The sequence below is a fragment of the Convolutriloba macropyga genome, chromosome 12 (genome assembly GCF_964194025.1).
Source record: "Convolutriloba macropyga chromosome 12, txConMacr16.3, whole genome shotgun sequence".
NCBI lineage: Eukaryota > Metazoa > Xenacoelomorpha > Acoela > Convolutidae > Convolutriloba > Convolutriloba macropyga.
In genome coordinates, this window is record NC_134479.1 from 46,128,774 (window position 1) to 46,272,952 (window position 144,179).

The 144,179-nt window shown below is 35.8% G+C and overlaps 1 protein-coding gene across 2 annotated transcripts; it reads right to left on the reverse strand.

Moving 5' to 3' along the window:
• Nucleotides 1-15,526: 15,526 nt before the first annotated feature.
• Nucleotides 15,527-116,510, reverse strand: LOC142350862 (uncharacterized). 2 transcript variants are annotated; one of them, XM_075402846.1, is made up of 18 exons: nucleotides 116,287-116,509; nucleotides 116,114-116,194; nucleotides 115,981-116,049; nucleotides 115,840-115,908; nucleotides 115,632-115,769; nucleotides 115,196-115,561; nucleotides 107,735-108,060; nucleotides 106,714-106,927; nucleotides 105,247-105,950; nucleotides 94,658-95,143; nucleotides 94,103-94,344; nucleotides 37,953-38,094; nucleotides 32,081-32,553; nucleotides 31,398-31,653; nucleotides 26,561-26,671; nucleotides 22,926-23,102; nucleotides 22,221-22,476; nucleotides 15,528-15,908 (listed from the first exon to the last, which is right to left on the reverse strand). In XM_075402846.1, exons 1-18 carry the CDS (start codon nucleotides 116,457-116,459, stop codon nucleotides 15,617-15,619), a joined length of 4,575 nt encoding a protein of 1,524 aa, XP_075258961.1. In that variant the 5' UTR covers nucleotides 116,460-116,509; the 3' UTR covers nucleotides 15,528-15,616. The 2 variants fall into 2 exon arrangements, with proteins under 2 accessions (XP_075258963.1, XP_075258961.1); XM_075402848.1 differs by lacking the exon at nucleotides 26,561-26,671 and having other exon boundaries at nucleotides 15,527-15,908; nucleotides 116,287-116,510.
• Nucleotides 116,511-144,179: the final 27,669 nt, after the last annotated feature.

The following is a 144,179-nucleotide window of genomic DNA, read 5'->3' on the forward strand; positions in this document are numbered from 1 at the left end:
TCAGTTTGCTTTCCGCAATCGAAGATCAACAGTTGATGCACTAGTAAATGTAGTGGAAAACATAAGGTTGGAAAAAGAAAAAAGGAAACAATAGCACCACGGTCTTCCTAGACTTGAAAAAGGCTTTCGACACGGTAAATCACTCGCTGCTGTTGAAAAAATAAAACTTTGGATTTAGGGGTCAGGATTTAAGCTGGTTTTCTTCATATCTCAAATCAAGAACACAGTGTGTTATATGGAAAAATATAATATCGAAAGAACTGATAGTAAAAAAAATGGAGTTCCTCAAGGTTCTGTTCTGGGTACTCTTTTGTTTATACTGTACTTTAATGACTTTGTGGACGCTTGTAAATTATCCACTCCGTATTCTTTTGCCGATGACACCAGCCTCCTTTTCAAAATCAGACCAATTGCTTAAGAGTTAAATACTGAAATTCATTCAGTCTCACATTGGCTTCATCAAAATAGATTGGATTTAAACGAGTCAAAAAAATTTGTAATGAATTTTTTTGAAACTAAGGCAAACACAAACATTCAAAATTGCGCGGTTCAGAAGTGCAATACCTACAAATATCTAGGAGTAATTCTAGACGCGATTTTAACTTTCGAAGCACATGTTGAATCAATATGTGTAAAATTAAAGAAGTGGATGGGAATAATTGCAAGGCTAAGGAAAACTTGCAGTCGAAACACCATTTTGATGTTCTATAAAACTACCGTGGTACCAATTTTTGAGTATAGACTTCTTATTTATGGTGGAACAACGTTAAATAAGCTTCAAAAAATTGAAAGAAAATTTTCAGAATTGTCTTGAGAAAGAAACCAAGTGACTCCATCTTTGAAACTTTGAGTTCAAAATTTTAACAATTTGCGAACTATAGAAAAAACAGCTGCTTTCATTCAGCCCTAAATCATACTTTGGGTTACATTCAAACCAAATGATGAATGATATTTTGACCGCAAATCAAAATTTTTCCTACAATACTCGCTCGAAAATCACTCGCATTATACAAACCAAAAACCTCAAAAAGAAATTCAACTCGGGCATCTCTGGGTTATCGCGGTAGAATATTGATAAATTTTCAACTGAAACAAAAAATCTTAGCTCAGCCTGAACAAGACACCATGTCCTGTATAAAAGTTAAAAAACTTGTCAATGCACTTCAATATAGCTTGATCATTCAAAACGATACGCTAAAAAACGTGCCTTAAAATAAAATCAGGGCGCTTAATTAAGATACGTTAGTATTTGCAAGCGTCCACTCCTGATGAAACTTTGGATTTATATATCTTTAATAGTGGATTCTGCTCTGTCCACTACTTCTGCATGCTTTATAAATTGACAGAAATTCATAAATTGACAGAAATTCAAATTCAAATTTGTCAAGATTTGAACTCACTGCGATCAGAACAACCTTCCAATTACTTCTCTCGCTATGCATTTTGGAGGATTTTCTTTGTGCGCTTATACTTAGGTAGGCTAGCATAAGATTCGGAGCGGGTGGAGTAGTGAATTGTCGGCGTTGAGGGGGATCGATAAAATTATAATTTTACCGGTTTATCCCGTTTTTGAGGACAAAAATGAGAATTTTGGAACGCCTAGAAATATTTTGCTCTCTAAAAACATCAATCTGTTTTATAAAAGTTAGATAAATTGAAAAGCTCGGTGAATCCAAATTATTGCGAAGATCGTCAGTGCCCGAATGTTTACTACTTATTCACAAAAGATTTCCAGATTACACTGAATTGCTAGGTTGCACACGTGGGTAAAACATAAAACCCGCTGAAAAACTTCGGCTTTCAATTGTTGGCTGCCTAAAATTATAAGCAAAGAGCGTTTGGCAGACTGAATTAGCCTTTCCCATATCCGCCGAAGTGAGGGGCTAGAGGTGGATTCATTTTCCATGTAATATTTTGCTGCTGTAACTGGGACTTGATGTAGTCGTTGTCAATACTGATTCTGCTCAGATCCAACATCTTTTTTGCGGATGTGAAGTTTGATCCATTGTCAGAAATGGTAAGTTCGGGATACCCTCGTCGCGATACAAATCTTCTTATGGCTAGTAGGCAACTATCTGTGTCCAATGACTGACAAACCTCCAGATGCACAGCTCTAGTAACAAGACAGGTGAAAAGATATACATATTGTTTTCCAATTTGCGATTTCGGTGCTCGACGTGAAACGGTCCGAAAAAGTCTAAGCCAACATTTAGAAAAGGATATTATTTTTCTGCTTCTGCAAATCGGAAACTGGGGAGGTCGGCCATGAGGGGGGTAATATTTTGTGCTCTCCATAGTCGGCAAATAAAGCATGTTTTGCTTAGTTGTTTCAAAAATCGTCTTAGTCCTACGATAAGGAAATCTTGCTGCAGGTGTGCTCGGACAAACTCTGTTCCAAGATGTCTACAGTCGTTGTGGGCTTGTTCAATTATTATCTTATTAATACTATTCTTACTGTCAAGTATAATTGGATGTTTTTGGCCGTAGGGCATTTTAGCGTGCTTTAATCTGCCTCTTGCTCGTATTAAACCATCTTTGTCCAGGAAGGGGTGAATTGCAATAACTTGTCCCGCTTGTCTAATTCTTTTCCTCGTTCAAGGTATCTTATGCTATCCGAAAAAGTTTTATGCAGTGATTGTCTTAACAGATGGCGTCGTGCGTCTTCATAACTGTTGGTGACTGGTCGTTTTCGAAAGATATTGACTGCTTTCATTACTGTTTCGGTTAGTCGCATAAGTTTATTCCAACTAGAGAAATCATCAGTGTCAATAACTGTGTTTGAAGTTTCTGTACCTAAAATGTTTGTCGCTGTAAATTGCTGGTCTCTTTGGAAATTTGAAACGGGATTTTTAGAAATTTTGGCGCTGACAGCCATTTTTCTTTCAAGTCTGTTAAAGAAAGTCCTCTTGTTCCGTTATCTGCAGGGTTGATTTTACCGGGTACAAAACTCCATTGTTCTGACTTAGAGTTTGCTAAAATGTTTGCAATTCTATTTGCTACAAAAACTTTTTGGTGTTTTGTTGATTTAATTCAACCTAATGTGGCCATACTGTCAGTCCAGAATTGAATTTTGTCAAAGTGTGCTCTCATTTCGCTTCGAACAAAAGAAGCAAGTTCTGCTCCCATAGCTGCTGCTTCTAGTTCTAACTTCGGGATGGTTGTTGTTTTAATGGTTGCAACTTTTGCTTTGCTAACAGCATATTGAGTTATTTCTTCTGCGCTGCTTGATCTGATGTATATTGTCGTTGCTATTGCTGTACTTGATGCATCGCAAAATATGTGAAGTTCATGCTTAGCATCTGGGTTGGAGATCAGACATCTGCTAATAGAAATTTCTGGCATCTGCTCATATTCTTCGATTCATTGCTGTAAGTCGTGCTGGAACTCTCTTGGAATCTGATTATTCCAGTTGTTACCTTGTTTCACTATTGATTGAAGAATGCATCGTACTCTAATGGAAAACGGCGTGATGATTCCAAGGGGATCAAACAATGATGCGGCGAGTGACAGCAATTGACGTTGTTGCATGCTTTTGACATCCAGTTTTAAGTCTTGCCTTTTGAAGATGAAAATATCTTCCTTGGCATTCCACATTTGTCCTAAAATACGTTGCTCTATCGCTGTGTCTGCATTTTCTCCAGTTATTTGCATGACGGTGTTTGGGTCGTTACTAAAAAATTTTGTAAGCTCAAAGCCACCTTTTGTAACGTATCCTTTACTTCTGTTGTTGTGATTGCTGCGGTTTCGGTTGTCTTAAAACTTTGAAGTTAATCATCAATGTAGAAATTATTTCTTATGGCTGAGTAGGCTTCAAGATTACTTAATTTGTTATCTTCTGCACATCTGTGGAGTATGTATATTGCACATGAAGGGGAACAAGTTGCACCGAATATTAGTCTCTTGTACTTGAAAAATTTTTCTCCATCTTTGTTCCACAAAAATCTGAGTGTGTCTTGGTCTTCTGTTCTTATGGCAACTTGCATGAACATCGCTTGGATATCACCGGTTACTGCAATCTTGTACTACCGAAATCTCAGAAGAAGTCCAACAAGGCTGCATAGTAGATCTGGTCCGGTCAAAAGAGCTTTGTTAAGTGAATGTCCTTTGTATACTGAAGCTGCATTTGTGACTCGTCTTACTTTTTTTTCAATTTATGTTCAACGGGGTGGTGTGGAAGATACCAAAGTTGTGAATTCAAGAAAATGGGTTGACGTTGTGTCTCTTCAACAAATCCTTTTTCAATGTCTGCTTCGATGTTTTGGTTGTAACGAAAAAGAGGTCTGGTTCCTGTTGAAGTCGGTTTTCATGTGACTGTAATTGTGCTTTGGCAAGAAAGTAGTTGTTTGGTAGCTTAGTGTCATCTTTCCAAGGTATTCCGATCTCATAACGAGAACTGTTGTGGCATGTCGTCCTTTTTAGTGTTTCAAGAGCTTTCCTGTCATCTGCTGTCAGTGTCTTTTTTCCGCTCACTAAATTTTTTCCCTCCATTGTCCAAAACATTTGAAGCATGTTCTCTATATCCTGTTCTGGGTTTTTTATTCTGTTGTAAAGCGTGATGTTGTAAAGGATTTCTTGTTTATTAGTGGTTGGCTTGTATTTCTGTGGTATTGGTCCTGTAACGGTCCATCCAAGCTGTGTCAAGACTCCGTATAGGGTTCCTGGTGGTCCTGTTGTTATTTTAAGTGGTACTGTTGCTATGAAGGCATCCGCTCCGATTAAAACTCCTATTTTGTTATCTCGTATTTGTGGAAATGTGATGCTGTTAAGATGATCGTAGTCGGCGCAGATAGAGTTCAACATCTCAACGGGTACATTTGGCATTTGAAAGTCAGATGCAGACGTGGCGTAAACCCGTAGGTTGAAAAGAGGTCGGGTGCTGTTGAGTGATCCAATTTCCAGAAGGACTTCAGTTGATGTTATGATGTGTTCTCCGTAAAGTGAAGAGAATGGTACTGCAATGTGATCTGTTTTTTATTCCGATTGCTTTTGCCATTGAGTTTGTTATTTGTGTGTTGTCGCTCCCGCTATCCAAAGGAGCATATGTTTGTATTGATACGTCTTCTGTGTAAAGGATAACCGGAATGGCTTGAAGCTGAACTTGAGGTCGTATCCACGAACTGATTTGGTTAATGCTGCATATGTGATTTTGTGGTCGTGGGTTGCTGTTGTTGTTGTTAAAGTTTTGTTGCCTTTGGCTTTGATTTTGTGTGTCTGTTTGATTATGAGATTGTCCGGTGTTCTGTTGTCGTGAATTTGTATTCAGCATGAAGTTGTTGGGATTGTTATAATTTCTTTTGAAGGTGCTTCCATTGTTGTTGTTGAGATTGTAATTCTGATTGAAACGGTTAGTGTTATTGTTTTGACCAAAAGCATTACGTGTGTTGTTGTTATGATTGTAACCAACCACTCTTCCATAGTTGAATCCATGTGGTTGAAACTGTGATCTGTTTGCGGTTATCTGTGTTTGGTGTCCGTTGTTTTGTTGACCACGATTGTTGTGATAATTGTTTGCAGAATGGTTTTGAACCTGGTTGTGTGTTTGTTGTTGCTGTTGGTTGCTTTGCTGTTGCTGAGTTGGTGAAAATGTCTGTGAACTGTTGAAGTTGTTTCTGTGAATTGTTGAGTGATGAAATCGGTTGCAGTTTTCAAAGCGACATCGGTAATGACTGTTACACTGTCCTTTTTGGTGTTCGGTGAGGCAATTTGGGCAAATTTTCAGTTGTCTTACTGTTTGTTCTCTTTCGTTAATATCTTTATTGAGGAATTGGTTGCATTCTCCTAAGTTGAGACTGTATCCACATAGAGGACATCTTTTATTACTTTGCTGTTGGAAAAGTCTGTTTAATCTTCTAGATGAACTGTTTTCTTGATTGGTTGGTCTTTGTGATGTTGACAAATCTTCGCAAGCTTCTGCGTAATTATCGATCCAGTCCTTAAAATGTATTAAATTAGGTTGAACAACAGCTTGCCTAAGGACGTATTCGTTCCATCTGATTATCATTGTTGGCGCAAGTTTATCTTTTGCAATCTTAAGGACAGCTGAAGAGTGAAGATCGGATGTGAAATTGTGAAGTATAAACGTTTGAGCAATTGTCTAAAAAACGCTGCAAAAGATACAAAACTTTCGGGGTTATTAATGGTCGTTCTGGGCCAGTGTTCCAACTTATCAAGGTAAGCTGCTGTAACATGCAGTGGTTTCCCAAATTGTTTTTGTAATTCTTGCATTGCTTCATTATAGAACTCTCCGTTGTATGAGTATCCAATAATGCTATCTTTGGCTCTGTCTGTGAGGGCGTTTTGAAGATATGTCATCCGTTGGGCATCTGTCAGTGTTACATTGGCATGTATTGTGGCTTTGAAAAAACTAAACCAGTCGTGCCATCTCAATGGATCTCCACTGAAGGATTTGAGTAGAGTTTTTGGAAGATTAAAGCTGGAAGTGACAGATTGTTGTTGTGCTTGTCGTGGCAAGAAAATGTTTTCTGTTGTCTGTTTATGTTGAAACTGTCTGTCTGGTTGTTGGCCAGTTCTGTTGATGTAATTTGATGGTTGGTCTTTGGTCTTGTGCGTTGAGATTAAAATTGCAACGATTGTTGTTCGTTTCTGGGATTAGGTTGTTGACGGCTTTTCTGCTCAATTCTCTGTCATTTGATGCTCGATAGGTTGTTGACGGCTTTTCTGCTCAATTCTCTGTCATTTGATGCTCGGTTACTTTTATTGATTTTGTTCGCATCTTGATAGAAATCGATGCTTTGACGAAATTGCTGTTCTTGATTTTGAACATGTTCGTGAATATTTGAAGTACCTTGACCTTGAGTCTCCTTCATAATGCGATGTGTTACTGCTTACTCTGATGTTGTCGATTTGTTGATGATCGTCGCTTTCATCGTCTGTTGATTGTAGATAATCACTGTCGTTGTCTGTTGACTTCTTCTGTGTAAAGGCGTGATTTTATTTGATGATTGTTTCCTGTTAAAAGGATGTAAGTTTTGTTGTCTTGATTGTTGCTGATGTGGCTGTGTTTTCTTTAGTGTTTTCCGTTGGTCTGGGTTGTTAGTGTCAAATGTCTGATTTGAACTGCAATCAGATTCGGTACTTACATCTGATTGGTGTATTTTTTGTTTCCTTTTAGCGTGTTTATAGGATTTGGGTTTGTCGTTTGATGTAGGGGTACCAACATCGCGTCTTATGGTGATTGGTCCAATGTTTTGCTCTTTGTAGTTAACTTCCATTGCTTCTCGGGATTTTGTCGAGTCATCATCACCATTGCTTTTTCCTTGCTCGGCTCTTATGAGACGGTCACCATTATTGTTTGAAAAACTCGCTATCAACTTTGACGAAGTGCATTCTGTGTTTGACTCATCATTCAGCTGTAATGTTCTCTCGCGGATTTGTGTGAAGTTGGTTTTTGAATTGGTGCATCTCTGTTTTTGACTGTACCCAAAATGTCTCAGAGGAAAATCAATATAGGAATTTGGGTTATACTTGTCGTTACTAACTTTGTTGTCTGCCATTGACGTTGTATCCCCCTCTCATTGACGTTGTATCTGAATTGATAGCGTTCTTTGTTCTAAGTCATCGTCATCTTTCTGTCCATGTTGGGGATTTATGCTGCTTTGTTGTTGTTTTTCTGAAGCGGGGAGAGTAGGTGCTTTGTGTGTGCTGCTCTCTGCTTTTGATTTGTTTCTCAAACTGTATGTCTTTTGTTGTCGATTGTAATAGGGTTTAGGGGTTGTTGAGGGTTCATCATTTTGACTGTTATTTTGCTGTGGTTGTGCTCTTCTTTGGCGCTCTGGAAAATGGCCGTCGGAGTCTGTATAACTTCTCTTGAATGGTCTTCGCTATATTTTTTCCACTTCAAGATAACTAGACTTCGTTCTGCTGATTTCTCCATTATTTCCTTCATTTCATTTTGTGTGAGGTTGTATTTTAAAAGGTCGTCGCTGAGTTTGTCTAACTGCAGCTTTTGTTGAGAAAGAGACTCATAGGACAAATTGATGCCCTCAAATTGACATTGACTGTCCATTCTGCTTCTCTCCTTTGCAGCTGTTGTTGTATAAACTTTTCTCATTATTGGCGCAGGGCATATTGATACAGGTGACTATTGCAACAGTTTTGAACTTTGTTCTTGTTTGATCTATCAGTTTGTCAGTTTTGGTTTTTGTTAAGTTTTTGTAACTGCTGAATAAATCAAGTATTATCAAAAGCAACTTCAATGGACACGCGTAAGAGTATTCAGTTTGTTTGCTGCAGTAAAACAGCTGCTCTAGACGCTTTTTTTCTTGTTGTCCTGTTAATGTGTTGAGGGTGTTATTGTTCTGGGGCAGGACGATAAGATACTTGTAATTTAAGTTTTACAAATTACGATAGCTTTCGTTAAGGTATACGAAAGCTACAAATTTAAGTTTTTTACCTTTTCAATACAAAACTCCTTTGTTCTGAAATTTGAGCGAAAAAGCAATCAGACCTGTTTTTTTAATGAAGTGAAGTATGGTGTGGTCTGATTTTCTTTTAACCTAAACTTTGTTGGGTCTGTTGAACTTTGCAGATAGTCAGAGAACGTCAAATTTTTCACGAAAAAATAATATCAAAATGCGTTTGTTATCGCCTTTGATTCTGACTGTTATTCTTTGACGTTTAAATTTTTTCTGCAACGAACAACCTAAATCCGATGTTTCTTTAACGTGCCCTCTGAAGTAGAAAGCGTTTGACTGTAATTGCTGTGTTCTTTTTTGCTTTACTTTCTTTTTGAATCGAAAAATCGGAAACTTGATTATTAACTACGATAAAAACAAATTGTGAGTGTTGTTCTATTTTTTTTAAATGTGTGTGTATGTGTATGAACACTATTTACTCCAGAGTTGAAAACAATGTACACGCTTCCTGAAAACTAAAAAACGTTATTGAACGCTAATCTCATCTAGGAATATGGAATATTCTGTTGCAAATCGAAAAATTGCAAAGCTTGTTTTTGTGTTTTGTCAACAGGAGCGTGGACAAAGTTTTCTTATATTAGATACCAGGTATATAAATATGATATTAGTATATAAATATGATTTTAGTAGGTATTTTAGGTATACAATTATAAAAATGTTACTTCGGATGAAGACCCTTTGATTTTTTTGTTAACTTTATTCTTCGTTAGAAATTGAAAATGAAATTAGGACTATTTGGTTGCTGAGAGACAATCTTCTGTAGACGTCATTTCTTGTTACACATTTTTGTACCTATCTATTTGCCTTTCTTTCTTCTTTCTTCTCAACTCTCTATCTTCTTTATTCTGGTTCGTCGTTATTGTCGCTAAGTGACGGCTCCTCTCTACAGCAAACATTTTGTATTATAGGAACAATGGAAATAGTATTGAGAAAATTTTTTAAATTACTCCCTGACTTTGTTAACTTTTTTTTCAGTGTTTCAATTTCAGAAGTTTGGTTGCTTTCAATGTGTTTGTCGTTAAAAAGGGTCACCAATGTTTACTACTTATTCACAAGAGATTTCCAGATTACAATGAATTGCTAGGTTGCACACGTGGGTAAAACATAAAACCCGCAAATTTTACAAATCAAAACAAATCAGAAGTCTTCAATCAATCAAAAAACAAATTAAGGAAATCAAGCTTGTGCTTGAACACCGTATATTTGATTCTGACCATTTTTATTGAGACCGAGTCAAGATTTCAACACTTTGAATCTAATAGGATCATCATTTTTAAGATTTAATGCTGAATATTTCAAAGTACACTCCTAAATTCTCGTGAAGTTTGTCATTACAACAAAGTAATGAAAACTCAAAGTGTAAAATGAAAGAATTCAAAGTCAATTATAATAATTCAAAGATAATTTTTTTTTCATTAAATAAAGTCAAAATAATTAAGTCCATTTGAAGTCAACTCAAATTCAAAATTCGACTCTATTGACATAGTAAATCAGCCCTAATCCATTATATTCGAAGTGTAAAACTTGAAGCTAGTACTGAAACATAGTTTTGCAAAGGTTTTAAAAAGACAGTATGCACAGATTAATATAACACGCGTTTAACTGGTTACAAAAGGTAATTGCACGTGTTCACAGGTGTGCAGTGGTACGAACACGTATCCCAAGGAACCCATTAGGGATCAAAGCACAAAGGTAGCATTTTCTTTATCGTGGTACAAGTGGTGGTAGTGGTGGTGGTGGTGGTGGTGGTGGTGGGGGGGGGGGGGGGGGGGTAAAAATTGCTTTTATTGAAAAATACAGAATTGAAATTCTATGGTTCGGTTCTCACTTTCTCTGGGGGTCAAGTCCGGGTAATTAGTACATGTAGAAGTTAACCTTCCAAGGAAATTAATCCTCCGTAGAAATGCCAGCATTTTATCTAGATAAAATGCTGGCATTCCTTTTCACCCCTGGCCTTCTTTTCACCCCGATTCAATTAACCCCGCATATCTTATCACCATATTTCACAACGCAAGTTAGAAGTCGGCGATATTACAAGCATATCTTCCCATAATTAAGCAAAGGGGGGGTCAAAATTTCAAGTTCAAGAACCCCCTTTCACATCAAAAAATTGTCTTCTCAAAACAACTTTGGTGAATCCCATTCTTAGAGTATAGTAAGGCCTAGGGCTCTAAAAGCACTTAATGCTCTCATAGCGCTACCTGTTTATCCCGTTTTTGATGACAAAAAGTCGAATGGGTCCGACGAAAAATCGGTAAATCGAAAAACTGCACAAAAAAGACCACAGGACTAATATAATTGCTATGAACTTCGTTTGAGAGCAATTAATAATCTCATGTTCGGGGTTCATAGTTCCATACCAAGTTAAAGTGTCCGCCGAGGCCAAATAATTATAGCATGATGTTAATAGTACCAATTATATAAAGGATTAAAATCGGGATGAACTGATCGGGATAAAATGAAAGGTGGTCAAACAAAAACGCTGGACGCCATTCTCTACCCTATAACCACTATGGCAGTGACCCTATAACCAACTTGGCAGTGACGACTTTATTTCCACTCAAAAGCAAATGGAATAGTAAACTTTATTCTTCAAATGAAAAGACATCAAAACAGTTAATCTATGAGTTCCAAAAAGTTAATGGTCTAGTATGGACCATGACACTAACTCTACAAATACTCTGATAGAAGAAATTCTACAAAGGAATCAAATCAATCAATATAAGAGATAGAATATTTCACAAAGGAACTGTCCCCCATTTTCTCGAAAATACCGATTACAATAAGTAAGCTCACTTATTTGAAGTTATTTCATTGTCCAATTAATTGCGCATCACAATACGCAAAATTTCTATTTTTCTCTAAAGAGGGGACAATTCTTGATGATAAAGATACAAATTGAAAAAACTGTGAATATTACAAATCTTTTGGCAACAAAACTTATACATTCAAATAGAGTACAGAACTATCTAATACAGATAAATCGATCGATCGTGTCCATAAATTTAATTTTTATTCTGTTATAAATTTGGAAATATTTATGTAGTGAGCCAACTAAGTTAGCTCAAAACATGGCTTGGTAAATCTAGTGACATCAAACAGTGTTTGAAAAAGGCCAAATTCAGAAAGTTGCAGCAATCAAGTTAAAATATATATTTTTTTCGATTATCGAGGAGTGAAATAGAAATGGTTTAAGTATATTGCATCAGATAAGAGTACAGTAACCAGCAAACATAGCTTGTGGACAGAAATCAGAAGCTGTTTCCTCCTCCCTGATCAGAAAATTTCTACTATTTTCCACATTTCCAAAATCTGCTTCCCATATTTAACTATGTCATGAGCAACTCCTCCGATCAGCGTTTTTTTGGCGCTTTTAAAAACAATTTTCAGTATATCCTATGAGAAAAAATGATCGCATTAATGAATATCATTCGAGGAAACAGCTGTAAATAAATCTTTAATGCCCCATTCCGCAGCTAATAACAACAATAACGTTACAATGCAGAGACATGGTTATCCAATGTTAAGCTTTTGAAAAACTCAGAAGTACAAAAACGGAAACTACATGAAGACAGAAATTATTTCACTTAGTACAGCTTGTTACATTAAGATCATTCCGTTGCCAATATTACTAGTAAACTATCATAAAAACATGCCAGAAGTTTTGTACATAAATAGCCAGAAGTTGAGAATTCCGAAAACTTTCGACATTTTCAAACTTCCAAGTTGCGCGTTTCTAAGTAAGGTTGCGTGACAATACAGAAGTCATCACTTCGAAATTCTGACTTAAAGTTTCGAACCGATTCGCGGTTCTCGGTAAACGCCAGATGTTCTGAGGGAACTCGTGTAGAGTCACATAACCTACACCTAACTTGTGCAGATAAAGGACCACTTCGTCAGGAGCCTCGCATTCGGAGAAACTCGGAGAGAAAATCAACAGCTTGAAAAACTTAATGACTGGAGTAAAACAGTTAGCGCACCGCTTATATGAGGAAAAATAGAGTGTTCAAATAGAGACATTGAAATCCAACGTGAAATTTGGACCACGGCAATATTATTGCTGATTATACCCCTGATGTTGAAAAAACAGTTGCGGAAGTGTAATTTTCGTTTAACTTGATGCACCAGCACTCAATAGCGTCTTACAAAATGTTGAATTACATTCCAATAGCAAAGACGAACAGTCACACATAACATGCTTAGTTTGTCATAATTATGGTATCACAGATCTGGGCTACGATGTGTCCAAAATGCGCACAAAACTCAAAATTATATTGTCAATATTTTTCTAGTTCCAATGTGAATCCTATAAAGAAGCAAACATTCCAATATTTCCTTGCATAAGTTCTCCTTTTTTTCAAGCCATAGTCCTGATACATTAGAAAAGGCCCGGTATGTACGAGCAAGCTAAAGCAAAGCAAGCTTCAACAACAGTGCAAAGCAAACTTCAACAGCTTCAAAGCAATCTTCAACAACAGGGCAAAATAGCTTAAAACCAACAATATAGCCGACAGACTGCCTGAATAGCTGCAAAATAGACTGTGCCGTATAATACAGATAGAAACATACAGAAATAAGTTGAACAAAGATTATCGCGTCCACCCAAAAAACTTTAATTCAAAACTAATTCTATCATTGAGAACATTTTTGAGTGCAAAAAGAATTGACAACGCAGAGGTTCCAACCCCAATAACCGCAGCAAGAATCAGAAGAATTACCCCCTCGGCTACCAGTCCCCTTGTAACACTACATCTTACATACGCGTTGTTTTAGCAACAAAAATGCGCTCACTTTAGGTCACGCAAAAAGTAAGCATCAAGCATGAAAAAATGACACTGAAAACGCAAAGCGGCAGAATGTTCTAGAACAAATGTAAAACAAAAAAGAGCGTCAGACGACGAAACAAAAAAGAACCAAGAGCACCGCAATATAGCTACGCTCGGCCTACAGCTTCGCAGCTATGAAGAAAACTGCCGGACGCTTTGAAGGAACAGATGAAACAAACTCCAAATGAAAATAGTTGTTGTCACACCTTTATTTATTTTCACTTCGTAACAATAACAAAACAGTCACCCTATTTCAACAATCGAACATAAAACTCTGAAAGGCAGAAAAACAGAAAATTGAAGCAAAAAAATTAAATTGCCTGTGTTCTTCAAATAAAACGATTTGTAAATGACAAACATACCCACCAGATTGCCAGAAAATAGCTGCAATTGATTTCCAAAACCCATATGGATGGTAAGAAAGGAAAAATTAAAACAAAAATTGATTGTTGTACAAACAATATTTATAAAGAGCGAACTTTTCTATTTCATTTCGTAGTTAGATAGACTTCTGTTTCGTATTGATAAGATACAGCGCTAGTATCAATACCAAAAAGCATGAGAGATTCTTACTAAGCCTTATAATAACGAAGTTTCAGTAGCGGATATCTAAGATTGGTCTGTAAGGGTATATCCGTTCCAATTTTTTAGAGTTCATCTTTCGGTATCGAATATTCATTTGATTGCTCTGCTGCGCAACTAATGTTTAAAAACACTGAGCAGAATGAGGAGTAAAACTAGCCTAGAGAAGTCATTTCGCGCAAAATGTTGAATCAGCTGCGAATAAAGCGAAATAATAGTAAATTTGAAGACGTAAATAACAGATACGCGCGCTATAAGAGCCGGCTGAGATGAAGGCTGCTATTTAAAATGAAATCAAGAGGCCACTAAAACAAAAAGCTAATTTCCATCAAAAATGATTTCCCCAGTCAATAAAAACGGGAAAAAACAAAAACCGTTAAAAAGCGTCTCGAATTGCGAAATCATAAAAACAGCTCAAGATTGCACATAAAACTCTAATACAAGATTGACTTGGCCAAAAAAAAGCTCCCAATACAGTCATTTGTTAGTACGTTTTAGAAAAAAAACACTACCCAAAAAGTAACTTAAAGAATAAAAAACGCTTCCAAAAAGCCGCATATTATCAAAATATTTCGCTCGCTTAGCGAAAAATTTTTCACACCTACTATTCTCGCTCTCGCCCTCTTTCTCTCTCTCAAAATCGCGGTATGAACAGAAAATCAATCTCTCTTCTCTCTGGTCTTGAATGCGTTCAGTCGTTTGACCCAAATGCAGTTTTTCTTTCACGTGCGTCATTGACTTTTACGTCCTGTTTTAAATACACTTAGAAAAACTTGCTAAAAAACGCGCCGCCACCAATACTCCTCTTCGAGAGGTAACAAGGCAGCGCACCAATACAATTCAGTCTTTGAATTGTAAAACAAGGAAAGCACCTAAATAACATAGCCGACTAAACGTCGGAAGAATTGCTCTCGAACGACTAGTGAGAGCTCTAACCAATTGCATCCTGCTCCAGTCGGTGAGGGGGAGCCTAAATGGAACTAAAAAGTTTAAAAGTGGGCTTCAAATAACCAAATTAGAGGTTAACATATACCACTATTAAGATTTAAAGTGAAAAATAGCACCGGTTTCGGCGCACTTTTAATTTGTCTTTTAGTATTAAATTGCCGCCAATTGAGTTAAGCTGCTAAATTGTGATTGAGAGAGAATTTTAGATCACACGAAACTGAAAATTCAAGGGCCGAAAAGTCATTCGAAAAGTCAAAAAGGTCAAGCGAAAATTTTGCATGACACACGTTTACAATAATTGCTTCTCTACGAGAGCAATTAAACAGCCGTTGAGGAGCTGACGGCGGCTATTAATCAATCTGACAATATTTGATGAAATCGATTATTAACGTAATAATCGAAGTGCATGCATCAATTTTTCAACTGATATTAGAAACTGATAACAGATCGCTATTCCTAGTCACCCAGTGACTACATCGCGTTCAATTCGAAGAACGAATTGCAGTTAAAATTCGATAATTTGTTTTATCTCAAATCGACAAAATTGGTTGGCAGCAAAATTTCAGCAAAAAAACCTTTGGCAAGTAAAACTGAGAAATCCGTTACCAAATTGTACAGCACATTAGTGATTGCAACTCGTTTAAATAAGTCAGGGACAAAAATGGCTCCGTAAGTCTTAATTTCAAAATTTTTAAACTTACTTTTGAGGAAATATGTCTCTGCATTGTAATGTAATTTTTTTTTCAAAACGACAGCAACAACAACATATTTCTCTAACTACTATGTCACCATTTCAGCAGGCTAGTTGTACTTTAAAACCCTGTTTTACGAATTCGAATTGTGCTGACTTGTTGAGGAACTCGAAGACATGGTCCGATCTGTCGGACTATTCCCGCTGTTAGCTGTTCCAACGTTTCCGGTGTTGTTATTTCGACCGCCATCGTTAACAGCTAAACTCAAACTAGTGGTGCCTACTGCAAGTCGTGTCGACGTGTCATCGTCATCTAAAACAGAGACTGAAGCGCCTCGTTGTTGTCGTGGAGGTCGTGGGGGGTCTCGTCTGGGTGGGGTACTGGTCTCGCGTTGGGAGGCCACGGATAACTGGACAGCAAGTGACCTATAAAGAATCAACACAACTTGTTTTCAACCGTTTTTTATAAAAAAAATAGTCGCTCCAATTTCTATAAGCCGTATTTATCAATAACTTCCCATTTTCTCCCAGTAGCTGAACGTTACATCATATTCAGCAAAAGACTCCCTTTGCCGATCTTTCATTGCAGCAAAATAATCTATACAATCTTCATCTTTAAGTTAGTATTCCAAATTTTTGGAAAGATTTATCAATATTTTGCGTATCCTTTTACATTATGTCATCAATTCATGTGGGAAAAACAATTCCACAACTAGATGGAGACATTTAGTAATTGAACAGTCTTTTTTAAATTACTTTTGACAAGCTGAATTTTATAACCTCATTTCTAATTTGTTCAGTAGTTACGGATACCATGATCACAAATGTTAAAAATTTTCTATTTTTTATTTTTACCTGTGCCAGACGTTTATCGTTTAAACATGCGAAATGCAGAACAATTCGCATGCAGTGAACGGTTATCAAGTGACTTTGTCTTCTAAACCAATATTGAGTCTGAATCAGCGAGCAATGTTAGAACAGTCAATATATTCTTTATGTAATTAAATCTCTTATCAATTAATTAGTTTATTATTTATTGACTTATCATGCGTAGTAACTCAGAGTTGGAGAATCTTTAAGACTTAGCGTCTCAAATTGAATTGTCCTTGAGACAACGAAATTCGTCCGCATTTTGTTCACAACCGCCACGTATGAACAATTAGCTCATATCACATTAATGACATCAGAAATGACTTTAAAGTCTACGAAGGCTCCTACAAACCGCAATTCAAACAAGTTTGAGCAAATCGTTACGGGAGAAAGCCCAATTTAGAGCTCCCCGCAAATGAGTTGCGCTCATTTAAAGTTGAAATCTTCGAACTTTCGGTCACCTAAATTCGAACATTTAATAGTAACGCCACAAGACATCGTTATTGCTCTTCTTTCCTGTGTGGGTTTAAGGGTGTGTTTTCCTGCTAGCCATCAAATGTTTTTACACAAAATGATCGCAAAACGACTCCATTTGAAACCGTCATAATTTCCAAGTAATTTTGAGGTGCAAACGGATGTTCGGACAAGGTAGTAAAAACGAACATCGAATGAGGATGAATGAAATCAAGACCTGACAACCAGCCAGATGAGAAAAAAACCTTGATAGTCAACAAAGCGCATAAAAAACATAGCCGTAAGCTGCGAAATAGACGTGGGTGCCGTAGATTAAAGATAGAAAGATAAGGGAATGAGATGAAGTTATCGACGCCGCTTAAAAACAATGTAAAAAACTTTCAGTCATAATTTAAAATCGCTTGTTTAAATTTATTCTACAGAAGCCTGTTTATTAGGGACCTTTATTACACATAATTAAATTCAATAAAATAACATGAGTTATAAGTGCAAGTCTTTTAGTTGAGGGAGTAAATCACGTATGATCAAAATCTAATCACGATGATGACCTAAAGGCTCTTGCTAGAGATATGGAGAAATGACGTCACGCGCGCAAATACAGTTAGCGAAAGCAAGATGTCATTAGGAAAATTAGACTTTTCCAGTTTTGCTATCTGAACTGATGTAACAAAAAAAGCCTTCAGACGAAAAAATAACACACCAGACTAACGTCGGGGCGAATTGCTCTCAAACTCAAACAACCTGCCAGCGGTTGGTTTCGTCAATAGCTAGCTACAGTTTAGTGAGGTAAGCTTTAGCTTAATTAAAGGGGTGTGAGGTGAGCGCAGCGGGGGTGCATCGCAATGAGCTGGAAGGCTCTAAGAAACTTAATGCCCACTGGGCGCTACCTCTTTATCATGTTTTTGTGGACGAAAAGTCAAATGGGTCAGACAGATATTGGGTCAAGCAAAAAATCGCATAAAGGACCAACAAGACTAATATAATTGCTACAAACTTCGTTTGAGAGCAATTAAACATAGCAAGACAACTCCCGAACTAAAGTTTATATAAACTATCATATATGTTGAGCTTAGTAGAACTCTAAGAGACCTGCGCAATTACTTAACACCTTCTGATTTTTTAACCTGTTTATCCCGTTACTTACGACAAAAAGTAAAATCAGCTCAACAAAACATGAACCAACAATCTTCAAGCAAATTGCTCTCAAATGGAAGTGCTGGGTGGCCTAATAATGAAGCCAAAAAATGTCCCAATTAGAATAATTTTTATGGCCGGACCCGCGGTCTCGACACGAAAGCCTTAGATGTTACTTATGATGCGACACTAGAGTTCCGCTGCACTGGAAGATCAACGAGAATGTTATTTTTGAAACGAAACGACAGCAACACACGAAAGGCAAAAAAAAGGACAGACCCAAAATTGCACAAATACGAAGAGAATAGTTTAAAAGTCAAAACAACCACCGCTTTGAACTCAAGTCAATACTAATATTCATTTATGCCTCATTAGCAACTGATGCCACTTGTTATTTATGAGACTAAATTATAAGACAACTTACATGAACAAAAAATGGGGCACAAAATTCAACAATTCTGTTTTCTGAAAAAGATTTTGTGAAACAATTTCTGTCAAAGCAACAGAAAAAATCAGCTAGGAACTTAAACAATCAATCCGATAAATAATTCAAAGTCTTAAGAACTACCGCTGTGAACTCAAGTCACTACTAATATTTATTTATGCCTCATTTTCAACTCGACACCTGTTATTATTCAGATCAAATTATAAGACAAATTAAATTTTAAAAAAATGGGGCACAAAATTCAAAAATTCTGCTTTTTGAAAACGATTTTTGTGAAACAGTTTCTTTCAAAGTAATAGAAAACATTAGCTGAGAACCGAAACAAGGAATTCGATTAATAAATGACCGATTACCAGCAGATGAAACCTCTCCTTAATGCATTGAGTGACAAGACAAATATAAACCGAGTAAAGTTTAGAGGGAGTGTAGATTAAAAACGCTTTATGAGTGCAAAAATCGCCGAACCCAAAGTCTTTCGAACCCCTAACCTGCAGAATCACAGTCCAACATCTTCGCCACTACGCTACAAGGGAGTTGGCGCTTTTTCGTTCACAATCACTTACATTAGCAACAAATATTATTCCAGAAACAGTAACTTGGATCACTCAAAAATGAAGAAGTCAAGCGTACAAAAGCCACACAAGAAGTCAAAGTACATTCTGTAACAAAAACGCAAAAACAAACATACCCAGCAGATTGCCGGAAAATAGCCGCCGTTGATTCCCATAACTCTATTGGGATTGAAAGAAACAAAAATATCAACAAAATTGATTTTTGTTTAAAAACATTTTTAAGTGCGATTTATTCTGATGTCATTTCGTAATTGAACATACTCCTGTCTCTCAGTGAGAGGCTACAGGGTCTAGTATCAATACCAATACGCAATATAGATAGTAACTAAAACTTATGAGAACAAAGTTCAAGAACCGGGCATCTAAAAATGGGCTTTATGGGTTTATCCCGTTTCTATTTCTGACTTTGATTTCTTTATACTGACTCTCTTCATTTTGAATTGCTTTGCTGAGCAGCTGCTGTTTAAAAAGACTTTGAGCAGAATGACAGAAGAGTGAAACTAGCCTAGAGAAGTCAAAAAGATTTCACGCAAAATGTCGAAAAAGCGGCAAAATGGGTAAAGCGAAAAAAAGTTCGACGAAGTAAAAAAAAATAGTTGCGCTATAATAGCCGGCTGAGAAGATGAGGGCGGCTATTAAACATAAACCGACAAATGTCGGAGGAATTGCTCTTGAGCGACACGCGAGGCAATTTAAGGGGCTGTAGCCTAGATAAATTTTTCTTTAAGGGTGCAAAAAATCTTTCTCTCGCCGGGATTGGAAACCACTGACCTCCCGATCCCCGGTCACCCTCACTAACCACTGCGCAACGAATCACTTTCCTCTGCCATGCTGCAACCGATTTTATATTAGCAACAAGCTTTACTTCAGAGCAATAGAGATCGCTCTAAAGTGAAGAACGAAAGCGTGAAAAAGTCACTTGAGAAGTCAAAGAATGTTCTAGGAGAAGCGCAAAATTGTGAACCGAAAAATTTGCATAAAAAGCACATTTACAATAATTGTTATGAACTTCGTTCAAGAGCAATTAATCAGCAAACGTTTTGCATAAGCAGACAAGCGTTTACCGACACGCGTTTACAAGAAAGAAGTTTCAAACTTCTTTCAAGAGCAATGAACAAAGTACAAAAACAAGAAAAGAAAAAAATTTGCTAATAATTTCACAAAAAATAATGGTTAAATAGTTTGCGATAACTATTGTGGTCTAGTATTAATCCTTTTCGTGACAAAATAAATTTTTCTCGGAAAACTTGTTTTCTCTTCAACCGAGTCATGCAATGTTCAAAGTTCCGCAAAAATTGTGCCAATTGTACATAGAAACTTAACCAGCACAATTTTTGACCCATACTTCGAGAATTTTTGTCGAAAAAAATTAGACTTAGAAATGACTAGGAATGGGTTCGGAACAGAATTTAGGAAATCCGCAATCGAATTGCCGCATTTGAACAAACATAGCCGGCAGATTGCCGGAATAGCTGCGAAAGAATAGACCTGCGTGCCATATAATAGAGATAGAAACAGATACAGATCTAAATTGAAAAAAAACGCCGCTCAAAAAAACTAGGTAAAAAACATTCAGCGATAAATTAATAAAGCTTATCAAAATTCATTCCTCAGAAGCCTCTTATTAGGGACCTTTACTGCACAAATGAGTTCCTTTGACCTTCAACAAATTCAAATTAAACTTAAGTTTTAAAGTGTAAAAGTCATTTTATTGAGTGAAGTAAGTCACTTATGATCAAAATCTAATCACGCAATTAACCTAAAAACTTTTGCTAAAGCGAGTGAGAAATGACGTCACGCGCGCAAATGCCGTTAGTGAGAGGAAGAAGTCATTCAGAAAATTTGACTTTTTCAGCTTTGCTGCGTGAACAAATGTAAAACAAAAAAAGAGCGTCAGACGACGAAACAAAAAACATAGCAGGACAAGTCCTGACGTACAATTCGAAGAATTTTCATTGACTAAACAGAAAACTAGACCTAGAACGGATTATGAATTGATTGGGAAAACCATTTAGAAAAAAACCTTATCCAAAAAATTGAAAAAAAAAACAGTAAAAATCAAAGTGAAATTGCCGCATGTGAACAAAAAATCACTAGCGAGAAAGCGAATTTTTGTTCAAACACCGTTTTCTCACTCCATTTTAAATTTAGAGCGAAAAAATTTCACGGCGCAAAACCACTCGCTTTTTCGCTCCACTTCCTGTTTCGGCGTGACCAAAATCACTACTCCAATTTGACTTTCAAAAATCATGAAAATGTGTGAACAGATCTTAAAAAAAGACAGCGCCCCAATACAATTCAAATTCTTTGAATTGTAAAAAAACCAAGAGCACCGCAATATAGCTTCGCTCAGCTTACAGCTTCGCAGCTATAAAAAAAAACTAGTGCGAAGGCGAATTTTTGTTCAAATATAATTTAAGCTTGAAAATAATAAGTGACAAATGAAAGCCCGATGAGAAAACAACCAATTAATTAAGGTCGGCAAATTGCTTTCGAACGACAAATGTGACAATTGACTTAGATAGGGCTGAAGTGTAGATGAATTGTTATGGGTGCAAAACATTCCGACTCGACCTAGGACTTAATATAATGGAGCATTTACCACTCGGATATCTGGGCCTTGTAATATCCAACTTACAACCTGCTTTTGCTTTAGCAACAGACATAATTTCTGAATGGCGAAGTCACTCGAGAAGTGAAGAAGAATCTTAACAAAACGGTCCAGCAAAACACACACGTTTATAATAATTGCTTCAAACTTCGTTCAAGAGCAATTAGAAAGACAGCGCCACAATATAATTCAAACTCTTTGAATTGTAAAAATCAGCAGGAACACCGCAATATAGCTATGCTCATCATACAACTTCACAGCAATAACAATTGCCGCAAAGTTCGTCTGAGAGCAATTAATAAGTTTCCAGCAGTTTGCGTCAGTTTCCAAAAAAGTTACAGGCTCCAAAGAACAGAGCTGTGTGATTATCGTTAGATACATGGTGGTGCAAAGATAAAGAGAAAAGAGGAGGCGCTCAGAAGAAAAATTACAATAATTCCAGAATTACAAGAATGCAGTATTACATGAAAGCAAAAAAAGTTATGATCTGACCTTAAGCTTGGTGAGGTGGAAAATTGCACAAATCAGGGTCTAAATAATTGCTACAGACCTTTCTCAAAGTATACGTTAATTTTGTGAAATTTACTTTTTTCCTCTATACTTATGATTGCAATTCAAACAGATATATTTACCTTAAATCGTGTTCTGACAGGTGTGAAGCAGTTGGTCTGCGAAGTGACTGTTGACTTATATTGTGACTATTACCACCACTATTGCCATTGTTGTTTACAGCTGCTGAGGTTCTGTGATGATGGTGGTGGTTGTTGACTTTACTTGGAGCTATACTCGTTGAATGCAAATGACGGTTATTCGCCTGAGCACTGTTTTCACTCCGCTCCACATAGGCCCTTGACCCGCTCATCAAATGACTGTTAGTTCCACTCCAGTCTACAAATGACTCCAAATTCATATACAAGAAAAGGTCAGCTGAAAATTGGGTTTTGTTTGATTGGGTTAGTTTGTTGCCATCATAGGCGATAATGATAATAAATATAATAATATTTAAAAGACCGCAGTATCTGACGGAAATAAAATCAAGTTCCCTAAAAAAATCAACAGCAGCTTGTTGACCTGTTTTTATAAATTCCCGATGTAACGAAAAACAAATTTCTGCACGGCGATGCAGCCAATTTTTTTAAAGGAATTCCGTAAATTTTCTTGAATTAGCGCCTCAATGAGATAACTGAATCTCCTTAAACAGTAACAAAATTTCAAATTTTAAGCTTCAGAAATTGAATTTATACTGTTTGAGTATTTCACATTCTTTATCGTAATTCTGTTTAACCATTCTGTTATATTTTAATTTTGTTCTTTTGGGTGAAAAAATCTTGGCCAACCTGCATGATGCCCTGAAGTCTTGCGATGTTTGCCTCCAATTCTGCCAGTAGTGAGGAATCCAGATTGACTGTTGGGAAGGCGACTCCTCGTGTGGCTGTGTTTAGTTGGGATTGGCTGGTGGAAAGCGGACACACCACTGCTGCTAACTGCTGAACTTGAAGCCGAAGTTGTGATCCCTGAAATATTCAGGCATCACTCAAAAAGTCATCCGAAATTAATTGGTTCAATCGAAATGTAAACATAGCTGGCAGATTGCCAAAAAATAGCCGCAATGGCGTTGTAGATCTGCAGTCTAAAAAACAGTAAAAATGACAGACCAAAAAAATAGTCTTTTCATTGAAGCCTGAGATGTTATATTTTGATTAAAATCTGTAAAAGTAATTGCTGCCTCTATTAGCTGCTCTCAAACAATCTTCATTTAGAGTAACACAAAATCACTTAAACTTATCTCTTTAAATTAAAGTAAATAAAGTCAATTTAAAAGTGAGGAAGTCATTTTTGAGAGCGAGGTAAGTCACGTGTGACCAACAATTTAATCACGCGAATGAACAAAAAAACTCGCTCCACTAAGAGCGAAAAATGACGCCACGCACGCACTTCAAATGAAACTACATGAACGAATGAACAAAAAGTAGATTTGAAGTGGTTGTGACGTCATGGTCACAAAAATCTGGTAACAAAAATCTTGACGACGAAATAAAAAACATAGCCGGAAGAATTCCGGAAGCAACTCGAAGCGTCAAAACTACACAAAAAACCTTAATCGCAGCTGAAGCCATTACCTTTTGTATTAAACCATTTTTTCATTACCTCCTCAGGTCCGATCTAAAAATTGGCAAAATTTAAACCACTGTCACCAAGAGAAACAAAATGCAGCAAAATTTTAAATTATTGAAAACGTTTGGCAACGCTAAAAAAGTCTGAAATATTTAGGATGGTCAAAATACAGATAGGCTGAAACAGCTGACAGGGCTATCAATTGCCCTCCATAAAATCACGATTCTAATCTCAAAAAGATCGCGAAAGCAAAGGGCAGATAATAATCTTAGAAACTAAGTTAAATTTTTCAACAAAGAATGCTTAAATCTAAGGATCAGAAAACCATTAGATTAGAATTCTAATCACAGACGAAAACAAAACATAATTTTTCCTTGTATAGATGCTAGACAACATGATTTTATACTATTTCAAAAATTAAATTAATAGAGAAGACATAAGCAACAGAATAATATTCAAAGACAAAAAATTGTTTAGAAACAATAGCAATGCCGGAAGAAAATTGCATAAAAAGTAATAATTAAAAAATTTGGAAAACACTCCGTACTACTCTTAGTACCGCCTTATGTTGAATGAAATCAATTGCAAACCAAAGAAATGACGAAAATCTAAGAAAAAGCTGAAATCATTCAATTTTTCAAAAACTGAAAAAATCAATACAACGAATATAAATGTAGCTATCAGGACAAAACTAGTATGATACAAATTAAAATATGAAGAATATGGTCACAAGGTAAGGAACACAGTAACAAAAATCTTGATTTTTGAAAGCTAAACATCAGATTAAAAAAATCAAGAAAAACTAATACATTTCAATGTTCCGCATTCGAGACATAGAAAAGACAAAGAGTCATCCGAGACAAAGACTTATCCCCTGAACAAGACAAAAAGGAGAAAACAAGACAAAAAAGGAGAATTTAATAAAGCCTGCAGATTGCTGGAAAATAGCCGCGATAAAAGCTTGTGGCCTTCCATGAATTGAAACAACTAAAGAAATAAGATAAACAGATCGACCACCAGTGCTTTAATATATCACTAGATTTTTTGGGTTAGAATCGGACTGCCAATTTTCTGACACATACGGTCTATAAGGAAAAAGCCCTCAGGGAGCTTTTTTCAAAATCGATATTCAAATAAAAAACTCAGACTAAAACTCGAGAATTAAGGCATACAAGTTTGGCACTACTTAGATGCACAATGTTCGTAAAATTTGAAGTTCCATAAGTGAGTTCAGAAAAAATTTTTTGAGTGAGGTAAGTCACGCAATTGACCTAAAAGAAGAAACGACGTCACGCACACAAATTCTGAACTGCAAAGCAGTAGTCGCTGAAGTCATTGAAAAAGTCAATTCCAGGAAGTCAGGTCGCAAGAATCATCGAGGGAGACTACGAATAAAAAAAACCACTATGTCCCCAATAATAGCCGCTATCTTGGAAACATTTTGCAAAAAAGTGGTCAAAAAATTTTTAAGACTGCATTTATAAAAATTGTGACTGTTTTTCAAAAACTTAACACCAAAAAATGATTGAATTTTTATTGAAACGAAATTAAAGTCCCTCATGCTGAACAAAAAGACTAATCCTCGTAATTAAAACCAATACAAACAAAAAACTGAGAAAAATTGAAAAAACTACCAAAATTGGATTAGCATATACACAATTCTATAAAATAACATCGAGGTAGAAAGAGGCGTTGTGTATATAGAATCTCGAAGGGAAGTTGCCATATTAACTGATTTTCGACAAAAAAAATATGTGCCAATTTTGAATTTAAAACGCATTTTCAGGCTCTGCAAAAGCTGTGGCATCAGTTTCCGAGGTTTACATTTCATTATAGCATCGAATAAAAATTATTTCTGCAAAAACCAAATTACAAGCAAAAAAACTGGGCCACTTAGACAAAAAAACGGCTAAAAGCGGTTATCTAGAAGTGCCAATCAGTCAAAAACTACTTTTCAAAGTCAAACATACCCGGCAGATTGCCGGAAAATAGCCGCCGTTGATTCCAATAAGCATGATTGGGATTGAAATAACAGAAGATATTGAAAAAAAAAAAGATTTTTGTACAAAAACATTTTTTTAAGTCCGATTTATTTTGATGTCATTTCGTAGTTGAACATACTTCTGTTTCTTAGAGAGAGGCTACAGGGGCTACTATCAATAACAATAAGCATTAGAGATGGTAAATAAGACTTATAGGAACGACGTTCAAATAGCGGGCATCTAAAATTGGGCTTTATGGGTTTATCCCGTTTCTATTTCTGTCTTCAATTTTTATACTGACTCTGTTCATTTTGAATTGCTTTGCTGAGCAGCTGATGTTCAAATTCACTTTTAGCAGAATGAGAGAAGAGAGAAACTAGCCTAGAGAAGTCAAAAAGATTTCACGCAAAATGTTGAAAAGGCGGCAAAATGAGGTAAAGCGAAACATTTTTTTATTCGACGAAGTAAAAAAAAAAAAAATAGGAGCGCTATAATAGCCGGCTGAGAAGATGAGGGCGGCTATTAAAAAGTCGTTCACTAAACGAAGCGCATGATCAAAAACTTCTATCGCTCAGAAAAAATTAGTCCACACGGCAAATTTACTCACTTTCGCTTTTAGGTCAAAACATTGTCTGAACGAATAGTACTTCCAGTAAAAAAAACCTTAAGAAAACCAACACTCCTCTTCGAGTCGTAAAAAACCAAGAGAAGGCCAATAATAGCCCCAGCTATCGCTGTGCGGCTATTAACCAGTAAGAATACTTGGTATTAGATTCCGAATCTAGGCAAAAGCTACTGTAGTGTCGTTTATAGGTTTAAATATGAGACATCAAGCCAAGTGATCAAAAGAAGATAGCGGACAGCCATGTACTTACCTGTTGTTCTAGGAACGTTAGGTGGATTAATGGAATGAGCAATTCCTCCCATTCCTGCACTTGTACTAGTAGAGCTGTTTTCTCGGCTTATGGTTGCACGAACACTCAATGCTGAAAAAACTGTAGAGATAACAATCACTGTAGAGCAAATGGGAAGCTTAGAGCATCACTGACAGAATGCCTTTGAGAGGTAAAATATAACGAACAAAACTTTGCCCAATACATGGAAAGTAAATACTCGGGCAAGCATAACCGCCTCATGCCAGACGAACTGATCTCAAATTGGGGGGGGGGGGGAACTGCCTTGGAAATGTTAGTGAAACCTTTCTATGGAGAAAAAACTATGTGAACTGCACAGTGACTTAATGCCCTCGGGTTTTACCAGTTTCTCTTTTTTCTCAACACTAAAAGTCGCCAAATTAACCCGATGAAAAATTGATCATACAAAAAAATTGCTTCAAAAAAGAGGGAACAGGACAAAACATAGCTGGCAGATTGCCAGAAAATAGCGGCAATAGATTCGCAGATCTGCAGTCTCAAAAAACAGTAAAACACAGACCAAAAAATTCGTCTTTTCATTGAAGGCTGATATGTTATAATTTGATTAAAAATCTGTTAAAGTTTTTGCTGTCTCTATTAGCTGCTCTATACCTTTATATAAACTTAATTTAGAGTGACACACACCCATTTGACTTTATCTCTTCGAATTAAAGTAAATAGAAGTCAATTTCAAAGTGAGGAAGTCATTTTTGAGAGTGAGGTAAGTCAAGTGTGACCAAAAATTTAATCACGCAAATGAATAAAAAACTCGCTTCATTATGAGCGAAAAATGACGTCACGCACGCACTTCAGTTGAAATTGCACGAAAGAATGAAAAAAAAGCAGATTTGAAGTGGTTGTGACGTCATATGGTCGTAACAAAAATCGCGACGACGAAATAGGACACGTCTTGACGTACAATTCAAACAATTTTCATTGACTAAACAAAAACTAGACAAGGAATGAACTATGAATGGATTGGCAAAAAATCGAAAAAAAAACAGTTAAGATCAAAGTGAAAACGCCGCGTGTGAACAAAAAACTACTAGCGAGAAAGCGAATTTTTGTTCAGACACCGTTTTCTCACTATACTTTAAAATTAGAGCGAAAACAATTCATGCCGCAAAACCACTCATTATTTCGCTCCATTTCCTGTTTCGACGTGACCAAAATCACTACCCCAATTTGACTTCAAAAATCATGAAAATGTGTGAACAGATCTTAAGAAAAACATAGCCGGAAGCATTCCGGAAACGACTCGAAGTGGAAATCCATTTAAACGCCATCTAACTACGCACCAGACAAAACGTGCCTCCACTAATTGTGAATATCTTGAAACAAAACCATCAGACAAAAACTAAAAACAAGAAAACCAAATCTGTTGAAATGATAAAAAATCTGATGAAATTTTGTCATAAATTGAGATCCCGAAACAACTGTCTCCACCAAAATTACTTCATCAAAACATTTAGTACTTACAAAAACCACTTATGTGAACTTTTGTAAAAATACTTGAAGCTAAATTATGAAAAAAAGCTCTTACAAACAACTTGCACTAAAAAAACTGGAGAAAGTTAAATTTTTTTTTAATATTATGAATGCATATAAATCCAGAGAAAAATTCATTTGAGCCAAAAGGTTATCCTGCTGCTCGCAGAACAATAGGCAAGTCATAATAGGCTAAGAAACTTGTCTAATAAACAGAAAAAAAACGAAAACTGAAAAAATTAAGAAAAAAAGGTTCCAATTTTCGCCATCTTTTTGTCAAATTTGTCAACAAAAAAATGATTCATATCCACAAAACTGTAACCAATTGTGATTTAATATTTGCTCAAGCAAAAGGGGTCTTTCCAATACCCATTTGAGCCACTAAAACGAAACAATCATCAAAAAACCGCAAAAATTAGCCCAAAAATCAGCAAAATACGTGAAAAAATTGCGAAATATTATAAAATTCAGATGAATTTCCAGAAACCTTCAACCCACTACCAAAACCAGCCTAAAATTAAAACAAAATCATAACCAAACGTTTAAACGAAAAAAATTTCAAAATTCTTTAAAATGCCGCACGTGAACAAAAAATTTCGCTCGCTTAGATTTTTTTTCACACCTCAAACTCGCACTCCAGAAACCTGCGATATGAAATATAGCCGGCAGATTGACGGAAAATAGCCACGATAGACGCTTGTGGCGTTACATGAGTGGAAGCAACTATAGAAATAAAATAGACAGATCGACCACCAGTCCTTTAATAGAACACCAGTCCTTTAATAGACTTTTTGGGTTAGCTTCGGATTGTCATTTTTATGAGACACATAAGCTCTATAAGGAGAAAGCCCCAATAGGGCTTTTCAAAATTAGGATTTTTTCCGTTTGTGCCTCCTCAGCTTAGTGGGCGCATATTATTTGCACTCCACAGATGCACGTGCAATATTTGGGGGGGGGGGCACAAACGGAAAAGATCCCAAAATTAATATTCGAAATCAAAAACTCAAGTTTCATAAGTGAGCTCAGAAGTCAATTTTTTGATTGAGGTAAGTCATTGAAAATGTCAATTCCAAGTCACGGTAAGACGAAACAAAAATCTATTAGACGAAGTAAAAAAACATAGCAGGACAAGTCCTGACGTACAATTCAAAGAATTTTCATTGACTAAACCAAAACCCTAGACCTAGAATGGACTACGAGTGAATTGAGAAAACCATTTTTAAATTATCAGATAATAAAATTAAAACAGAGAATCAAGGTCAAAATGCCACATGTGAACAAAAACTCCAGCGAGAAATTGAAATTTATTTCAAACAAAAACTAGGCCTAAAATGTGCTATGAATGAATTGGGAAAAATATTTAGAAAAAATTCAATCCAAAAAATCGAAAAAACAGTAAAAATTCAGAGTGAAATTGCCGCATGTGAGTGAACAAAAAACCAATACCGAGAAACCGATATTTTGTTCAAAGACCGTTTTCTCAGTCTACTTTAAAATTAGAATGAGAAAATTTCACGCCGCAAAACCACTCGCTTTTTTGCTCCATTTCCTGTTTCGACGTGAATTTCCAATTTGACTTCAAAAATCATGAAAATGTGTGAACAGATCTTTAATAAAAACATAGCCGGAAGAATTCCGGAAACGACTCGAAGTGAAAATCTATTTAACCGCCTTTCAACTACTCATCAGAAAAAACTTGCCTCCACTAATTTATGATTTTCTCGAAACAAAACCATAAAACAAAAAAATCAAATCTGTTAAAATATGATAAAAAAAAATCTGATCAAATTTTGTCATAACTTGAGATCCCGACGAAAAAACTATCTCTGCCAAAATTACTTCATCAAAACAACTAGCAATTGAAGTGAATGTTTTAAAAATACTTGAGGCCAAATTATGAAAAAAGCTCTTAATTAAAACAACTTGCACTAAAAAACTCGATAAAGTAAATTTATTAATATTACAAAAGCATATAAATCCAAAGAAAAAATGAAAAAATCTTTTCAGCCAATAGGGCATCCAGATGCTCGCAAAACAATAGACAAGTCATAATAGTCTAAGAAACTTCTCAAAAAACAGAAAAAACCCAAAAAATTCCAAAAAAATTAAAAAAAAATTAGTTCCAATTTTCGCCATAATTCTCAATAAAAAAATGACTCACATCCAAAATTGCCCATACTTATTACCAAACAACTAGAAAAACTATTATGAACCCTAAACCTCCAGAAATGTCAAAAAATATTAAGGAATAGAAACGGCATTCAAAAACAAATTCAACAAAAAAAACTATAAAAACTGAGTTTTTTAATAGTACAAGGAAACATAAAGCCGAATACGGTTCGTTTGCAATTAGAGCAATGCAAAACTCGCAAAACCATGGGCAAGTTATAATAGGGTGGGTAAGACACTTGGTCAATTTTTGGTCATTTTTCCTTAGAAAAAAATGATTTATACCAACAAAACTTCAGTCAATTGGTATCTGACAATTCCTTAAGTAACAAGCTTTTATTCAAATCCCACTTTAAGCAGTAAAACAAAAAACCAGGTAAAAAATCAATAAATTTCGTCTAAAAATCAGCAAAACTGATCAAAAACCTCCAAATTAGCATTAAAAATCAAATTAACTACTTGAAACCTTCAATTCCTATCAAAACAAACCTAAAACTAATACAACACCATAATCAAACCTCATAACCATCAAAAGTTGCAAAAAAACTGCTTTTAAAAGCCGCACGTGAACACAAAAAATTTCGCTCGCTTAGAAAAATTTTTTTCACACATCAATTTCTCGCTCTCTCAAAAACAGCGGTAAGAACAAAAACCACTCTCTCTTCGCTCCGCTCTTCACTTTTGTTCAGCACCAAAATCACTCCAAATTTTTTCACGCGTTTCATTTCCCGCTTCAAAATTCACTCCAAAAATTGATTAAAAAAAGGATTTCTCCAATACTCCTCTTCGAGTCGTAAAAAGACAGCGCCCCAATACAATTCAAATTCTTTGAATTGTAAAAAAATTAGGAGCGCTATAATAGTCGCCTAGAACTGAGGACGCGGCTATTAACAAAAAGCACTCTCTTTTCGCTCCACTCTTCACTTTTGTTCAGCGACAAAATCACTCCAAACTTTTTCACGTGTTTCATTTCCCGCTTCAAATTTCACTCCAATAAAATTGATTAAAAAAAGACTTCTCCAATACTCCTCTTCGAGTCGTAAAAAAGACTATAATAGCCCCAGCTATCGCTGTGCGGCTATTAAAAATTTGAGACTTCTTTTGAGAGCAATTAGACTAGCAATGAATTACTATAACATACCATGAGGTGTCGTGGCTCTGGTAGCGATGGCAGTTGATCCTTGACTCCTAGACTCTGAATTCCACTCCAGTTGTCGGCTATTGCCAACATCGTCTGAACTGATGAAGCTCTTTCTATTTTGGTTGTTGTTGTTTGGATTGTTGCTGCTATTGTTGTTGTTAGATGAGGTCGAGGCACTGTTGATGCAGTTGATATGAGATGAGGAGCGACTCACTGCCGGCGACGATTTGAAGCTTCCTCTACTTGTCGGTGGTGCCTAAACAACAAAATTCGGGTCTTCCTCATTATATTCCCTCAGCTTATTGATCATATATAACGTATAGAGCCCTCCTTGCCGTAAAAATATCAATGAAGGGCTATAATTTAAGGGGCGCTAAAATGGCAAAGACCCCAAAAATAATATCTAAAAGAGGCCCATATGCTGCCATTGCTATAGCCATTGACAAATTAAAAGGCAAAATTTCTGTCAATCCCACAGGTTCGAAATCTACTTCACTCGTCGTTACATGTGACTATTATTAGAAAAATAATTTCGGTCATTTACCGTAATGACTAACGCGCACACTTCAACTCACCATAACTTAAATAAGGATAGCATAAGAAGGAATCAACCCATCAACGGAATTAAATTTTTGTGGTAATTTTGTGCTTTGTGGTAATTTTTCCTGAAAACAAAAACTCACTGGCAAGTTAGTAACATCGTCGAGGTCCATAACGTTGACATTTGGTTGGTAATTGTGATCATGGAACCGCGTATAGTGCCTCAAGTACGACGGTGTTTCAGACAACCCTCCCGAATGCATTCGTGGATTCCGATGCCCAACACCGGATGGGTGCTCCGAAGTACCCAAAGAATGCCCTCGGTCAAAATCAGACGACAGGCGACTGCTGAAGTCACTCGCGGCGCCTGTGCTGTGCTCGCTATGTTCAACTGATGCCCGAACTGGGACGTTGTTTGGTTCCTGCAAGTGGTTAGCTCCGGTTCTGGCCATGGTTGTGCCGGAAGAATCGAGAGCTCGAAGGTTGGCTTGTGACAATGATGAGCGGAGATCGTTCCCGGATGACTCTGGCTGATCTGGTGGTGATTGGATAAAGGGGTGGGGTGCCGGTCCAGCTATGAAAGCTTCTCCCATCTCCAGACTATTGAAGCTAGCCCCTAGAAAAGGTGATATTAACAGGTAATTGATGGATCAGTAGCTCATCAATGGCATCGAATTCATAGCAATATCAGAACAACCGAATCAAACCAGTACTTTCTCAAAAGAGTTATAAGTTACATATGTCAGTACAATCAAAATAAGGCTTGAGCGTAATTAAAAAGCGATCTATTTACCGATCTTAAAGCGTCATTAAAAACGGTCTAATAAAAAATATTGTTCGGCAGTGCACAGATCGCGGTCAGTTGAGCATGATGTGCAAGTAGAACGCTAAATTTTGAGAAATTTTTCATATCAAACTCATATCAAAGTTAGAGAACTTTATGCGCTCATTTAAACATTGGCATCTAAAATGAAACTTTTATGTAAACTCGAGAATCTTTTCAAACCAAACCCAATGAACACATACGCAATTCATTTTATAATATCACTTTTACTTTTATTCCTTGGATTATTACATTAAAGCAAGACAGATAGCCATTAAAATACCCAGCAGATAGCCAGAAATAAGCCACAGTTGATTCCCATACCCCCCGACTGCGATAGAAAAAAGAACAACAAAAATTGTTGGAAAACATACTTAAACATACCCGGCAGATTGCCGGAAAATAGCCGCCGTTGATTCCAATAAGCATGATTGCGATTGAAAGAATAGAAGATAGCGAAAAAGATTTTTGTACAAAAACATTTTTTAAGTCCGATTTATTTTGATGGCATTTCGTAGTTGAACATACTTCTGTTTCTTAGAGAGAGGCTAGAGGGGCTACTATCAATACCAATAAGCATAAGAGATGGTAACTAAGACCTATAGGAACGACGTTCAAATAGCGGGCATCTAAAATTGGGCTTCATGGGTTTGTCCCGTTTCTATTTCTGACTTCAATTTTTTATTCTGACTGTTCATTTTGAATTGCTTTGCTGAGCATCTGATATTCAAATTCACTTTCAGCAGAATGAGAGAAGAGAGAAACTAGCCTAAAGAAGTCAAAAAGATTTCAAGCAAAATGCTGAAAAAGCGGCAAAATGGTAAAGCGAAAAAAAGTTCGACGAAGTAAAAAAACATAGCAGGACAAGTCCTGAGATACAATCCAAAGAATTGAATGAAAAACAGGCTTAATGTACCTGACCAGCAGATCAATTGAAAAATCCCAGCCAAAAAGACGAAATCTCGAAAGTTGAGAAACTAAAAGAATCAAACTAAACAAAAAAAAAATATTCCTAAAACTCTTGAAGCTTTTAATCTGAAGGCCATTTATGACACAATGCAATAATCATTAACTCACGCAAAAGACTTGAAAGAGATTAATTTGACACTAAAGGTAGATAATCTCGAAAAAAAATGACAAATGCTTCAAAAAGAAATGTGAAAAATGCTTCAAATGAAAAGAAAGAATTTAAAGATATTTTTCGAAAATGTGTCTGGAAAAAAAGTTCAAATTCATTTTTTCTCTCGGGAGTTTTGTCTTGTAACTCATCCGCAACATTTTAAAAGTTTTGTTGGCAAATAAAGATTTAAATTGCAAGCTTTATTTAAAAAATTACTTATATTATCAATCTAAAAAAACAGAAAACTGTTTTGTTGCCACTAGAAACTCTGCAAAAACATACTAGCATACCCAATAGCAGCAAACCCCAGGCCACTGAGGAAAAATACTAAAATTTCAGGAAGTCATTACTATTTGAAAAGCGCTAAAAATTGTAATATTAAAATCTTGAAACACATTCCCCATTACCACTAGATGCGGTAACCTAATATCAAAACCTAAAGGAAATGTTTTGGCTGTTCAGGTTAGAGAAACCAAAAAATTGACAACAATTTTCAAAAATTTGAAAAAATTGGCTTATGCCATGGCCAATAAAAATTTTGCAGTAAACTATTAGCAAATCCTAGACGAGATTTTATGCACCCTGGAGCTGGAAAACTTGAATAATGACAATAAAATTCAGAAAATTGGAAAAAAAACTGCAAGTTTTATCAAAGAAATTGGTAAAATTCGTGAAGTTGAAAACCGTTCCATTAGCACTTGAAACTAGAAAATAACCTATTATTGTGACACCAAGAGCTGAAACAACAAAAATATTCAAAAAACTTGAAAATTTTTTTAAAAATTAGAAGAAATTACCGTGTTTATGTTTGGTGTAGCAATACATATAGCTCTTAAAATGGCCATAAAAAGTAATTACGTCTTGGAAAAGACCTTTATCAACTTTGACAAACCTCAATTTCAGACTGGTCCAACAAGAAAACCGAAAGACAGAAAAAATTGCAACATTTTGCGCTCAAAAACTTCTGAAAATGACCTGTTAACCTTGAATTACGGCCTTCCCAGTAGCTTCAACACTCTAAGTACTTGATGAACTACTAAACGCGGCTAAGGGCCTCTAATGAAACTTGATGCCCGCTGAGCTTTATCTGTTTATCCCGTTTTGAAAGCTCAAAGTCATGAAAAAAGGTGTGAAAACATCTTACAAAAATAAAAAGACAGAGAACCAATACAATCCAATTCTTGGATTGTAAAAAATTAGGAGCGCTATAATAGCCGGCTGAGAAGATGAGCGCGGCTATTAAACATAACCAACTAACGTCGGGCGAATCGCTCTCAAACGACCGGCGAGCGGTTGGCTTCGTCAGTAGCTAGCCACGGTTTAGTGAGGCTAGCTTTAGCTTAATTAAAGGGGCGTGAGGTGAGGGGGTCTTTATCCCATTTTTGAGGACGAACAGTCAAATGAGTCAGACGAAAAATCGGTCAAGCGAAGAATCGCATAAAAAGACCGACAGGAGTGATATAATTGCTAAACTTTATAAACTTACAGAAAAAACAATTAAAAATTCGCGCAAACTCATGACCTTATCGCCTCCAAAGCGCCCTTTTCAAAAACCAATACCTCTTCAATAAATTTTATGTCAGCTTTAAAGAAGGTTCATTGGCCATTAAAAGCAAACCTCAAAAATTTGAAAAATATGTCAAACTTGGAAAACAATTGCGAAATTTGATTTTTTTTGTGTTTAAGTTGTCTTTACCATTACATATAAACACGAAAACATAAAAAGGATCAAAATTCAAATAGGATCAATTTGTGTTTTAAAATTCTCGATATAGCCCGCAGGCTGCCGAAGAATAGCCACCGTTGAACACACTCAACAACTTTGGGATCAAAACAATTCAAGAAAAAAATTTCCAAGTGTCAAGAAAGTTTTAATTTGGTTCGCAGTTTCATTAAAATCAATAAATAAGTGAAATTCATACTCCAAATAGGCGGATAATAAGCTTAATACTAATACTAGTTAGCAGTATACTCTAATGATTCTGATAACTTAAGTCCAAATCTTTTAACATTAAGACTTACAGCCCGGGCTTTATTGGTTTATCTCTTTTGTCTTGATTTCGCTTTTTGACCATGAACCCATTCCTTTATATTGCAGAAGGAAATCTAAACTCTGTGTAGTTAAAACAGTGGATGAGAAATATCCTTTGATTGCCTGACGGCGGCTATTAACTAACACTTGTGAAAAAATGTTGTCAATATCGGGAAAACCAAGCGTCATCAACCAAATACGTTAAACAAATTCACTTCATCCTCATTAGAAAGCCTATTGAATCTGTCCTCAATGAGACTTAATGCCAAGAAAACAAAGAACATCAATAAGTCAAAATACAAACTCAATATTTTATGAAAACAGTGTTCAAGTGAAAACAACAATTAACTACCAAAAACTTCAAAAAACCTGAATTGTCTCATTAGAAATCCAAAATCCAATGTTAACTGTCTTCAGAGCAACCATGTGACAAGAAAACAAAAGTAACAGAAAATACTGGCAAAACTCAAAACCTCACTATCGTTTTTGAAAACAGGTAATATCAAAGTTAAAAAGCCGATCGCTATATACTTGAACAATTTATGTGAGTCATTAGGCCTCACTGGAACACCAATAAGAATTGTCCTTAAGGAGACTAATCGACACGTCAGCAAAAAAAAAAAACAACTTTGATGGGCGGTACTCAAAAATTCGCTAACATTTTTGAAAGCAGTTTGTCAGCCCTTTAAATCCGAACGCTAAAAACCAATGCAATAAATGAATTCATTTTAGCCCACAAAAAGCCGACTGTACTTGTCATTAAATATACGAAGTGAGGAGACAACAAATGTGATAAGGGCAAAACTCAAAAAAAATTACGTACATTTTTCAAACTAAAAGTTTAAGGTCATAAAAACTAGTAGCAGCCGATTGGGGGTACATGTCATTGCATCTAAGAACCATTAGAACACATTTACACCAAAAATTTGTTCAGACAACAATTTCTCACTTCACTTAAGCAGTTTGAATTTTAATTTTAATTCTAAGCAATTTTAATTCTAAGCTACTCGGTTTTTCGCTCCTTTTACTACTCTAGCGTGATTAAAATCATAACGCTTGACTTCTGATAGATCTATTCCGTTTTGCCCCCCCCCCAGCTTAGTGGGCTCATCTTTCATACCCCCAGGCGCACGTGCTATTTTTTCATATAGTAACGTGGTATATAACAACATATAATTTGTAACTTGGGGGCGTAAAAAACACTCGGGGGGGGGGGGGGGGGGCAGAAAAGATCCCTTCTAACTTGGGGGCGTAAAAAAACTCGGGGGGGGGGCAGAAAAGATCCCTTCTGATTGACATCAAACAGTCAGAAACATGCAATCAGATGTTTAAAAAAGGACAGTGCACCAATACAACTAAAACCTTTCGATTGTAAAAAGGGAGAGCTAAATAATAGGGTTTGAGGGGCTGACGGCAGCTAATAATAAACTTGAGAAAACCGTGTAGCTTTTCTCATCAGACCTTACAAAACTGTTGTTGTACAATGGAGACGCCTGACGTGATCAAAAACTTTCGCTTTAAGCAAAAAATTTTACACCCACTCTACTCGCTTTCTTTTGAAAACCGGCACAAACAAAACCACCCCACTTTAATCTTGTTCAACGATAAAAGAAATTCATAGTTTTGATACATATGGCATTGACTTTTACATCCTATTTCAGATCCACTCAAAAGATTTAAAATAAATTACCATAACTCCTCTTCGACTCATAATAGGAGCGCAATATTAACAGGCTGAGAAGATGGCTGCGGCTAGTAATAGCTACAGCAATCTTAGTTGCCTTAATCCTTATCAAGTGACTAGCATGGGTTCTACTTCTTTTCGCCGCAATTCATTCAACCTGCCATATCTTATCATATTTTTCACCCCCGAACCCTTTCTCCAAACCGCATTTTGTGTTATAGCCAAAAAAAACTCAGGCCGGACCCTATGTATCCCTTACTTCGAATAAATTTTCTCCCTTTTTTAATACGGAATTAAAATAGGGGTGAAATGACAGAGGGGTAAGAATAAATAGGTGGTGAAAAAGCGGAACGAACCTGAGTGTTCTGTGGCAACGGGGTAGCACGCACTGCCTGGTGGTCCCATGAAGTTGTCATAACTCAAGGCAGAGGATATTAAAGGACCCGAGAGAAAGTGTCTGTCCGCTTGTGCCGAGGGAGAGTAACTCTGACCATGTACCTACACAAGGGGCATCAAAATCAAGCAAGTGTAACGAATAGCAGTAATGAACACGAATCATTAAAACATAACTATCGCAGTATTGATCCTCAAATGCACACTAAAAAAAGTTCAGGTAAATTTACCTGAACCAAGTTCAGGTAACTAGAAGTTCAGGTGAAGTTCAGGTGTAAAAGCACCTGAAATACACCTGAACTGAATTTCAGGTAAATTTTCACCTGAACTAGTTCAGGTGTGGTTACCTGAAAATAACTTTTATTGCATTCGGCAGTGAAACAACAAAAGTTTAGCAGAAACTAAAACACAACACAAATACAAACTTTAGGAGAAACATCAACACATTTATTAGGCAGCGTCCAGCATTTTTTCAAAGTGTTTCAATTTTAAATTTTGCAAAGTTACTGTAAAGTTTAGCATCAATTTTTCCCGCTCTTCAGCTCTACTGATGTTTCTAGATCGAACAAGTAATATGGGAGCCATTTGGGTTGTCTGAATTTTATATCAATCCTGAAGTTTCAGAAAAACGGTTTTAAGCGACTTTAATTTCTTTAAATCATAACAACAGGAAACGCAGTGGTTTTAAAGTGGATCAATTTGAATACAATCACTCTTCCCTAAATAATAAGTCAAAAACTATTATTCCTGCATAATGTAGATCTCTGGAAAACGGGATTATACGTATATAGAACCGGTAACGACATATGGTCCTCATTTAGCTTCCATTTGTTTACAGTCTTTCAGAATTAGATTGTTATTCTTCTTAATTCGAACTAATTCCATTTTCCAACATAAGCACTGCTTCAAAACCCTGTCCGTCGAACTAAAGTTTGCCTGTTAATTTTAGGTGCATCTTTTTGAAATTGGGCTCTACAAAGTATAGAGGACAAAACAAACATTTATGGAACTATTTCCTGCCGTTTATTAAGTTTAGCAAATCTACGGTTAAGTATAATATAAAGGTTTCCCACTCTTCAGCCCCACTGATGTTTCTAGATCGAACAAGTAATATGGGAGCCATTTGGGTTGTCTGAATTTTATATCAATCCTGAAGTTTCAGAAAAACGGTTTTAAGCGACTTTAATTTCTTTAAATCATAACAACAGGAAACGCAGTGGTTTTAAAGTGGATCAATTTGAATACAATCACTCTTCCCTATATAATAAGTCAAAAACTATTATTCCTGCATAATGTAGATCTCTGGAAAACGGGATTATAAGTATATAGAACCGGTAACGACATATGGTCCTCATTTAGCTTCCATTTGTTTAAAGTCTTTCAGAATCAGATTGTTATTCTTCTTAACTCGAACTAATTCCATTTTCCAACATAAGCACTGCTTCAAAACCCTGTCCGTCGAACTAAAGTTTGCCTGTTAATTTTAGGTGCATCTTTTTGAAATTGGGCTCTACAAAGTATAGAGGACAAAACAAACATTTATGGAACTATTTCCTGCCGTTTATTAAGTTTAGCAAATCTACGGTTAAGTATAATATAAAGGTTTCCCACTCTTCAGCCCCACTGATGTTTCTAGATCGTACAAGTAATATGGGAGCCATTTGGGTTGTCTGAATTTTATATCAATCCTGAAGTTTCAGAAAAACGGTTTTAAGCGACTTTAATTTCTTTAAATCATAACAACAGGAAACGCAGTGGTTTTAAAGTGGATCAACTTGAATGCACTCACTCTTCCCTATATATTAAATCAAAAACTATTATTCCTGGATAATGTAGATCTGTGGCAAACGGGATTATACGTATATAGAACCGGTAACGACATATGGTCCTCATTTAGCTTCCATTTGTTTACAGTCTTTCAGAATTAGAATGTTATTCTTCTTAATTCGAACTAATTCCATTTTCCAACATAAGCACTGCTTCAAAACCCTGTCCGTCCAACTGAAGTTTGCCTGTTATTTTAGGTGCATCTTTTTGAAATTGGGCTCTACAAAGTATAGAGGACAACACAAACATGGAACTATTTCCTGCCGTTTATTAAGTTTAGCAAATCTACGGTTAAGTATAATATAAAGGTTTCCCACTCTTCAGCCCCACTGATGTTTCTAGATCGAACAAGTAATTTGGAAGTCATTTGGGTTGTCTAAATTGAATATCAATCCTGAAGTTTCAGAAAAACGCTTTAAAGAGACTTTAATTTCTTTAAATCATAACAACAGGAACCACAGTGGTTTTAAAGTGGATCAATTTGAATGCAATCACTCTTATCTAATATTAAATCAAAAACTATTATTCCTGCATATAGTAGCTCTCTGGAAAATTGGATTGTAAGTATATAGAACCGGTAACGACATATGGTCCTCATTTAGCTTCCATTTATTTAAAGTCTTTCAGAATCAGATTGTTATTCTTCTTAATTCGAACTAATTCCATTTTCCAACATAAGCACTGCTTCAAATTCCTGTCCGTCGAATTGAAGTTTGCCTGTTAAATTTAGGTGCATTTTTACGAAACTGGTCTCTCTAGAAAGTTTAGAGGATAAAACAAACATTTTATGGAACCAATTCCTGCCGTTTATTAATTTTAGCAAAGCTACGGTTAAGTTTAATATAAAGGTTTCCCACTCTTCAGCCCTAATGATGTTTCTAGATCGAACAAGAAATTTGTGAGCCAATTGAGTTGTCTGTAGTGAATATCAATCCTGAAGTTTCAGAAAAACCGTTTAGAGAGACTTTAATTTCTTTAAATCATAACAACAGGAAACGCAGTGGTTTTAAAGTGGATCAACTTGAATGCAATAACTCTTCCCTATTTATTAAATCAAAAAATATTATTCCTGCATAAAATAGATCTCTGGAAAACTGGATTATACGTATAAAGAACCGGTAACGACATATGGTCCTCATTTAGCTTCCCTTTATTTAAAGTCTTTCAGAATCAGATTGTTATTCTTCTTAATTCGAACTAATTCCATTTTCCAACATAAGCACTGCTTCAAATTCCTGTCCGTCGAATTGAAGTTTGCCTGTTAATTTTAGGTGCATCTTTCCGAAACTGGTCTCTCTAGAAAGTATAGAGGATAAAACAAACATTTTATGGAACCAATTCCTGCCGTTTATTAATTTTAGCAAAGCTACGGTTAAGTTTAATATAAAGGTTTCCCACTCTTCAGCCCTAATGATGTTTCTAGATCGAACAAGAAATTTGTGAGCCAATTGAGTTGTCTGTAGTGAATATCAATCCTGAAGTTTCAGAAAAACCGTTTAGAGAGACTTTAATTTCTTTAAATCATAACAACAGGAAACGCAGTGGTTTTAAAGTGGATCAACTTGAATGCAATAACTCTTCCCTATTTATTAAATCAAAAAATATTATTCCTGCATAAAATAGATCTCTGGAAAACTGGATTATACGTATAAAGAACCGGTAACGACATATGGTCCTCATTTAGCTTCCATTTGTTTAAAGTCTTTCAGAATCAGATTGTTATTCTTCTTAATTCGAACTAATTCCATTTTTCAACATAAGCACTGCTTCAAAATCCGGTCCGTCGAACTGAAGTTTGCCTGTTAATATTAGGTGAATCTTTCCGAAATTGGGCTCTCTGGAAAGTATAGAGGACAAAACAAACACTTATGGAACTATTTCCTGCCGTTTATAAATTTTAGCAAAGCTACGGTTAACCTAATATAAATGTTTCTCACTCTTCAGCCATACTTATGTTTCTAGATCGAACAAGTAATTTGGAAGTCATTTGGGTTGTCTATATTGAATATCAATCCTGAAGTTTCAGAAAAACTGTTTAAAGAGACTTTAATTTCTTTAAATCATAACAACAGGAAACGCAGTGGTTTTAAACTGGATCAACTTGAATGCAATCACTCTTCGTTGTATATTAAATCAAAAGCTATTATTCCTGCATAATGTAGATCTCTGGAAAACGGGATTATACGTATATAGAACCGGTAACGACATATGGTCCTCATTTAGCTTCCATTTGTTTAAAGTCTTTCAGAATCAGATTGTTATTCTTCTTAATTCGAACTAATTCCATTTTCCAACATAAGCACTGCTTCAAAACCCTGTTCGTCGAACTGAAGTTTGCCTGTTATTTTTAGGTGCCTCTTTCCGAAATTGGGTTCTCTAGAAAGTATAGGGGACAAAACAAACATTTATGGAACTATTTCCTGCCGTTCATTAAGTTTAGCAAAGCTACGGTTAAGTTTAATATAAAGGTTTCCCACTCTTCAGCCCTACTGAAGTTTCTAGATCGAACAAGTAATTTGGAAGCCATTTGGGTTGCCTGAATTGAATATCAATCCTGAAGTTTCAGAAAAACTGCTTAAAAAGACTTTATTTTCTTGAAATCATAACAACAGGAAACGCAGTGGTTTTAAAGTGGATCAGCTTGAATGCAATCACTCTTCCCTATATATTAAATCAAAAACTATTATTCATGCATAATGTAGATCTCTGGAAAACGGGATTATATGTATATAGAACCGGTAACGACATATGGTCCTCATTTAGCTTCCATTTGTTTAAAGTCTTTCAGAATCAGATTGTTATTCTTCTTAATTCGAACTAATTCCATTTTCCAACATAAGCACTGCTTCAAAACCCTGTTCGTCGAACTGAAGTTTGCCTGTTATTTTTAGGTGCCTCTTTCCGAAATTGGGCTCTCTAGAAAGTATAGGGGACAAAACAAACATTTATGGAACTTTTTCCTGCCGTTTATTAAGTTTAGCAAAGCTACGGTTAAGTTTAATATAAAGGTTTCCCACTCTTCAGCCCTACTGATGTTTCTAGATCGAACAAGTTTTTTGGGAACCAAATGGGTTGTCTGAATTGAATTTCAATCCTGAAGTTTCAGAAAAAACGGGTTAAAGAGAATTTAATTTCTTTAAATCATAACAACAGGAAACGCAGTGGTTTTAAAGTGGATCAACTTCAATGCAATCACTCTTCCCTATATAATGAGTCAAAAACTACTATTCCTGCATAAAGTAGCTCTCTGGAAAACTGGATTATACGTATATAGAAACGGTAACGACGTATGGTCCTCATTTAGCTTCCATTTATTTAAAGTCTTTCAGAATCAGATTGTTATTCTTCTTAATTCGGACTATTTCCATTTTCCAACATAAGCACTGCTTCAAAACCCTGTCCGTCGAACTGAAGTTTGCCTGTTAAATTTAGGTGCATCTTTTGAAATTGGGCTCTACAAAGTATAGAGGACAAAACAAACATTTATGGAACTATTTCCTGCCGTTTATTAAGTTTAGCAAATCTACGGTTAAGTATAATATAAAGGTTTCCCACTCTTCAGCCCCACTGATGTTTCTAGATCAAACAAGTTATTTGGAAGCCATTTGGGTTGTCTGAATTGAATATCAATCCTGAAGTTTCAGAAAAACTGTTTAAAGAGACTTTAATTTCTTTAAATCATAACAACAGGAAACGCAGTGGTTTTAAAGTGGATCAACTTGAATGCAATCACTCTTCCCTATATATTAAATCAAAAACTATTATTCCTGCATAATGTAGATCTCTGGAAAACGGGATTATACGTATATAGAACCGGTAACGACATATGGTCCTCATTTAGCTTCCATTTGTTTAAAGTCTTTCAGAATCAGATTGTTATTCTTCTTAACTCGAACTAATTCCATTTTCCAACATAAGCACTGCTTCAAAACCCTGTCCGTCGAACTGAAGTTTGCCTGTTAATTTTAGGTGAATCTTTCCGAAATCGGGCTCTCTGGAAAGTATAGAGGACAAAACAAACACTTATGGAACTATTTCCTGCCGTTTATAATTTTTAGCAAAGCTACGGTTAACCTAATATAAAGGTTTCCCACTCTTCAGCGCTACTAATGTTTCTACATCGTACAAGTAATTTGTGAGCCATTTGGGTTGCCTGAATTGAATATCAATACAGAAGTTCCAAAAAAACGGTTTAAAAAGACTTTAATTTCTTTAAATCATAATAACAGGAAACGCAGTGGTTTTAAAGTGGATCAACTTGAATGCAATCACTCTTCCCTATATATTAAATCAAAAACTAATATACCTGCATAAAATAGATCTCTGGAGAACTAGATTACACTATTATAGAAGCGGTAACGACATATGGTCCCAATGTAGCTTCCATTTTTTGAAGTCTTTCAGATTCAGATTGATAGAGGTACAATTAGTTGTTTTGTTGATAAGTGGTCAAGTGCTCAGCAAAACTCTACCAGCATATGCTTATACTGTTAGTATTGTAACCGTCTAGTATTTTCTTTAATTGTATTACCCTAAATCGGCCTGGTAAAAAAGTAATTGATTGGTAAATTTGAAAAAAAGTCACTTTTTTTTAGTGATATTGGTGTTCCCCAAAACTGCGTGCCCCAAAAAATCATAGCATCCCTACTTATATGGGTTCGTTGAATTTGTATGTTAGTGAGGAGTATCTCCATGTACATTTTCTATATGGTTTTATGGAATTGAAGGGGTCAATTTTGGCTCTGTAGGCACCAAACCTCGATTATCAGCCGTTTTCGGCTATTTCGGCGGTGAAAAAATGTCGAAATTTTTGGTGTCAAGATTAAAAATTATAGTGTTTTAGATTGCTCAGTTAATGGGAAGTATCACTATTTGTATTATTTACCATTTTTTCACAAGTTTTGATGGTTTATTTTAGCGAAACGCGAAACTTTGTAGTCAAAATAGGTAATTTGACCAAATGAATGAGTGAAGTGGTGTTTTTTGCAATTGAACAAGTTTTTAGGCGTGCTTTTTGTGTTTTCTGGACAGTATTTAAGTCCTTGAAGCTAATTGTACCAATAAATGGGGTTAACTCAACAATTTTTCTTTTTTCACGATTTCGTCAAATTTCTTTGGATGTTGTTTTGTGTCAAAACACACAAAACATCATATCCTTCATGGTGAGGTGGGAAATTTTTTCCCACCTCACCATGAAGGTTTGCCGTGACCTAGAACATGGAAGTGGACCAGAGTTACACCCACAAATGCGCCGGGAACGCTGTTTCACGTTGTTTTACGTCGGTTCCGGAGATCTTGGGCTTCGATTTTAGCCCAATAAATGTGGTACAGAACAGTAATTTGTTAATATCTGCTAAAGTACTGGACCAAATTAAACGGGAGTGGTCGCATTTTGTTAGCACTGAACCCCTCTTGCTTGCAGTGTTTGGTTGGTTTCCCAAATCGGCCTAATCAAAAAGTTATTAATGTTCAAAGTTGAAATAGGTCGAATTTTCGGGCTATTCTGGGTGACCCAAATTTCGGTACAACAAAACACCCGATTTACCCAATAAATGTTAGTGTTTTAGAATCCTCAGTTAGTGGGGAGTCTTACCATATATATTTTGTATGCAGTTTTATGGAGTCCAGGTGGTGAATTTTAGCGAAACATGAGCCGTACTTGGTCACTTTTGACATTTGGTACGGTACCTTTATGTTGGAATATCTCCTCGTAGAGTGAACCGATTTTTGATCTGTTTGTTGATTTGAACTCAGCTTGAGCCGTACTTGAATCCCTGTAAATAGCGTTTTGTTTCTTTCAGCCGTTTTCGAGAAATTGGCCAGGACACATACCTCCATTTTTACCATTTCGTGTCCGGTACATTTCGTGTATGTACATGTTTCACCATCAAAATTTGCTGTTTTAGACTCGATAGTTGGTTCGTTAGATTCGTTTAGTAATGGGATTGTCCCCATATATATTTTACAGGCCATTTTATGTCGTTCAGAAGGTCAATTTTAGCTCTGAATCTGGCGTATCTCTCTTCTGGGGCCATTTGGTACGGTACCTTATTTTTGCTATAACTCCTTGAAGAATGCACCGATTGGGCTCATTTTTTAATATGATGCGTATCTCAAGCAGTGCTTCAAACTGTACTAAGGGCGTTTTTTTTGTTCAGCCGTTTTAGAGAAATTGGCCAGGGAACTTGACCCCATTTTGTCCCCAGAAGACCATGACTGCCAGGTCTGGTCACTTTCTGAACTCCGAATTTCTTAAATGCACGTGTAAAAATTAGTGATTTGAACAGCACGTATAACGTAGATTCTGAATATGTATATTTTATGTATAGTTCATGTATGAGTGGTTATTGGTTATAGCACAGAAACAGGACATCCAAATGGGTCATTTTAGTCAATTGGTACGGTACCTTGATGTTGGAATATCTCCTCGTAGAGTGGACCGATTTTTGATCTGTTTGTTGATTTGAACTCAGCTTGAGCCCTACTTGAATCCCTGTAAATGGCGTTTTGTTTCTTTCAGCCGTTTTTGAGAAATTGGCCTCGACACATACGGTCATTTGGACCTTTTAGTGACTGGTACGTTTCACGTTTCTACATGTGAAATGGTGAAAATAATCACTTTGACTGCACGAATAGGCTTGTTCAACTCCATTTGTAATGGGGATTCTCCCCATATATATTTTGTATAGGGTTTTCCGAGATCTAGGGGGTCAATTTTCACTCTGCAAGTGACCCCCCCCCCCCCAACCCCCGTGAATATATTCACAAAATCATGTAATTTCCTTGGGAAAATGGGAAAATGTTGTTTTGGGGTACCAGTATAAGCACTGTAGTCCCCATATAATGTGGGAAAACTCTACTCCAATTTTCAGCCATATTGGTTGAGGGGTTGATCTTCTCTCCCCTTATTACTTATGTATACTATTATTATAAGGTGAGGGCGTTTCGCCCCATGGGGTGCACCTCCCCCCCTGTCCCGTTGAGACGCCGGTTAGTCGGCTCCCCCCCTCTGGGCTTTGGTGCACCTCATGATGGGGACGTACGCGCGGTGCGGGCGAGTTTTGCGGGCGTCTTTCGTTGCGTTTCGGTGTGTTTCTGTGTTTATGTTTCTTTTCATGTTAGACTAAATGCTCTCTTTCAGAGCATTTGTTTGCTTGTTTGGCGGAACAACAGCTGTCTTCAACCCTCAAACGGTGAGTTCGCACGTTGTGCTCTCTTTGCTTTTCAGCGCTCACAGTGATGGCCTGAGCTTTTTTTTTTGTGCTTGCTCTGAGCCTCCTGTGATGAAGCGCTGCAATTGTTTGAGTCCTGTGAGCACTCATCGAGTGCCTTCTTCTTTTTGTAGCAGTGCTGCGTTGCAGCGCTCTTTCTTGGGCAACACAGTGACGGCTTGAGCAGTGTGTGTCTTTGTTTTTTCGTTTGCTCAAGACCGCCTGTGACCAAGCAAAGCAATTATTTAGGTCGTGTGTGTCAGCACTCACCGAGTGCTCTTCAGCCTCCTGTGGTGAGGCTAAGCAATTATTTGAGTCTAGTGTGCACCCACTGAGTGGGTTTTTTCCTGCGTTGTACAGAGCTAATTTTCGATCTAGGTGGTCTGAGAAAAAGGAACTTAACACGATGTAAGATTTCGCACTCAAAATACTATCTTTATACAGTTTAACAAAAAGTGTTTTTCAATATAGTGAAGGACTTATTCAAATCAACTGAGCGCCTAAGTAGGAGTGGGAAAGTCCAAATAGGTTCTAAAGCCCAAGGGATTATCGTTCTAGGTGGTCTGAGATAGAAGTACTTAACACGTTGTCAGATTTCGCACTCAAAATACGATCTTTATACAGTTTAACAAAAAGTGTTTTTCAATATAGTGAAGGAATTATCCAAATCAATTGAGTGCCTAAGTAGGAGTGGGAAAGAACAAATAGGTTCTAAACCCCAAGGGATTATCGTTCTAGGTGGTCTGAGATAGAAGTACTTAACACGTTGTCAGATTTCGCACTCAAAATACTATCTTTATACAGTTTAACAAAAAGTGTTTTTCAATATAGTGAAGGACTTATCCAAATCAATTGAGCGCCTAAGTAGGAGTGGGAAATTATAAATAGGTTCTAAAGCAGAAGGAATTATTGTTCTAGGTGGTCTGAGATAGAAGTACTTAACACGTTGTCAGATTTCGCACTCAAAATACGATCTTTATACAGTTTAACAAAAAGTGTTTTTCAGTATAGTGAAGGACTTATTCAAATCAATTGAGGGCCTAAGTAGGAGTGGGAAAGTCCAAATAGGTTCTAAAGCAGAATGAATTATCGTTCTAGCTGGTCTGAGATAGAAGTACTTAACACGTTGTCAGATTTCGCACTCAAAATACGATCTTTATACAGTTTAACAAAAAGTGTTTTTCAGTATAGTGAAGGACTTATTCAAATCAATTGAGGGCCTAAGTAGGAGTGGGAAAGTCCAAATAGGTTCTAAAGCAGAATGAATTATCGTTCTAGGTGGTCTGAGATAGAAGTACTTAACACGTTGTCAGATTTCGCACTCAAAATACGATCTTTATACAGTTTAACAAAAAGTGTTTTTCAGTATAGTGAAGGACTTATTCAAATCAATTGAGGGCCTAAGTAGGAGTGGGAAAGTCCAAATAGGTTCTAAAGCAGAATGAATTATCGTTCTAGGTGGTCTGAGATAGAAGTACTTAACACGTTGTCAGATTTCGCACTCAAAATACGATCTTTATACAGTTTAACAAAAAGTGTTTTTCAGTATAGTGAAGGACTTATTCAAATCAATTGAGGGCCTAAGTAGGAGTGGGAAAGTCCAAATAGGTTCTAAAGCAGAATGAATTGTCGTTCTAGGTGGTCTGAGATAGAAGTACTTAACACGTTGTCAGATTTCGCACTCAAAATACGATCTTTATACAGTTTAACAAAAAGTGTTTTTCAGTATAGTGAAGGACTTATTCAAATCAATGATCCCCTCGTAGAGTGAACCGATTTTTGATCTGTTTGTTGATTTGAACTCAGCTTGAGCCGTACTTGAATCCCTGTAAATAGCGTTTTGTTTCTTTCAGCCGTTTTCGAGAAATTGGCCAGGACACATACCTCCATTTTTACCATTTCGTGTCCGGTACATTTCGTGTATGTACATGTTTCACCATCAAAATTTGCTGTTTTAGACTCGATAGTTGGTTCGTTAGATTCGTTTAGTAATGGGGATTGTCCCCATATATATTTTACAGGCCATTTTATGTCGTTCAGAAGGTCAATTTTAGCTCTGAATCTGGCGTATCTCTCTTCTGGGGCCATTTGGTACGGTACCTTATTTTTGCTATAACTCCTTGAAGAATGCACCGATTGGGCTCATTTTTTAATATGATGCGTATCTCAAGCAGTGCTTCAAACTGTACTAAGGGCGTTTTTTTTGTTCAGCCGTTTTAGAGAAATTGGCCAGGGAACTTGACCCCATTTTGTCCCCAGAAGACCATGACTGCCAGGTCTGGTCACTTTCTGAACTCCGAATTTCTTAAATGCACGTGTAAAAATTAGTGATTTGAACAGCACGTATAACGTAGATTCTGAATATGTATATTTTATGTATAGTTCATGTATGAGTGGTTATTGGTTATAGCACAGAAACAGGACATCCAAATGGGTCATTTTAGTCAATTGGTACGGTACCTTGATGTTGGAATATCTCCTCGTAGAGTGGACCGATTTTTGATCTGTTTGTTGATTTGAACTCAGCTTGAGCCCTACTTGAATCGCTGTAAATGGCGTTTTGTTTCTTTCAGCCGTTTTTGAGAAATTGGCCTCGACACATACGGTCATTTGGACCTTTTAGTGACTGGTACGTTTCACGTTTCTACATGTGAAATGGTGAAAATAATCACTTTGACTGCACGAATAGGCTTGTTCAACTCCATTTGTAATGGGGATTCTCCCCATATATATTTTGTATAGGGTTTTCCGAGATCTAGGGGGTCAATTTTCACTCTGCAAGTGACCCCCCCCCCCCCCCCAACCCCCGTGAATATATTCACAAAATCATGTAATTTCCTTGGGAAAATGGGAAAATGTTGTTTTGGGGTACCAGTATAAGCACTGTAGTCCCCATATAATGTGGGAAAACTCTACTCCAATTTTCAGCCATATTGGTTGAGGGGTTGATCTTCTCTCCCCTTATTACTTATGTATACTATTATTATAAGGTGAGGGCGTTTCGCCCCATGGGGTGCACCTCCCCCCCTGTCCCGTTGAGACGCCGGTTAGTCGGCTCCCCCCCCCTCTGGGCTTTGGTGCACCTCATGATGGGGACGTACGCGCGGTGCGGGCGAGTTTTGCGGGCGTCTTTCGTTGCGTTTCGGTGCGTTTCGGTGTGTTTCTGTGTTTATGTTTCTTTTCATGTTAGACTAAATGCTCTCTTTCAGAGCATTTGTTTGCTTGTTTGGCGGAACAACAGCTGTCTTCAACCCTCAAACGGTGAGTTCGCACGTTGTGCTCTCTTTGCTTTTCAGCGCTCACAGTGATGGCCTGAGCTTTTTTTTTTGTGCTTGCTCTGAGCCTCCTGTGATGAAGCGCTGCAATTGTTTGAGTCCTGTGAGCACTCATCGAGTGCCTTCTTCTTTTTGTAGCAGTGCTGCGTTGCAGCGCTCTTTCTTGGGCAACACAGTGACGGCTTGAGCAGTGCGTGTCTTTGTTTTTTCGTTTGCTCAAGACCGCCTGTGACCAAGCAAAGCAATTATTTAGGTCGTGTGTGTCAGCACTCACCGAGTGCTCTTCAGCCTCCTGTGGTGAGGCTAAGCAATTATTTGAGTCTAGTGTGCACCCACTGAGTGGGTTTTTTCCTGCGTTGTACAGAGCTAATTTTCGATCTAGGTGGTCTGAGAAAAAGGAACTTAACACGATGTAAGATTTCGCACTCAAAATACTATCTTTATACAGTTTAACAAAAAGTGTTTTTCAATATAGTGAAGGACTTATTCAAATCAACTGAGCGCCTAAGTAGGAGTGGGAAAGAACAAATAGGTTCTAAAGCCCAAGGGATTATCGTTCTAGGTGGTCTGAGATAGAAGTACTTAACACGTTGTCAGATTTCGCACTCAAAATACTATCTTTATACAGTTTAACAAAAAGTGTTTTTCAATATAGTGAAGGAATTATCCAAATCAATTGAGTGCCTAAGTAGGAGTGGGAAAGAACAAATAGGTTCTAAAGCCCAAGGGATTATCGTTCTAGGTGGTCTGAGATAGAAGTACTTAACACGTTGTCAGATTTCGCACTCAAAATACTATCTTTATACAGTTTAACAAAAAGTGTTTTTCAATATAGTGAAGGACTTATCCAAATCAATTGAGCGCCTAAGTAGGAGTGGGAAATTATAAATAGGTTCTAAAGCAGAAGGAATTATTGTTCTAGGTGGTCTGAGATAGAAGTACTTAACACGTTGTCAGATTTCGCACTCAAAATACGATCTTTATACAGTTTAAAAAAAAGTGTTTTTCAGTATAGTGAAGGACTTATTCAAATCAATTGAGGGCCTAAGTAGGAGTGGGAAAGTCCAAATAGGTTCTAAAGCAGAATGAATTATCGTTCTAGCTGGTCTGAGATAGAAGTACTTAACACGTTGTCAGATTTCGCACTCAAAATACGATCTTTATACAGTTTAACAAAAAGTGTTTTTCAGTATAGTGAAGGACTTATTCAAATCAATTGAGGGCCTAAGTAGGAGTGGGAAAGTCCAAATAGGTTCTAAAGCAGAATGAATTATCGCTCTAGGTGGTCTGAGATAGAAGTACTTAACACGTTGTCAGATTTCGCACTCAAAATACGATCTTTATACAGTTTAACAAAAAGTGTTTTTCAGTATAGTGAAGGACTTATTCAAATCAATTGAGGGCCTAAGTAGGAGTGGGAAAGTCCAAATAGGTTCTAAAGCAGAATGAATTATCGTTCTAGGTGGTCTGAGATAGAAGTACTTAACACGTTGTCAGATTTCGCACTCAAAATACGATCTTTATACAGTTTAACAAAAAGTGTTTTTCAGTATAGTGAAGGACTTATTCAAATCAATTGAGGGCCTAAGTAGGAGTGGGAAAGTCCAAATAGGTTCTAAAGCAGAATGAATTGTCGTTCTAGGTGGTCTGAGATAGAAGTACTTAACACGTTGTCAGATTTCGCACTCAAAATACGATCTTTATACAGTTTAACAAAAAGTGTTTTTCAGTATAGTGAAGGACTTATTCAAATCAATGATCCCCTCGTAGAGTGAACCGATTTTTGATCTGTTTGTTGATTTGAACTCAGCTTGAGCCGTACTTGAATCCCTGTAAATAGCGTTTTGTTTCTTTCAGCCGTTTTCGAGAAATTGGCCAGGACACATACCTCCATTTTTACCATTTCGTGTCCGGTACATTTCGTGTATGTACATGTTTCACCATCAAAATTTGCTGTTTTAGACTCGATAGTTGGTTCGTTAGATTCGTTTAGTAATGGGGATTGTCCCCATATATATTTTACAGGCCATTTTATGTCGTTCAGAAGGTCAATTTTAGCTCTGAATCTGGCGTATCTCTCTTCTGGGGCCATTTGGTACGGTACCTTATTTTTGCTATAACTCCTTGAAGAATGCACCGATTGGGCTCATTTTTTAATATGATGCGTATCTCAAGCAGTGCTTCAAACTGTACTAAGGGCGTTTTTTTTGTTCAGCCGTTTTAGAGAAATTGGCCAGGGAACTTGACCCCATTTTGTCCCCAGAAGACCATGACTGCCAGGTCTGGTCACTTTCTGAACTCCGAATTTCTTAAATGCACGTGTAAAAATTAGTGATTTGAACAGCACGTATAACGTAGATTCTGAATATGTATATTTTATGTATAGTTCATGTATGAGTGGTTATTGGTTATAGCACAGAAACAGGACATCCAAATGGGTCATTTTAGTCAATTGGTACGGTACCTTGATGTTGGAATATCTCCTCGTAGAGTGGACCGATTTTTGATCTGTTTGTTGATTTGAACTCAGCTTGAGCCCTACTTGAATCCCTGTAAATGGCGTTTTGTTTCTTTCAGCCGTTTTTGAGAAATTGGCCTCGACACATACGGTCATTTGGACCTTTTAGTGACTGGTACGTTTCACGTTTCTACATGTGAAATGGTGAAAATAATCACTTTGACTGCACGAATAGGCTTGTTCAACTCCATTTGTAATGGGGATTCTCCCCATATATATTTTGTATAGGGTTTTCCGAGATCTAGGGGGTCAATTTTCACTCTGCAAGTGACCCCCCCCCCCCCAACCCCCGTGAATATATTCACAAAATCATGTAATTTCCTTGGGAAAATGGGAAAATGTTGTTTTGGGGTACCAGTATAAGCACTGTAGTCCCCATATAATGTGGGAAAACTCTACTCCAATTTTCAGCCATATTGGTTGAGGGGTTGATCTTCTCTCCCCTTATTACTTATGTATACTATTATTATAAGGTGAGGGCGTTTCGCCCCATGGGGTGCACCTCCCCCCCTGTCCCGTTGAGACGCCGGTTAGTCGGCTCCCCCCCCTCTGGGCTTTGGTGCACCTCATGATGGGGACGTACGCGCGGTGCGGGCGAGTTTTGCGGGCGTCTTTCGTTGCGTTTCGGTGCGTTTCGGTGTGTTTCTGTGTTTATGTTTCTTTTCATGTTAGACTAAATGCTCTCTTTCAGAGCATTTGTTTGCTTGTTTGGCGGAACAACAGCTGTCTTCAACCCTCAAACGGTGAGTTCGCACGTTGTGCTCTCTTTGCTTTTCAGCGCTCACAGTGATGGCCTGAGCTTTTTTTTTTGTGCTTGCTCTGAGCCTCCTGTGATGAAGCGCTGCAATTGTTTGAGTCCTGTGAGCACTCATCGAGTGCCTTCTTCTTTTTGTAGCAGTGCTGCGTTGCAGCGCTCTTTCTTGGGCAACACAGTGACGGCTTGAGCAGTGCGTGTCTTTGTTTTTTCGTTTGCTCAAGACCGCCTGTGACCAAGCAAAGCAATTATTTAGGTCGTGTGTGTCAGCACTCACCGAGTGCTCTTCAGCCTCCTGTGGTGAGGCTAAGCAATTATTTGAGTCTAGTGTGCACCCACTGAGTGGGTTTTTTCCTGCGTTGTACAGAGCTAATTTTCGATCTAGGTGGTCTGAGAAAAAGGAACTTAACACGATGTAAGATTTCGCACTCAAAATACTATCTTTATACAGTTTAACAAAAAGTGTTTTTCAATATAGTGAAGGACTTATTCAAATCAACTGAGCGCCTAAGTAGGAGTGGGAAAGTCCAAATAGGTTCTAAAGCCCAAGGGATTATCGTTCTAGGTGGTCTGAGATAGAAGTACTTAACACGTTGTCAGATTTCGCACTCAAAATACGATCTTTATACAGTTTAACAAAAAGTGTTTTTCAATATAGTGAAGGAATTATCCAAATCAATTGAGTGCCTAAGTAGGAGTGGGAAAGAACAAATAGGTTCTAAAGCCCAAGGGATTATCGTTCTAGGTGGTCTGAGATAGAAGTACTTAACACGTTGTCAGATTTCGCACTCAAAATACTATCTTTATACAGTTTAACAAAAAGTGTTTTTCAATATAGTGAAGGACTTATCCAAATCAATTGAGCGCCTAAGTAGGAGTGGGAAATTATAAATAGGTTCTAAAGCAGAAGGAATTATTGTTCTAGGTGGTCTGAGATAGAAGTACTTAACACGTTGTCAGATTTCGCACTCAAAATACGATCTTTATACAGTTTAACAAAAAGTGTTTTTCAGTATAGTGAAGGACTTATTCAAATCAATTGAGGGCCTAAGTAGGAGTGGGAAAGTCCAAATAGGTTCTAAAGCAGAATGATTTATCGTTCTAGGTGGTCTGAGATAGAAGTACTTAACACGTTGTCAGATTTCGCACTCAAAATACGATCTTTAAACAGTTTAACAAAAAGTGTTCTTCAGTATAGTGAAGGACTTATTCAAATCAATTGAGGGCCTAAGTAGGAGTGGGAAAGTCCAAATAGGTTCTAAAGCAGAATGATTTATCGTTCTAGGTGGTCTGAGATAGAAGTACTTAACACGTTGTCAGATTTCGCACTCAAAATACGATCTTTATACAGTTTAACAAAAAGTGTTTTTCAGTATAGTGAAGGACTTATTCAAATCAATTGAGGGCCTAAGTAGGAGTGGGAAAGTCCAAATAGGTTCTAAAGCAGAATGAATTATCGTTCTAGGTGGTCTGAGATAGAAGTACTTAACACGTTGTCAGATTTCGCACTCAAAATACGATCTTTATACAGTTTAACAAAAAGTGTTTTTCAGTATAGTGAAGGACTTATTCAAATCAATTGAGGGCCTAAGTAGGAGTGGGAAAGTCCAAATAGGTTCTAAAGCAGAATGAATTATCGTTCTAGGTGGTCTGAGATAGAAGTACTTAACACGTTGTCAGATTTCGCACTCAAAATACGATCTTTATACAGTTTAACAAAAAGTGTTTTTCAGTATAGTGAAGGACTTATTCAAATCAATTGAGGGCCTAAGTAGGAGTGGGAAAGTCCAAATAGGTTCTAAAGCAGAATGAATTATCGTTCTAGGTGGTCTGAGATAGAAGTACTTAACACGTTGTCAGATTTCGCACTCAAAATACTATCTTTATACAGTTTAACAAAAAGTGTTTTTCAGCATAGTGAAGGACTTATTCAAATCAATTGAGCGCCTAAGTAGGAGTGGGAAAGTACAATTAGGTTCTAAAGCCCAAGGGATTATCGTTCTAGGTTGTCTGAGATAGAAGTACTTAACACGTTGTCAGATTTCGCACTCAAAATACGATCTTTATACAGTTTAACAAAAAGTGTTTTTCAGCATAGTGAAGGACTTATTCAAATCAATTGAGCGCCTAAGTAGGAGTGGGAAAGTACAATTAGGTTCTAAAGCAGAATGAATTATCGTTCTAGGTTGTCTGAGGTAGAAGTACTTAACACGTTGTCAGATTTCGCACTCAAAATACGATCTTTATACAGTTTAACAAAAAGTGTTTTTCAGTATAGTGAAGGACTTATTCAAATCTATTGAGGGCCTAAGTAGGAGTGGGAAAGTCCAAATAGGTTCTAAAGCAGAATGAATTATCGTTCTAGGTGGTCTGAGATAGAAGTACTTAACACGTTGTCAGATTTCGCACTCAAAATACGATCTTTATACAGTTTAACAAAAAGTGTTTTTCAGTATAGTGAAGGACTTATTCAAATCAATTGAGGGCCTAAGTAGGAGTGGGAAAGTCCAAATAGGTTCTAAAGCAGAATGAATTATCGTTCTAGGTGGTCTGAGATAGAAGTACTTAACACGTTGTCAGATTTCGCACTCAAAATACTATCTTTATACAGTTTAACAAAAAGTGTTTTTCAGCATAGTGAAGGACTTATTCAAATCAATTGAGCGCCTAAGTAGGAGTGGGAAAGTACAATTAGGTTCTAAAGCCCAAGGGATTATCGTTCTAGGTTGTCTGAGATAGAAGTACTTAACACGTTGTCAGATTTCGCACTCAAAATACGATCTTTATACAGTTTAACAAAAAGTGTTTTTCAGTATAGTGAAGGACTTATTCAAATCAATTGAGGGTCTAAGTAGGAGTGGGAAAGTCCAAATAAGTTCTAAAGCAGAATGAATTATCGTTCTAGGTGGTCTGAGATAGAAGTACTTAACACGTTGTCAGATTTCGCACTCAAAATACGATCTTTATACAGTTTAACAAAAAGTGTTTTTCAGTATAGTGAAGGACTTATTCAAATCAATTGAGGGCCTAAGTAGGAGTGGGAAAGTCCAAATGGGTTCTAAAGCAGAATGAATTATCGTTCTAGGTGGTCTGAGGTAGAATCACTTAACACGTTGTCAGATTTCGCACTCAAAATACGATCTCTATACAGTTTAACAAAAAGTGTTTTTCTGTATAGTGAAGGACTTATTCAAATCAATTGAGGGCCTAAGTAGGAGTGGGAAAGTCCAAAAAGGTTCTAAAGCAGAATGAATTATCGTTCTAGGTGGTCTGAGATAGAAGTACTTAACACGTTGTCAGATTTCGCACTCAAAATACGATCTTTATGCAGTTTAACAAAAAGTGTTTTTCAGTATAGTGAAGGACTTATTCAAATCAATTGAGGGCCTAAGTAGGAGTGGGAAAGTCCAAATAGGTTCTAAAGCAGAATGAATTATCGTTCTAGGTGGTCTGAGATAGAAGTACTTAACACGTTGTCAGATTTCGCACTCAAAATACGATCTTTAAACAGTTTAACAAAAAGTGTTCTTCAGTATAGTGAAGGACTTATTCAAATCAATTGAGGGCCTAAGTAGGAGTGGGAAAGTCCAAATAGGTTCTAAAGCAGAATGATTTATCGTTCTAGGTGGTCTGAGATAGAAGTACTTAACACGTTGTCAGATTTCGCACTCAAAATACGATCTTTATACAGTTTAACAAAAAGTGTTTTTCAGTATAGTGAAGGACTTATTCAAATCAATTGAGGGCCTAAGTAGGAGTGGGAAAGTCCAAATAGGTTCTAAAGCAGAATGAATTATCGTTCTAGGTGGTCTGAGATAGAAGTACTTAACACGTTGTCAGATTTCGCACTCAAAATACGATCTTTATACAGTTTAACAAAAAGTGTTTTTCAGTATAGTGAAGGACTTATTCAAATCAATTGAGGGCCTAAGTAGGAGTGGGAAAGTCCAAATAGGTTCTAAAGCAGAATGAATTATCGTTCTAGGTGGTCTGAGATAGAAGTACTTAACACGTTGTCAGATTTCGCACTCAAAATACGATCTTTATACAGTTTAACAAAAAGTGTTTTTCAGTATAGTGAAGGACTTATTCAAATCAATTGAGGGCCTAAGTAGGAGTGGGAAAGTCCAAATAGGTTCTAAAGCAGAATGAATTATCGTTCTAGGTGGTATGAGATAGAAGTACTTAACACGTTGTCAGATTTCGCACTCAAAATACGATCTTTATACAGTTTAACAAAAAGTGTTTTTCAGTATAGTGAAGGACTTATTCAAATCAATTGAGGGCCTAAGTAGGAGTGGGAAAGTCCAAATGGGTTCTAAAGCAGAATGAATTATCGTTCTAGGTGGTCTGAGGTAGAATCACTTAACACGTTGTCAGATTTCGCACTCAAAATACGATCTCTATACAGTTTAACAAAAAGTGTTTTTCTGTATAGTGAAGGACTTATTCAAATCAATTGAGGGCCTAAGTAGGAGTGGGAAAGTCCAAAAAGGTTCTAAAGCAGAATGAATTATCGTTCTAGGTGGTCTGAGATAGAAGTACTTAACACGTTGTCAGATTTCGCACTCAAAATACGATCTTTATGCAGTTTAACAAAAAGTGTTTTTCAGTATAGTGAAGGACTTATTCAAATCAATTGAGCGCCTAAGTAGGAGTGGGAAAGTACAATTAGGTTCTAAAGCCCAAGGGATTATCGTTCTAGGTTGTCTGAGATAGAAGTACTTAACACGTTGTCAGATTTCGCACTCAAAATACGATCTTTATACAGTTTAACAAAAAGTGTTTTTCAGTATAGTGAAGGACTTATTCAAATCAATTGAGGGCCTAAGTAGGAGTGGGAAAGAACAAATAGGTTCTAAAGCCCAAGGGATTATCGTTCTAGGTGGTCTGAGATAGAAGTACTTAACACGTTGTCAGATTTCGCACTCAAAATACGATCTTTATACAGTTTAACAAAAAGTGTTTTTCAGTATAGTGAAGGACTTATTCAAATCAATTGAGGGCCTAAGTAGGAGTGGGAAAGTCCAAATAGGTTCTAAAGCAGAATGAATTATCGTTCTAGGTGGTCTGAGATAGAAGTACTTAACACGTTGTCAGATTTCGCACTCAAAATACGATCTTTATACAGTTTAACAAAAAGTGTTTTTCAGTATAGTGAAGGACTTATTCAAATCAATTGAGGGCCTAAGTAGGAGTGGGAAAGTCCAAATAGGTTCTAAAGCAGAATGAATTATCGTTCTAGGTGGTCTGAGATAGAAGTACTTAACACGTTGTCAGATTTCGCACTCAAAATACGATCTTTATACAGTTTAACAAAAAGTGTTTTTCAGTATAGTGAAGGACTTATTCAAATCAATTGAGGGCCTAAGTAGGAGTGGGAAAGTCCAAATAGGTTCTAAAGCAGAATGAATTATCGTTCTAGGTGGTCTGAGATAGAAGTACTTAACACGTTGTCAGATTTCGCACTCAAAATACGATCTTTATACAGTTTAACAAAAAGTGTTTTTCAGTATAGTGAAGGACTTATTCAAATCAATTGAGGGCCTAAGTAGGAGTGGGAAAGTCCAAATGGGTTCTAAAGCAGAATGAATTATCGTTCTAGGTGGTCTGAGGTAGAATCACTTAACACGTTGTCAGATTTCGCACTCAAAATACGATCTCTATACAGTTTAACAAAAAGTGTTTTTCTGTATAGTGAAGGACTTATTCAAATCAATTGAGGGCCTAAGTAGGAGTGGGAAAGTCCAAAAAGGTTCTAAAGCAGAATGAATTATCGTTCTAGGTGGTCTGAGATAGAAGTACTTAACACGTTGTCAGATTTCGCACTCAAAATACGATCTTTATGCAGTTTAACAAAAAGTGTTTTTCAGTATAGTGAAGGACTTATTCAAATCAATTGAGCGCCTAAGTAGGAGTGGGAAAGTACAATTAGGTTCTAAAGCCCAAGGGATTATCGTTCTAGGTTGTCTGAGATAGAAGTACTTAACACGTTGTCAGATTTCGCACTCAAAATACGATCTTTATACAGTTTAACAAAAAGTGTTTTTCAGTATAGTGAAGGACTTATTCAAATCAATTGAGGGCCTAAGTAGGAGTGGGAAAGAACAAATAGGTTCTAAAGCCCAAGGGATTATCGTTCTAGGTGGTCTGAGATAGAAGTACTTAACACGTTGTCAGATTTCGCACTCAAAATACGATCTTTATACAGTTTAACAAAAAGTGTTTTTCAGTATAGTGAAGGACTTATTCAAATCAATTGAGGGCCTAAGTAGGAGTGGGAAAGTCCAAATAGGTTCTAAAGCAGAATGAATTATCGTTCTAGGTGGTCTGAGATAGAAGTACTTAACACGTTGTCAGATTTCGCACTCAAAATACGATCTTTATACAGTTTAACAAAAAGTGTTTTTCAGTATAGTGAAGGACTTATTCAAATCAATTGAGGGCCTAAGTAGGAGTGGGAAAGTCCAAATAGGTTCTAAAGCAGAATGAATTATCGTTCTAGGTGGTCTGAGATAGAAGTACTTAACACGTTGTCAGATTTCGCACTCAAAATACGATCTTTATACAGTTTAACAAAAAGTGTTTTTCAGTATAGTGAAGGACTTATTCAAATCAATTGAGGGCCTAAGTAGGAGTGGGAAAGTCCAAATGGGTTCTAAAGCAGAATGAATTATCGTTCTAGGTGGTCTGAGGTAGAATCACTTAACACGTTGTCAGATTTCGCACTCAAAATACGATCTCTATACAGTTTAACAAAAAGTGTTTTTCTGTATAGTGAAGGACTTATTCAAATCAATTGAGGGCCTAAGTAGGAGTGGGAAAGTCCAAAAAGGTTCTAAAGCAGAATGAATTATCGTTCTAGGTGGTCTGAGATAGAAGTACTTAACACGTTGTCAGATTTCGCACTCAAAATACGATCTTTATGCAGTTTAACAAAAAGTGTTTTTCAGTATAGTGAAGGACTTATTCAAATCAATTGAGCGCCTAAGTAGGAGTGGGAAAGTACAATTAGGTTCTAAAGCCCAAGGGATTATCGTTCTAGGTTGTCTGAGATAGAAGTACTTAACACGTTGTCAGATTTCGCACTCAAAATACGATCTTTATACAGTTTAACAAAAAGTGTTTTTCAGTATAGTGAAGGACTTATTCAAATCAATTGAGGGTCTAAGTAGGAGTGGGAAAGTCCAAATAAGTTCTAAAGCAGAATGAATTATCGTTCTAGGTGGTCTGAGATAGAAGTACTTAACACGTTGTCAGATTTCGCACTCAAAATACGATCTCTATACAGTTTAACAAAAAGTGTTTTTCTGTATAGTGAAGGACTTATTCAAATCAATTGAGGGCCTAAGTAGGAGTGAGAAAGTCCAAAAAGGTTCTAAAGCAGAATGAATTATCGTTCTAGGTGGTCTGAGATAGAAGTACTTAACACGTTGTCAGATTTCGCACTCAAAATACGATCTTTATGCAGTTTAACAAAAGTGTTTTTCAGTATAGTGAAGGACTTATTCAAATCAATTGAGCGCCTAAGTAGGAGTGGGAAAGTACAATTAGGTTCTAAAGCCCAAGGGATTATCGTTCTAGGTTGTCTGAGATAGAAGTACTTAACACGTTGTCAGATTTCGCACTCAAAATACGATCTTTATACAGTTTAACAAAAAGTGTTTTTCAGTATAGTGAAGGACTTATTCAAATCAATTGAGGGTCTAAGTAGGAGTGGGAAAGTCCAAATAAGTTCTAAAGCAGAATGAATTATCGTTCTAGGTGGTCTGAGATAGAAGTACTTAACACGTTGTCAGATTTCGCACTCAAAATACGATCTTTATACAGTTTAACAAAAAGTGTTTTTCAGTATAGTGAAGGACTTATTCAAATCAATTGAGGGCCTAAGTAGGAGTGGGAAAGTCCAAATGGGTTCTAAAGCAGAATGAATTATCGTTCTAGGTGGTCTGAGGTAGAATCACTTAACACGTTGTCAGATTTCGCACTCAAAATACGATCTCTATACAGTTTAACAAAAAGTGTTTTTCTGTATAGTGAAGGACTTATTCAAATCAATTGAGGGCCTAAGTAGGAGTGGGAAAGTCCAAAAAGGTTCTAAAGCAGAATGAATTATCGTTCTAGGTGGTCTGAGATAGAAGTACTTAACACGTTGTCAGATTTCGCACTCAAAATACGATCTTTAAACAGTTTAACAAAAAGTGTTCTTCAGTATAGTGAAGGACTTATTCAAATCAATTGAGGGCCTAAGTAGGAGTGGGAAAGTCCAAATAGGTTCTAAAGCAGAATGAATTATCGTTCTAGGTGGTCTGAGATAGAAGTACTTAACACGTTGTCAGATTTCGCACTCAAAATACGATCTTTATACAGTTTAACAAAAAGTGTTTTTCAGTATAGTGAAGGACTTATTCAAATCAATTGAGGGCCTAAGTAGGAGTGGGAAAGTCCAAATAGGTTCTAAAGCAGAATGATTTATCGTTCTAGGTGGTCTGAGATAGAAGTACTTAACACGTTGTCAGATTTCGCACTCAAAATACGATCTTTATACAGTTTAACAAAAAGTGTTTTTCAGTATAGTGAAGGACTTATTCAAATCAATTGAGGGCCTAAGTAGGAGTGGGAAAGTCCAAATGGGTTCTAAAGCAGAATGAATTATCGTTCTAGGTGGTCTGAGGTAGAATCACTTAACACGTTGTCAGATTTCGCACTCAAAATACGATCTCTATACAGTTTAACAAAAAGTGTTTTTCTGTATAGTGAAGGACTTATTCAAATCAATTGAGGGCCTAAGTAGGAGTGGGAAAGTCCAAAAAGGTTCTAAAGCAGAATGAATTATCGTTCTAGGTGGTCTGAGATAGAAGTACTTAACACGTTGTCAGATTTCGCACTCAAAATACGATCTTTAAACAGTTTAACAAAAAGTGTTCTTCAGTATAGTGAAGGACTTATTCAAATCAATTGAGGGCCTAAGTAGGAGTGGGAAAGTCCAAATAGGTTCTAAAGCAGAATGATTTATCGTTCTAGGTGGTCTGAGATAGAAGTACTTAACACGTTGTCAGATTTCGCACTCAAAATACGATCTTTATACAGTTTAACAAAAAGTGTTTTTCAGTATAGTGAAGGACTTATTCAAATCAATTGAGGGCCTAAGTAGGAGTGGGAAAGTCCAAATAGGTTCTAAAGCAGAATGAATTATCGTTCTAGGTGGTCTGAGATAGAAGTACTTAACACGTTGTCAGATTTCGCACTCAAAATACGATCTTTATACAGTTTAACAAAAAGTGTTTTTCAGTATAGTGAAGGACTTATTCAAATCAATTGAGGGCCTAAGTAGGAGTGGGAAAGTCCAAATAGGTTCTAAAGCAGAATGAATTATCGTTCTAGGTGGTCTGAGATAGAAGTACTTAACACGTTGTCAGATTTCGCACTCAAAATACGATCTTTATACAGTTTAACAAAAAGTGTTTTTCAGTATAGTGAAGGACTTATTCAAATCAATTGAGGGCCTAAGTAGGAGTGGGAAAGTCCAAATAGGTTCTAAAGCAGAATGAATTATCGTTCTAGGTGGTCTGAGATAGAAGTACTTAACACGTTGTCAGATTTCGCACTCAAAATACGATCTTTATGCAGTTTAACAAAAAGTGTTTTTCAGTATAGTGAAGGACTTATTCAAATCAATTGAGGGCCAAAGTAGGAGTGGGAAAGTCCAAATGGGTTCTAAAGCAGAATGAATTATCGTTCTAGGTGGTCTGAGATAGAAGTACTTAACACGTTGTCAGATTTCGCACTCAAAATACGATCTTTAAACAGTTTAACAAAAAGTGTTCTTCAGTATAGTGAAGGACTTATTCAAATCAATTGAGGGCCTAAGTAGGAGTGGGAAAGTCCAAATAGGTTCTAAAGCAGAATGATTTATCGTTCTAGGTGGTCTGAGATAGAAGTACTTAACACGTTGTCAGATTTCGCACTCAAAATACGATCTTTATACAGTTTAACAAAAAGTGTTTTTCAGTATAGTGAAGGACTTATTCAAATCAATTGAGGGCCTAAGTAGGAGTGGGAAAGTCCAAATAGGTTCTAAAGCAGAATGAATTATCGTTCTAGGTGGTCTGAGATAGAAGTACTTAACACGTTGTCAGATTTCGCACTCAAAATACGATCTTTATACAGTTTAACAAAAAGTGTTTTTCAGTATAGTGAAGGACTTATTCAAATCAATTGAGGGCCTAAGTAGGAGTGGGAAAGTCCAAATAGGTTCTAAAGCAGAATGAATTATCGTTCTAGGTGGTCTGAGATAGAAGTACTTAACACGTTGTCAGATTTCGCACTCAAAATACGATCTTTATACAGTTTAACAAAAAGTGTTTTTCAGTATAGTGAAGGACTTATTCAAATCAATTGAGGGCCTAAGTAGGAGTGGGAAAGTCCAAATAGGTTCTAAAGCAGAATGAATTATCGTTCTAGGTGGTCTGAGATAGAAGTACTTAACACGTTGTCAGATTTCGCACTCAAAATACGATCTTTATGCAGTTTAACAAAAAGTGTTTTTCAGTATAGTGAAGGACTTATTCAAATCAATTGAGGGCCAAAGTAGGAGTGGGAAAGTCCAAATGGGTTCTAAAGCAGAATGAATTATCGTTCTAGGTGGTCTGAGATAGAAGTACTTAACACGTTGTCAGATTTCGCACTCAAAATACGATCTTTAAACAGTTTAACAAAAAGTGTTCTTCAGTATAGTGAAGGACTTATTCAAATCAATTGAGGGCCTAAGTAGGAGTGGGAAAGTCCAAATAGGTTCTAAAGCAGAATGATTTATCGTTCTAGGTGGTCTGAGATAGAAGTACTTAACACGTTGTCAGATTTCGCACTCAAAATACGATCTTTATACAGTTTAACAAAAAGTGTTCTTCAGTATAGTGAAGGACTTATTCAAATCAATTGAGGGCCTAATTAGGAGTGGGAAAGTCCAAATAGGTTCTAAAGCAGAATGAATTATCGTTCTAGGTGGTCTGAGATAGAAGTACTTAACACGTTGTCAGATTTCGCACTCAAAATACGATCTTTAAACAGTTTAACAAAAAGTGTTCTTCAGTATAGTGAAGGACTTATTCAAATCAATTGAGGGCCTAAGTAGGAGTGGGAAAGTCCAAATAGGTTCTAAAGCAGAATGATTTATCGTTCTAGGTGGTCTGAGATAGAAGTACTTAACACGTTGTCAGATTTCGCACTCAAAATACGATCTTTATACAGTTTAACAAAAAGTGTTCTTCAGTATAGTGAAGGACTTATTCAAATCAATTGAGGGCCTAATTAGGAGTGGGAAAGTCCAAATAGGTTCTAAAGCAGAATGAATTATCGTTCTAGGTGGTCTGAGATAGAAGTACTTAACACGTTGTCAGATTTCGCACTCAAAATACGATCTTTATACAGTTTAACAAAAAGTGTTTTTCAGTATAGTGAAGGACTTATTCAAATCATTTGAGGGCCTAAGTAGGAGTGGGAAAGTCCAAATAGGTTCTAAAGCAGAATGAATTATCGTTCTAGGTGGTCTGAGATAGAAGTACTTAACACGTTGTCAGATTTCGCACTCAAAATACGATCTTTATACAGTTTAACAAAAAGTGTTTTTCAGTATAGTGAAGGACTTATTCAAATCATTTGAGGGCCTAAGTAGGAGTGGGAAAGTCCAAATAGGTTCTAAAGCAGAATGAATTATCGTTCTAGGTGGTCTGAGATAGAAGTACTTAACACGTTGTCAGATTTCGCACTCAAAATACGATCTTTATACAGTTTAACAAAAAGTGTTTTTCAGTATAGTGAAGGACTTATTCAAATCAATTGAGGGCCTAAGTAGGAGTGGGAAAGTCCAAATAGGTTCTAAAGCAGAATGAATTATCGTTCTAGGTGGTCTGAGATAGAAGTACTTAACACGTTGTCAGATTTCGCACTCAAAATACGATCTTTATACAGTTTAACAAAAAGTGTTTTTCAGTATAGTGAAGGACTTATTCAAATCATTTGAGGGCCTAAGTAGGAGTGGGAAAGTCCAAATAGGTTCTAAAGCAGAATGAATTATCGTTCTAGGTGGTCTGAGATAGAAGTACTTAACACGTTGTCAGATTTCGCACTCAAAATACGATCTTTATACAGTTTAACAAAAAGTGTTTTTCAGTATAGTGAAGGACTTATTCAAATCAATTGAGGGCCTAAGTAGGAGTTGGAAAGTCCAAATAGGTTCTAAAGCAGAATGAATTATCGTTCTAGGTGGTCTGAGATAGAAGTACTTAACACGTTGTCAGATTTCGCACTCAAAATACGATCTTTATACAGTTTAACCAAGTGTTTTTCAGTATAGTGAAGGACTTATTCAAATCAATTGAGGGCCTAAGTAGGAGTGGGAAAGTCCAAATGGGTTCTAAAGCAGAATGAATTATCGTTCTAGGTGGTCTGAGATAGAAGTACTTAACACGTTGTCAGATTTCGCACTAAAAATACGATCTTTATACAGTTTAACAAAAAGTGTTTTTCAGTATAGTGAAGGGCTTATTCAAATCAATTGAGGGCCTAACTAGGAGTGGGAAAGTCCAAATAGGTTCTAAAGCAGAATGAATTATCGTTCTAGGTGGTCTGAGATAGAAGTACTTAACACGTTGTCAGATTTCGCACTCAAAATACGATCTTTATACAGTTTAACAAAAAGTGTTTTTCAGTATAGTGAAGGACTTATTCAAATCAATTGAGGGCCTAAGTAGGAGTGGGAAAGTCCAAATAGGTTCTAAAGCAGAATGAATTATCGTTCCAGGTGGTCTGAGATAGAAGTACTTAACACGTTGTCAGATTTCGCACTCAAAATACGATCTTTATACAGTTTAACAAAAAGTGTTTTTCAGTATACTGAAGGACTTATTCAAATCAATTGAGGGCCTAAGTAGGAGTGGGAAAGTCCAAATAGGTTCTAAAGCAGAATGAATTATCGTTCTAGGTGGTCTGAGATAGAAGTACTTAACACGTTGTCAGATTTCGCACTCAAAATACGATCTTTATACAGTTTAACGTGTTTTTCAGTATAGTGAAGGACTTATTCAAATCAATTGAGGGCCTAAGTAGGAGTGGGAAAGTCCAAATAGGTTCTAAAGCAGAATGAATTATCGTTCTAGGTGGTCTGAGATAGAAGTACTTAACACGTTGTCAGATTTCGCACTCAAAATACGATCTTTATACAGTTTAACAAAAAGTGTTTTTCAGTATAGTGAAGGACTTATTCAAATCAATTGAGGGCATAAGTAGGAGTGGGAAAGTCCAAATAGGTTCTAAAGCAGAATGAATTATCGTTCTAGGTGGTCTGAGATAGAAGTACTTAACACGTTGTCAGATTTCGCACTCAAAATACGATCTTTATACAGTTTAACAAAAAGTGTTTTTCAGTATAGTGAAGGACTTATTCAAATCAATTGAGGGCCTAAGTAGGAGTGGGAAAGTCCAAATAGGTTCTAAAGCAGAATGAATTATCGTTCTAGGTGGTCTGAGATAGAAGTACTTAACACGTTGTCAGATTTCGCACTCAAAATACGATCTTTATACAGTTTAACAAAAAGTGTTTTTCAGTATAGTGAAGGACTTATTCAAATCAATTGAGGGCCTAAGTAGGAGTGGGAAAGTCCAAATAGGTTCTAAAGCAGAATGAATTATCTTTCTAGGTGGTCCGAGATAGAAGTACTTAACACGTTGTCAGATTTCGCACTCCAAATACGATCTTTATACAGTTTAACAAAAAGTGTTTTTCAGTATAGTTAAGGACTTATTCAAATCAATTGAGGGCCTAAGTAGGAGTGGGAAAGTCCAAATAGGTTCTAAAGCAGAATGAATTATCGTTCTAGGTGGTCTGAGATAGAAGTACTTAACACGTTGTCAGATTTCGCACTCAAAATACGATCTTTATACAGTTTAACAAAAAGTGTTTTTCAGTATAGTGAAGGACTTATTCAAATCAATTGAGGGCCTAAGTAGGAGTGGAAAAGTCCAAATAGGTTCTAAAGCAGAATGAATTATCGTTCTAGGTGGTCTGAGATAGAAGTACTTAACACGTTGTCAGATTTCTCACTCAAAATACGATCTTTATACAGTTTAACAAAAAGTGTTTTTCAGTATAGTGAAGGACTTATTCAAATCAATTGAGGGCCTAAGTAGGAGTGGGAAAGTCCAAATAGGTTCTAAAGCAGAATGAATTATCGTTCTAGGTGGTCTGAGATAGAAGTACTTAACACGTTGTCAGAATTCGCACTCAAAATACGATCTTTATACAGTTTAACAAAAAGTGTTTTTCAGTATAGTGAAGGACTTATTCAAATCAATTGAGGGCCTAAGTAGGAGTGGGAAAGTCCAAATAGGTTCTAAAGCAGAATGAATTGTCGTTCTAGGTGGTCTGAGATAGAAGTACTTAACACGTTGTCAGATTTCGCACTCAAAATACGATCTTTATACAGTTTAACAAAAAGTGTTTTTCAGTATAGTGAAGGACTTATTCAAATCAATTGAGGGCCTAAGTAGGAGTGGGAAAGTCCAAATAGGTTCTAAAGCAGAATGAATTATCGTTCTATGTGGTCTGAGATAGAAGTACTTAACACGTTGTCAGATTTCGCACTCAAAATACGATCTTTATACAGTTTAACAAAAAGTGTTTTTCAGTATAGTGAAGGACTTATTCAAATCAATTGAGGGCCTAAGTAGGAGTGGGAAAGTCCAAATAGGTTCTAAAGCAGAATGAATTATCGTTCTAGGTGGTCTGAGATAGAAGTACTTAGCACGTTGTCAGATTTCGCACTCAAAATACGATCTTTGTACAGTTTAACAAAAAGTGTTTTTCAGTATAGTGAAGGACTTATTCAAATCAATTGAGGGCCTAAGTAGGAGTGGGAAAGTCCAAATAGGTTCTAAAGCAGAATGAATTATCGTTCTATGTGGTCTGAGATAGAAGTACTTAACACGTTGTCAGATTTCGCACTCAAAATACGATCTTTATACAGTTTAACAAAAAGTGTTTTTCAGTATAGTGAAGGACTTATTCAAATCAATTGAGGGCCTCAGTAGGAGTGGGAAAGTCCAAATAGGTTCTAAAGCAGAATGAATTATCGTTCTAGGTGGTCTGAGATAGAAGTACTTAACACGTTGTCAGATTTCGCACTCAAAATACGATCTTTATACAGTTTAACAAAGTGTTTTTCAGTATAGTGAAGGACTTATTCAAATCAATTGAGGGCCTAAGTAGGAGTGGGAAAGTCCAAATAGGTTCTAAAGCAGAATGAATTATCGTTCTAGGTGGTCTGAGATAGAAGTACTTAACACGTTGTCAGATTTCGCACTCAAAATACGATCTTTATACAGTTTAACAAAAAGTGTTTTTCAGTATAGTGAAGGACTTATTCAAATCAATTGAGGGCCTAAGTAGGAGTGGGAAAGTCCAAATAGGTTCTAAAGCAGAATGAATTATCGTTCTAGGTGGTCTGAGATAGAAGTACTTAACACGTTGTCAGATTTCGCACTCAAAATACGATCTTTATACAGTTTAACAAGTGTTTTTCAGTATAGTGAAGGACTTATTCAAATCAATTGAGGGCCTAAGTAGGAGTGGGAAAGTCCAAATAGGTTCTAAAGCAGAATGAATTATCGTTCTATGTGGTCTGAGATAGAAGTACTTAACACGTTGTCAGATTTCGCACTCAAAATACGATCTTTATACAGTTTAACAAAAAGTGTTTTTCAGTATAGTGAAGGACTTATTCAAATCAATTGAGGGCCTAAGTAGGAGTGGGAAAGTCCAAATAGGTTCTAAGGCAGAATGAATTATCGTTCTAGGTGGTCTGAGATAGAAGTACTTAGCACGTTGTCAGATTTCGCACTCAAAATACGATCTTTATACAGTTTAACAAAAAGTGTTTTTCAGTATAGTGAAGGACTTATTCAAATCAATTGAGGGCCTAAGTAGGAGTGGGAAAGTCCAAATAGGTTCTAAAGCAGAATGAATTATCGTTCTATGTGGTCTGAGATAGAAGTACTTAACACGTTGTCAGATTTCGCACTCAAAATACGATCTTTATACAGTTTAACAAAAAGTGTTTTTCAGTATAGTGAAGGACTTATTCAAATCAATTGAGGGCCTAAGTAGGAGTGGGAAAGTCCAAATAGGTTCTAAAGCAGAATGAATTATCGTTCTAGGTGGTCTGAGATAGAAGTACTTAACACGTTGTCAGATTTCGCACTCAAAATACGATCTTTATACAGTTTAACAAAAAGTGTTTTTCAGTATAGTGAAGGACTTATTCAAATCAATTGAGGGCCTAAGTAGGAGTGGGAAAGTCCAAATAGGTTCTAAAGCAGAAGGAAATATCGTTCTAGGTGGTCTGAGATAGAAGTACTTAACACGTTGTCAGATTTCGCACTCAAAATACGATCTTTATACAGTTTAACGAAGTGTTTTTCAGTATAGTGAAGGACTTATTCAAATCAATTGAGGGCCTAAGTAGGAGTGGGAAAGTCCAAATAGGTTCTAAAGCCGAAAGAATTATCGTTCTAGTTTGTATGAGATAGAAGTACTTGACACGTTGTCAGATTTCGCACTCAAAATACTATCTTTATACAGTTTAACAAAAAGTGTTTTTCAATATAATGAAGGACTTATTCAAATAAATTGAGCACCTAAGTAGGAGTGGGAAAGTCCAAATAGGTTCTAAAGCAGAAGGAAGTATCGTTCTAGGTTGTCCGAGATAGAAGTACGAAACACGTTGTCAGATTTCGCACGCAAAATACTATATTTATACAGTTTAACAAAAAGTGTTTTTCAATATAGTGAAGGACTTATTCAAATAAATTGAGCGCCTAAGTAGGAGTGGGAAAGTCCAAATAGGTTCTAAAGCAGAATGAATTATCGTTCTAGGTGGTCTGAGATAGAAGTACTTAACACGTTGTCAGATTTCGCACTCAAAATACTATCTTTATACAGTTTAACAAAAAGTGTTTTTCAATATAGTGAAGGACTTATTCAAATAAATTGAGCGCCTAAGTAGGAGTGGGAAAGTCCAAATAGGTTCTAAAGCAGAATGAATTATCGTTCTAGGTGGTCTGAGATAGAAGTACTTAACACGTTGTCAGATTTCGCACTCAAAATACGATCTTTATACAGTTTAACAAAAAGTGTTTTTCAGTATAGTGAAGGACTTATTCAAATCAATTGAGGGCCTAAGTAGGAGTGGGAAAGTCCAAATAGGTTCTAAAGCCGAAAGAATTATCGTTCTAGTTTGTATGAGATAGAAGTACTTGACACGTTGTCAGATTTCGCACTCAAAATACTATCTTTATACAGTTTAACAAAAAGTGTTTTTCAATATAATGAAGGACTTATTCAAATAAATTGAGCGCCTAAGTAGGAGTGGGAAAGTCCAAATAGGTTCTAAAGCAGAAGGAAGTATCGTTCTAGGTTGTCCGAGATAGAAGTACGAAACACGTTGTCAGATTTCGCACGCAAAATACTATATTTATACAGTTTAACAAAAAGTGTTTTTCAATATAGTGAAGGACTTATTCAAATAAATTGAGCGCCTAAGTAGGAGTGGGAAAGTCCAAATAGGTTCTAAAGCAGAATGAATTATCGTTCTAGGTGGTCTGAGATAGAAGTACTTAACACGTTGTCAGATTTCGCACTCAAAATACGATCTTTATACAGTTTAACAAAAAGTGTTTTTCAGTATAGTGAAGGACTTATTCAAATCAATTGAGGGCCTAAGTAGGAGTGGGAAAGTCCAAATAGGTTCTAAAACCGAAAGAATTATCGTTCTAGTTTGTATGAGATAGAAGTACTTGACACGTTGTCAGATTTCGCACTCAAAATACTATCTTTATACAGTTTAACAAAAAGTGTTTTTCAATATAATGAAGGACTTATTCAAATAAATTGAGCGCCTAAGTAGGAGTGGGAAAGTCCAAATAGGTTCTAAAGCAGAAAGAAGTATCGTTCTAAGTGGTCTGAGGTAGAAGAACTTAACACGTTGTCAGATTTCGCGCTCAAAATACTATCTTTATACAGTTTAACAAAAAGTGTTTTTCAATATAGTGAAGGACTTATTCAAATCAATTGACCGCCTAAGTAGGAGTGGGAAAGTCCAAATAGGTTCTAAAGCCGAAAGAATTATCGTTCTAGTTTGTATGAGATAGAAGTACTTGACACGTTGTCAGATTTCGCACTCAAAATACTATCTTTATACAGTTTAACAAAAAGTGTTTTTCAATATAGTGAAGGACTTATTCAAATCAATTGAGGGCCTAAGTAGGAGTGGGAAAGTCCAAATAGGTTCTAAAGCCGAAAGAATTATCGTTCTAGTTTGTATGAGATAGAAGTACTTAACACGTTGTCAGATTTCGCACTCAAAATACTATCTTTATACAGTTTAACAAAAAGTGTTTTTCAATATAGTGAAGGACTTATTCAAATCAATTGACCGCCTAAGTAGGAGTGGGAAAGTCCAAATAGGTTCTAAGGCCGAAAGAATTATCGTTCTAGTTTGTATGAGATAGAAGTACTTGACACGTTGTCAGATTTCGCACTCAAAATACTATCTTTATACAGTTTAACAAAAAGTGTTTTTCAGTATAGTGAAGGACTTATTCAAATCAATTGAGGGCCTAAGTAGGAGTGGGAAAGTCCAAATAGGTTCTAAAGCCGAAAGAATTATCGTTCTAGTTTGTATGAGATAGAAGTACTTGACACGTTGTCAGATTTCGCACTCAAAATACTATCTTTATACAGTTTAACAAAAAGTGTTTTTCAATATAATGAATGACTTATTCAAATAAATTGAGCGCCTAAGTAGGAGTGGGAAAGTCCAAATAGGTTCTAAAGCAGAAAGAAGTATCGTTCTAAGTGGTCTGAGGTAGAAGAACTTAACACGTTGTCAGATTTCGCGCTCAAAATACTATCTTTATACAGTTTAACAAAAAGTGTTTTTCAATATAGTGAAGGACTTATTCAAATCAATTGACCGCCTAAGTAGGAGTGGGAAAGTCCAAATAGGTTCTAAAGCCGAAAGAATTATCGTTCTAGTTTGTATGAGATAGAAGTACTTGACACGTTGTCAGATTTCGCACTCAAAATACTATCTTTATACAGTTTAACAAAAAGTGTTTTTCAATATAGTGAAGGACTTATTCAAATCAATTGAGGGCCTAAGTAGGAGTGGGAAAGTCCAAATAGGTTCTAAAGCCGAAAGAATTATCGTTCTAGTTTGTATGAGATAGAAGTACTTAACACGTTGTCAGATTTCGCACTCAAAATACTATCTTTATACAGTTTAACAAAAAGTGTTTTTCAATATAGTGAAGGACTTATTCAAATCAATTGACCGCCTAAGTAGGAGTGGGAAAGTCCAAATAGGTTCTAAAGCAGAATGAATTATCGTTCTAGGTGGTCTGAGATAGAAGTACTTAACACGTTGTCAGATTTCGCACTCAAAATACTATCTTTATACAGTTTAACAAAAAGTGTTTTTCAGTATAGTGAAGGACTTATTCAAATCAATTGAGGGCCTAAGTAGGAGTGGGAAAGTCCAAATAGGTTCTAAAGCCGAAAGAATTATCGTTCTAGTTTGTATGAGATAGAAGTACTTGACACGTTGTCAGATTTCGCACTCAAAATACTATCTTTATACAGTTTAACAAAAAGTGTTTTTCAATATAATGAATGACTTATTCAAATAAATTGAGCGCCTAAGTAGGAGTGGGAAAGTCCAAATAGGTTCTAAAGCAGAAAGAAGTATCGTTCTAAGTGGTCTGAGGTAGAAGAACTTAACACGTTGTCAGATTTCGCGCTCAAAATACTATCTTTATACAGTTTAACAAAAAGTGTTTTTCAATATAGTGAAGGACTTATTCAAATCAATTGACCGCCTAAGTAGGAGTGGGAAAGTCCAAATAGGTTCTAAAGCCGAAAGAATTATCGTTCTAGTTTGTATGAGATAGAAGTACTTGACACGTTGTCAGATTTCGCACTCAAAATACTATCTTTATACAGTTTAACAAAAAGTGTTTTTCAATATAGTGAAGGACTTATTCAAATCAATTGAGGGCCTAAGTAGGAGTGGGAAAGTCCAAATAGGTTCTAAAGCCGAAAGAATTATCGTTCTAGTTTGTATGAGATAGAAGTACTTAACACGTTGTCAGATTTCGCACTCAAAATACTATCTTTATACAGTTTAACAAAAAGTGTTTTTCAATATAGTGAAGGACTTATTCAAATCAATTGACCGCCTAAGTAGGAGTGGGAAAGTCCAAATAGGTTCTAAAGCCGAAAGAATTATCGTTCTAGTTTGTATGAGATAGAAGTACTTGACACGTTGTCAGATTTCGCTCTCATAATACTATCTTTATACAGTTTAAGAAAAAGTGTTTTTCAATATAGCGAAGGACTTATTCAAATCAATTGACCGCCTAAGTAGGAGTGGGAAAATCCAAATAGGTTCTAAAGCAGAAGGAATTATTGTTCCAGGTGGTCTGAGATAGAAATACTTAACACGTTGTCAGATTTCGCACTCAAAATACTATCTTTATACAGTTTAACAAAAAGTGTTTTTCAGTATAGTGAAGGACTTATTCAAATCAATTGAGGGCCTAAGTAGGAGTGGGAAAGTCCAAATAGGTTCTAAGGCCGAAAGAATTATCGTTCTAGTTTTTATGAGATAGAAGTACTTGACACGTTGTCAGATTTCGCACTCAAAATACTATCTTTATACAGTTTAACAAAAAGTGTTTTTCAATATAGCGAAGGACTTATTCAAATCAATTGACCGCCTAAGTAGGAGTGGGAAAGTCCAAATAGGTTCTAAAGCAGAAGGAATTATTGTTCCAGGTGGTCTGAGATAGAAATACTTAACACGTTGTCAGATTTCGCACTCAAAATACTATCTTTATACAGTTTAACAAAAAGTGTTTTTCAGTATAGTGAAGGACTTATTCAAATCAATTGAGGGCCTAAGTAGGAGTGGGAAAGTCCAAATAGGTTCTAAAGCAGAATGAATTATCGTTCTAGGTGGTCTGAGATAGAAGTACTTAGCACGTTGTCAGATTTCGCACTCAAAATACGATCTTTATACAGTTTAACAAAAAGTGTTTTTCAGTATAGTGAAGGACTTATTCAAATCAATTGAGGGCCTAAGTAGGAGTGGGAAAGTCCAAATAGGTTCTAAAGCAGAATGAATTATCGTTCTATGTGGTCTGAGATAGAAGTACTTAACACGTTGTCAGATTTCGCACTCAAAATACGATCTTTATACAGTTTAACAAAAAGTGTTTTTCAATATAGTGAAGGACTTATTCAAATCAATTGACCGCCTGAGTAGGAGTGGGAAAGTCCAAATAGGTTCTAAAGCAGAAGGAATTATTGTTGCAGGTGGTCTGAGATAGAAGTACTTAACACGTTGTCAGATTTCGCACTCAAAATACTATCTTTATACAGTTTAACAAAAAGTGTTTTTCAATATAGTGAAGGACTTATTCAAATCAATTGAGGGCCTAAGTAGGAGTGGGAAAGTCCAAATAAGTTCTAAAGCAGAAGGAATTATCTTTCCAGGTGGTCTGAGATAGAAGTACTTAACTTGTTGTCAGATTTCGCACTCAAAATACTATCTTTATACAGTTTAACAAAAAGTGTTTTTCAATATAGTGAATGACTTATTCAAATCAATTGACCGCCTAAGTAGGAGAGGGAAAGTCCAAATAGGTTCTAAGGCCGAAAGAATTATCGTTCTAGTTTGTATGAGATAGAAGTACTTGACACGTTGTCAGATTTCGCACTCAAAATACTATCTTTATACAGTTTAACAAAAATTGTTTTTCAATATAGTGAAGGACTTATTCAAATCAATTGAGGGCCTAAGTAGGAGTGGGAAAGTCCAAATAGGTTCTAAAGCCGAAAGAATTATCGTTCTAGTTTGTATGAGATAGAAGTACTTGACACGTTGTCAGATTTCGCACTCAAAATACTATCTTTATACAGTTTAACAAAAAGTGTTTTTCAATATAGTGAAGGACTTATTCAAATCAATTGAGGGCCTAAGTAGGAGTGGGAAAGTCCAAATAAGTTCTAAAGCAGAAGGAATTATCTTTCCAGGTGGTCTGAGATAGAAGTACTTAAATTGTTGTCAGATTTCGCACTCAAAATACTATCTTTATACAGTTTAACAAAAAGTGTTTTTCAATATAGTGAATGACTTATTCAAATCAATTGACCGCCTAAGTAGGAGTGGGAAAGTCCAAATAGGTTCTAAGGCCGAAAGAATTATCGTTCTAGTTTGTATGAGATAGAAGTACTTGACACGTTGTCAGATTTCGCACTCAAAATACTATCTTTATACAGTTTAACAAAAATTGTTTTTCAATATAGTGAAGGACTTATTCAAATCAATTGAGGGCCTAAGTAGGAGTGGGAAAGTCCAAATAGGTTCTAAAGCCGAAAGAATTATCGTTCTAGTTTGTATGAGATAGAAGTACTTGACACGTTGTCAGATTTCGCACTCAAAATACTATCTTTATACAGTTTAACAAAAAGTGTTTTTCAATATAGTGAAGGACTTATTCAAATCAATTGAGGGCCTACGTAGGAGTTGGAAAGTACAAATAGGTTCTAAGGCAGAAATAGTTATCGTTCTAGCTGGTAAATGAATAATTAGTGGGCCTTAGCAGACAACTTATATTGCACAAAAAACCAAAATTTTAGTATTGTCGCGTCCAGTAGATAACTTTTTTGTGTCGAAAAAAGTCCTCTTAGAAGTCTCAATCTTCCGGGGTGTAATAATTGTCTCTTTGTTTAGATCTATGACTCGTAAAAGTTGTAGAAAATACTCCAGAAAAGCCATTCTTGAGGCCTCGTTGTTGGTGAAAAACCTCCATTGCTCTATTCGTCAGGCATCATTGCAATCAGGAGTGCCTTATTCAAGCTTACGGAGGTGTTGTCTTAATGGATCGAACAAGCAGGGACGGCGGCCCGTCTTCAACAACGACCAAGAAGAACAATTGGTTTACTTTGCTTCGTTCCGTGTGTGGACAATGAAACAATTTCTCGAATTCGCGTTTGAACGTAGCAAGAGCTGGAAAAGCAAAGTTCCTGCGTCTTGGGTGAAAAATAAAGCCGCGGGGCGACGGTGGATGCTCGATTTCTTTAAACGATTCGATGTCGCCGGTCTCTTCGTAAAAAACAACCAACGTTTTTTTTCGGAAACATTCCTCTGTAGAGACTGTGACGAGTGTTATTATCGAGAAAATCTTAATAATTTATGCGGGAAATGCTTGAAAGTGATCTGTATATTTTGTAGCAAGTTCCATAAGTGTAGTTCTTGTAATCTGTCAGCAATTTAATGCTCTAGTGTGGCAATTGTTAACAATATCAAACTCATGCGGGACTTCAATTCTTTCGAAATATGAGTAAATCATTTAATTGATTGTTTCCTGCATTTGTTTTGAATGCAATTTGATTTTTATCGTCTGAAAAAATAATTGACAAGCGTTTTGACTTTCACTGGTTGAAAACTAGTGCTGTTAGGTTCTTCGACCTTCAGCGGCTGGAGATCATATATCTTAGGTTTCTTGAAATCCATTGCTTCGACTGGATAATCTTGTTCGGATGTTGTTTGTCATCTTGTTATCTAAGTTCGCTGTTTGAGACAAAGTTATTGACACTGAATTGTACACTGTTAGGTTTTACGACCTTCAGTTATTTAAGTTGATTGCTCTTAGGTTTTCCGATCTTCAGCTGCTAGAGATTTTGTTAGGTTTCTTTAAGTTCTATGCTTCGACTTGATAACTGTGTTTTGATTTTGTTGCTTAGGTGATCTTGTTGTTTAAGTTTTCTGTTTCAGACAATGTGGTTGATACTGAATTTTTACACTGTCAGGTTTTACGACCTTCAGTGATTTAAGTTGATTGCTGTTAGGTTTTTCGACCTTTAGCGGCTAGAGATTATACGTGTTATATTTCTTGAAATCCTTTGCTTCGACTTGATAATCCTGTTTTGATTTTGTTGTTTAGGTGATCTTGTTGTTCAAGTTTTCTGTTTGAGACAAAGTTGTTGATGCTGAATTTTTACACTGTTAGGTTTTGCGACCTTCAGTGATTTTTGATTGCTGTTAGGTTCTTCGACCTTCAGCGGCTAGAGATTATATATGTTAGGTTTCTTGAAATCCATTGCTTCGACTTGATAATCTTGTTTGGATTTTGCAGTTTGTCATCTTGTTGTCTAAGTTCGCTGTCTGAGACAAAGTTATTGAGACTGAATTTTACACTGTTAGGTTTTACGACCTTCAGTGATTTAAATTCATTGCTGTTAGGTTCTTCGACCTTGAGCGGCTAGAAATGATAAATGTTAGGTTTCTTGAAGTTCATTGCTTCGACTTGATAATCTTGTTATGATTTTGTTGTTTAAGTCATCTTGTTGTTTAAGTTCGCTCTTGGAGACAGAGTTAATGATACTGAATTTTACACTGTTAGGTTTTACGACCTTCAGTGATTTAAGTTGATTGCTGTTAGGTTCTTCGACCTTCAGCGGCTAGATATTATATATGTTAGGTTTCCTGAAGTTTATTGCTTCGACTTGATAATCTTGTTTTGATCTTGCTGTTTAAGTCATCTTGCTGTTTAAGTTCGCTGTTTCAGTCAAAGTTGTTGATATTGAAGTTTTCATTGTTATATTTCACGACATTCAGTGATATGAGTTTGTTGCTGTTAGGTTTTTCGACCTTCAGCGTTTCGAGATTGTTAATCGAGTTTTTGTTTATTCCTGACAGTAACAGGTACCTCGATTCTAGATACAAAATGCTTCTGTTGAATTTACTCGAAAAAATGGACCTTGAATCCTCTCAAAAGGAAATTTTGAAGCAGGTGATTGTGAAGTCTTGCCTGACTACTGCCTCCTTCAAGCTCATGACTGATGAGCAACTTATGGCAATAGGATTCCCCCTCCCTGCTGTAATTGAGATGAAGTCGATATTGGCTAATGAAGCTCAGGTTTTGACTCCTGTTAGCTCGAACACTCCAACCTCTCTCTCTCTCTCGGTCGAAGTGCTTCCTCGTCTCAAAGTACTCCTGTACGAACTGAACCTGAACAAGATTTCAACGCAGAGTCTTTGAAAGAACTGGCTGCTCACATAGATATGAAGTCTGTTAATGGCTTAAAGATGCTAACCCGTCTTTTAGTGGACGAACTCGTCAAGGTAGATATTTTAGCTTTCTATAATTTTGGTAGGTTTTGTACATCTCTTTGTTTATTAGAGAGTTCCCGGAACGGAAATGGAAAAACTGAAACCCTCCACTGCGTTAAAAATTCAGTTTGCCAAAATAGCAGTTGAGGCTTTTCCAAACTTCGCTTCAGTTGATGAGAACTGTCCCTTTGTAAGGTTCTTCGCCTTGTTTTTATTTTTGTTTCATATGACTTGTACTCATTTTTTTCGCGATGTTTAGGCAGTCTTTTACAAGCCGTATTTTAAAGAAAGTTTGCCAGGTGGAGTTTATCGAAAACACACACCAACTGGGACGATTGAGGAGAACCTGAAGAGCCGCAGATTTGAGGCTAAATTGAGAGAAGAGGCTCGTTTGACAAGAGACGGTGTTGTAGTTTTTTTTATCTACGCTATATAGTTTGAGATTCATGGCATCAAATGTGAACAATAGAATTTTAATATCTTTATTGTAGGATCTTCTATTCCTCCAAAACGTGCACGGAAAGAAAGGTCGTTAGAACTTGAAGAGGAACCGGTTAACTTGACTCCTCTCATGATCAAGTTCGGCGGATCAACGATCGATAATGCGCTTCTGAGGAAGCAAACAATTGAAGAGAGACAAACTCTGCTCTCTCAAAAGGGTGCTTTGGACTATTCGGACTATCTCTACTGCGTGGGACTTGAGTTGCGCGATTTTGAGCAGGTTTTATTTATTTTGTCCTGTTTAAGTTTTTGGCCTGTTCTCTAAATAATTTTTTTCAGCTTGACATTGAGTTCAAATTGTGGGTGCCTCGGGCTCTAAAAGACAACTTTGCAAAATTGTTCTTGCTCTATGTCCCAAAGGTTTTGAAAGTGGCCAGAGATAATCCTCCAAGTGAATGCCGGGACAAAATATCTGACCTTCGTTTGAAGCAACGTAAGGGTGTTAAGTGTTTCTTCTAAAAAATTTTGTATTCTTATTTTACCCTAATTTTAGTTCCTGAGAGTGAGCTAGCCTTGCGATTGCTGCCCTTAATTACTCCTGCAAAGCTCCCAACTGGTGTCAAAAATCGCCCGACAGTTGTTGAAGCTGTTATCAAGTGCCGTGATAACTTCATCGTTGATATCTCTGTAATTTTTAGTGTGTAACATTTTGTTGAGTTGTTCCAGAACTAAACATAACTTTTTTTAAGGAGATTTCCAATATTGAGCAGGAGGCGAAGAAACATAGCACGGGAGCAATTCTCAAGTCTTCTTCCCAGGTTAAAGTTTTGCATAGTTCTTTTCTGAGATTCTTTGTGTTTCGAGATAGATGAGTATTTTATTGCCCCATCCCTTAGTGTGCTTTGCATCTGCAATGAGAAAAATGATAACACTATTTTTATCCCCATGTCCTAATATATTTCGCTGTGCAAATTGAAAATCATTGTTCTGCTATGCAAAAGAAGCAGAAAAGTTTTGATGAATTTGATTGTTTTTCTGCTGCAGGTCTTTGTGGTTTCACCCGTCGGACCAATTGAAGCAAAGGACTTGTTCAACGCGGTAGACATTGGCTTGAGAATCTTTTATACGCTCAATAAAAAGTATCCAGAGGAAACATTCGTGCTTTGGTCGTTCCTGCAGATAATTATCTTCAGGCTGCCGGCGGCGAAAGTACCCACTCAAGTAGATTTGTTGGCAAGGTTGCTAAGTGGTGAACCCGTTGACGAGGAAGCCTGACGCTGACGGTCGTCTTGATTACTACTGTCTTATTACACTACTAAAACTGTTGCTTGTTTATTGATTGTTTTTTTATAACTCAAGTGGATATTTTATTGAAATAGCAGTTGCATATCCAGTTTCCAAATTTTCTTCCTGTGTTGTGCTTATTTGCATGTGTCTGATTTTTGCTAACGCTACTCGCTCTATAGCTTATGCCCTTATGTTATTAATTCATTTTGTTGTGTTTTTCGAAATATCAATTTCACTATGTGTGAAGGTTAATATCTCGATTTTTTTGCCTTATGACAATTTTTTAAACAATTTTTAGATGCTTTTGCATGATATTGAAAAGTGAGTCACTTTGCTGATATACAAAATGAATGAATCACACGAAATCGAGTGCAAGGTACAAGAGTACTACGAGGTTGCAAGCGCAGACTGGATTTTGTTAGAGGAACTCATTGATAGGGATGGTCGCGCTGTTCACCGGGCCATAAGAAGTGATCAGAGAATAGCAATTGATGAGGGGTCCTATGTGCTGAAGTACATTCGCAACCTATACGAAACCTCATTACAGTTTGTTAAGTATGAAGCTGACAACACCTATCAGGAGGACATAAGTCGTGGTTATCTTGGAATAAAGGTAATAAGTAAACAGCTAATTCCTGCTAATAAGCTAATTTTAGGCCTCTCAGGTGTAGTAACCGACTGCCCTGCTGATATTGATAATAAACCTGAACTAAATTTCTCAGTTTTTTATCGTAATTCTGAGTCATATTCGTTACAAGGTCCCCTGTCATTTGTTAATCACTCGTGCCGCCCTAACTGTAGATACGAAACACCGAAAGGTAGAGATGGCGTGGTTTTTATTAGAAGTTTAAGGGAGATTAATGAAGGCGAGGAAATAACAGTTTCGTACGGGAAAAATTATTTTGGAAAAAATAGGGAATTCTGTTTGTGCCCATTTAAAGAAGACCATAAATCAAAATCTTTGGATACAATTATTTCTGCCCCTGCAAAACGCACCCGTTCAGGTAAATTTTTTTTTACTCATGATGACACTTTTGATGATCGCAACTCTGAAGAGGTGCACACACAGCCCGCTGTAAGGTCTGATATTCAAGCTGCAGTTTCTACAGGAACTGGCTCAGGTAATGCGCGCGTTGAAATGTTAATTGATCAATCTGATAACAGTCAAGCAGTTTATTCACCGCTATGTGATGTAAGGATTTCTAGTAACGAAAAAAATGATTGCACAAAAGCCGGCGGTGATATATCATTTTCTCTAGTTAGTCAGAGTCAGCCAATTCCAGTTAGATCTTCTCGTAGGTACAACGAAAATGTTAGCTCACAGATTAATGCGGAATGTAGTTTCCTTTATCAAGTTAATTGCGAGTTTTGTACTAAACAATCTGTTCTCACAAACCATAATTTCCTTGAGCACATGCGGGTAAATCATCGCTTAGAAGCAGAGTTCAAATGTGTTATATGTTTTCGTCTTTTTTCTGGTTTCAACAGCTTTGTTAACCATATAAAAAAACATGAATCAGAATTGGCAGTTTCACGAAGTGAAGAGGTTGATAATTTTTTGTCAAGTCAAAGTAGTAACAGTACAGATGTATCAACCGAAACTTCATGTGTTATCGAGTCCCTTCACGAGCCTGGTAATAGTGGTCTTGCTGGAATAATATCTTCATCTTTTTTAGGAAAACAGAGCAGAGTCTACAGTTGGTGTAAGGCTAAGTATCAACAAGGAAGCTATGACGGTACCTTTTGTTGCAAGTTTAAAAACTGTTCAGTACAAAATCTTAGCTTAAGTAATTACACTTCTCATCTCAGTAACTATCACGGCGCAGCTTCATCTTTTACTTGTCCTTTCTGTCCTAGAGAGTTTTGTAGTTTAAGTTATTTAAATAAGCATGCTAGGAAAGAGCACCGAACTTTAATCAAACATAGACTCGACCCGCTAGATCCAGAAACAGAATCTGAGACTAATGAAGATTCAAGTATGCCCTATAGCAATGATTGTGTTGAAATAGTTGAAGAGTCTGATCTGAGCGAAAGGATTTCTCGTTTAACTGATGGCTCCCTAGGTGAAAATGTTTTGTTAAGAATGTTAGGCGACATTTCAACAACGTGGAACCAAGCTTTCCGTTACCTAGGTGCCACTAAAAATTTCACTGAGGATATAATGAAAACAGTTCACCTTTGCTTGGGTATTATCTCATCAGATTGTCCAAACGTTTTGTCGAGTGCTACTTTTTGCGATCTACTCAAGGCTGCCGGAGATTTCAATTTCTGCCAGGCTGAAAATGAATATCAGGTTTTAAAATTATTGAAACAGAAAAAGCAGTTTGTTATGCCGTGCGATATTGTTTTTGGAGTTGAACATGAGATAAGATTAAGCAAAGGTAAATCAACGCACAAGGAAGTTGAGAGGACCGGTCAATTTGTATCTATTTCGAAAGTTCTTGAAAACACTGTTTTTTATCATGACGAAATTTTTTCCATAATGGCGTCCTATAGTTGCTTGCTTGAAAGTCTGAGTAAAAATGGGATTATCTTGGATAGTATGCAAACTCTAGGAAAGCTGAATTTGTCCGAAAACGCTAACGAAACAAATCCTCTTAGTGACGTAGATTTGGTGATAAAGCATAGTGAATCAGATGAGGTCTTCAATTTAAGCTTACAGTTATACTTTGATGAAGTTGAACCCGTTAACCCAATTGGAAGTAGAGCTTCGATACATAAAATAGGTTGTTTCTATTGGTGTTTGAAAAACCTTCCACCATGGCTTCTATCGGATATGAGAATGACCCATCTTGCTGCACTAGTGCCTTACCTTGATATTGAGACTTATGGTTTTAAAGAAGTTTTGACTGTACTGCGGAACGATCTACTGGCTTTAGAAAACGGTATTCAAATTCTTACTAGGTCTGGTAAAACAGTATTTGTCGCACTAAGACGAGTTGATTTTGTTGCGGACAATTTAGCTTATCATGCTGTTTTTGGTTTCAATAAAAGTTTTTCCGGAGGACTCTGTTGTGAAAAATGCGTTCTCCCCCAATCGTTATTCAAGTCAGTTTTTGAAGAACGCCATAAAGATCTTAGAAGTTCTGAGTCATGTAGATTGGATGCATCCGCCAAACGAAACGGCGTTAAGCATATTTGTGTTCTTGAAAGTCAATTTTTCGACCCTTATAAAAATTTTACCGCTGACTTGCATCATGACATTTTTCAAGGCAGTTTAATGAATATTTTGCGCATTGTTTTGAGTGAGCTGGTTCCCGACTACCTGAGTATTGATTGTTTAAATTCAAGAATCAATAATTTTGGCTATGGTCGTGATATCGACGGTAGACCCTCAGAAATTGATTTTGAACGAATAAAAGATAAGTCCCGAGGCCACTTCAAACAAAAGTACGATCAAATGTTTACTCTTTATCGATTTTTACCGCTCATGATATATGACCTTGTACCTTTCAACGAAGTCTGGAAGTTCTTGCTTCATTTTTTGGATCTAATTTCTTTTTTGCTTAGCCCGACTTTCGTGGAATCCGACTATCATCTGTTGGGAGTCCTAATATGTAAGTTATCTTGTTTGTTAGTTTTTTGATCATACATCTTATTTTAAATCTGCTCTGTTGTTTCAGATGAGCATCTGGAGAAATACGTGCAGCTTTTTCCCACGGAGTCGGTAACGTTTAAACAACATAAATTAATTCATTACCCGAGGGTTCTCAAATCGTCGGGACCTTTTCTCTACCAAAGTGTTTTGAGGTACGAACGCAAACATCAGTTTTTTAAGCGGCTAACACATAATATCTGCAATTTCAAAAATATTTGTAAAAGTCTTGCTTTACGACACCAAGTTAACGAGTACTATCAGTGGAACGAGTCTGTGCCTGTCAAAGTCAATGAGTTTCCTGGCTGTAAAACTGAAACCCTTAGCGAATCTTTAATGTCGAGAAACGAAGAGTATCGCAAGTTTTTTAAATCATCTGAGTGCTTGCAATCAACTAGCGCTGTCAGAATGGGGACAAAATACGGCTACAATGACGTTATAATCAAAGACCTAGATAATGAAAACTCTCATGTACCTCAGTTTTTACTAATACAAAAAGTTTTGTTTTCTGAACCTAATATTTTTTTTACTTGCTTCAAAATAAAAACTCATGAATATCATGAATCATCTCGTTCTTACTGTGTTTCTGTGAATTACAGTGAAGGACTCGTCATTGTTGCCTTCGACGAATTGTTTGATTTTCATCCTTTATCTCTTCACAAATGCGCTGTTGTAGATTGTTTTTTTGAACACGTTGTCCTAAGGCAAGCACTGAAGTACAACAACTATGCATCTAATTTTAAATTTTATTGAGAAATTTCCTTTTTCTCAAAATTTTCATACAAAAAACGTGTTTGGCTAGCAGCTAATTGTGTTCGTTTGGTAAATTTTTCCAGGGACATGTTGCTCTTTGTTTTTCGACCTTCGGTCATGTCTGATTGATAAATTTTTGTTAGGTTTTTTGACCTTCAGCAGTCAGATTTGGCCGTTAGGTTTTTCGACCTTCGGCAAAATCTCATGAAAAAGTTGGCTGTTAGGTTTCTCGACCTTCAGTTGGCCCTTGAATTTCGGTCTGGTAGTTTTTTGTCTTATATTCCGGTCTGGTAGTTTTGGTCGTTTATTTCGGTCTGGAAGTTTTGGTCTGTTAAATTTTTAACTTATTCAATAAAGTGTGTTTAGACATGGACATTCAAAGAATTGTGCAACGAAATGGATATGAGTTCTATTTCTACGACAATGACGAAAACGAAGATGTTGTGACAATGCTAGACTACATGTGGTATCTTCAAAAACACGTGAATTTAGTGCTAATTAATAGGGTTATAGTGATAGGAGATTCAAATTTGCGGAACGCTTTTGACGATTTTAATGATCTTGACTGTATTAGGGATTTACCGGTTGTTAACAAAAGTAGAGGTGGTAGATGTGCACGCCATTTAATTGATTGTTACCCTGAGATAGTGAGATATAGATATATAATCATTTGCGTTGGTAATAATGATTTAAACACCACAAGTGATGAAAAGCTATTGAAGTACTACACTGACCTGATTGAACATCTGCCATATGAACATCATATATTTTTTCTAGAATTGCTACCACGTTTGGATCACGCTGAATTTTATCTTAACGATAAAGGAGAAAAAAGTTTAGACATACAAGATTGCAGTCATTTAATTTGAGAATGAAAAATAAATTAGGTGCTAAGTTTTATGGAAACAAAATAATACATCCCTGTCATTTCCTACCTCACGATCGTGCTCATTTGAATGATTTCGGTAAAAAAAAATTGATTGTCACTGTCTCAAAGATGGCAAAAAATCTGTTAAAAAAGAACTAATAGTTGCGTAATTCTCCTTTAACAAGTAGCTTTGGCTCAAACTGATTAGTAATTTTAAATTGATGATTTTAACGAGCTTTAATTGTCTCTTTGCAATAAAACGTTTTGAAAAAGAGCCAAAGGCACGTGTTTTCTGCTTTTAAGTACTTCTGTTCAGAGGTCATAATTATTTCCTGCTCAAATTTTTTGAAGTGACCCATTGTTGGATTTCAAGTCTCATCGTAACCGTTTCTGACTGATATCTGAGCAGAAGCACTTAAAAGTTCTTATTCTCTTGGTAATTTTCTGCTTCTGTTAGTTTTATGTGTTGTGTTTGTTTTATTAAAAAAAGTCTGCTTCCCGGACACAAAACCAAAAAAATAGCTTTAGTAACTGTTTGTTTTTAGTTGTTGTTAATTCGCGTTCATGATAAACTATTCAGAAAATAATTTGCTCAGTTACTGTTCAAGTTGTGCTTTATTAGTTTTACTTGTGGTGCTTGATTAATTATTTTAAAAAAGTTTGCTCAGTGAACTCAAATGCAAAAACATCATAAAGAACTGTTACTCTGCTGCTTCTATTATTTAAATCCGTAATCCTTGATTAGTTATTCGAAAAAAGTTTGCTTAGCGGACCAAAAAACCAAAAAAATAGCATTAGAAACTGTTTATTTTTAGTTGTTGTGCGTGCATGATTATTTATTCAGAAAATATTTTGCTTAGCTACTGTTCAAGTTGTGCTTTATTAGTTGTACTTCTTGATTAATTTTTTTAAAAGTTTGCTCAGTGAACTCAAATGCAAAAACACCATTAAGAACTTAGTTTTCTATTTCTATTAGTTTAATCCGTTCTCCTTGATTAGTTATTTGAAAAATGTTTGCTTAGCAGACAGAAAACCAAAAAAAAAACATTAGTAACTGTTAATTTTCTGCTTCTGTTAGTTTTACGTGTTGTGTTTGGTTTATTAAAAAAGTCTGCTATCCGGAAACAAGACCAAAAAGCCTTAGTAAATGTTAATATTGTGCTTCTATTAGTTCAACGTGCTGTGCTTGATGAATTGTTCATAAATGTTTGCTTAGCGGACACAAAACCAAAGAAAATAGCATTAGTAGTTTTTTATTTTTAGTTATTGTTAATTCGCGTGCATGCTAATTTATTCAGAAAAAAATTTGCTTAGTTACTGCTTCAACCAAAAAAATAGTATTAGTAACTGTTAAATTTGTGCTTCTATTATTGTTTTGTTGTGCTTGATTATTTAAAAAAAATCTTGCTTAGTAGACACAAAACCAAAGAAAATACCTTTAGTTGTTGGTTTATTCAGTATAAGTTGGTTTGGCTCAAATGTGTTGAATGGTTTAAACTGTTAGGTTTTTCGACCTTCAGTTGATTTTTGAATAAAGGTGTTGCAATATTGAGCCAAATAAACGAATATTCTGTTTATTAGTTCTTGTGATCAGAAGTCCTAAGTAATTTTAGCTTTAATTTTTGTACTTGACCAGTTATTAGGTTGCCATGTTCTAATCTTTGATACTAAAAAACCTCTGACTTAGACCTTAACTTTATGCATAATTTAGGCTTGGCTTCTGAGCGCAGGAACTACGCAATCACATTCTACCACCCCTGTGCTGTTCATTAATCTTTAAAATTAAAACTAAAATTTTTAAACTCGTTGAACTGAAACCAAACAAAAAGCATGAGTTTTACTTGTGATCTGTTTGACTTTATTTAGTTTTTTTCCTCGCAAGGGGTCAGAAAGCAACGTGATGAAAAAATGTCGAGCCATGGCTTGAGCGTTTTTGTTTTTGTCGATGTTCATGTGTTACTAGTTGTTTTCTGTGGTTTCTCATTTTCTCGTCTTGTCCTTGTTATTTTGTTGTCTTTAAGTAGGAGATTTTTAAACTGTTTTCAGGGAGTAAGCTTTTATTTAGTTCGTCTGCATTTTTTGTGTTTGGTCCTGTTATTTCTATTCTTGTTTCCTCTTTGTCGCGTGTCATTGATCTTTTTGTCTGCTTTTTTGATGTCTTTTATAGTGTTTTCTTCTTGTGTCTCTTGCTTCAAAAAATTAAGTTTAAATGGAATTGTTTTCGTAGATAGTTCACAGCCGGTTGCCTTGTTTTCTAATATTGTAATCTTCTCTAGTTAATATTTTTTTAAAATAATTTTATTCGTCTTGTTGTTTTTTCCGGAATTTTTTTTTACAGGATGCTACTTTGTTTAATCGCATGACCTAAAGTTTTGTTGCTCATTTTGCCTTATTTCGCCATTAATTTTGTTTGTTATTAAGTTTTTTGCTTGCTGTCTTAAAACTTGTTTCTGTGGTCTTTCGTTCTTCCAACTATTTTTTCGAGCTAGGCTCTTTTTGTTTCTTCCTTAGGTTCTGTCAGTAATTGTTTCTTGCTTCAAGAAGTTAGGTTTTGGACGGAATTGTTTTCGTAGATACTGCTCAGCCGGTTGCCTGTCTTTTTAATATTTTAATATTCTCGAAGTAATGTTTTGTTTTAATACTCTTCATTTTGTTGTTCTTTCCGGAATTTTTTTCAGGACGCTACTTAATTTTATTGCTTGAACTAAAGTTTTGTCGCTCATTTTGTCTTATTTCGCCATTCCATTTGTTTGTGCGAAAGTTTTGTTGCTTGCTGTTTTAAGACGCGTTTTGTGTGGTGTTTCGTTCTTTCAACTATTGTTTCGAGGTTCTGGTTGCTAGGTATGTTCCTTGTTTGTTTTAACAAACCTGTTCAAGATTCTGTTTTCATGGTTAGTTGAGTCTTTGTTTCTTCCGGTTCACTCTTCTTTTATAACCTTGTACTGGTTCCTTTTCATGAGGAATTCGTGAACTTAGGTGGTTGCCCGTCGTTGTTTTTGATCCGAGTCAATTTTTTCCTAGTATTGTAAGATTTTGTTTTTGTCTTTTGGTTTTTGGAATGTTATGCTTCTGCTTCTTTTCTCTTGGTTGAAACTTAAGTTTCTTTTTTGTCTTTCGCTGTTGAGTGGTTTGATTTTTATCTAAGCCTTCAATTCTATTAATCTCCATCGCTACTTTTTTCGCATGTTTTTCCCATTCTATAAATGTCTTTCTCTCGTTCACTTGGAATGAAATGTTCTCTTTTGTCAAAAAATTTTTCCTGTTTTTTGTTTTCCTAATTACTTTTTGCCTGTTTGGGTAATTTGTTTTTGTATGAGTTTCGCTTTATCGTGTCCCGTTTTCAAATCTATCCATTAGCTCTATCCGTTGTTTAGCTTGAATTTTCTTTAGAACATTGTTTTTTGTTGTTGTTTCTGCATAATTTCTTGTCAGCTTGCTTGTTGATTTCCTGTTCTTAAATCTCCTCCCCTTGTAATCTTCTCTTGTTTTCTTTTTCCATTTGTTTTTGTTTTCCTATTGATGTTTCTCCTAGATGTATCTTTTTTTGTTCTTTTGTAGGGCTTCTGTTGCTGTTTTTGTTCAGTTCTTTTACTAGGTCTTTTTCTTCCAAATTTTGATTTTTCTTGTCTAAACTGTTTTTGGTAAATTGTTTGCCTTTTTGGCCGTTTCTGCTGAAGTCATGAATGATCTTCGACAATTTCTGATTGCTTTCTGACCCCCTAATTAAGTATTGATTCTTCTCGGCATTCTCTATATGATCAACTTCCGATTTATTGATATTTTGCACTTGTTTTAATGTCTTCACCTGTGTTGTTTTGTTTGGTCTCTGCTTTTTCGTTTGTTTTAGTGAGAGCCTTCAAGGATCCGGCCTTGCCGCGCATCATTTTATGGCACTCCAATAGTTTGGGACCTTAGTGGACGCCTTCTCGATGGCGGTCCTGTATAAGGTGTGTACTCTGTGCATACTGAGCCGAGATTCACTTTAAAAATACAACTTTCTGGATTGTTTTCTAAATAATTGGTTCATAAAGTGACTGAAGAAAATTTTTCTGTCAGTTTACTGTTGTTTTACTACCTGGTCAAGTATTGTTTCGTTTTGCTTTTTCGTTTGTTTTAGTGAGAGCCTTCAAGGATCCGGCCTTGCCGCGCATCCTTTTATGGCACTCCAATAGTTTGGGACCTTAGTGGACGCCTTCTCGATGGCGGTCCTGTATAAGGTGTGTACTCTGTGCATACTGAGCTGAGATTCACTTTAAAAATACAGTATACTGGAATACGCTTTCTCAATAGTCGGTTGATAAATTGACTGGAGAAAAGTTTTCCGACAGTTTACAATGTTCTTTTACACTTGTTTTTGTCTTGCCGGACAGTTAGTCTACCTGAACAGAGCTAAAAGCACCTGAATTTTTCCGGAACTAATACCTGAACTCATAGAGGATTCAGGTAAATTTACCTGAAAAAAACACCTGAACTTACCTGAACAGTTCAGGTAGATTTGTCTCACCTGAACCACACCTGAACACACCTGAAAAATACCTGAAATTTACCTGAAAAATTCAGGTATCACTGCCTGAACTTTTACCTGAACTTACCTGAAAATTACCTGAAAAAAACACCTGAACTGTTCAGGAAATTTTAACAGTTCAGGTAAATTTACCTGAAATTTACCTGAAATTTCAGGCAAAAACTACCTGAAATTTCAGGTAAATTTCAGGTAAATTTACCTGAACTGTTAAAATTTCCTGAACAGTTCAGGTGTTTTTTTCAGGTAATTTTCAGGTAAGTTCAGGTAAAAGTTCAGGCAGTGATACCTGAATTTTTCAGGTAAATTTCAGGTATTTTTCAGGTGTGTTCAGGTATGGTTCAGGTGAGACAAATCTACCTGAACTGTTCAGGTAAGTTCAGGTGTTTTTTCAGGTAAATTTACCTGAACTTTTTTTGGTGTGTGAGAGGGAGAGGAACGGGGGGGGGGTTGAATTCCAGCCTTTTAAGTTTGGCGGAAAGTGGGTAACCAACCCTGTGAGACGGGAGCCTGGTGAGACTTTTTCAGAGCATTGAATTAGAGCAGCGTTTATTACCAACAATTCCGCCGATTCAAAAATAGCAGATTCAAACTACTTCTGCTTAAATTGCTACAACAATTTAAGTTCTAAATTAAAAAAAAATCAGCTTTTTCAACTCCTCAATTTGATTTAGATAACGCACACAAAGCCAAGCGTAAAAATTCCCTCAAAAAAGTCAAATTGGTCATAGCAAAAGGATCTGCTTGACCAAAGCATTTTGTTCAGTTAATTTTATTTGAAAACAACGAAATAGAAAATACAAGAAGCAAATCTAGTTCAAAATTCTATTTCAACAGATCGAATAAAGATTGCACAATTTTAAGAACAATGTTTTAGAAAAAGTTGGCAAATCATAGCTGGCAGATTGTCAGAAAGTAAACAGTTTCCTAGATCTACAGTCTCAAAAAAGATAGCAAAAACGGACCAAAATAAAACATTTTAAACTAAATGCTGAAATTGTTATACTTTGATTAACAACTTATTGTTTAACTTTTTAACTTATTGCTGTTTAACTCAATAACTGTTTAAATTATTGCTGCTTCTATTATCTTCCATTAGAAACCTTTAAATAGTGATACGCACTCAATTCACCTTCTCTTTTAATAAAAAACAAAGTTGACAAATTTTTAGAAAAAATCTTAAGAATTCTTGGGTACAAGCTAACAGTTTAATTGCCACTGACATCAATGCTTTAAAAATTACTCAGCAAACAGAGCACAGCTTCACTTTAAAACTGCAGTTCACCTATGAAGAAGCAGTTTAGTTTTTGGTTAAACGATTCTGCTAGTGCGCAAAGATTTTTGGCAGGATCATTGCTGTGTGATGAAACAAGTATTGAAAATGAGATAAAAATTACTCAATTTAAAAGCTATCGAATTACCATCGTTGAATTTTTTTAGTTCCAAGCTACTTGCTGGACGAGAAGCTTTTTTAATATTAGCTTCAAATTGACCTCAAACACAGAAACATCACTAATTGGATGATTATAATGGGTAACAGTACAATCACTGCATACCATTACAAGAAAGACAGATTGACAGAAAATAGCACCAATTGCCTCTTTGACATTTGAAATCAAAATAAAACTGCAGAAAAACCTAGGAAAATTCCTCGACTAAAAATCTAAGAAATGGCCAAACCAACCAGACTTTGAACATCATATAGAAAACGATCGATTAAAAAACTTGACAGTACAAATTGCCACAAGTAAACAAAAATAAATATTGAGAAAACAAATATGTTCAGGCACAGCTTTCTCACTCTACTTTATAATTAAAGTACTTTATATTCAACGCCTCAAAACCACATGCTTTATCGTTTCGCTCACTGACTGCAATTGAGATATTAAATCAACTCTAATTTGAAAATAGCGCAGTACCTTCAATCAGAACGAAATACCCTCAGTTAAGCTTAGCGCCGCTAATTAAAGCACTCTGTAATTTTTAGCGGAATAAGTCATTCTGAGTTATGCGAGTCACATGAGATTAAAAATTGAAATTTTTCAATTAAAAATTATTAATTTTTAACGAATAAAAAATTATTAATTTATAACGAATTTTTAACGATTAAAAATTTTAACGAAAGCTCGGATGTGATTTGACAAGAACGTAACCTCTTGGTCGTAAAAAGAGAAACAAACAAGAGAAATAAGAGAAAAAAACATTCCAGGAAGCTAATATCAATAGCAATAAGTATTAGAGATTGTAGCTAAGTCTAAGAGATGTTAAAAACTAATTTCAAGTAGCCAGCATCTAAAAGTGGGCGTTCATTTTATCGTCTTTTTATGTTTGATTTCGGTATATGATAATAACTCTGTTGATTCCAGGTTATTTTGCTGAGCAATAGCTGCTGAGAAGCACTTTGAGCAGAATGAGAGAAGCGTGAAACAAGCTTCAAACAAGAAGTCAAAAAGATTTCAAGCAAAAAGTTGAAGAAGCTGTAAACTAAGCAAAAGAAATTTTCGTTAAAAAAATAACAGGAGACTTCAGAATTGACTTAATGTAGAAACCAATTCATGTCAGAGCTAACCTCTTAATAAGTAAAATAAAACAATAAGCTTTAATTATTCCAAACATTATGAAAATTGCCGAAAAATAGCCGCCATTGATTCCCATAATTCCGATTAGAATTATACGAAGAAAATGGAAATCATAGCTGGCAGATTGTCAGAAAGTAAATAGTTTCCTAGATCTACAGTCTCAAAAAAGATCGCAAAAACGGACCAAAATAAAACAATTTAAACTAAATGCTGAAATTGTTATACTTTGATTAACAATTTATTGTTTAACTTTTTAACTTATTGCTGTTTAACTCAATAACTGTTTAAATTATTGCTGCTTCTATTATCTTCCATTAGAAACCTTTAAATAGTGATACGCACTCAATTCACCTTCTCCTTTAATAAAAAAAACTAAAAAAGCAAAGTCAATTTCAGAGCGAGGAAATCATTTATGAGAGTCAGGTAAGTGGCGTATGACCAAAAACTTGATCACGCGAAGGATTAAAAAACTCGCCATTAAAAGTGAAAAAAACGCCATAAACGCAATTCATTTCAATGACTTCATCTAAACAACAAGTACCTACTAAAACAACATGACATTTTAAAAAAAAATCTTGAAGCCAAATCATTAAAAAATAAGCTCTTGGACTAAAACTAAAAACAACTTGGACTAAAAATCTGGAAAAAATGATTAATTTTTTTAATATCAGAAAAGCACCTCAATCCAAACAAAAATTCCTTTCAGCCAATAGGGTATCCAGATGCTCGCAAAACAATAGGCAAGTCATAATAGGCTAATTCAAACCATCGATATGAACCTTTTTGAAGGTTCAAATATGAACCTTCAAACCACTACCAAAAGCAGCCTAAAATTAAAACAAAATATTAACCAAAAAAATTAAAAACTGCTTTAAAAGGCTTTTCATTTTTTTTCACACCTCAATTTCTCGCTTTCTAGAAAACAGCGATATGAAAAAACCACTCTTTTCGCTCCACTCTTCATTCTGTTCAGCAACAAAATCCCTCCAAATTTTTTTACGTGTTTCATTTCCTGCTTCAAAATTCACTCCAATGAAATTGATTAAAAAAGGACTTCTCCAATACTCCTCTTCGAGTCGTAAAAAAGACAGCGCCCCAATACAATTCAAATTCTTTGATTTGTATAAAAAAGGAGAGCGCCTAAATAATAGCCGTTTGAGAGGCTGACAGCGGCTATTAAAAACAAATGGAAGAGTATTACAGTTGCGTGACATTCCAGAAGCCAAAAAATAACTGGACGTTTCAACTTACTTGGCGAATACGATTAGCCCCAGGACCACAATCGGGCGAATCTGTTTGGAAGTAGTGGGTTGTTGACGTAACGGGATGTGCACCAAAAGCGGGCGTTTCTCCCTCTCTGACTGAGTTTGAAGCACATGAGAGACTACCTGACTCGCCTCCCTTACTTGTACTGTTCTGCTTTGTACCGAGATTTGAGGTGTTGATTGCCGTAGCTGATCTCAGGATAAAACTGGCACCGTCAACTGATCGGTCTAAAAATCATTTTGGGAACTTCAGTTGAAATTATATTTTTTCCTAAAATGAGTTGAAATTAAACTAATTTTAGGTTTTCTTTCACTTGTTTCAAAGCATAACCCGATAAACCTACTTTTTAAGATATAATCGGTTCAAGACATTCTCAGTTCAGTTCTGATAAATGTCCAACCTGTTCACATTTGTACTAATCCAATCAAAAGAAGACCTTATCCAATCAGAATCATAGATACTTCGGTCTTGAAAATTTATCATATTTATCTTTGATATGCTCGAGATCGGCCGGACAGATTAAAACCAAAATTAACTTACCATAACTGTATGTCTGATTTCTCGACTTCTTCTTGCAGTAGTACAAAATTCCTACCCAAATGAAGGAAGTGACGACAACGCAACAGACTACAATTATGATTATCACACCCACAGCGACGCTCCAGGGCGAACCCTCGCCAAACCAGTCGAAAAAACCCGAATCATCGTCAGATTTTTGAGGTCGTTGTATATCTTCGATACTAAACACTCGGATAATGGCCGTGTCTTCCAATCGCCCAACTGTATTTTTAACTTCACATTTGTATCTTCCCTCATGTGAAAACTCGACACGTGGAATCACCAGCATATCTTCCACAGCCATGAAACCACCGGTCGAGCTTCCGTTTTTGGAAAAATGAAGCAACTCGTCGTTCCTGTACCAGCGAATGTCTGGCTTTGGGACACCCTTACTCTGACAGGCTAGCGCAACGCTTCCGCCAATAGTGGCATCGATGTTAGACAGTTTCTGGAGGAGCACAGGCGGTTCTAAAAGTAAAACATCTGAAAATTAACACTGTGATGCTTTTTTAATAAGCATATTCGAACAAACTAATATGAGCGTTTGCTCTTGATTTTGACGACCAAATAAAAACTGATAAAATAAAGGACAGATAAAATAAATCGACTAACGTCGGACAAATTGCTCAAACGACAAAGGGGTAATTTAATTCAGAGGGGGCTGCAGCCTAGATAAATATTAATGGGTTACTAGGGTTACTAGGGAGGACCTCCTGCGTATTAGACTTAAGCAATCACCACTCGGCTATCAGTTCCTCGTAATATCTTATAATACAATCGCTTTTGATTTAGCAGACTTAATTTTCGAATATGAGCAATTCAGATCACGCAAATACCGAGAGGTCAAGGATGAAAAAGTGACCAAAAAAGTGAAATTGAAAGAATGGTCTGGAGCAAAAGCACAAAAAACTCACGTAAAAATTTTGCATAAAAAGCGTGCTTACAATAATTGGTTTGAACTTCGTTAGAGGGCAATTAATAACACAAAACATAAAAACATAACCGACTAACGTCGGGCCAATTGCTCTCAAACGACCGGCGAGCGGTTGGCTTCGTCAGTAGCTAGCCACGGGGGGGGGGGGGGGGGGGTGCACCGGGGACTGATGAGGGGCAACACTCGGTTGTGGGGCAACAGCGCGGTGGGGGGTGGAAGCAATAGAGGGGGTGGGGGTCAACAAGGGGGGGGGGGGGGCGTCTCAACCTCTAAGAACCGCCCTTCACACCGTAAGTATAAGTATAAGTCTCCAAAACAGTTTGAGCTGAAACAGAGCTGAAAGGCTCTAAGAGCACTTAATGCCCATTGGGCGCTACCTGTTTATCCCGTTTTTGAGGATGAAAAGTCAAAAGCGTCAGACGAAAAATCGTTCAAGCGAAAAATCGCATAAAAAAGACCGACAGGACTAATATAATTGCTAAACTTCGTTTGAGAGCAATTAAAAACGCAAACATAAAATTCAAACTTTTTCATATCGAGTCTAATTTTCATTATCAACGTTGAAATTAACTCCTTTCGCAATGCAAACCTGCTAAAAGTCAAAATGTCTGACATGTTTGCACATGTCATTAATTTTTTTAGAAAAAAATTGGAGTCAGTGGTTCCTGCAAGGAAAATGAAATAATCATGCATATGAAAAACAACCGACAAACGTGAAATTGATCGCTTGGTAATAGCTCGCTTAAGTTTAGTGAGGTATGAAAACTAGGGCACGGGAAAAGGTAAGACCCTTGACACCATAAATTTCAAATACTTCGCACAATAAATTTCAAGCGTTCCTAAGAGGCGTCGGTGAACTTAGATCCCAATTTTTCTCCTATAAAGTAAAGATATAGTAAGATCACCATTTCTAAATTTTCTCTCAAAAAGTCACATGCATGTTTTATTCAAATTTTCAGACCATTATATACCAAATTTACATTATTCGAAAATCATTCGCTAGTGTTCGGTAAAAATTGATCAAAACTTCACAAAAAAGTCCTAGACGCCTTGCGGTAAGCTTCTTGGAAAAATTATAGTGAAATCAATTACAAGTTTTTGGAGATCAATTAAAAATTGACTTTGAAAGGGGGGAGAGCCATTCTCGAGAAAAAGGTAAGTGATGTGTGACCAAATATTTAATCATGCAAAAGAACAAACTTCGTTCCAATAAGAGTGAAAAATGACGTAACAAACGCAATTCAACTCAAATTGCATGAATTAATGAAAAAAGTAGAATTGAAATTATCATGATGTCATGTAGTCGTAACAAAAATCTTGTCCAAATTTAAAAAATACGCGAACGCCAATAATAGCTCCCGCTATTGCTTCACAGCTATTAGACACTTGAACGCAACTGAACCTACGTACAAATGGCATGACAATCAGAAGCATGGAGATGTACGCAGCAAAGAAAAGAAAGATTTGTTGATTCAGTTGGTCTTTCTCGTTGATTCAGTTGGTTCTTCAATTATCAAAATATTATATAATCATGTCCGAAAATTGAGGCCTAACTAAGTAAGAATGTAGTTCTGGGAATCTTTCAGCAATCCGAGCTCAGCCTCAATGGCAAGCGTCCTCAGCTTTGAGCACTAATTTGCTCAATCTTCCCAGAACTATTCTAAAATATACGTAAGAGCTTACTAAAGCTGTGCTTCGGGTATCAAAATTTACACCCGTTATTACGGACCAACGTAAAATTGATCAATCTAAAAATTGCATAAAAAAGATCAACAGGACACAAAAATGGCAACAAACTACGTATGAGAGCACTGAAATACACAAAGGACGTAACGCGTTCAAAATCAACGGTTTAAGGTGTAAGAGTAATACTGTTTCACGATTTTTTTTTCAAAATTTACAGAAGATTCAAACTTAACACAAACGGTTCATTTTTAACACGGGCGCTTCCAGGAGCAAAGACATGAGCAGCAAAATTCTCAATATAAAAATTGGCAATATTAAAATTGGCAATTATTGGCAAGCATTTTTTCAAGACGCAATACAGTTTTATTGAAGAGTTTTCAATCTTTTTAGTTGTTTTCGTGAGTCCTCTTCTAAGGGGACGTCAAGATCAATAAAGAACCATAAGAGCCATCTGCTGTTTTTACAAGGGCACTGATACCCCTTGTAAATAACTGCCTAAAATTTTATATCATTCAACAAAATTGAAGGAAGGAAAATTATCGAAAAAAAAACATGATTAAGAACTACCAAGAGCAGATATAGCAGTGATAGCCGATATTACCTTTCGATATTCAAAAACACATTTTTATCTTTAGTTCTCACGGTAGGAGCGATTCTATTTAGCTGATTTCAAGCAGTCATGCCACATAGGAACCAATGGACACCAAATTAGGCCCAAAAATTCATTGCATGAAAATATTTTCAGACAGATCTTGAACTCGAGTGCTCCCAAATCAGACATATAGACTTAACAACAGCCGAATGACCTATTTTAAAAAAAAACTATTAAATGACCGATTTTAAGTTCTATGAGAACATCTGCTAAACTATCGCCACTTCACATTAGCTTTGAAGCAATAAATGCCGACTGTGAACAAAAAGGGTTGACCATTACATTCAAAGTCTCTCGGCAAGAATCTACACAATAAAGACGATCGATTGCTGAATGAAAGTGCAAAACAGTAGCATATAGATAGCAAGATACAAATAAACTATAAGCTGATTTGAAGTGACGGTGGCTCAACGGCAGTAACAAAAATCTTCACGATAGTAGGACAACAAAATTTAGTTAACAAAATTGACAACTCTTTTATAGCTAAAAAACTATAGAAAAATGAACTAAAAAGAAGTCAAAGAAAGAGTTGAAACTTCATAAAAACTCTCACTCTGCTTCAACAAAAATTCTCCTTTAAATGTATTCAATTTTGAGCTCCTTTTACTGCTTTGGCATGAATAGAATCTCCACACAACCTTGGGTTAAGCTCAAAATCATTAGCAAAAAGTGTAAACCACCGTTGAAAGATAGCGCCCACACAATTCAAAGGCATTAATCTACTCAAATGCCTCAATCTGTAGAAAAAAGTAATGATAACTCGCTCCGCTAAAACGTTCCTATCTATTAAAATTTTTTTTGCAATTTCTACTTATTGACATGAAATAAATTAGAAAGTCTGCATTTGTTATTGACAAACAAGAACAGAAGACAAAAAGACACAATCGAGTGGTTTTTAAAAGATAATAATTATACATCAGATACAAGGAGGCTCAGATATGTGCGTCTGCTTTCAATTTTTCGACCCCGCTCAACCACGTTTTTGACATAATTGTCTACCAACTGAAGAAGAGATAGAGCGTTCCAAAACTTCATATATTGTTCGATAATTGGTGTATCCAATTCTAAACATCGCTTTAAGCTCAAATCACTATCCAATTAAATGATAACTCATTTGAAAACCGATGATACCTGTCCTTCAGACAAACAACAAAATCAAAAAAAAAACGACGAAAACTCAAGTCTACTTATTTTTACAAACGGATAAAACTTTTAAAAAGTCAAAATAGCATCAGATTAACCAATTAACTTAAATTTCTCCAAAAAGATATGGGACATGTGTTTATTGAGCATAATTAACAAACAGACAAAAAACAAAAAGGGCAAAGCTAAAAAATACATTTATACTTTTTTGCAACCAATTAATTTCAAAGTCATAAAACCATCAACCGAAATCATTGACTGGCCCCATTTATACCTTCATACGAAGCCATTGAGACCTTTTATAATCCAGAATGTAATAAGGCTGCGAAAAACTAGTACAGGCAAAAATCAAAAATGAAATTAAATTCTGCGAGGAAACATTGTCGAAACCTATCAAATCAAAATAGATTCACCAAAATAATTAAATAAAAAATCAATTGCGCCTTCTTTCAGCGCTCTCAATGCGTTAATAGGCTTGTTATTAAATTGCCATTAATGTGGAACAAGACCTCAAAAACACAAAAACTGGAAAATATCAAAAAAATTTTAAAAAAAAAGTCGAAGCACAAACGCCAAAAACTATAGTTTAAACAATTAAACAGCAATGAAGACCACATTTCAGTTAACTGGAAAAAGAATGAGACAATTATTTTTGCTAAGACTAGGTTTTAAAATGGCATTAAAACAATTTTTTTAAAACAACCATAAGCTTCCAACTGACCATCAGTAAATAGATAAAAATGCTACTGCTTAGAAAGCGATTTGGACCTGTCATCATGGAAATTATGTCGTAAGACTAAAAAATAACGAATACAGGCAGAACAAAATTTCTCAAACAATCTTACGAAAACGGTGTTGAAGCCAAGAAAGCCATAAGCTGTTCACTGAAAGTATCATGCATGATTAGTGCCCTTCGTTTGCAGTAACAATTGATCTGTAAATAATTGAGCATGAATTTGAAATTATTCAGGTCTAAGTAGCACAAAAAGACGAAAATTATTTTTTGTAAAAAAAAGTAGAGCAAACCATTATAAGATTTAAAAAAATTGAAGAGTAACATTTCAATTAGATCGAAACTGCCCTGCTTTTGCTTCTTGTCCATAAAAACAAAAACGTCTTCAAATTTTACCTAAATTCCTGATTTGACATAGATAATTTTAAATGAAAGTTTTATCAGCGAGTTACGTTAGCGAAAAATCAATAGGCACCGACTGTAAGCATTAGATAAGTAGACACATGCATAAGACTACAAAAAAAACCTCAAATGCTGGCAAAATATAATTCAATAAAATTTTACGAGTAGACGCCTGCATGAGACTACAAAAAGAACATCAAATGCTGGCAAAACAAGAATTCAATAAAATTTTAAGAGAACATTTTGTCGCAGCCATAAATGCCGTGAGCTTGGCTCAATACGCAATATTTTTTCATGGGACCCAACATGATTATAGATGAAACTTTTCATCAGTTGAACTTTTAAATGCAGTTAGTTTTGCCTGTAGCTGGAACGATAATTGCAAAAATTAACGATGAGACCAAAGATGGCGAACCAAATTTTTAATATATCAAAAAATAACGACTTAAATTAACAAAAGACCGCTAAATTGTTAGTTCCAGAACAATTTCTTAGGAACCGGAGGTGAAAACAATTTCTTATCTGATAAAGGAATTATTGTTTCAGCAATTTTAACGACTGAATACCAGTCAAACTGGACAAATTGGGCCAAATAAGAACAATGCAATAAACGAAAAGAAAAGGCTAAATTTTAGCCAAAACAGTTTGTTCAAACAAATTAGCAACTCTCTTTTCTCTAGGAGTATAATCAATGAGACTATTGTTAAAAATTTTGTCAAACTTTTAGCAAAAAATCATCAAAACTTTAACAAAAATATCGATAAATGTGAAAAAAAACGGAAGTCAGGCTAACGTTCACAAATCTTTAAACCTCCATAACTCCTCAAAAAACTGAGTTGATTGTTTAATTCGAAACTCTACGCTAGACAAGCTTTCTAATGATACCAATCAAAAATCTACGATCAATATTTCAGTCGGCGAAAATTGACTGAACAAAAAAATCCATTGTGCATATAGTTCCTCCCACAATTAAGTGGGTCGGAACAATTTAGTGCAAATTTGGTAAAATTCACAAAACACTTTCAAATAAAAATAAGAGATCAATTCTGCTTTCAAATAAAATAAGGTTCGATGATGTGTGAACGCACAAAGATTCAACCCCTCTCAATCCCAATCTTAGCTCCACTTTTTGATGACTAATTCTCGCTCGAATTTGTTTGTAGCTCAGAACGCTTCCTGGACAAATAGTATTTCCGGTAAATAGTACTGCGAGTTGTCAAAAACTAGAGAATACCAATAATAGCTCTACTGATAGCTTAGATACTAAAAAATGTGAGCCAAATTCGTTTTCGGAAAAACCATGCTTATATCAAAACTACCGTAGCATGCCGGAACCTGAACAAGAAAGTTAAAGAAGAAACATACCACTCAGATTGCCGGAAAATAGCCGCCATTGATTCCCATAACCCAGATTGAAGGCACAGGAAAAAGAATGGAAAAACCTGATTGATGTAGAAAAACATTCTTAGTGCAAACTATTTTGATTTAAATCCGTAGTTCGACACACTCTTGCTTCTCAATGAGAAGATAAAGAGACTTAAAAGAACAAGGTCAAGTAGCAGTCATCTAAAATTGTCTTCATGGATTTATCCCCTTTCTTATTTTGGTTTCCTTTTTTGATACTGATTCTGTTCACTTTAGATTGCTTTCCTGAGCAACTGCTGTTTAAGCCCTTTGAGCAGAATGTGGACGAATAAAACTAGCCTAGAGAAGTCATAAGATTTAAAGCAAAATGTTGAAAACCTCTCAACTAAGGTAAGTGAAACAAATTTTTTGCAAAACAAACGAATGAAAAACTTAAAACGACTGTATCTGACCAGCTGGTACAATGAAAGTGAAATTTGATCCAATTAAATATACCTGTTAGCTCACGCACAAGACTTCAAAGGAGTTAATGGGCCCTCTCGAGATAGAAAAGCTCGAGAATTAAAAAAAAACTTTTGAAATTGAAAAATGCAAAATTTATTGGAAGTTTCTGAATTCCGCTAAGTAAGCTTAGTGGAAATAACTAAGTAATCTAAAAAAAAACAGACAAATTGCAAATTGCTAGCAAAAAAAGTAGGGCCCAACAATTAATCAACCTTTATTTTTAAAAAAAAAAAACAATAAAAAATGAACATACTTTTTCGTGAAAATCAGCCAAAAATTGAACATAGCCGACAAAACGACGGAAAACAGCCGCTGTTGACCCTCTTGACGCACATTGGGATTGAAACAGAAAAACAAATTAAAAGATAGAAATTGACTGTATTTTTTGTATTTGGTGTCAAAATAGTATCAAAATTTAGTATCAAAACTTTTGTATTTGGTATGCAAATTCTGCATACTCGGTTAGATTCTAAAATTACATTGAATTCAGCTTCTAGACCGAACGATATGAAGCATAATACTAAAGACAGTTACCAATCGCTTTAATGAAATTTGATAACCAAATGTACTATGACTTAATGGGCGGGATTTATATGTTTATCCCGTTTCATTTGATTTTCCTCTTTTGACTTTGACCGTGTTTACAGTATTACGTAATTCAATACGTGAAAGAATTTAAAATCCATTCCGTTGCAACAGTTGGTAAAGTAAGTCATAAGTCAAGCGTGAAAATGGTAAATTATGTGAAACGGCAAAAGAGATCAAAAGCTAAAGCGAATTAAAAAGAGAGCGCCTAAATAATAGCCGTTCAGAGGCTGACGGCGGCTATCAAACAAAATAGCGAAAGTCAGCAAAATAGCAACAGTAGCGAAAATCAGCCAAATTTCAACAATAATTAAATTCTTAATCGCTCCTCGATAAAGCTCTGAAATTCAAAAACTCTTATTTAAAAATTATTTTACACTCGACTGTTATTTAAAAATTATTTTACACTCGACTTGATTTCTAATATATGAACAAATGTAAAACGAAAAAGAGCGTCAGACAACGAAACAAAAAAAACATAGCAGGACAAGTCCTGACGAACAATTCAAGAGTTTCCATTGACTAAACAGAAAACTAGACCTAGAACGGACAATGAAGGAATTGGGGAAAAAATTTCTAAAAAAATTCAGATAAAAAAACAGAAAATCAATGTCAAAATGCCGCTAGGGAGAACAAAAAACCACTAGCGAGATATGTAAATTTGATTCTAATTTTAAAAAAAAACTAGGCCTAGAATGAATATGAGTGGATTGGAAAAATCATTTAGAAAAAAAACTGATTCAAAAATTTGAAAAAAAACAGTAAAAACCAAAGTGAAATTGCCGCATGTGAACGAAAAAACCACAATCGAGAAAGCGAATTTTTGTTCAAACATCGTTTTTTCTCTCTACTTTAAAATTAGAGCCAAAAAATTTCACGCTGCAAAAGCACTCGCTTTTTCACTCCACTTCCTGTTTCGGCGTGACCAAAATCAGTACTCCAATTGGAGTTCGAAAATCATGAAAATGTGTGCACAGATCTTAAGATTTGCGCCCCAATACAATTCAAATTTTTTGAATTGTAAAAACAAGAGAAGTCCAATAATAGCCCCAGCTATCGCTGTGCGGCTATTATAAACAAAGCACGACAAGTCCTGACCTACAGTTCAAAGAATTTTGATTGACTAAACAAAAGTAAACCTAAAACTGACTATGAATGGTTTTGGAAAACCATCTAGAATGGTTTTGGAAAACCATGTTTTTTTTAATTTTAACTAAGTAAGCTAAAAAAAAACAGACAAATTGCCAACAGACAAATTGACTAAACAAAAGTAAACCTAAAATAGAATATGAACGGTTCTGGAAAACCATTTAGAATGGTTTTGGAAAACCATGTTTTTTTAAAAATTTTAACTAAGTAAGCTTCAAAGAATTTTGATTGACTAAACAAAAGTAAACCTAAAATGGACTATGAATGGTATTGGAAAACTATTTATAATGGTTTTGGAAAACCATGTGTTTTGAAAAACCATTTAGAATGGTTTTGGAAAACTATGTTTTTTAATTTTAACTAAGTAAGCTAAACATAAACCGACAAATGTTGGAAGAATTGCTCTTGAACGACAGGCGAGGCAATTTAATTCATGGTCTTTAGTATAGATCAATTTTTCTTTACGGGTGCAAAAAAACCTCTCCCCACCGGGATTCGAACCACTGACCTCCCGATCCATGTCCACCCGCACTAACCACTGAGCTACGAGTCACTTAATTTTCCTATGCTGCAACCAAATTTATATTAGCAACAGGCTTTACTTCGGAGCACTAGCGTGAAAAAGTCACTTGAGAAGTCAAAGAATGTTCTAGAAGAAAAGCGCAAAATTGTCAAGCGAAAAATTTGCATACAAAAAGACACACACGTTTACAATAATTGCTATGATCTGCGTTCAAGAGCAATTAAAAACAGACAAATTGACTAAACAAAAGTAAACCTAAAATTGAATATGAATGGTTTTGGAAAACCATTTAGAATGGTTTTGGAAAACCATGTTTTTTTAAATTTTAACAAAGTAAGCTTCAAAGAATTTTGATTGACTAGACAAAAGTAAACCTAAAATGGACTATGAATGGTTTTGGAAAACCATTTAGAAGAAATCAGATAGAAAAATTGAATAATAAGTAAAAACTACCGGGTGTAAACGAATAACTAACGAGAAAGCGAATTTTTGTTGAGCAACCGTTTTCTCACGGCACTAGGGGAGGGAGCGAAAGGGAGGGGGGTCGAGCGCAAACTCTTATTAAGAACCACCCTTCACACCATAAATTTATGTCTCCAAAGCAATTCTGGTGAATCTCATTCTTAGTGTCTGGTAAGCCGAAAAGCTCTAAGAGCACTTAATACCTTACAGACGTTACATGTTTATCCCGTTTTAAGGACGTCAAAAGGGTCAGACAAAAAATTTGTCAAGCGAAAAATCGAATGAAAATATCACAGGACTAACATAATTGCAACAAACTTCGTTTGAGAGCAATTAAACAAGAACACCTTGAATTGCAAAACAGGAACACTGCAAAATAGCTACGCTCAGCTTACACTATTAAAAAAATCCAAAACACTGAAATCGAACTAACCAAGAACGTTGACATAGAAATCCTGGGTCACATTTCCCGCTGGGTTAATGGCCACACAAGTGTACACACCGTCGTCTTCTCTTTTAAGCTCTGTTATGAAGTAGTATTTGTTGCCGTCGTGGTAATTTAGCCTCTTTTCAATAGCAGCCGGAAATTTTCCATTGTGGTTTTTGTTGAACTTAATATCTGGCATCGGATCTCCCCCCGCGGCACACTCTAACTGCACTGAGGGAACGTTAATATTAGCAGAAACATTGCGAGGCAACAGAGTGAAATAGGGTTTCACGTACACATTTAGAACCGCTGTGTCAGAATAAGCAGAACCAAACTCATTGTGAACTGAACACGAGTAGGAACCTTCTTGTGCGTTTGTGATGTTCCGCAACATCACTTTCGATTTCATTATTATTGTGATTTGACCACCTTTAGTTGGAATTTCGTCCACCGTTCTTTCCACAATTAGCTTTTCGCTTTCGTCTTCCTTTTTGATAACTTTCGAGTCGAATGTCCATTCGATCGAAGGACTCGCTGTGGTTCCGCTCGACTTGGCGACACACGAGAAAGAGGCGTCTTGTCCTCTGAGAACCGAGAGTGATGTTGGTTGTGTGACGATGTGAGGTCTGGCTGAAGTTTCCAGACATTTGAGGTATTTGGGGTTGATGCTGAGCAGACTGCGACCTTTGAAGGCTTCTGGATAAGCGCAACTGAAACGAATGCCACCATTTTCAAATATTATAGAAATAATTGTAAGGGTCACAAAGAATCAAAAGCTACCTCACACGACTCAAAAAAACCATCTGAGGCCGGGCTAATTTTCAAAACAGTCGAGCTTTCAGTGGCGGCGGAGGAGAATCGGAGCTGATGCACTTGACTTTCAAAGAGAGTTTAAGCTATCCGAATAAATTATTGAGCAATGAAATTGCCATCAACTAACTTATTATATATAAATACTAGTATTCAACTCGCGCTAAACGCAATTGATTTCAGTTGGCTAAAATTTTTGAATTAGAGCAGTTCCGATTACGCAAAAATCAGGAAGGCGTACATCAACAAATCCACTCTAAATTCGAAAGGGTCAAAGGCAAAAATAGTCATTGTTTGGGAGCATTTAATGGAACATCACTGCAACAAAATATATCAATCCATGTCAATACGTAGTTTTTGGGTGAAATGTCTGCGTCTAAACTATAGATGCTATTTAAATTTCATTTTTTTACTTTCCAGGCAGTCTAAATCTGTGTTAATCTCATTGACAGTATTTTTTCGAATTATTTCCAGCATCGCTTCGCGAAATTGCTAACCACCCGAGCCAGCGCATTTAATAAATATTTCAACGGAACAAGGATACTGAAGAAATTCTTGAAAATCGGCCACCGTTTTAATCATACATTTAATTTATTGGGTTCGTTAATTTTGATAAAATATCTGAAAATTACTGGGAACAAAATAAGTCACACTGAGACTCACATTATGTTGAAACTGGCGTCAAAAAACTTATTCAGCAGCCAGCCTCGAATCCAGTCGGCGTTGCAATCACAGTAGAAGTTGCTGCTGGACACTTCAAAATGACGCAGATTAGGGAACACCGAATCTGTCAGTGCATGTTGGGCCAATGTTGACAATGAAGTATTGCGGAGAGAGAAATATTGTAGTTTGGGCGACAGTTCCGAGAAAATTAACCCTAAATAACAACCCAGGTTTAGACCTTGACTTATGAAAAGATTTGATAATTCTATAGAGCGCGTGGGGGGCTTTATTGACTATAATTAAACGGTCCAGCACCTACTTAAAGTCGAAGTAAAGTCTTTTCATGGTTTAAGCTAAAGTCTTTTTATAGCAAATTAAGGTCGAGCCGGTTTTTTCATGGGTCGAGTTATTGTCTTTACATAAACGAACTCACGTCGTTAACATAAGTTAGTGTATGGCATCGAATTAACAGTCTAAATTGGGAAGCAACTTAATTTTTGTCACAAGCTTTATTGCAATTTTGATTTGTTTTCCTAATTTAAATGAGTCCAGTAAATAAACCATTACGGAAAAAAATTACTTAGATAGGAAATAAACCCCAATTTTAAAAATGAATTTAGGTCGTGATTTGTTCGGTTGTGATAGTGTCATTCCGAATCCAACGGGCCCGCTAAAGCATGCCCATTGCCCGCGTAGCATGGCCAGCTAGCTGCGCACCTCTTTAATAGTCGAAATGGGGTTTATTTCAAATCTATAATTAAGTAGATTTTTTCCGAAACCAAATTTAAATGATTACAACTCGGTAATTAGAGCCACACCAATAGAAAAATACACAATCAATTTTTCATTGAACAAGAGCCGCATATGCGTTTTTGACCTTATCCACAAACTATTTAATTTGTAGTAGCCTCCTAGTTTTAGCATTTGATTGTTGATTCTTGGTTCTGCGAACTCGTGCTCATGCACATTTGCAAACAAAAGTAGCCGTATCTTACGAAAGGTCAAATTAAAATACGCTCACCTGGAATATTTTTGATCGGGTTGCTTGAGAAATTCAGGCTGCGTAGATTTGTCAAGGCGATGAATATTTGAGAACTTTTCTCAAAAGAGTGAATCGAATTATGAGCTAAATCTAAACTCTGCAAGGACACTAAATTAGCGAAGGCACTGTTCTCTATGAATGATATCGAATTGTAAGAGATGTTGAGGCTTTTGAGCTCTGGGGCTGTTCCGACGGCTAAGACTTTTGATATTGCGTTGAAGGACAGATCCAGGTGGGTCAATGCTTGTACATATTGCAAGGGTAATTGGCCACCAAACGTCTCTATTGCGTTGTGGGAAACGTCGCTAAAACATCCACTTTCAAGTAACACTGCCAAATTCGATACAAACAAATTTTACATGAAAAATTATCTGTTGCCACTCTTTTACAACAAGACCAGACTGGGCTTTTTCCGCGTCTTTCCCGTTATAGCCCCCTTTCCAAAGCTTAGGCGGTTAGTAGGAACAAAACTTATAGCACCAATTGCCGTAATTATACCAATGGGTGTCCATAAGGGGGGTGAAAAAATACCCATTTTTCCATCATATGCCACCACTTACTGGAACTATTACTTAAACCCCTATTAATGTGTGAATATGACCATGGGATAATGAATGGTATCTATGAACATCTTAAGATCAGCCTGAGCATGTAATCTGAACAGGAAATTTGATATTTGATGTCAAAGCTTTACTATTTTTAGAATCAAGATTTTTTAGAGTCCAAATGGCAAAGATTGTTCAAAAATTTTGACAACCATGTCTAAATAATATATTGTTGTTTACTTTCGCTCCTTGCGCAAATAGTGAAGACAATTTTAATTTGCGAAACTCACACTGAATTATTTATGACGAAACAGTTTTTATTGAAATGCATGCAACCCAGCCTGGCAAAAGATGTTCCACTTTGATAAACAATTCATCAAATATTTCAATCAAGAATGGCGAGTTTGACGCTGCCACCTTGACTGTGAATTTTTAAACCATCACGCTTGTAAAATTATTAATATAACGGCTTGTTGGAGCTACGATGGGGTGTAGGATATTAGGCGAAAGCTTGATTGGGCGAAGCTAAATTTTTGCAGATATTAGGCAAAAATTTTCAACTAATTTTTACGAAATTAGGCGAAAACCAATCAGAACACTTAAAGACAGTTCTTCAAACTCCACTTGACGCTATCGAATTTTCAAGTGTCTTAAACCATTGCCTGAATATGATTAGCTGACAGAAACAATCAAATGCTATTATATAACCGAAAAAATAAGCATTTCAGCTGCGGCCAATTTATGCAATCATTCTTTTCAAAATTTTTGTGCCACATAACTCAAAATAATTAAAAATAAAGCAATTAATTTTCTGTCACGTCCTCCACTTTTCCACTGTAAATTTAACTAACTAAAACTCTTTTCTCAGATATTTCTGGGGGTTGTCTTTCAGCAATTTTGGTCAAACAGCATTCAAACCTTTCAGGCATACACCTCGAATACCCAAAATGTCAAAGAAAAAATCGATTAACGGTAAAAAAAAGTTCCAGATCTAGATACAATGTCACAGTTTTAGCGAGCCTGCTGAGAAACACTAGTTTCGGTGAATTGTATACAAGTAAAGCTCCACAGTTCTTATCCTCGGGCTTAACCAGTTTATCCTGTTGAAAAGCGAACCGAAAAATCGAATGAAAAAGATTTTTTAGAGTATTATTTTATGAGCAGAAGTATTTTGCATTCGAAGTAATCAACTTATAAAAATAAGTTCTAAAAAACAGTTGACTGCGTGAGGGACTTCGTTTCAAGGAGGCCACGTTTGCGTCGTCGCTGGGGCCAAGTACGACGCAAAAATCTGTTTCCATGATTTCGTGGACAACTCTATGATCGTAATTTCGTGGACAACTCAATTGACAGAGGTTTCAAAGAACCAAGTTTCCGCCACTTTTTTTAAAATCAACTATGCTCAAAAAATGATGCAATCTTTCTGATTTAAACATGAAATTTTGTTCTAAAACGGAACATGTTGATAGTATTTACATTGCGCGGACGAGACGTTAAGCCATTAATTCAAAACACACTTTTCCAGTTTCATCGAATTTATAAATTGGTTAATGGATATAGCCGTCGACCATTTCTAATCTCGGTCTTACAAAAGAATGCAGAAGCAAGTAAAATTAAATGCCCAACGACTTCAGTAACCCAAGAATTTAATGCCGAGAAGACACATGCCTCTTCCGCTTTTATGGGTTATAATGAATTCAGCAACTGCACGAGAATAAATGGTACATTTTTTCAATTAGACTCAGGATTTTGAACAATATTAAATAAACTTAGCGGTAATTATTTCCTTATGCTCAAAAGATCACACTAGGGTAAAACTAATTTGCTGCAAGAAAGAAAACACTTTCAAAGGCGAGGCCAACTTTCGTATTTTGAGGTTTCAAGTGCTCCAAAATGGTACGAATCGTCTTCAGCTGATTCAAAATTATTCAAATCAACTAAATACCGAACTTGCCGTAAAAAAAGAATGACAAATTTTGTTTTGCTATTAACTGCAAATATTGATCCGTTAGGCCACAAAACGTTAGAAAAAAACGGGCACATTTAGTTTGTTCTGCTTTTGATAACGCCGCACAAATTCGGTTTTGAGTGAAGTTATTTATTCAAGTTGAACGCACGCAACTTCAAAGGTGAATACAGATAGCTAGAGCAACTTCCAAATAAACTTCGTGTGATTTCATAGATGTTAAATATGAATTACTTCAATTATTGAATGTACCCAGAACATTATTATATTTGAGAAGTTAATTTTGTTATAAAAATGACCTGAGGTCAATAAAAAAAATTGATGAGTAAAACTAACTGTTAAAAAACACCCAACATTACCCTGGAAACAATACTCTAAATGTTCTGAAATGAAATTTTGCTCGCGTGATTCAAACCACCCGAATAGTGGGGTAAATTAATTGGATACAAAAACTGATGAAAACCGCACGACCCTCTAATTATGATTGCAGCACATAGCTGGATATAACCAGCACGCGTCGAAATACTTTGTATTTTGTGAAATTTCAGTCCACAATAAGCACTGGAAACAAAACTTTGACCTATCAGCATCGTTCGTCAAAATTTATAATATCAATTTTTTATTGATAAACAATTGCTGGACAATGAGCTTAAAATTCCCAAAACTGGCAGTGAAGATAAGAAAAAGGCTTGGTTAAAAAAACGCTAAAAAAATTCACACGAAGCTTTAACTCTTAGTTTATGCGTCGAGAGTATCTGAACTATAACCTGTCGCATAATTTAACATTTCAACCAACATTTTTTTGAAGAATTCGAAGCTATGTTTGATACCCCGATGACAAGTATAGGGCAATGTTAAAATTAAGGAAGATAAAAAGGGGGAGGGGGCTTTCCAAAATTTTGCTTTATTTGCTTATATCATCTATCCAATGCCCTGAGCCTCATTCTTGCTCAAAAGGTATTTTGAAAACAACTATAGAAAAAATGGCCCCCGAACATTGGGTTTTGAGATATTGATTTAAAAAATGAGTGAAACGGTTTGGAGAGAAGTTGCAAAAATGCTAGAAAAGTTGGTCGCCTTGTGCTACCATATTACTGCTTCTGTTCCACTAGTCTATGGCTCGAAAAAAAAACTTTGGTTTTGGATTTTAAAAAGTATTTGCATCATCAAATCCTTAAGAGTACGTGTTAATTTGATTGAATAAGGTAATTAGGCTCATTCGTGTTCTTAACGGGACAATTAGTACATAGCCAATAAGCATAGACCTATTCACTCAATTCATTTAGAACTTAGTTTCAGCAAGGGGCATCTAAAACTCTTTACAGACTTACCCTTTTCTATTTTGATTGTCTTTTCAGATACTAACTCAGTTCATTCCAGACTTTTTCGCTGAGCAACTGCTGTTTAAAAATGCTTTGAGCAGAAAAAGCGAAGAAAACTGAAAGATGACATGTCTTTTATACATAACCAACTGAATGTTAGAATTTGTTTCAAAATATCATCGCGATATTTTGACCGCTAAAAATTTAACTGGGATGCTTTATTAATGATACACTTCGTTATACAGGAACTTATCGTCATTTCGAATAAAGATACGCTATTTACGATCAATAAAATTGATACCGCAAAGCAGCTATAACTAACTGCTACTGAGAGCAAGAAATGACGTCAAGCACATAAAAGCAGTTGGAGAGCGGCAAGATAGGATGAACAAATTGCCGCATGACAAGGAGAAAACAGAAAATAAGCGTCAGAAGACGTACCACACGAAACACAACAGGACATGTCCCGAAATACAATTCAAAGAATTTTTTTAGACTTAACAGAAAAAGAGACGAATAAATTACAACTGAGGTTTTGCAAAACCATTTAGAAAGTTAACAGAAGCCAAAAAGCAGCACCTGAACACGAACCACTCTCCAGAAAGCAAATTTTTGTTCGAACACAGTTTTCTTACTCAACTAAAAATTCAGATACAAAATCACAGGTAACACACTGGCTTCTTCGCTCCACTTTTTAAGCGTGGACAAAATCACCAATCTATTTTTACTTTAAAACATCAAAATGAGAAAACAGCGCCCAAAAACAATTCACATTTTTTTGAATTGCATAAACCAAGATCACTGCAATATAGCTTTGCTGAGCTTACAATTTCGCATTTATATTTTATACGAACTTTTAAGCTGATTAATTGTTTTCCTTTTAGCAGTAAATTATCTATTCCGCAGTTTAAACTCCAAATGAGACGGATTATATATGCTAAAACCAAGACGTCCAGGATGAAAAGTCAGCCAAAAGTTCAAACCTGTCATTCTTAAAGTGTTCTGACAATCAGCTGTTATAAAAAACTCATTTTCAGCCTCTGATTTAACCAGCTACAGAATAGAATTGGTTCAATAAAATTGGTTTAACCCCGCAATCTGAAAATATAAACCGATTAACGTCGCACAAATTCCTCTCAAACGACAGGCTGGGCAATTTAAATCAGAGGGTAGGCTGTAGCCTAGATAATTTTGAAAGGGTGCAAAAAATTCATTCCAAGGAAAGGTTCGAACCCTCGACCTCGAGCGTAATAGACTGAAGCATCAACCAGTTGGCTATCAATACCTCACAATCACTTTCGTTTTAGCAACAAACAAGTTCCGTGTAGGAACAATTTAGGTCACGCAATAATCAAGAGGACAATCAATAAAAATCTCCGAAGTGAAATTGAAAGAATGCTCTAGAACAAAGCAAAATTTATGCATGAAAAAGAAACCCATGTTTACATTAAATGCTTTGAACTTCCTTCAAGAGCAACAAAGCATAACCGACTAAAGTCGGGCGAATCGCTCTCAAACGACCAGCGAGCGGTTGGCTTCGAGTTGGCTGCACGGGGTCTCTATGAGAGCAATTAAACAAAACTGACTGTCCGACGAATTCCTTTCGAACGACACTGACGGGGGCTCAATTTGTTTGAAGCCTGTTTCAGTCGGAGTCGAAGTGGGGCCAATGAAATCCTCAAAATGCAAACAAATTTTGGCGAAAATTTTATTAGACTATTAGGAGAAAACTGCTGCCAAATGATTTCAGACTCATAAATTGCTAACGACAAAGCACTTTATATCAAGTAACTCAGAAAAAGCCAAGGATGTAAACGTCGATTGAGTCAAAAACTTTCATCAAAAGCATTAAATACAGTGTTAGCATCAAAGACAATCCTTAAAATATTCAGTTTCTTGTGTCAAATCAGTAGTAAATAAACATAACCGACAAACGTCGGGCAAATTGCTCTCAAACGACCGGCTGGCTTCGTCAGTAGCTAGCCACGGTATAGTGAGGCTAGCTTTAGCTTAAATGGAGGGTGTGAGGCGAGCGCAGCGGGGACACAATCTCGTTCGCCGGGAGGACACAAAGAGCGTACGGAGTAATCAGAGAGTCAATAAAGAACAACGAAGACAGAGTCAACGCCCCTTTCAGTCTTCCGGAGCTGAAACAAGTCTTGCGCGACATGAAGCCATGGATGCCCTTCAAGAAAAGAAGAGAACATTGTTAGTAGCCGTCGACTGTCAAGCAGCATTCGACAGAGTATGGAGAGATAGACTCCCTCTGGACCTCGCGCTAATGGGACTAAAAGGAAGATGCTTGCGATGGCTTAGGGCTTGGTTGTCAGACCGACTTGCTGCAGTCCGCTGGAACGAAGAAAAGCAAACCTAGGCATTTTGCACAGCGAATGCCCCATGGAAGCCCCCTTTCGCCTCTTTTGTACTGCCTGTCAACTTCGAGACTACCGGAACCTCAGTTCCTGAAGTCATGGTCAACCAGTAAGCAGATAATTTGACCCTGCAAGCCACCGGAACGAGGCCCGAAGATTGGAATTGGAGCGATTGGAATGCAGAAAGCACTGGATTCAGTTACAGAGTGGCCGAGACAGAACTATGTGGAAATCGCAGTTGAAATGACAGCTGCCATGGTCATTAGTTTAGATCCCAGAGAGACTACGGGAAAATCGACACCAAACCTGGAGATGCTCAGCGAAACCGTCCCCTATGAAAAGAAGACAAAGATTTCGGGGTGGAAATTGACAGCCAGTTACGATTCAGACCATCAAACCGAACCTTTCAGCCGTTCAAACCGAACGTCTAGAAACGTGCAACAATCAAGCAGCAAGAGTAATATTCGGTGCCCCCAGAGGATCACCTGCAATTCAAACATGCGCGGAACCAGAGTTGAAAACCCTCATACAAGACCGAGAAGACAAAGCTGCCAAGCTCCTTGACAAGTGCATAAAAGCCCCCGAAGGTCAACCCCTCAAACAAATGGCTAGCAAAGAAGTGATGAGACGACTCGTAAATTTTCGGTAAATCACATGTTTAGAGAATAGTAAAACGCAAGGCGCAAACAGAAAAATACCTCTCGGCTTTACCTGTTTATCCCGTTTCCGAGGACAAAAAATCAACTGCTGAGATGGAAAAACGATCAGACAAAGAGTTGCTGGGACGAAAGATTGCATAAAAAAGACCAGCAGGACTGATATAATCATAATTGCTACAAACTTAGTTGAAGAGAGAGAGAGAGAGAGAGAGAGAGAGAGAGAGAGCAATTTATAATCTTGAGATAATAACCTCAGTGCTCGCCTTAAGGTTATTAAAAACAAAAAATGAAGATAAAAACAGGATAAATATCATTTTTTTTCTGTGTCTTTGATAACTTATTTCTTAAAAGTTATTAGTCTTTAGTTCTAGACACCAAGAAGAGTTTTCAAATGAAACAATGGCGTTAGCCTTCGATACCACAGAAGTAAAAAAAACTACAACTTTAGAAGTGGTCTGTCATGAAATTCTCACAAAATATAGCAAAAACGATTCATGTTGATTTCCAACCGTGCTCTAGATAAACAATTCAACTGAAACTTTTAGCAAATACATGAGGTAAACGGAGTGTACTTACATGGAAGTCAAATTACCAAGACCAAATAGGGTGTCATTTTTGAACTGCTTTAGTTTATTGTTGCTGAGATCAAGATACTTCAATGACTTCAGGTGGTAAAATGTTGCACTTCTCATGTTCCACAGAGCGTTTTGACTCAAATTCAACACAGTCAAGTGACCCAGTCCTTTGAAGCATAGCGATTCCAGGAAATTGATTTGATTCCTGGACATATCTAATTGCTGCAATGGTTCTAGACGACTGAACATGGATTGGTTCTTGGTTATTGACGTCAGACGATTCCCGTCCAGCTTCAAAATCTTCAATCGAACTAACGAGCTGAAAGCTCCGAGCTCGATAGCTGATATCTGATTGTCGCTGAGGTACCTAAAAGTAATAAAGTATGTGAAGATATAATCCAGAAAACTGTGATTACTTTTTATCGAAAAAAACTTACAAGATCTCGATAACTTCGCATCCTTCGAAATCTTTCGTACGAATCTTGGATATTCTGTTACCACTGAGGTCAAGTTCGTTTAAATATGGAAACTGCTGGCAGAGCTTTGGAGGAACTTCAGAAAATTTATTCGAGGATCTGAAATACGACACAATTTACAATCACTATCACTTATTCCATTGTATCGTACATCAATTAGCTAACTTACAAACTGAGGTAGATAATAGAACTATCTTCGGTTCCGGAAAATGATGTCAACGAGTTTCCAGACAATTTTCTGAAACAAGTTTTCATGAAGTTACTGAACAACATCAGCCTAAAATAGTTAAGCGAGCTTAGAAAAACTTACAGAGTCTTCAGGTGTATTTTTGAGAGTACTGAGACAGGGAATGATGTCAGTTCATTTTGTGAAATGGATCTAAAATAATGATTGTAATTGAAAACGAGTTGTTATCAAACGTTCCCTCTACAAATTAACTTACAGAAATGTCAAGGATTTAAATGACATGAGATCTTGAACCAGTGCGCCCGAGATTGTTTGCAATTTATTGTTGTCCAGGAACCTAAAAAAGCATTAAACTTCAGAACTTTCCGGGATATGATATATAGAAGAGACGGTATTTAGCAGCTTTTTCAGAGCATAATCAGAACTAACAAATCTTTGACGCGGTTTGAGCGCCCTTCGATTCGGCCAGCCTTCTGAAGCCTTCCACTGCTGCAATCAATGTAATTGAGGTCACGATTGCAAATACAAAAAGAGCACGAGTCGCACTCAGTTAGTTGAGCCCAACATGACACGATAAACAGAATACAAAAACGAGATCCCATGCATTTCAAGTTTCCATTTAATCTGAAAAAATTTTGGTACTTATCCGATTGGGAATATTTTCTCAACCACACAATTCACAAACAGCAACTCATTAAATCAGGAAATCACTAAAATTTCAGGAAAGTTGAAATTGAATTCAGTGGTTACCACATATCGATATCAAAAACGTCAAAAGAAAAAGTGCCTTTCCCATTATACTCCCCAGCGTAGTGGTCATATAACGTATATCCTCCCATCATTGTTCACATAATATGGAGGGGTGATAATTTTGTGGGGGTAAAATGAATAGACCAAAGAAAACCCCAAATCATTACTTCAAGTGAACTCGGGGATTGCAAGTTTTTGTTGTGGATTTTCAGCTCGTCATTAAAGAGAGGTCCTGTTTTTTCTGTTTAGTAGTAGTAGTAATAGGCTTTTGGGGTTCCAGGGGCATCTTTCATCCAGACAGTGTTCATTTGTCTGTACAGTTCTGGCGGTATCTATTAGTGAGTTTTCCGTAGGGGTTGCATGAGCCACCCAGGCATAAGATTCTCCAAGTGCAAGATGTTTTCTTGTTGTAACATTCAACAAAATATTGCAATTAGATGTACATCAGGGAACTCTTGTTCAGTTTTACATTGGTGTACTTTGCATGTCGAGATAGGATATTGTAGAGAATACTGGCACGTCTGACGAAGTTCTCGTCGGATTTTCTTTTACGGGTGCTGTTCACTGCTAGTTCTTTACGCTGACCCTGTCTGGTTGACTCGTTTTCATTTATAGCCAGCAGTGCCGAGGGTTTTATATCAACTCTGCCGTTAAGTATCATTTGCAGGTAAAGTACATCATGCAATTCAATGTAAAGGGATAATGGTAGGAGATTTAAGCGAAGTAGCATTGCTTTGTAGTTGTCATTGTACCCGTAGAACCAAACTGTAGCGTGCTTTTGGATTTTTTTTCTTAACTTTTTCAGAGAGCTGACGCTGGGATAATAGGCTTGAGAGCAGAAAGTGAGGATTGGCATGACATAAACTGTGTACGCATGGATTTTGAGCTGAGTGTTACAATGTGCCGAGACATTCCTTCTGATTTTAAATAGGGCTCTTAGGGATTTGCTCGATCTAGTAGTACAGTTCTCAGTCCAGCTCAATGAGTTACTTACTAGGAGACCCAGATCCCTTTGTACTAGGAATGCAGATTGACGAACATCAGTGTTCTTCGCTTCGCTACAAAATCAGTATTCTGATGCTCTGAGAACAATACCAAATGGCAAGCCAAAAGCTCACAAAAATAGATAGGATTGCAATGGAAAACATCGAAGAGCTGATCAACAGAGCTGATGTACTTACAGAGATCGGCTGGAAAAGGTTGGCATGAGAACAAATAGGTTTTCTCCAGGACTCCAACTCTTAAAAGCCAAGCGTTTAGTTCGTCTGGGGAAATCCTATCCTGTATGAGGTGCATATCTAAGAATTTCTTTCACAAGAAGCTCCACTGTGTCAAATAACGCAGCGCACTTATTGTCGTTTTCCATTGATATCGACTCCCACCTCCGGGATCGGTAAATAAATTAACTGGCGTCCGTCTTCAGTTATGGGCGAGTCAAAGCACGAAGAAAGCCAAAATTCTCGAATACCTAGAAAACGTTCTGAGCATCTGGAAATAATCGCGTTAGAATTGCAAGATTTTTGCTGTTCACCACTTGTGCTTTGTGAACTTTGAGTATACTTTGCTCGCAGTGACCTTCAGGTTACACAGAGGCAAAGACTAAATTTTCGAGACATTATTTGAAAGCAAAATCACTTCAATAATGACAAAACCCAATGAAAATACGCTAGTTCCTAAAAGCAGTAACAGCAAAACAAACGAACAAAAAACACGAAACAGTTGTGCAACTTGCTCTAGCAAATTCAGCAAACACAAATTTTGTTGCGTTCACTGTCAAAAAACTTAGTGCCTAAAACCAGAGTGCACTGGTTTCGATAAAAGTTGTATCGACGTTCTAATCAAATATGTGAAAAACTTACTGCACATTTCTAATCAATGCGGCGTGGAAAAAAGGCAACACGATTTTAAAAATGGAATCAACTGATAATACAGCTCTGAATGATCAACTTAAAGAACTCCACGAAAAATCTAACTTTGCGTACAATATAGAGCAAACTAACATATCTCTCGATAACATGAAAAAGGGATCAAAAATCTCAAAAACCCAAATGAATCTTACGCAAATGTTGTTGGCGCAAACAAAGCCGGAAAATTAGTGTACAAACCGGAGCCTTTCAATAAAAAAACTCGCGCAATTAGTTTTAGGGGAATTAATGAGTCAAAATCCAAGGAAGCTGCTGACAGAATGCAAGAGGACCTCTGCCATGAAGAGCGAATATTAGAGCACCTAAACATCGAGGACAGAAAAATCACTAAACATGTGAGACTTGGAAAATACGAACTTAGTAGAGATCTCATCCTGAATTCAGTCAGCCGCTTGAAAGCCTATAAGTACAAGGATAGATCAATTTATATCAGTCCTGAATTGTCACCCGGGGAAGCAAAAAAAAGAAAACAGAGCATTAATGAAAAGGCGACAACTGATCACTAGCGGAATAGATTCAAAAATGCTACGTATTCGGCATTTTGAACTCGAGAAGAAAGAAGGCGACCATTGGGTTATCATTGCAAACGTCAATGAAGAAACTCAAACCATTATAGAATGTCTACATAGAAGGGCTAAAGTACTCATCGTCAATGCTTGAAGCCTGCTAGATCTAAACAGACGAACAAGTTTCGCTAATAGTCTTTCAACTTGCGACTATGACATTGTGTGCATAACAGAAACATGGTTAACTGCTGAGGTCACCAACAAAGCACTATTTCTACCTTCTTATTTTATATATCGAAAAGATAGGAAAATCACTGACTTCAAAAGTAAACATGGGGGATTTCTAATTGCTGTAAAACCATCCCTTAAACAAGAATGTGGATATTCCTTTAATCCATGATGAGTTTATTGTTGTTAAGATCATTCTTTTAATGTTTGATCTCATAATTTGTTGCATAATCAATGCGCCCGAGCATAGCAACTACAGGTGGGCAGTAAATGATTTCCTAAAATTTCTTGAAACAATAAAAAACTCTTTTGTGGACACCAATTCTTTAGTTGTGCTTACAGGTGACATCAATTTTACAGAAATTTCTTGGGCGAATATGTCTTCAACAAAAGACTATGACCGATGAATTTTAGTTCAATTGATAAAAAATAATTTCTCAAATGTAGCTTCAAGTCAACTAGATGTTTTTCTATTCAACAGTCCGGAAATAGTTCTCAATTGTACCTACGACCGTTCGCTGTTCAAGAATTTTAGTATTGATAACATACCTTGCTTCAACCATTTTCCAGTTTGGACTCAAATAAACCTCTTACTTGATGCACCATTAGTTCAAGCGAGTGACAAATTTGCCTATGATAATACTGACTGGAAAGTATTTAATTACGGACTTACAATTGATCCCTTCACTCCTTTTTGCTAGAGTAATGTCGATTTTCCTCAGGAACAATTTTGCACATGGCTACGCAACAAAATTAGAGAAAATATACAGCTGGTCACTAAACATCGGGAAAGTTTACAACCATGGAACATCCCATTTGATAAGTAAGTTAAACACTAAAAAACGAGTTGAAAAATCTAATCTAAGCTTCAAATTGGAGATTAAACAATTCGAAGTAGAGGTTCCTAAAGCGAATGATAATGTTCTCTCAGTTTATGAAGCCGAAATTTTTGAAAGCCAACAATTCAGCAAAATACAAAAATATCTTTCATCAATTCAACAAAATTGACAAGTACCTCCTATAATGTTTTGGAAGGGTATGGAGGTAACCACAGATAAACAAAAAGCTGAGAGCTTCAACTTCTTCTTTGCGAGCGTCTTTAATAAAAAAAACAGAAATGCCAACAAGAAGCTCAAAACAACATCTTAATTTCATCAAAGTTGATTCCACAAAAGTCAAAAATTCTGCCTATAGATCTTAAAATCCACAAGTCACCTGGACCAGACGGAATTGGAAATTTACGGCTTAGAAACTGTAGTAGTTCAATCACAAAGTCAGTCACATTCTTGTACCAAACAATAACGATTAAGGAAACCTATCCTATATATTGGAAAACAAGTAAAATTAGTCTCATTGTCAAAGACCGTAATAAATCAGATGCAACTTGATACCGACACATAAATTTTTTAAACTGCATGTCCAAGGTACTCAAGAAAAATTATTTTTGATGAAATATACGAACTAGTAAGACAAAAACTCTGCGAAAATCAATTTGGCTTCAGGAAAAATCGATCGCTACCTTTGCAGTTACTATTATTTCTCAACACAGTGTACAAAAAGTTTTATAATGAAGCAATCAAAGACCTAAGCATCTTATATCTTGACTTTTTAAAACCTTTTGACACTGTACCACAAAATATTCTGATACAAAAGCTTTATAGCATTGGCGTTGGAGGGAAGTTAATTCAATTGATATCGTCAAATCTAACGAATCGCAAACATTATGTGAAAATCAACAATGAGGTATCCGACTTGATAGAAGTCACCAGTGGTGTCCCACAGGGTTCTATATTAGGACCTCTTTTCTTCATTATTTTATTCAACGACTTACCTGAACAACTAACTGAAGTAAATTGCCATGGCGTTGATGATGATAAGAAACTGATAAATGAGAAGCAATGCAATAATGAAACAGCAGTTTCTAGTTTTTCAACTTGGTGCAAAGAAAATCAAATGAGACTAACTTATAGCAAAACTCATCTACTGAACATCAAGGGAAATAAAACGGCGTCTATTGACATCCAACCATAAGCTAGATCAAGTAAAAAATAAGCGAGATCTTGGGATCCAAATTTCAGAAAACCTCAATTGGAATAAAAAATGCTCCTTTAGAAAACCAAAATGTTTATGTGCTTTTTAAGCTTAAAAGAAATATTTCTCAAAAGTGTGAACAAAAACATTAACTGAACGCTTATTTAGGCTACGTTGTACCGATAGTTACCTATTGCTCACTTATTCGTTTCCGTATAGGTCGCAAATGAAAGAAAATAAAAGTTACAAAAAATTGCCATAAAATAGATTTTGAGCGGAAAGAAGAGCTATAAACAGCGATTTTTTTACCTTGAATTTGTTGCCTCTCAGCCTTTATATTGAAATGCACGACTTATTATACCTTATTGCTTTAAAACAAGGTAAATACGACGTTGAATGATGGAAATTAGACAGTATTCAGGAAATTACCACTCGTCAACATAGCCGAGGAGAACTACAAATAAAGAAAAATCGATTAAAAAGAAGCGACGAAAATTTTTTCCTCCGGACAAAAATTCTCTACAATTTATTGCTCAAAATTTGTTCAAATTATGGTAGAAGCTCAAATAAAAACACAGTGTCAAAACTTTTTTGGCATTATTTCGGCAATCAGTACACAGAAGAAAATAAATGCACTTGGCGCATTGTATGCAAGTGTGGAAACTGCAACATTAATCAAAATATTAATGAATCTGGACAATTGAATGGGAGCAATAGCCTGAAGAACGAACATCGTAGCCCAATCTACTACTACTACTACTACTACTACTACTACTACTACTACTACTACTACTACTACAACTACTATTACTACTACTACTACTACTAATACTACTTTACCAGTAGGCATCTTACGGCCACGTTTTTGCATTTTTCAACTTTGGAAGTGGATTACAACATAGTTTCTGCTGTCGTAGCAAAAAAAAAATTCATTTGATTCGTAATTAAGAAAAAGAGGAAGTTGTTGTGAAAAAGAAGTGGTTGTTGTAGCCTAAATGATGTGATAAATTATTAAATAGCGTTTGCTGTTTAATAAGTTAGATCTTCACATCTTGTTACGGCCATTCAATGAGGGACCCGTGACAACACACCCTAGGACGCCCGTCAGGAATCAACATCACCAATTTGTTTCTTTTCGTATCAAGTTTTTCAATTGATCTATAAATATATTTTCAAAAAATCCATTTGACCATTTGTTCTCCATTTACTGCCAGAGTCTTTCTTAGAAGAATGTTGACTCCACGCTTCACGCCGAAGAGAATTACTGGCATCTCAGGAAGATTGGTCATCGGAACATTGCGAAAGAAGTACCTAAGCAGACAAAGGCGACAATACAATTCTACAGAGCTGCTTTCCTTGAGGAATTGACCAGACGTCTTCAACAGTATAGACCAAAGACACTACACGATGTAACTGTAATCGCTGGTTTTAATTATCACGACACAGGTCCAAATTAATTTTCAATTAACCGGAGAAATATAATCACTATAATTATGGACAAATTTCATCCACGCTTCTTCTTTGTCCCACAAACTGTTGGCTCCACAATTAATTCTTTTATAAATAATCAAATTATTAATCTAAATTTCGCTCTATTAGAACTAATTAATATTTTTATTCATCCAACCATTCAAATTGTGACCCCATGCTTCAATCTCCCTTTTAAAAACTTCTGTAAAGATGATACACATTTCTTTTTCTATGATAAATATAATTTTGCTTGTTATTTAACACGCATGTTTGACTTCTTAACTAGTTTGTTACTCAAATGATTTCAGACTACTAACATTCTCCCTCGTTTATATCCCTTCCCCAAGTTCGAGCAGTCACACTGCTCAAAACGCTCAAACCATCTGAGGGGTGGAGGGAGTTTTGTGTTACTAATGTGCCGCTTACCAGCACGTAAAGTTTATTGGACTCAGCGCTAGGCAAGAACGTCATGAGAACTTTTGTTGCGTAAACTGCGAAACCAAAGCAATTCTAACCCCCTCATAGGCAACAACACTAAACCATGCAGCGGTCGATAGCCAGACATCGCAAACTTCTAGGAAAAACTTCTGTCCTGAACCCTGCAGGTACTGATTCAACCTCGAAGAAAGCAAAAAGGGCTTCTGAAGAACATCTACACACAAGTTGATCATTGAAAAGCAATCATTTTTACGCTGCGGAGAAGCAAGACGGGCCTTAAATTCGACATTAAAATGAATGAAATCCTGTCTGCCGCTTTAAATGATTCTAGCGGGGAAATGGCAATATACTGTGCAATGGTGATGCTTCATCTCATTCTTATAAGAACAGGAATGGAGGATGACGCCTCAAATAACAAAACAATTTCAAGACGGTTAAATCAATGGATAAAGTGAGACAAAGATTTCCTCTTTCTTGAATCAAAATCTACCCAGGAACGTTTGAGTAGAACCAAAGCAAAACGATCTTTCGATGAATAGAAAGAACTTGATAAACACATTTCAACAGGAAAAATTTTCAATACCTTTCGAAGTCTTAAAGAAAAAGCAAAAAGTAAAAAGTGGTGTCCTTTCTTTAACTAACAAAGTTGACATGAAAAAAGACCTTGATGTTTTGCGCGAGAGGCATCAGGAACTAAATAAAGCAAATTTGAATGATCTGGTGATTTAATGAAAATCCAAAAAGTTTGCCATACCATCAAACCACATCTCAAAAACTCAATGCCTCCATGGTTAGAAAATCTGCCATGAAGACACATGGCCCTTCCGGATTTGATTCCAACGAATGGCGAAAACTTTTGACTTCCTTTAAGTCGTCCTCAACTGATCTATGCAAAACATTTGCTAAATTAGCAATACGCACAGCTCCGTCTCATTTGATTTTACTGCTTCCATATAATTCATGTCGGCTGATAGCTCTTGATAAATGCCCTGGTGTACGACTTATAGGAATTGGGGAAATAATCAGGCGAATTATTGGAAGAACTATTGTGGAATATGTTAAAAGTAACTTTAAGATATTAGTTTGTGATCAGCAACTATATATGGAAGGATAATTTGAAAAAAGGGAAATCCATTTTTTTCTTTGAGAGCTGCCTTAAAATTTACAGATTCGGAGGCGATCTCGCTGGCTGACGCAAAAAACGCTTTCAATGGTCTCTATCGTGATCGTGCTCTACGGAACACCGAGAAAGTATGCACTTCTCTCTGTCATTCTAAATGTAATTCATATCTTAATTTATCAAATTTGTTCATCAAAAAACAAACAATTTTTATCAGGAAGGTACAAACCTAGGCGACCCACTTGCAATGCGATGTATGGAGTTACCATTATCCCCTAATTGAACTTCTTGAAAATTTCTTAACAGTTCAAAAGTGGTATGTGGACAATGGCAACGCTGTCGGCTCTCTTTACAACTTGAAAAAGCTTTTTGCCTCATTAAAGAACATAGTCCTGATTTTGGTTAACATCTTACAAATATCACATTCATACCAAAGAACATTTTTTGAAAAAGCAAAGCAGATTTTTGCTAACGACGAGGTGGAAATAGTTGACGGTTGAAGAGTACTTGTTAGAGTTAGAGGTTCTGATAATGCAGAAAAAAATGTAGAAAGATCACTAAAACAGCAGAAATCAATGTTAAAAAAGCTGGCCTTTGAGTGAAAGCAAAAATACAGGAATTTCATCCGGTTGCCAGTAAAAGAAGGCGGCCTGAACATCCTTAAACCCGAACACCGCTTTAGGGAATATGAATGATGTGTATGTGTTCAACTATCAAGTCCTTTGTCCCTAACTTTGCCCGAAGCCAACTAAAGCAACAACAGATCATACAAGAAATTAAAAAGGAGAAAGATCTTGCTACCAAATCAAAATTGACAAAAAAGAGCGAATTGAGTGAATAAAAGATTCGCTCACTTGAGATAGCCAGTGAAAAGGGGATATCAAGATGGTTGAACGCTATGCCATTGAGGCGATATCAATTTGACCTAACAAAATTTGAGTTTCGTGATGGCATTGCACTTCGCTATGTCTTAAACCCGGTGAAGACGCCACCTCTATGCGCATGCAATGAAAACTCCACTGTTGCATATGCCCTCCACTGTACGAAAAGAGGATACAAGCACATGAGACAAAACGAACTCCGCGATTCCATTGCGAATTTGTTAAGTGATGTCGCTCATGGTGTTGATATTGAACCTCTTTTTCTACCGTCGCAAGGAGCATCAATTGCACTTCAATCAACGACAACTGATGATGATGATGCAAGATTAGATATCATGGCCAACGACTTTGGGAATCGAGGTTCAACAACACTTATTTTGATGTTTAAAATTTTAACTGGCAAAAAGTTGCCCTGAAAGCAGTAGTGAAGATTACAAGTATCATGAATCTATTAAACAAGAACAAAAAATAACCGAGGTTGAGAAAGCAACATTTTGCCCGCCTGTCTTTGCATGCACCGGTGGAGCTGGACCATCAGCTTCAAAAGCGCTGAAACATCCGGCATCAAAGCTCTCTAGGCGAAAATAAGACAGCTACGCTGATATCAGATCACATCTAAGGACGAAAATCAGCTTCGCTCTTCTGAGGAGTTCCATTCCCTGGCGGCAATTGTTGATGCTTCGAGGGGAGCTGTGGTTGAAGAAGGGAGGCTGTTAGTTTGACTCATCTACTTTCCTCATTAGTTGTTTGTTTTCTAATGCTGTCTGTCTTTTGTTTTACTTCCTCAGCTGACGTTTATTTATATAATCTTTTTATTGATAGATTTAAGCAATACAAAATGCTTTATGAAGACGTAGCGCTGGGAGGGCCCGGATTAGCCAAAATTCATCCAGTGTTGGGGAGGGGCACTTCTTAATTTACTTTTTTCTCACATAGAACAGAGTAGAAAGATATCAGAATTGAGAATGATCTTCAACTTGCTTGATGATCTGGGTTTTAACAGGAAATGAGATTAATCAAAAGAATATAACCAGAGTAAGTTATAACATAATTCATGGATGGATTTTGCCAGAGAATATGTTAGCTACAGTTTTTTTTAATCTTTATAGAAGCGCAACATTAGTTCACCAGATTCAAAATGTCCTCTCCAATTTCAACCAGCAGTTCGTGTTGGTTTGATGTCTTGATAGCCAGCTTTCTTAAGTTTTTCGTCAATTTGATTTGCTTTACGTATTAGGGTACGTAGCGCTGTCGAAGGGACGATTTCTTGTGGCATTTCGTTGCGGTGTTTTGTTTATCGAGGTTGACTGTCTTTTGATAATTTTGTTCCCCAATACATCCTTCAGGTATTTGCAGTTTTTAAGTTCTTTGCAATTGAGAGCTGAATCACTGCGATGCAGAGTGGGACAAAATTACGTGCGGTTCAACGAGGCCTTTTTTCGCAGAGTATTTGTGCTGGCAATTATCGGAAAGACGCTCAAGCATAACTTTCCAGCAAATTAGCGTGTAGTTTATACAAAGAGCTTTTCGTGATAAAATTTTGGAACAGAACCTGCTTCGAAACTGATATTTGCCCCGCGAAAAATAAATGCTGTCGTCGATGATATCAACTAGAGTCAAAATTGGTACCAATGGCAACGAATTGGATGTCCTTTTCGGCTTTGTGTTGTCATTGTCTCTATGTTAAATGGTTCCATTTCCTCTCTCTTTGAAGTTTTTGACATAGATTTCAGTTACCTGCTAGTCAAAAGACTCCATGAGATCTTCGTCATCATTGTTGTGGAATCAGTTAGAGAGATGTTTGAAGCTCGTTAGCACCATTTCAGAGCGAATTTCAATATTATAAGAGGTGGCTCGGTAGTGAAACATTTTAAACATCAGCTTTTGGTTAGGCAATTAAGATTGATTTATGAGTACACAGAAAAAGTCTAAAAAGATGACTTGGAATGCATAAGTGTTTGAACAGCAGCATTGGTAGTGAAGTATACAGTTGCAAATGGACTGGTAGCGGAGTTTCTGCTGCGCGCGTTCTTCTAAGTTGTTGGTAATTATTAATTGACGGTTGAGGTCATGGGTTGAACTGAGATGCTTAATTGTGTAGTTCTGGTTTCCAGTAACTAAACATAGATGGTAATATTTTGCTCTGCAAGTAGTGAAAGAGATCACATTTACAAGGTTTTTTGGCGTTCCTTGGAAAATGTTGTTATGGGCGTCATTAGTCAGATGCAATGTCACATAGCAATTGTGCTTTTTTACAGAAAGTGGTATTTAGTTTCAGATGCTAATTGTTAGCAATCGAGTGACACACATTGCTTGCAAGAATGTTAATTGGAGTGTTCTTTAAATATTTGGATGCGCATGTTCAAAAACGCAAATTAAGACAGGTTTCCAGCAAGAATTTATTTTCGTTATTGTATTAAGAAATGAGAGCAATTTGCAAAGTAGAATATGATCTTAGAGAGTATTGGCATGCCACAGAGTCTACATATGCATAAAAGAAAATTGTTGTTCAAACAGAAACAGCCATTGGTTTGACACAGTTTGTTATGCTTCATTGCTGTAGTAGTAACCACTAAACCGTCGTTGTTTGTCAGCCAGATCGTCGAGGAGTTTGTCATTTTCGACAATTGATTGCATAAAGGGAAATGTTGGTGCCCTGTATGACATGAGCCGCCTTTTAAAGAAAAGGGAGTGCCTCATTTCTTGAAACATTAACAAATCACAAAGCCTTAAATATCTTTTGATTTACATAGCATTCCTCATGTCAGTCCAGTTTGGTATTCGAACAACATTTTTTTTTCATTAATTGCTCTAAATAAGAAAGTCATAAAATTGGATGCGTTCATGTAACATAGCTAGCACGAAAAGATTGGAATCATTAAAATGAATAGTATACTGAGGTTCACCTAAAATACATGGATTTGAGTATAATAAACCTATGTGTAATATTTACTTGAGTAACCTTCTGCAACAGAAACTGAAGAAATTTATTGAACACGCCTTAGTTTAAAGTTATAACGGAACTCTTATTTTCCTATTTTTCGCTCCAACTTTCATTTGCTCTACTCCAAATAATAATTAGCAGAACTGTTCCTCGATTTTAACAATGTATTCCTTTTGTTCAAATAGTTCACCAAAGTTCTGCTACAAACAAAGAATTTAATTCTAAGGTCTCCTCTAGCCGTCCTTCTAAAGGTAGAATCAACGCCTGACAGCCGAACATTTGCTTATGAGACTTACAGAAAACAGACTGTTATCATGGTTCAGCAGGATTATGAGTTATATGAGTGGGTTACAGTAAATCACACGGCTATGCCAATTGTGGTTTTTGATTTTGTTCATTCATCTTGATTCAAGAAAGGCCTTATGAAAGGAGCTCAATACTTGATGGAATTTGTATTGTCGTATGTCAGAGAGTTTGTATTTGACCCAGATGCCTTGGAAGATGGAGAACATTTTTTTTACAATTATGACGCAAAAGAAATTCCATTTTATGAAAATCAAGAAGGCTACCGGAGAGATCTTGAACTGGTCGAAAGGAATTGTAAAATGAAGCCACATATTGAGAGCCCAGAAAGTTTTAGCGAACCAACAACACCTGTCACCATCCATGATACATTTGCCTCTAGACCTGAAAACGAACCAGTTGATGTTTCAAGCAGCGGGAGCCTTGCGAAACCACCCGTGAGTAAGTGTTTTGCACCAAAGATACGAAGAATCGATCTCAATTGTGAAAACTAAATCAAACTCATTCTTTTGCTGATTTTGCTTTTTATGTGTGTGACATTCTTTTGTGAAGCTGACTTCTTAAATTTCGATTACTTTATTATTGAATTTTCAGATCATTCAGTTTATTTTAAGTACCAAATTCCAGAAGAGAACTTCAAATTATTTGTGGTAAAACTCACTATTATCTTGATAGGAAAAATTCTCTGGCATAACTTTGTTTCCTTAGCGGACAAAAAATGCACTCTAAATGGTATCAACTGTAAGAGAAAATTAGGAAATGCGGCTTACTTTGAATTGAATTGCAAAAAAAAATCAATATCACTTAAATTTATTTGAGAGCTTTTTTCCTCACTTCGGTTTTACATGGTCGAATGCACAGATATGTTAAAAATAGAACTCAAACTCAAACTCAGCCTAAATTTTTGTTTGCTATACACATGTTGTGAAGACATACATGAACACTTCAAAGAGGTCTTTAAAGAAACATAAGTGGCTCAATCGCCGGTAAAATTGTCAAAATCTTGCATGCTTTGTTTTTTCTCTCTCATTATTTTTGTCCACAGTTTCAACACAAACAAAAATGACTTTGTACACTGAAGACTGCACACTTTGACATCATCTATATTAGCGGACTGTTCTTTTATAATCTTTAGTTTGCAAAATAGTGATAATTTTAACTCAAAAAGTAACAAAATTAACAAACTTTTAGCACCCTGTTAGTCACTATTATTTGTTTCGCCAAGCTGTTAAATGACAAAACGGCATTGTAATTTGCGTTTCAAGTTAAAAACAACCCTTTTTTATTCCTAGCCCAAGAAACATTTTTTCCACTTTTTTGTCAAAAAACGCCGAAAAATGACAAAAAAATAACAAAAAGTAACATGAGAACAACTCATTTTTAATTTTTTTGGCCTATAAAACTTTGTTGCAAACTCCATTTTAACTAGCACAAAACGTTTTGTTCTACATTCTTACCTCAAAAATTACCATTTTTGGCACATTTTTGACCTTTTTTCATCGAAAAATACGAACAATGTATGTAAAAGTTATCACTTAATAACGTTTTATATGAACCTGTTTCCTTAAGAGTATTTCACCTGCCATATTTTAACATATTCAAAAATCTATGAAAAATGTATATTGGGCAGATAAAAAAGCCATGCCGGTATTGTAACGGGAGGGACAGGTCCCCCCGTTAGAATACCGATTCCCAGCACTGTTGCTACTACTTATATAAATTGTTTTGGTTTTGTATTAAATCTGGGGCCGCTGATCTAAGATTTCGAGGAGAAATTGAATCACCAAGGTATCTTCAAACACGTCTTTTAAGAAAACGTCTTAAGAAATTGACATATAGGACTATAGAATTTACTGTCAACGGCAAGGAATGATGACAGTATCATAGGTTCAAAACGATAATGAATGAACTTAAACTGGAATCTACAAATTAAACTTTTTCCATCTAGTTGCACCGAATTGGATTCCGTTCGGGTCTTTTGTGGATTCTTTGAAACAAACCTGCTCATAATTTTTTTGCAGAGCTGTTTGACAAAAATAGATATATTAATGTTTCATAATTATGCTGCAAAATTCCTATCTTAAAATTGTTTTTTGCACATTACATCTAAAAACTGTTTGAGTAATACATGCCGTTGCTCAAAGCAGAACTTGAGAAGCAAGGCCTATTTATGTTTTGACACTATTAGGTAGCTCTGTAATCAGAAATTAGCCAAACAGGTGGTATACCGAGATGGATTTTAAGATTTGAGTATAAGCCAAACTTTCGTCTCCAAAGAAGTTTTCTTGGCCAAGTTTAAGATTTTCTGGTGTTTTCATGATTTTTTGGAATAATATTTGCATGTAGAATAGAAAAATATTGAACATGACGGGCCCAAAACGTTCAAAATAAAAGTTTTTGTTTCTGCTTGGCATTATTTTTCCACGTAGAGGTACGCTTTAAGACCCTGGGCTATTTTTTTACAAAACTTATTTAACTTTTTTTGGTTGTTGTGTTCTTGGTCAAAACAAAGACCGAGATGGTAAATTTCTAACTTAGAACTAATAATTTAGTCTTCAAAGTTTAGCGTCGCTTCGTCATCAGGATTATATATACCAAAAACAGCAAAAACAATTCTGACCGGTTGATTTCCAACTTTTGTCACTGCAAAAAATTGATTAAGTTTTCCTACGGCCTTCTTAAGCTCTTTTTTTCTGTTGGCAAACTTCATCATGAGAGCTTAGTAGAACTGTGTCAACTGCTTATTGTGTTCAATGCTACGGCAAAAGTTTGCTGAGATCTTTATCAAATTGGTTGAACGGCAGAGGACAGATTCAGCCATTTCCCTTCATACTGAATAATCATTATTGATAATCACTCTTTGCCGTCTGTTGAAAAAAATTGCTCATAAACAATTTGCGATCTGATACCAAAAATTCCAGAAGGTAAAGCTTTGCGTCATGATAGATAGATTTAAAAACCTTCGATAGATATAAAAGTTTATATATAAATTTATATATAATATATATATATATATATATATATATATATGTATTTATATATATATATATATATATATATATATGTTTTTATATATATATATATATATATATATATATATATATATATATTCACATATATTTATATATATATATATATATATATATATATATATATATATATATATATATATACATGTATTTACACATATTGCCATTTTGGCAAAAAATAGCTTCTCAATAAACACAATATTTGCATTTTGCCAAATCGAGAAACATTGCCTGCTAAACTCGTATTTGAAGAAGAAAAAAAGATCTCAACCACACCTGCTGAACACGTACGACATTTAAAGAATGCACAATCGTGGAAGCGTGACACGTTTTCAACAGCCAAATTTTCCAGGAAGCGTAGATGTAGAAGCAACTAAGAAATTGTTGGACGCAAAAGTTGAATCATATGACAAAAATGCAGTATTCGCTTTCGATCGATATCAGTGGTTGATGAGAGATCAATTAAAAGCTGGACGAATTGAAAAATTTTTCGGAAAATTGCAGGTAATTTTGACCCTGGTTGTAGAGAGGTCTATCGCAAGAGCTGTTTTTTTTTTGCAAATCTTCTCGACTGAGAACTGCAAAGACACTTGTAAGGAAAATCACTGAACTAAAAAGGCTCCGGAATTAGCAATCAATTACTAGACGGGGCTTCAATATGTAATAGCGACACATATAATTAACCGACACCATTTTGCGAAAAGGTAAATGTGCTACAGAATAAAGTGGAAAACGGTTCATTCATGCGGTCAATCTATTAGTGTAGGGTTTCTTGGAACAGAATTTTTTCAGCATTAACAATTAAGCACGGTGATTCATCTCTACATTGAGAAAACCTTGAAATGTCGACTTCAAAAAGCTCGTCTCGTGATCTTATTAGCGCAACAAAAGTCACCTATAAGCATTCCGTCTCCATTGACCAGTTGACAGTTTCCTACTGGTTACTTTTTTTCTCCAAATGAATAGTTCATCACTTTCTCTACTCATGTGTTCTGTTTTTGGGAAATAAAATTGAAAGAAAAGTGTATTTTGAGGCCAATGAATGGTTATTTCCACGCGTTTTTGAATGTCAAAATTGCACTGCTATATCTTCGTATAAAACACACAACGTCCATGGAATGCGACGTTGACATACAATATAGAGGCAGCTCGTTTGTTCACTTGAATCCATGTTTTACTACCACAAAAAATCGCCTGATCACTGACCTTTTGACATTCAATTTTCCAACCTAGTTTAAGTTTTATTTAGTTTGCTTTTTCTTGAAGTCATGGTTGTATTGAGAACTCTCCAATTGGAGTTCGATTGGCAGAGCTAAAGCTTCAAGCGGCGCTTCTAGAAATTGTACAGGGTAATGTTTTCTTTAATGATGAATCGACCTGAAATTTATTTTTTTTACGAGAGAGACGTGGATCTGGCAAAGTCTTCTTGGGTCAGGGCAACTTGCAGTTTTCTTGTAGTCCCAATTTGCAGACTGATTAGTCAAAATATCAAATGACGTTGCGCTACAAGTTTGGGGTATCACTTCGGACTACGGTTAATCGCGTTCTTTAATTATTTTAAATCATTTTTCGTCTAAAATGTTGGCTATGATTAGGTCATTGATTATCCTTTCCTCCGAGTTTCAGAACACTTTTTTCTTGTAAATATCCAATGAAATTAGTCATTTGGCTTCCTCTTTCCCTTTGTTTGCTTTATAGTGATGAATTGGTTTTTTTGATATTAGTATTTTTTGTTTTACAATTGTTTCAACCATGTGTTTGAAGAACTCATTTGTAGGCATTATATGAGGTCAAAATACAACATTAGGCTGTCTCAGAAATCATTAACTTCTTTAAAAAATGCAAGTGCTTCCTGCAGAATTGTTGTTGTTTCTTTTTTTCTGAGTGACCAAAATTCTGAAAACCAAGGTGATCTTTGCATCATGTTTCTGTATTTTATTTTGTGATTTTTGCATAATCTTCAAAGAATTAAACTGTTCTGTTCATGAGAACAATTGCATTGTTTTTATAACGATGGCCGCTTTATTAAAGTGATTTCATCAATGCCGCTAAATGAGTGAACTCTCAATTATTGGCGTGTGAATCATACATTTTATTTTTACCTTCATTTGGCCTAGTTTGCCTCTTTTACACTTTTTCATTTCAGCTCTTTGACGTACTTTTAAGGTTGCCACGTGATTCTGCTCCTAGATTCATTTAGGGAACAAATTCTGTTCCAGAGTCAGAGTCACAAATTTTCCTACGGTTAATCGCTGAATTATATGCCATTTGCTCCCACGTTCCGATATTTAATTTCTCGATCAATTTTTTTTCGTTCCTTCCTCATCTCTCATTCTCACGCAGTTTGTGAGTAAATGTTGAATATACCTTCTAAAAATAATGGTTCAGGGGGTCAAGGTAACTTAATCGTTGAGTCAGTTAACAACGCATTGATGAATGACATTTAAACCTTTCCTTTATCAGATTTTTTGTCAAAACTGTATTCCAGCTCTCTGATCAAGAAGAGACAAAATTGTCTCCAAAATGTTGTGTGCATAGTGTGGATTTAGCCAAATTAATGACTACTTTCAGTGGCTTGCGGTAATTGTAAGATTTGGCTATTAACAACATGCTAATAAGTTTAGATCTGCGAGGTTGTTTTTATCAAGCGGATTCAATTTTTTAGAGAAAACTGCACGTGCACAGTTATTGAAACATTTACTAGTAATTTCTGTGCGCTGAAACTATGATTTCTCAAAAAAGAAAATTAAAATTGCAGAGCAAATCACATTTACAATTAAATATAAGTAAATGTAGAAAACGAGAAAAATTCAATTCAGACTGGATGGCCTGTACTCTGTTCGGGTCCCAAATTACCCTGACTAGTCTTGGATTTCAATTAAAAATTTATGCAAGAAAAATAGTTTGTTCAGCTTTATCACCGCCTATAAATTGCTTTATCTGCGATTCGTACTTGCGCTTGGGTATTTAATTTGCGTAGTAAGAGTTAACTTCTGTGCTAACTGGGCTTCATTGTAATTACCTACAAACTAGATTAACTATAAAGAGCGTGCTTACTGCTATCGTAAATACAAGCTATTAACCACAAAGGTATACCAGTATGTTGCTCGCACTTAATTTGTAATTTTTTAGCCTGCACAGGATACAGTTAGCCTGGGTGAAAGCATTAGCCTCACTTTAATCATTATGGGGATAAACTGCGCATAACGAAACTTGAAATACAGAAGAAAATTGATGTTTCAGGAATGAATTTGGGTTTTAGTATTAGTATAAGCTGGTTCATCGCTGAAATTCTCTGAGAAGCAAGTCCGGGTAGCCCCAACAGAACTCATTGTGTTATTTTTCCGGATAAATCTAAACGTGAAAAAATTTGAGCAAAGTTTGGTTATAGAAAATGGTAGAAAAATGTAGTAAATTTTTGTTCAACAAACGCATTGAAAATCAGCCGTCGGTATTACAATCCAATTTTGTCATAATTAAACGGGTGGTTTAATCCCATGTTCGGTTGTTTTAGTTTCATTAAGACCCACAGGGCGACGAGGAATGGCTAACTGAAAAGTCTTCTTTTAAAATACACTTAATAAGCCTAAATAATCACTTTATACAATATTATGCTATTGTCGTTCGTTCAAGTTGTTTAAACAATAAAGTAAAAAATTATTGGTTATTTTGTCTCTTTGGATATTTTGGAATTGGTTATTTTGTACCGTCTTCTTCCTGAAGATGTTTATTTTGTCTAAACGCATCGCTTGCGTTCATATACCTGACAACTTATAATGAAGTTATTCGTGAATAGCATTGAATCGGTGACTTGTTGTGTGAATCTCTCTATTTAACCAATATAGAAGAACAAATATCTGGAATAATTGATTGAATTCAATTTGGAGAATACCAAAATTGTTGAACAAGAAAAACAAATACCTCTTAATAGATATAAATATCTTTGCCTTCTTCAGAAAATATTGCATATATAAGAACGTACATTTTCATCACTAGGAAGTTACAAAAAATTACTAAATTCCCACAATGGCCATTTCTCCTCGTAAAAATTTCCGAATTATTTCTTTCCTTAGTCTTTCTCGAACTTTAGTAGTCAATTCCGGTCTTTGCAAGAGATCCATAAATTGTGTTTGTTTTCCACTTTCACTTAAATTACGACGCCCAAAATCACAAACCGTTTCTGGCCAATATTGCAAGCGAATTACATACCCACACTTCTCAATATCGGAAATTGTTTGTTTGAGAGAAGTATTCCTTATGAAATCGGCGATTAGACAACTTGTTCGAGAAATAGTATGGTTTCGTTTCAGTCGTCTTATAAGATCAAACTTATCGTCGTGTCCGTAAGTATGATTGTTACGAAATAGATAATGCAAATTGGGCGCGTTGATCGATACCGCTATTTGACCCTCGTCTTTTTTGCTCAAAAATTGCGAAATCGCAGGTTGATTTTCAAAATCTTCAGCATCGATATTTTTCAAGTGATTCAATAACGAGAAATGGTCTGTGATCAAATTTTGTTGGCATGATAGAGTTCTAAACATAGTTATTCCCCGGTAAGAAAAAGTGAAAGTCCTTTTTCGTGGAATAAGTTTGTGGAGAATGATGCCCAAGGACTTTTTTGCAACTGTTTCCTCCCCTTTCTTCTTTTATTTCACTTTTGTTGTTTTTGATAGTTTGTTTTACATACGACAGGACGAAGAGTAATGATAATCTGTTTGACGACTCGATAATGAGTATTGAAGGCCTGTCTTTTTAAAATTAAAAATTTTGTTGGAGTGATTTTGAAACACGAAATGCGGCACCAGTTAAAATTGAAGGTGCGTAGAAGTAACAGGCCAAAATTCGATGAGGCAAAAAGAATTTTGCTGAAGGTAGCCAAAAAATGGGAAAAAGTTAACTAATGCCCAATCAAAATACTTGAAAGGGGCACTTCAAAGTCCACATACCACATAATAACATTGAGTAATTGTTGTCTCCATAATATATGTCTTCTCATTCAAATGAGTATAAAATTGAATGTTTTTGAACAATTTTTTTTCTTCATTAAAATTTTAGATAGATCTCCACGTGTTTTGAATGAATAGATTGATTGGACGTTTGCTTGGACGTTTGAAAAAAAAATAAAATTTAGATTTCATTTTGCAACTTCATTTCTCGTGAAGACTACTACTAGGGAAAGATAATTACTTTTCACTCCCAAGCGGATTTTGAAGTATTGCATTCAAATAATTTGTTTCATTTAATTGGTGCTTGCTTGATTCTAGAGCACATGCTGAGGATTTTTGCCAAAAATTGACAAGGGGTTCTTTGACCAAATTATATTATATTATCGATTGTTATTGTTGCAGAATTCCCCATTTGAAGAAATATGACTGCACAACAAATCTTAAAAAGGGGAGAAAAAAATTGCTTTATTGGTCGTACTGTTTTTTCAAGGGATCAAGAAATTGGGGTGTATAAAAATCGTCTTCAAGCGACAAAAGCTTGGAATCTTTTCGTAAGATTTTTTGTTAGCAATTTTTCGTTAGAATTAAGGCTTTTGTTGCGCTTGAATGGTTCCATTAATTTATAACAACAACATAACGGTTGTTTCAGCGTTTCAAAGTTATATGCAGTTTTGAAAAGTTTGATTTTTAAGATGAACTTAAAGCTTACTTTTCAACTAATTAGTGTATTTTCACGCCATTTTAGCAGTTTTGGGTACTTAATGTAGTACAGTGTTTTTTGGGTATAAAACATATTTGCTCTAGCAGATAGATATTATCTATCTCAAAAATTGGTTTTTCCATGGAGTCGACTCTTCTTTGAGAAGTTTTCCTGTTTTTTTGATTAAATGAACTCTTTTTTCACAGTATGAAAAATTAGTTTCCACGCGCGGCGCAGACGCAGGTGTTTTGGTTTATTTGTTGACGAAAGGCAAAAATGATGTTTTGAAGTAGTTTTTGTTCACAAAGTGTTGACAGAGAGAGAGAGAGAGAGAGAGAGAGAGAGAGAGAGAGAGAGAGAAGAGAGAGAGAGAGAGAGAGAGAGAGAGAGAGAGAGAGAGATATAGAGAGATAGAATGTGAGAGAAAGATGTTGTTTTTATCGCATGCGTTCTTGTAAAGCAATTTTAGTTTCAACTCTATCCAGTTCAGTCAATTTGATTTTTCTAGTCGAATTGAACACAAGATGTGCGTTTCTTTTAAACTAACTTAAGGCTTTTGAGATAAAATTTTGAGATCTTTTTGCATTTTTAGTTATGAGGAATTTTAATGGTTGTGTGTCAATTAAAAAAAGGCTGTTCTCTATAAAAAGTGTCGAGTGGGCCGGCAGCCTTTCTCGTGTTTTTTGGCATTTCAATTTGGTTGGATAGAGTTTTGTGTTGTTTCTGACTAATCAAAGTGATGAAATTTATTAGTCTTGATTTTGCTTATTTTCAATTTTTTCACCAACAGTTTTCCGCCTTTTCGTACCTCTTTCGGAATCAATTATACACTTTGTTAATATCTTCTTCAGATCTCTTCTATGGTCTGTTTTATTGTCAGCACACGCTTGAATGTTTTATAAGACTGCAGTTAGTGTTGTAAATATTGTAAACATTTGCTTTTTGTACACTTTGCATTCAATTGCCTTCTGAGAAATTGGCTTTCAATTACAATCGCCTAACCGGGTTTTCGCTCTTTACTTTTACATAATCCATTTACTTTTTTGAACAGTGAAAACATTGCCAAAGCGGGGAAAAGTTTTTAATTTTCCGTGCTCTTTTTTCCAAGAAGTTTATGCGTTAAAGTGTCCTCCGTCAGCGAAAAACTGTTTGTTGTTCACGTTAAATGTAAAGATAATTTGTCGAGTATTTTGCTTACTTTACGTCATTTTACCGATTTTTTTGCGCCTGCTTTTGTTTTTAGTTCAGAATCCAGTAGACTTCTAATTTTCATATAAAAATTAGCTTCTTACTATAGTACATTTTATAGGGTATAAAGTATATTTGCTTCAGCAGATAGATATGAAATGTTTCAAAGACCAGTTTTTTATTGAAGTCAACTCTACGTTGGAAAATTTTTCCAATTTTTTTTTAATCCTTGAATTCTTATTTCACATTATGAAAAGTTAAAAACCACGAGCGCCGCTGACACAAGCGTTTAAATTTATTTGTTGATGGAAAGCAAAACAGAACTCCACAGGAAAGCGAGAGAGAGAGAGAGAGAGAGAGAGAGAGAGAGAGAGAGAGAGAGAGAGAGTTGGAGGAGAAATGATGTTTTCATCACGTGCAACTTTTTAACGCATTTTTAGGATTTACTATATCGGTTTCAGACAAATGGTACTTTGTAACCATTTTTCGATTCACTTGCGTTTTTGAAACATTGAGATGTAACTTCGTAATGCTTGACTTTTTCACAAGAATGTTTTTAGTGGATTGAGCAAAGTAAAAGTGTACTTCTTTTTATCGTTAAAGATTTATGACTTGCCGTTTGTGTATTTTCATTTTTTCCTTTAGGGCTGGTTTTTACAATCATTGATTGCATACAGTTCTAAAATATCCCTTGGCTTTTAAGAACTTGTAGAAAGTTTTTAATAGAAAAGAACAATCAGAATTCGAATTATTTCTTTTTATTTTTTTGTAGTTTCTCTCAGTTTCCTTGGTACCTATAAAATTTTGCTGAACTCATAAATAATATTAAAGGCAATTCAACCAGAAAAGTAAATAATTTTAAAATGTTAAGTTGCGTTGCTTTAGAGGGAATTTTTTTTTAATTTTGAAGTGATTAAATAATTTAATACTTTTTTAAATTCTTTTTTTTAAAACTTAACTTATAGTAATTAGTAATTATGAAACTACCCCCCTTTTATGCCCCGAATTACAGTTTATCTGTTGTTATATAGCACGTCACTATGTAAATTATAGCGCGTGCGTCTGGGAGGCGTAAAAGTTATGTGCCCATTAAGCGTGGAGGGCCAAGGAAAAGACCTATAAATTTTTTCAATTTCTTCGCATAAGGGACACATGGGAAGAAACAGCTCCACCTCTTTTGTGAAAAAATTGTTTCCATCTATTGGAAGAATCCAGACTGGCTTTGGCGTCAAATTAGCAGCCAGAGAAATGCCCAATTGTCTGGCGGGATTCACATCCAGCATTGATTTTACAATCCAGGATTTGTTTGTCTTCTCATCGCAACCATTCACGACTTTAAACAGGGATTTCTTGTTTTGATTGCAATATTTAAACATTTAACGGATTCCAGGGTCCAATTTGCCAAAATATTTTCCGTTTGTGAAAGCCCGTTTGTGTTACTACTTGTTGATTTCCTTGTTATTTCCACTACTATATATTAGCTCTATATTCGATCAAAAATCAATCAGAAATCAATTAAAATCAAAAAATAAAACAAAAAATCAAAAAATCAAAGCAAAATTTACATTTCACTCTTTAAGAGCGATTCACTCTTATTCGGGGTGATCCCCCAGTAGAAAGATCGCTCTTTTTTGCTCTTAAAGAGTGATTCCATCTTTTTTGATATATTTTTTTATTTTTTTATGCTTTTATTTCAAATTATCTATACTCTTCAATAAATTTATTTTTTCTTTTACTTTTTCTATATTTAACCCATTATTATAAGGAAATGATACAAAATTATAATATTTACACGAACAACTTTCCTCAGTTTGGCTAATAACTAAGGGACTTAGAGTCTTGCTTTGCCAACCAGGATTAATTGTTTTCTCACTCAAATTTCTACTAAATCCTTTATGTATATCTACATCTGGATGTTGTTTCTTTACATGAGCCCGTATCCCATCATATCTCACAACAGAAGCACAAAATAAACAATTAACTTTAGCTGAAGTACAACTTCTACATATATACTTACTCTGATCAAAATCAGTTAGGGGTTTTATATAATTACATTTATTACAATTTCTAATTAAGACCTCTGGGCTAAGGTTAAGGTTAAGGTTAAGGTTAGGTTTAGGGTTAGGGTTAGGGTTACGGTTAAGGTTGGGGTTGGGGTTAGGGTTGGGGTTAGGGTTAAGGTTAGGGTTATTGTTAGGGTTAGGGTTAGTGTCTGAGTTAGAGTTAGAGTCATAGATAGAACTAGAACCAGAACCAGAACTAGAACTAGAGCTAGAACTAGATCTAGAATTAGAACTAGATTCATTTTTTTTAAAGAACAACCCCATATTTACCTAATCATTTCGCAGGTCAGTGAACGAGCTTTGCTCGTGGTTCTCCAACGAACTTTGTTCTTGGTTTACCAAACTGATTCGCAGATAATATTTAACCATGATTTCAATTAAATCTTTAGTATTATCTTTAGATGTGATACACTCTGCCAAATATTTATTTCCTAACGTATTGAGTGTATTAGTTTTACATCTCCTATCTAAAATCAATTCAAGGTCTAATTTTTTTATCTCTAACAAAATTTATAATCTCTTCTCTAAATTCTTCATTATTTCCATATAGTATGGTTAAAAACTTTCCTCCCTTTCTATTCAAAATTCACATCTCTTCATTTATATATTCTTCTTGTAGTTTTTCTAAGGGTGTAATAAATTCATGTGCCCCATTAAGTAAACTATTTTTTGTATCGGTATAATCACTTTGTGTATCAGTATAATCACTTTGCAAACAGGACTTTGTCCATGTTTCACCATCAGTATAATCACTTTGCATATGGGACTTTTACCATGTTTCACCATCAGTATAATCATTTCCTATATCAGGTAACCTGCTTGGCAGATCTTCTCCATATCCAACGTTAACCAAAGTGTTTGCTCTATTCAACATATTGCTTGCACTCATTGCCACGGCTCTAACAGATTTTATTATTGAATCAGGATAAATATAAGTAGTTATAACTAAACCCCAACCTATAATTCCACCAATATTTGGTAATTGTTTTAAACCTTTTGTTTTAACCATCTCTTTTGTTAAAACATCATTCTGAATTTTAATATTATTTAAAGAAAGAAGTTTATTAAAATAAAACTGATAATTATCATGAGTAATGGTGTTTCTATCTGTTGCATTTATCATGAGTGGTTTCATATATGCTATAAGTTTATTTATTTTTTCGCTTTCTAAATCATCTTTTAAACTAAGAGCTTTTAAATCAAGGAAACCAACTCTTGAATCATATATCATTGTTCTATTACTATTAATAATAATAAAAGTGTTTTCCTTCCTATTATATTTAGTTATACCATAACGAAGTTCATCTGACATTCCATCTGTACGATTATAATGGTTACTACTTAACTAACTAAATATTTTACTAATGTCATGTTCACATTTACATATCCCATTAAAGTTTTTAAATAGATCAGGTCCATTATAAGTTGTTAAATAATTAGTATCACAACTCATTCTTGCTGTATTAATTATTTGAGCTGGTTTATGACACATTACAATCGTTTGAATATTATAATGTCAACGTTCAGTAAAATAATAAGGTATATCCTTATTTAACCTATCATCCATATCATCAAGTGCTATTACACAATTTTGAAATTTATGCATATTATTTTTTGTGATCATATTTATATCACATTTATTAAACCCAGTATAAAACTTATTAGACTCAGGATCTATCCAGTCTCTGTCATCTTTACACACTATAACTATATTTTTAGCTTGGTCTTGGTTTTGGTTTTGGTCTTGGTTTTGGTTTTGGTCCCGGTTCTGGTTTTGGTCTTGGCTTTGGACTGAGCATAATTTTAAGTATTGTCTAATAAAAAATGTTTTCCCTGTAGCAGTTCCACCATAAACAATAGAATGTAAGGGTGACTTTTCATATTCAAATTTAACTAGACTCCTATTCATTAATCCACCATAGCTTTCTTCTAGTTTTGTGTATTTACTCGGTATTGAGTCATATATTATAAAACAAAGTATAATTATTAAAAATAAAATAAAAACTACAATACCCGTCTCCATTTTTCTATATTTGTTTTGATTGCAATATTTAAACATTTAACGGATTCCAGGGTCCAATTTGCCAAAATATTTTCCGTTTGTGAAAGCCCGTTTGTGTTACTACTTGTTGATTTCCTTGTTATTTCCACTACTATATATTAGCTCTATATTCGATCAAAAATCAATCAGAAATCAATTAAAATCAAAAAATAAAACAAAAAATCAAAAAATCAAAGCAAAATTTACATTTCACTCTTTAAGAGCGATTCACTCTTATTCGGGGTGATCCCCCAGTAGAAAGATCGCTCTTTTTTGCTCTTAAAGAGTGATTCCATCTTTTTTGATATATTTTTTTATTTTTTTATGCTTTTATTTCAAATTATCTATACTCTTCAATAAATTTATTTTTTCTTTTACTTTTTCTATATTTAACCCATTATTATAAGGAAATGATACAAAATTATAATATTTACACGAACAACTTTCCTCAGTTTGGCTAATAACTAAGGGACTTACAGTCTTGCTTTGCCAACTAGGATTAATTGTTTTCTCACTCAAATTTCTACTAAATCCTTTAGGTATATCTACATCTGGATGTTGTTTCTTTACATGAGCCCGTATCCCATCATATCTCACAACAGAAGCACAATATAAACAATTAACTTTAGCTGAAGTACAACTTCTACATATATACTTACTCTGATCAAAATCAGTTAGGGGTTTTATAAAGTTACATTTATTACAACTTCTAGTTAAGACTTCTGGGCTAAGGTTAAGGTTAAGGTTAAGGTTAGGGTTAGGGTTAGGGTTAGAGTTAAGGTTGGGGTTGGGGTTGGGGTTAGGGTTAAGGTTAGGGTTCTTGTTAGGGTTAGGGTTAGGGTCTGAGTTAGAGTTAGAGTCATAGATAAAACCAGAACCAGAACCAGAACTAGAACTAGAGCTAGAACTAGATCTAGAATTAGAACTAGATTCAATTTTCTAAAGAACAACCCCATATTTACCTAATCATTTCGCAGATCAGTGAACGAGCTTTGCTCGTGGTTCTCCAACGAACTTTGTTCTTGGTTTACCAAACTGATTCGCAGATAATATTTAACCATGATTTCAATTAAATCTTTAGTATTATCTTTAGATGTGATACACTCTGCCAAATATTTATTTCCTAACGTATTGAGTGTATTAGTTTTACATCTCCTATCTAAAATCAATTCAAGGTCTAATTTTTTTATCTCTAACAAAATTTATAATCTCTTCTCTAAATTCTTCATTATTTCCATATAGTATGGTTAAAAACTTTCCTCCCTTTCTATTCAAAATTCACATCTCTTCATTTATATATTCTTCTTGTAGTTTTTCTAAGGGTGTAATAAATTCATGTGCCCCATTAAGTAAACTATTTTTTGTATCGGTATAATCACTTGTTGTATCAGTATAATCACTTTGCAAATAGGACTTTGTCCATGTTTCACCATCAGTATAATCACTTTGCATATAGGACTTTGTCCATGTTTCACCATCAGTATAATCATTTCCAATATCAGGTAACCTGCTTGACAGATCTTCTCCATATCCAACGTTAACCAAATTGTTTGCTCTATTCAACATATTGCTTGCACTCATTGCCACGGCTCCAACAGATTTTATTATTGAATCAGGATAAATATAACTAGTTATAACTAAACCCCAACCTATAATTCCACCAATATTTGATAATTGTTTTAAACCTTTTGCTTTAACCATCTCTTTTGTTAAAACATCATTCTGAATTTTAATATTATTTAAAGTAAGAAGTTTA

Excerpts from the sequence above, each read along its gene's own strand:
- LOC142350862 (XM_075402846.1), bottom strand. The coding sequence starts at position 116,459 with ATGGGATCTCGTTTTTGTATTCTGTTTATCGTGTCATGTTGGGCTCAA. Across the intron at positions 94,345-94,657 it reads AAATCAGACATACAGTTATG|ACCGATCAGTTGACGGTGCC; the intron begins GTAAGTTAATTT and ends AATGATTTTTAG. Across the intron at positions 22,477-22,925 it reads GACTTCAGGGCATCATGCAG|ACTGGAGTGGAACTAACAGT; the intron begins GTTGGCCAAGAT and ends AGTCATTTGTAG.